The 104,560-nt window shown below is 47.2% G+C and overlaps 2 protein-coding genes across 5 annotated transcripts; one reads left to right on the top strand and one right to left on the bottom strand.

Moving 5' to 3' along the window:
- Positions 1-3,742: 3,742 nt before the first annotated feature.
- GSN (gelsolin) lies at positions 3,743-53,939 on the top strand. 3 transcript variants are annotated; one of them, XM_024562098.3, is made up of 17 exons: positions 3,743-3,874; positions 30,981-31,185; positions 31,942-32,096; positions 37,487-37,648; positions 39,113-39,262; positions 40,396-40,485; positions 42,701-42,833; positions 43,825-43,913; positions 44,101-44,316; positions 46,197-46,330; positions 46,708-46,798; positions 48,584-48,754; positions 49,392-49,566; positions 50,614-50,738; positions 50,957-51,034; positions 52,895-52,955; positions 53,560-53,939. In XM_024562098.3, exons 2-17 carry the CDS (start codon positions 30,990-30,992, stop codon positions 53,727-53,729), a joined length of 2,196 nt encoding a protein of 731 aa, XP_024417866.2. In that variant the 5' UTR covers positions 3,743-3,874; positions 30,981-30,989; the 3' UTR covers positions 53,730-53,939. The 3 variants fall into 3 exon arrangements, with proteins under 3 accessions (XP_024417866.2, XP_024417863.2, XP_024417862.2); XM_024562095.4 differs by lacking the exon at positions 3,743-3,874 and adding an exon at positions 18,262-18,364; XM_024562094.3 differs by lacking the exon at positions 3,743-3,874 and adding an exon at positions 29,298-29,479.
- Positions 53,940-59,685: 5,746 nt separating this feature from the next.
- STOM (stomatin) lies at positions 59,686-87,435 on the bottom strand. 2 transcript variants are annotated; one of them, XM_024562410.3, is made up of 7 exons: positions 87,277-87,435; positions 72,802-72,905; positions 71,821-71,893; positions 70,261-70,343; positions 66,534-66,737; positions 65,508-65,642; positions 59,686-61,665 (listed from the first exon to the last, which is right to left on the bottom strand). In XM_024562410.3, the coding sequence occupies exons 1-7, from the start codon at positions 87,335-87,337 to the stop codon at positions 61,471-61,473; spliced, it is 855 nt and encodes a 284-aa protein (XP_024418178.2). In that variant the 5' UTR covers positions 87,338-87,435; the 3' UTR covers positions 59,686-61,470. The 2 variants fall into 2 exon arrangements, with proteins under 2 accessions (XP_024418178.2, XP_045052627.2); XM_045196692.2 differs by lacking the exon at positions 87,277-87,435 and adding an exon at positions 86,910-87,150.
- Positions 87,436-104,560: the final 17,125 nt, after the last annotated feature.

The raw sequence follows: 104,560 nt of genomic DNA, 5'->3' as shown, positions 1-104,560 counted from the left end.
TTACCAGTGTGATGTTACTGAGGGTGGAATTGGGAAGTGTTGTGCAATAGCATGTCATTATATGGTATTTCTACTATATAGATAAATAGCCAAAATAACCTTAAGAGCATAGATAACATTATAGTAAAAATATTTAGGAGGTGATAAGTTTTGAGGAGGTATTAGCTTTATTTTATAATTTATTTAATTATGAGTTCATGTAAATTAATTTTTATTGAAGGCTGTGTTTAACAACTAGCTCTCAAAATTCCTGAAAGGAACATGTATAAAAGACCCATGGACAAAGCCAAAGGGGGGTAGGATTGAGAGTGGGAGGTGGGGGTGGGTGAGGCAGGGGAAAGTGGTGGCGGGAAAATGGAGACAACTGTACTTGAACAACAATTAAAAAAAAGAAGAAGGAAGGAAAGAAAAATTCCTGGATATTTAATAAGCAGCTTTTGCAAGCTGGTTCTAGCACACCACTGAAGGGACCCAGGCCAGGGCCAATAACAGGCTCCTTCCCTTCTTCCAGGCTTGTCTTTCTCCAGCTTGCACACCTTTGCTTGTTCTGTGTCCTTAGCAGAAGATGCCATCCCATTCTTCACCTCCGTTCTTCTGCTTTGCTTCCTTTCAAGGCTGTCTGCTCCTTCCGCACAGTGAAGCTGTCTTCTTTGCCCAGCGTCCCCTCCCATTTTCTCTCTATCCATAAGTTCTGGAGCGAGCAGCCAGGTCTGTGCAGTGTGACCTTGCCCCTTCGGCTAGAGTCAATTGGGTAAAAGTTAGGCCTCTGACCCAAGTTAGCCTGTAGGTCACAGACAAAGATTTCAGCTCCCTGCCGATAAAAGCAGAAGTGCTTGTCTGATGTGAGACAGAGCGATAATGAGATGAGCAGTGGAGAAAGATGGGGTGAGAGTACCTTCTGGGTTTCCTTTAGTCCTCAGGTCCTGCTTCTGGTCTGACCCTGAGGCCTAGCTGCATCCATGCCCTAGGGCTCCAGGGATATTCCAGGCTCTCCTGAGAAGTCAGTTAATCTGTGGCACAAAATTTCTGTCTTGTGCTCTGCTTCTGGGAACTTGCTATAAGGCATTCGATGCTCAATAAATATTTATCCTTTCTGAAGCTAGCTCCAGGAGACGTCTGCACCCAAAAAAGCCCTACGGATTCACAAGTCTCCCCTGGCCAGCCCAGCCTTCTCTACTCTGAGTTTCTCTACACCTACCTAGACATTTAGTGAGGGTCGCACTGGCTTTCTTTGCGGATGGTGCCCACTTCAGAATGGTGGCCTTAGCCTTCAGAGATGACCAGTCCTCACAGGCCTAGTTAATTATTCAAAATTGTTACGTCCCAAACTCTAATTCCAAATTCTGATGGTCCAGCTTGGTTCCGGTGACTTCTCCTAATGCTGTCAACTGTGTTTGGGGTGGGTAGGGGTTATAATGAAAACATGGGTCCCTATGGGTGCAGAGGGGCCTTCTCAGAAGAGGGACCAGGCGCCCCCAAATTGTCTACTGCATGGCCTGGGTGTGGCCCAATTCCTCACTCTCGGGGAGGAGGTGGTCTTCTGGCAAAAAGATGCATCAGAACTCTTCCGAGAGCGGAGACCCATATCAGCAAGAACAAGAAGACATTCATTTTGAAGGTGAAGACCCAGGGCAGATAGGATTCACTGATGTCTAGACCCGGGGGTAGAGGAGTACAAAGAGTGTAGAAAGGAATAAGAATAAGACACCAAGGCAGAAGGGACTTCTAAGCATCCATGCAAGGTAGGCTTAACCCTGACTGAAAGGTCAGGCCAAGGTATATCTTGACCAGCTGTGAAACCCACGTGTCGATATGTAAAGCAAAGCACTAGGAATTTGGTTGGCCCTCCAATGTGAGTATTTGTTATCATCATCATTGTCATCATTATTATTTTAAATGATTTTCTGGTGACAGCCTAGGCTATGGGCTTTTCTAGTGTTGAATGAAGCAATCGCAGTGTTAATGTGTGCAAGGCTCGCCTCTCTTGGCCTCCGATGTTTCTTCCGTCCCAGTATGCTATTCTCCTGTCTAATGGAGACACAGATTCAGAGGTTTATCTTTGCCTCAGAGAAGTTGCTGGGGTTGGAAATGATATGTTAGATAATAACAGGACATGTGTATGCCAGAGATTGTAATCAAAGAGCTCAGAGCCAAACAGTCTGCATTTCTGCTTTTCTCCCTACTTGCCCCACAGTGGGTCCCAGGAAGCCTCTGGAAAAAGCAGAGAGTGGCAGAGAGTGGGTATGAGCCTCCCTGGGGGGTTGACACCTTGCTTTATTTCTGAGAGAAAGTGGAACCGGACAGAGTTTCCCAAGTCAGGAAGGATGGCCGAGTGACAGAGGATATTGAGCAAAGGAGAGAGGGCCAAAGACTCAGGCATGTGTGGTCTCACTTAAAACCCTCTAGGCCTTGGCCTCCTCAAATGAAAACTGCGCATGGTAATGTCTGCCGGAGGGGGGGTCGGGGTTGGGGAGGAAGTAGAGAAGCCCAGAGCGTGGCACAAGTGTTCAAGAAATGGTCCCAGTAATTCCAAGTGTTGCACAAAGAGAGCGGGCAGGAGGAAGAGCCGCCTGGGGTTCCTCAGGCCCTGTGGCTTCCCTGGCTGCCACTGGATGGAAGAACCAGGAACTGAGTGCTCTGTTCCTGCTTCTCTACTGTTCTGACTCCGATCCCCAGCAGCCCGCAGTGATTGACTTGGTGCATTTTATCCTGTGCTAGAGGGAGGTTTAACCCAGCTGAGAACATGGGGCTGCTGCCAGCACCTATACTGAGAAGGGACATCTGGTGACCTGGTCCAGGCTCCTGTTGCGTGAGTCTTCTGACTGGGAGCCACAGAACAGCTGCAAGAGCCCGCGGAACCCACGTTTGCTGTTGGGAAGCTGTACTAGGCCCCCCTCCGTCACAAATGGCTCTCTCTCAAATGCATGTGAGGCGCTGTTGAGAAAAATAAAAGGACACTTGTTTACATTAACTGGCGTTCATCTCTCTGACAACGCGTATTTGCTGACTCACCTAAAATAACATCTGCATTACACTAGCAAAACCTTCCATTTACAGAGAGCCCAGGCCCTGCCATTGTGCTAGCCGTCTTTCCCTCACTGAGTCTTCCCAACGGCCACCACGACGCAGTTTTACAGAGGAAATTGAGACTTTTACGGGTTAAGTCACTTGCCCAAAGTTACAGGACTGGCGTCAAGAGTTCCAACCTTGACTGCAAAGCCTCCGATCACTGTTTTAACTTAAGGACAGGGATGCGCTTTGGCATTTCCTGTTTCTTTGTTCTGAATGAAGTTGGGAATCATCCTTCCCATTTATTCCTTTCAGTGGGTCTAGCGGCTCTTTGCAGACCTTCCCTGCTTTTGCGAGCAGTCCGTTTCACCCGCTGAGGGCTGTGCCTCCCCAAGTCCGACCTCACCCGGGCCGAAATACGCCTCCGCTGGTCCGAGTGCAACAGGGCACGCTGCCCACCCCCGCGCTCCGCTGGGTCTTCTCTCCATACCCTGCCCCCCGCCCCCAGGCTCCTGCAGCTCTCTCCTGCGTGCTCCAGGCCTCAGTTTCCTCGCACATAAAGCTGGGAGCTTGATGCCTTTCTCGAGCAAGTAGCGAGCAGTCAGTTAGCGACTCGCAGTGCACTCGGAGAAGGTTAGCCTGAAGGCAGAGTCGCCATTCCCGGGGTAGCCTAGGGGAGGGGCCGGCGCTCCTCCCTGTTTCTTCCCCCTCAACACCCCTATCCGCGCCGCCCCGCCCCGAAGGCGGCTCCGGCCCGCGCCCTGCCCAACCCCGCCGAGCAACCGCAGCGCTCCTGCCCCGCTGCCCGGAACCAGCTGAGCACAGCTGGACTCAGCAGCCGCCGTCGCCAGCGCCGCAGCAGCAGGTAGGGGAAGGGGGCGGCTACGGCCCCGGGTATCTGAGGATCTCAGGCATCTGGGTCCTTCTTCTCCCTCCCCTACCGGTCCCAGCTCGCCCGCGCCTGGAGCTCGGCCTGGGGCACCGTTGGAAAAGGGCTTCCTCTCTAACTTAGCTGTCTTCCAGAGGACCAAGGAAGTTTGGGTTAGGGACTAGGGCGGGAGAGGAGGGGGGTCGTGCCCCCACCCACGGGTCCCCGCTCTGCCCCAAGCATCTGAGCCAACCTTGATCCCGCCCCCACAGGTGGTGGAACTGGGCCCGGAGTCACGACTGCGCTCGTGGTATCTGACCCCGGCTTGCTGGCAGTTGCTCGCTCAAGGTGTGGGCGGTGGCTCCGCTGGGGACCCGCTCCGCGGATCCTTGATTGCTGGGTACTAGTGCCTTTGCATGCTCATCCTTGGCGATGGGGATCCCTTCGCCTCCTTCCTCTTTCTGGACTCAGCACTGGTAGAAAGTTTTCCCTGTACTCGTCTGAAATCTTGCATTTGCTACCTGGAGGTGCTGTCTCCTGTGTGTTTGTCCCCTTCCCTGACTCATAAGCAAACTCCTTTCAGAACTGAAGACAGTGATTGGAATCTCCCTTTCTCCCTGGGCCCCCATCTCTTCTCAGGTCTGATCACCCCAGACCCGATTACAGCCATGTCTGCCTCCTCTAGGGCAAGCAGGCTGCCCTGGGCTATGCCCAAGGGCAAGCCTGAGCCCTCGGAAGCTTTGGGTAGGCAGGGGACGTGCTTTGTAGCCTCTCATCTGCCCAGAGCGCTAAAGAGCCAAAGGCATTCAGGGCTGTGCTGGGGGTAACTGGGGCTTTGTGGAAGGCAGGGCTGCGGGGGAGGTCCTGCTTCTGTTCTGCCTGGAGCACTTCTGAAAGAATTAAACCCGCACATCCGCACATCCCGTTCTCCCAGGACCACATTTCTGATCAGGGTACTATCACCTAGTGCTGCATTCCACTTTACCGTGAGCACAGCTTGAAGTCCGACCCCACCCCACTCCACAGTTGAGAGAACCGAAGGGCCCTGAGCGTTTGTGACAGGCTCATAGTCACACAGTGAGGAAGGGGCAGGCCTCGGACCCAGTTCCGGTTGGCCCTTAGCTGACTCCCTCTAGCTGGTGGGACCTTAGACTCTCTCTTGAATGTTCCATTCACTAAGGGACTGAGTATTGTCCCCCCACACACATACTTGGGGGTGCTGATTGGTGTTTCTTGGGGATGTTAGGGGGAAAAGGCTTGGAACGGGGTAGGAAAGGTAGGAGGGGGGATGGTAGGCATCCAGCTCCCTTGAAACTCCATTTTCCTTTCCGAGGCTTCGCTATTTATAAATGCCAGGGAAATTGTAAACAGCCGGGGGAGCTTGAGTTGGCACCAGGGTGAGTTACACAGCAGCAAAGAAGGTTTCCGTGTGAATCAGGGAAGGAAAATTTACTCCAGAATTTTCCAGTCTTTTTTATTAGGGACTGACATGAACTTGGGAGAGCAGGCAGCTCCCTGGAGGGGAGGCTGCAGGGTTTGCCTCCCATGGCATTTCCTTCCTCCCGCTTCCTTGATTCAGTACTCTTCGGGTCTAGTGCCTTGTCCTGTGAGGGCCCAAGAGCCACTGAGGAGGACAAAGCTCTCTGTCCTCAAGGTACTTCCCATCTGTAGAGGTCGACACAATCGTGTGATACTGATAGTTACTTCAGCCTATAAGAGGGGTGACTAAGTTTGTCTGGGCAACCCAGTCCTCAAAATGAGTTATAGTTTCCCAGGAGATAAAGGGATTGAGGGAAAAGACATTCTAAGAAACCAGAAGAGCTTGTGCAAAGGCACTGAGGTTTTCTGAGCAGTCCACATGGCTAGAATGGAGAATGGGGGAAGGGTAGAGTGGTGGAATTGAGACTGTAAATAACGATGGAACTAGGTTGTAAACTAAGAGTTTGGACTTTATTTTAAAGGGAATAAGTCGAGAAGGGTTGTTGGCCAGAGCAATGGTAAAAACTCTCATGCTGGTGGCTGATGTAGAAGATGCATTGGAAAGGGCTCAGCTGGAGGCAGGGGGATCCCAAGGAGGCTGTTGGATGGTCAAGTGAAAGAGAGTCCAGTTCTGAACCAGAGCAGTGGCCCCAGGATGGATCAGAATAGCAGATTCTGGAAACCCAGCTGAAGAACTCAGGACGTGCTATAAATTTTATTTAAAAGGAGCCTTGTCTGGTGTGGCTCAATTGGTTAGAGCTTATAGCTACTGGTTAAAGCTGCTAAGTTATTGTAAGTTTTGCTGTGTTATTTTTTCTTCTTTTTTAAGCAAAAAAAATATTGTTAAAGATTTGGTCCTGGCCGGATAACTCAGAGCATCGTCCCTATACACTAAGGTTGTGGGTTCAATCCCTGGTCTAGGCACATACAGAAATCAACCAGTGACAACAAATCAGTTTCTCTCCCTCTCTTAAAAAAAGAAAAGAAAATCAATAATTTTTTTTAAAATTAAAAAAACAAAGATTCAGACATGGAGAAGAGTATCAAGTGACTTTCATCTTTCCAAACCCCCCTTTTTTCCCCAGAGGTAGCCATGGTTACCAGCTGTGTGTGCACTTGTGCCAAATTATTACAAGCAAGAGCTGTAGATGGATGCTTTCACACTTCCTGGGTTCCCAGTTCCAGTAGATCACTTCCCCCTTCTCCGTCTGTGTGGGTAGTTTGGGTCTTTCATGAGAAGTTGCCAGGCCATAGTGGTGACTTACGCATGGTCTGCAGTCCTTGGCTGAGGCTGTGGTCTCTGGTTTTCAAGAAAACTTTACAGCCCAAACCTACAATCTGAGGGTATATATTTGCTAATTTGAGACTACAGGACTGAGAGGAGTTAAAAGTACTAACTTGGGAGTGGAGTCACATGTTTTTTCTTCCAAGTGACCTGGGGCAAATGCTGGTTCTCTGGGCCTCAGTTTCCTCATCTGTAAAATGAGGGGATGTCGATCTGCATCGTGAGCATAGAAAACTACCTTTTTAGCATACCAAGCACTGGAACATGGATTACTTCATGGATTCCTCACAACCATTCCTCTGATCCCCTATGTACTATGATTCCCTTTTACAGATGAGGTAACTGAGGCTTGGAGAAGCTAAATAACGGACCTCAGGTTATAAGGCTACTCGGTGTTGGTGCCAGGATTCTGGAGGTCTGACTATACAGCAGTTGATCTTAATCACTGCAAACATTCTCCTGAAGGTTCCGTCTAGTCCTGACACGAGGGCTGATGGGGGAGTTCTGTTGTGGTCGTGACGACGGCCATGAGTCAGTGTGCATGGCTTGGGAGCTCAGTCCTGCAGCAGAGGCCTGGAGGGGCCTCCCAGGGCTGTTTGAAACTCATACTTTTCTGTAATACTACCAACAGGACTCCAGAGGGGAGGTCAGTTTTTCCTCCATTTTGGAGAACATAAGACTTGCCCAAGGTCAGTTGTTGAGTTGGGGGCCCAGCCAGGACCAGTCCCCCTCCTTTCACCATTTGAGCCCATGTTCTGGAAAGCTTTCTGGGGAAGCCAGGAAAAGTGAACCCCCCTGCCCCACAGTTATTCCCTGAGAAAATGCCTGCAGAAGCAAGAAAATGCAGGTCCCAAGAGTTATGCATTTTGGGGGGAGGGAAAGAAAGAGACCAGTGTTTAGGCCTAAGTAAAAATATCTTCTCTCTTTGAACTGAGTGAGCATGTGTCGTATTTCAGCCTGATGTGGTTTGTGAGTTTGGAGACCACAGGCAGCCTCAGTTCCTGCTGCTCTCAGCTCCCCCTCACCCTGCTCGGCCCTGTGCCTGGGACCACATCAGCAATTTAAGGGCACGGCAGAGAAAAGCAGTGAGCGTGGACCTGGTTTTGCCACTGACAAAGTACTGGGTGACCCATGCTAATACATGCCTTTCTCTGGGCCCCAGTGTTCACTTGGCACTGGGGGGTGGACAGGATAATGTCAGGCTTTCCTGATTCTGATGGCCTTAAGTCAGAGGGCTTTGTTCTCCATGCAGGAACATGGGGCCTGCTTGTCTGCCAGCACAGAGCAAGCCCATAGCAGTCACAGTGTTTAAGCAGTCACTTGGGCCAGTGCCAGCTGGAGATTCAGCTACCTACCGTTCATGAATTTGGTCTTTGTGGACTGAATTGGTTGCCCCATTTTGCAGATAAGGAAGTTGAGGCTGGGGATTCATTTGTGTATCCTATTCCCTATTGTATAAGCAGTAAGAATCGTGGCCAACGTATATATATAGCATGCTTACTGTGTGTTCACCTTTTGTCTTCACTGTCTAGTTTAATCTTTTAACAGCCCTATGAGAGAGGCGATAATGACTCCATTTTACAGATTAGGAAATTGAGGCTTGGCCTAGAGGGATGAAATGACTTACTTTCTCTTCTTTGAGCTTCACAGTAGCCCTGAGATTGTCATTATGGACCTCATTTTGTAGCTGAGGAAATTGAGACCCTGAGATGTGAGCTCTCCTGCCCAGGGGTCCCCTGGGGCAACATGGCCAGTTAGGTTCCTTCCTAGGCCCTCCATTCAACTCCTTCCTGGTGACTTGCTTTTTCTGTCTCAGAAGGAACCTCTGTGCCTCTTGCATTTAATACTTGGATTAAGGGATAGCAGTTTTCTTCCTGGGATGTAAAGCATCCCTGAAATTTGCTCTTCCCGAGGGGACTCCAGAGATGTTTTGAGTCATGGTGTCTCAGGGAACTTTGATGGAGGCGCCACACCAGTGGGAGTGGATACATTGATTCTGCTTTTAAGCAAACAGCCTTGTTACTTTCCAACCTCAACAAGGATGTCGTGTGGGTCTGGTTTATTTGCCAAGCAAAGAATATATATGTGGTATATATATGCTTTCAGGGTGGAGGTTGGCCCTTTATTTCCTTCCTATAGTGACTGTGGCTGGGCTGGGCCTTTGGTGGGTTACTCAGTAAATAATAGCTAATTTGGGGGGAGTAGCAAAGTGCTGTGGGTGGGATACCCATGGACTATGGGGAGTTTTTTTCTCCTCTCCTCCAGGGACTACTTTTTTTCTTTTTCTAATTATAACAAATGTTGATGATAGGAAATTTGGAAAATAAAAATATTAAAAATAACTGTCTATCATTCTGCCGACCAGAGATAATCACTGCTAACATTTGGGTGCATTTCCTTCCTGATATTTTCAGCACATTTTTTTTTACCCCCACATAATTGTGGTCATGCTGCATTTATAATTTCCTATTCTGACTTTTTGTTTCTTTTGACATTATGATATAAATATTTTCTCAGGTTATTCAGGACTCTAACTTTAATTTTTAAAGAGTTTTTAAAGTATACTATACGTAAGTAGGTAAATGCACACTTACTGCTGTTTTAAATTTTTTTGTTCCAATGGTCCAGGGAATTAAAGAAGTGAAATTATGCATTTTACTTATAAAAAAACAGGCTTTAACCTTTTTATTATGAAAATGATAAGTGCCAGTCTGATTTTTAATCACTCTCTATCATGGGATTAATTGTGTAAATATAGCACGCTCATTTAACCGATCCTCTAGTATTAGGCATTTAGGCTGGTTATAAATGATCCTTCAATGAACATCCTAGTGCATAAGTTCTTCTTATTATTTTTTAGAAGGGTACCCAGGATTTGGAGTTTCTGGGTGAAAAAAATGACATATTTTACAGCTTTTGCTACATTTTGCTAAATTGCTGCCCAGAAAGGTTGCAGCCATTCTTACCAGCCACACATGAGGGTGACAGCCTTTCATGGGAGCTTTGGGAGCTGGTTATCCAAATTCTAGCTCAGGGTCCATTTCCGGAAGCATCATACTTCATTTATTCATTCATTTAGCAAATACTTTTGCACAGTTCATCATCAGTACAGGGTAACAGTTAAAATCCAGGCTGAACAGGTGGAGAGAAGCTGGTTCTCATTCTATGTGCAGTTTCTGCTTTGCACTTGCCATAAGACCTCAAGCTTATGCCAGGTCACTGCTCTGCCTCCTCACTTAGAACAGAAGGGCTTGACGTTGTGTTCCCTTGACTTTGGTGCGACTGTGGTGACCCACAGCTGAAGACCTATCTTACCTCAAAACAGTTTCCAGGCTCTGACCTTTAGAGTTGGACTTTGGGAATCACCTGGCCCCACCCCCTTACTTCATGGCTGGGAATATTCACACTCAGAGAGAGCAAGTGAATTTCCTAAAGCACACAGCAAGGCCTCTGATCGCTACTCTTCGAAAACAAAAGTACTCATTGAAACCAAAATGATTTCAGTTCTTATTAAACCTAAGGCCTGGGAAGATCAAGGAACCTGGCTGTGGTCAGACCCCTAGGTTGTCTGGGCAGTGAGTCATTTCCCTCTCTAACCGGTTACTCCCATTGCAAAATGGGGCATGGCACCTTCTCATGCCTTCCTGGGTCTGCTTTTCTGCCAGCTGAAGGTTTGATTTCAAGATCCAATGGCAGGTGTGTCAATTGTGCATCCTACATCGGGGTGCTTTTTGAGATCACTAGTACAGAGACTTCATATTAAGACTTAAAGATTCCCTGGCTGGTGTGGCTCAGTGGATTGAGCTCCGACCTGAGAACCAAAGAGTCACTGGTTTGATTCCCAATCAGGGCACATGCCTGGGTTTTCGGGCCAGGGCCCCAGTAGGGGGTGCTCGAGAGGCAACCACACATTGAAGTGTCTCTCCTTCTCTTTCTCCCACCCTTCCCCTCTGTCTAAAAATAAATAAATAAATAAGTAAGAAGACACAGAAAAATATCTTTGGACCCTTGCCCTCCTCAGGGGTAGGGTTTTGTTAACAATGTTGCAGCTGGACATAAAAGATGTTCTAGAGTATCTCAGACTTATCCTGCACACAGATCAACTGCGGATTTTGTTAAAATGCAGACTCTGGGTCAGTAGATCTGGGGTGAAGGCTGAGACTCTGCATTGCTAATGACCTCGCAGCTGATACAGACGTTGCTAGTCCAGAGACCACACTCGGTATAGTGGGAGTCTAAATCCCTTCCTTGTTCGGGGCTCAGACAAGAGCCCAAGTTTCTTAATGTCTTTTCTTTGAGGCTCTTCCTACCCATCACATTTGCCTCCCTCTTCTCTTCCTGACACTGAGTTGAACTATTTGATCCACAGCTGCGAGTTTCTAGAATCTGAACAGCTCTTGAAATATTTTGCTGCCCAATTTCGCAGCAAAGTAGGGCTGGTTCTTCTTTAAGAGAGAGTGACTCAGTAGGAAGCCATCCGAAGAGGGAGAACTACAGCCGAAGGATCTAACACTGGGCTTAAACATTCCCAGCTGAAGTTTTTATACTTAAGATTATAAACATTATTCTCAACCTACAGGCTGCAAACTACAGCCCTGGGGAGGCGCCAGACTGCTTTTTGCCTCTGAGCTAAGAATGGTTTTTACATTTTCAAAAGGCTGTTAAAAGAAAAAAAATCCAAACCCAAACAAGGAAGAAGATGCAAAAGAGAGGGTATGGGGCCTGCCAAACCTAAACTATTTACTGCCTGGCCCTTTACAGTAGAAGTCTGCTAACCCCTGATACAGAGTAACCAAGGCTTTATGTTTTCTTTGGTGAGCCCCATCGCTTGAAATTTAGTGAGACCAAGATGTAGGGCAGGCAGCTTGGTTTGGTGGGAACTGCCCAGGCATCTTAGCTGTGTGACCCTGAGCACGTTATTTCGCCTCTCTGAGCTTATGTCCTTCCTTCGCAAAGTGGAACAATGATATCTGCCTGGCAGAGTTACTGTGAGGATGAGAGATGACGTACGTCAGAGCTCGACACTTGGTAAGTGCTCAGAAGATGGTAACTGTTGTCCTTGGGGTGGCCCTTTGAACCCTTCTGGCTTTGTTGGACAGATACCATGTTTCTCCCGCCAGATGTGAAGGTGCCCCCAGTGAGCTGCAAGCAGTCTTTTAGGAGAAAAGACACTTCTGTTCCAGTTGCCTGCAGCCCACCCGCAGGGCAGAAAGCTCCTCTTCAGCCACCTTCTAGACAAATGGGGTTCCAGGTGGCTTTTGCTGATGGGGTGCTCTCTACCCGAAGGCCAGCCTTTGCACTAGTAGGAAGCTCTGGCTTTTAGAAAGCGCCTCCTCTCCCTGTGCTCTAAGTTATAATTCAGCAAACAGGCACCTAGCTAGCCTGGGCTGGGATCTGAGTACTGGAAGGAACTGCCTCTCTTTATGGCTCCGTCTAGGGCATGTGGGTGATGGACTAGAGTCAGCGGTTTGTGGACCTTGTTTTTAAGCCGCTGCAGCTTTAAGGTCTGAAATGGAAAACAGACCAACTTGGAGTTAGCTGGGGCTCGTTCTAAACCCCACTGAGCTGGAAACTGGAGCTCCCTGTGTCCAAGTCCTGGGTGTTTGGGTGTAATGCTCTTTTTGCTCATAGATGGCAGCACCTGTACTCTTAGCCAGCTCTGCGTGCCAGGGAAGACCAGGGGCCTGTGGGATCTCAGAGCAGCTCAGCTTCAAAGGGGAAGGGGAGGTTAGAGAAGATATCCTGGAGGAAAGCTGGGCTTGATCAGGAGTGGAAGGAGAAGAGAAGAACAGAGACGAAAGGAAGTTCTGAAACAGAGGAAGCAGCCTGGGAAAAGATTATGCGAGGCCTTAAGGCACAGAGTGCAGCTGTGTCTGGCTGGACCTTGGAGGGGGTGTAGGTGGGAGACAGGAACTGATGAGAGTTAAGGCTTCAGGGGCCGACGGGGGCAGATCATAAAAGATGTCCAAAAGTTGGTAAAGGATCTTGGACTTGATCTGGGGGCCACAGGGAGCCAAGGTGGAACCTGAGCAGAGCAGTGACACAGTCAGCCGTGCCCTGAGGAGATTGCTCTCGGGGAAGGAGAGAGGAAGTGGGAGGACGGCGAGAGGAAGTGGGAGGACGAGTTAGGAAGCGTCGCAGTCACCCAGTGAGAGGAAGACATCATTTCTAGAGAAAGACTTGGGGGGTTGATTAACAATCAGAGAAAATACATGCATTGTCCAAAACCCTCGACATATTTTATCTTTAATCCTTAGGATGACTCTGTGGGGTGGGTTCCAACAAAATACCTCGTTTACAGAGAAGGAAACTGAGAGAGTGCAGGAACTTGGTCCAGTTACATAGGTAGTTAACTGAAGGACCATTTTGTCTATCCCACAGTACTCAGCCACTGCTCTGAAGCTGATGGTAAGCATCGTAAGCTGAATTCAGTCATGCGATGAGGTTACTGTAAATGCTAATGGGTCTTTATGTTGGATTAATAGAGGCATGATATCTAGGATGATGGAGGTGAGAGTTCTGCTTGCCCTGTTTTGGATAGAGCTCATTTATGTGTCTAAATCCGGGTCCTTTTTTTTTTTTTAAAAAAGATTTTATTTAGTTACTCTTAGAAGGGAAGGAAAGGAGAAGGAGGGAGAGAGAAAACATCAGTGTGTGGTTGCCTCTCACGCGCCCCCCACTGGGGACCTGGCCCACAACCCAGGCCTGTGCCTGATTGGGAATTGAAGCAGCCACCCCTTGATTCACAGGCCCATGCTCAATCCACTGAGCCACAGCAGCCAGGGCTGGGCTGTTTTTTGTTGTTTTTTTTTTTTTCCAGGAGGGACAGGATTCATTTGGAGTAGATCAGGGAAGGGGGGTAAGAGAACCGGACATCCTGGTCTCAGGAGAAGCTGGAGGAAGGGGCTGTGTAACTTGTAGAAAACTTAAGGGCCCAGGATCACTGTTTTCAAGTCTCCAAGGAGTCACTGGGAAGCAGGGTGATAGACCTGTGCTGGGTGACTGCAGAGAGAGAGATTTTAGCACATCCTAATGACGATTTGTCTAACCAGCCAAACTCTCCAACGGTAGGTCTTGAAGCGTTGGCAGGGAGCAAGTGTCCCATTGCTGGAGGCCTGCAAGAGGGGCTGTGTGACCCTGGTCATGGGGGCTGGGGAGGAGTGGAACCTTCTGATTTGATCAGATGATCTTGAGCCCTTGACACTGAGAATCTTGGCCGTTTATTCATAGGTGGTACTGATACCCCCTCTTACAGCTTTCGCCTTCGTCCTAGCCCCTCCCCTAGCACAGCCCTCTTCACCCTCACAGTCCTGCAAGGGAGGTAGAGCAGTACAGACCCCGGAGTCAATGCAGACCTGGCGTCCTCCTAAACCGGGCTCTGAATGCCCCCCAGGAAGTCTGAAAGGGACAGTGAAGCCGCGCTGGTCGCTATGGTGGACTCAGAGGTAGTTTCTGAGGTTTTTCTAGTAAAGCTCAGAGTACCTTTCCACCTGTTGTTTCATTGCTTTCACCTGCCCTGGAGAGGGAGGCTGGGCAGGAGTGATCCTGTGGGGGAGCAGCAAGGACTGACTGGACTGGGTGCCAGGGTCCCACCTGGCTGTGCTGTTTGCTGGCTGTGCAGCTGCAGGACAGTTGCTTTCTTTGCCAAGGCCTCTCTTGGCTCTTCTGTAAGAGGGTGGGTTCCCCTGAGGAGGAAGGAGGTACACAGATTCTCCCTGGAGGCTCTGGAGAGGTGAGAAAATCTGGGGTGTAGCTGACTGTAGGAGGAGTACCTGAGAGTGAGTCATGGCAAAGGTGGATGAGTCATACGCACCCGTGGGGCTGGCAGGGTGGGGCCCACCTGACTATCGGATTCACGGGTGACCTGATAAAGTGGGCTGAGATCCAGCTGCCCGGTTTCAGAGTTCTGGGCAGGAGACTCAGGTCACTTCCCAGCTTGGGACTCAGTTTCTCTGCCTAAAAAATGAGTGCGTTGGTCTCCCCTGCACCCCTAACAAGTTGTCATGAGGACTGCCCAAGCCCGTAGATGCTGAAGGGAAGTGAGCTGTGAAATGGGAAGTATCACTGCTAGGGACTCACCCAGCTTCCAACGCTGGAAAGGAAGTGAATTTCTAATGGAGGACACCATGCAGACAGCCTGGAAAACACCCCTCTAGCCCATGACATCACCTTGGTGGCCAAGGGGAAGGGGCCGAATGCCTGCACGATTACTCATTGGCAGCGGCCCAGCTGGCTTCCAGGAGTAACACCGACCACATTCAGAGCTGTTCCTCTTTCCCAAAGCTCAGATGAAAGGGCCTTTTGATGGTCTTCAGAGCACTTTGTCCTCAAAGCCAGGATTCCTAGAAGGCCCGCGGGGCCCAGTGAGGGGACTTGTCCCACTTCAGCCAAAGCTTAATGCTACCCAGAGAGGAGGGATAGAGGCTGGTCTTAGTTCTGAAGATGCAGCTTTTGAGATTGAGCCTAAACCACTCCAACTCCTAAAGCCAAATTGCCTCTAAATCATCTGTCCCCCAAAAGAGTGTTATGCTCTGTTCATGCTTTTGGTAACAATGACACAGGGACCTGTCTTCTGCCTTCCCCACTTGTGCAGACCCTGCAGGGCCAGGTTGCCTCAGGCCCAGCTGTTAGGTAAGCTTGGCTGGCTGTGCAGCTGCAGGACAGTTGCTTTCCTTACCAAGGCCTCTCTTGGCTCTTCTGTAAGAGGGTGGGTTCCCCTGAGGAGGAAGGAGGTGCACAGATTCTCCCTGCACTGTGCCCACCTCACACCCACTTCTACTGAACTTGGGCTCAACCAAGGAGGACTGAGTGAGCTCCTGCTTGTCCAAATCCAATGGTATTTCCTCAGATCTCTAGGTACCACCTCCCTGGAGCATGTGATACTTTCTCCTTTTAGAAGTTCTCTCTCCTTTTTGCTCCTGGGAGGCTGCACCATCCAGTTTGTCTCCTGTTTCCCTGACCTTCTTTGGGCCCTGATTTTCTGCCTCTGAATACCAGGATTCTGGCCACCTTTCTTGTCTTGAGTTACATGATAGCTCCACTTGTTCATTTACCCATTCATTCATTCATTCATGGGTACATTCACTCGACAGAAATTTAGGCCTTGAACTGAGTGTTAGAGAAAAGATTTTCCTATCCCTGGCCTTATAGTCCTGGGTCTACAGTAAGTCATCACACACATAACACATCTGTTTCTTCAGCTGTAAAGGAAACAGCCAGGGTCATGAGATCACATGGAATTGGGTGGGTGTGATGGGTTTCTATCTGGATGGGTGAGGGAGGCGTCCCTGAAAAAGCCCAGACCTGAAGAGGGAATGGAAGGTGGCTGGGTAAGCAGGGAAGGGGGTCCCCAGGCAGCGGGAACAGCATGGATGAGGCTCTGAGGCAGGACATAGTGGGTGGAGTTGTGGGGGATCTGATGGAAGGGAATGTAACGGGAGAAGGGCCTGGGGACCAGATAGGCCTTCAGTTGTGCAAGTCCTTGGGGACCTCGGTTAGAGTTTGGATTTTAGCCCAGGCCAGTGGGGAACTACTGGAAGTTCCAAAGTAGGGGTGAGATTTGCCCTAATTTCATTATTAGAGCCCTGGAAAGAGATAGACCTAAGTCCTGAGGGTGCAGTTTTTGGTTCTTCCACACTGTGGCGTCCTGACGCTGCGCCTCTGTACTAGGCTTGGGCAATCCTGGGAATGTGCACTTCCCAGCATTCTCTGGGATCCCTGCCTTTTTTCATTGCTGAACTTCTGCATGCAGAGGGGAGATGAATCAGGCCTGCCCCGCCCTTGGAGCTCAGAATTGATGTGGCTGAGCCTGGAGTTCATTGTGCTAAGTACCAGGGGAGCCAGGGAGGCCTTGTCCTCTTCTGAATCAATCACTAGGCTGACAGGGTGTGTTGGGCATTCAGGCAGGGGAGTCACATGTGCAAGTTTGGCCACTTGGAGCCACTGTGCTTGGGGACTAGTGAGCAGTGCAACCACAGCAGGAATGTGGGGTTGAGGTGGAGAGTGGCAGGACAGCGAGGCTGGGAGAGGCATTGAATGCCAAGTCTCGATCCCTTGGGTACCAGCGAGCCTTGGACACATCTTCAGCTGGGAGTGACTTGATTGATGGATTTGAGAGGGGAGGGTGGATGGGACAGGGGGTAGGGAGGGTGGCAATGCTATAAGCTGGTTGGAAAGAACTATGACTATCACTGGGCGAAGCCTTGTCACTCCCACTCGCCTACACACAAATCCAGTAAAATACTCTGCCCCTTTCTGTCCCCTGCCGTTGTTGGGTTGGGTGACTCTCCTGTTGGTCAGCTCAGGAGCACTGCACTGGGGTTTGGTTATAACCTGGGATGCAGAGGCAAACAGGTCTGAACCTGAAGCATCTCTCCAGCCCTAACTTGCTATGTGCCCCTTGACATGGCCCTTACCGCTCTCAGCCTCAGTTTCCTCATCTGTGAAATGGGGGTGATTACCAGGTTTTGGGGGAACTAAAGTCCTAAGTATATGCCTGTGCACAGGGATGGCCGTTTATCTCTATTTCCCTGTTGGCTGCTAACAGCCCAGTTCGTGTCCTAATCTGTTCTTTAGGGAGTCCTCTGCAGCCATCCATCTGTAATCTGACCTGAAAACAAGGTGTTCCCAGCAGCCCTGAAGGAGGCCTCTAGTGGGACTCTGCGCGGTTTGGAAATGCCTTTATGTTTCCCCACTGGGGTCTGGCACAGGATCGAGCTTGGAGGGCTGGATGAGGTCTCATTCGTCTCTTTAGCTCCAGCACTCAGCACAAGGCTGGCCTCTTGTGGTTCTCATAAATCCTAAACAAAACAGTTTTAAATTAAAAAAAAAGTCATGTATCTTGGGTGTCATCTTGCCATCGCCTTTATCTGGTGGCTGGGGCCCAGAGAAGGAAAGTAACTCATCCAAGGTCACCCAGCCCTTTAATGACAGGGATTGGACCTGTTCCTTTCTCCCTGGCTCAGATATGTATTGCAATTCTAACTTTTAAAATGCTGATAATTAAGATTTCAAGTTAGCTGGGGGAAGGGTAACAATGGAGTAGACATTTTGGGTGTAGGGTGCCCCTCCTCCCAGACCATTCTAGAGAGTATCTGGCTACAAAGGCCTTACGGCAGGGGTGACCAGCCTGTTGGCATCTCTGGGCCACACATTAAATACATTGCAACACGTAATCACAAAAACATCTCATAATGTTTTAAGTAAATTTACAGTTTTGTGTTGGGCTGCATTCGTAGCCATCCTGGGCTGCATGCAGTCTGCAGGCCGTGGGTTACACTCCTGCAAGGGTATCATTCGACCTCCTTAGTTTACATTTGGGGAAACTGAGGCCCAGAGACAGCTAGTGGCCTGCTCAGGGTCCCTAGAGAGTGGGAAGCAGAGAAGCAGTCACAAGGCCCACTTTCAGTAGTAAGCAGTAGGTGGGCAGCTCTTCCCCCAGCCCACTGCCTCATGTTTAAAGAAAGCGAATTGGAGTGTGAACAATGGTTTCCTGAGGAAGTTTTGGTTTTTAATGATGTCAGGGAAAGGACCGTTTCCGGAACTGTGTGTGCCCATGTGATGTCTGGAGTTGGGCCTGGCACAGCTGTTTCAGACTAAAGCCACAGGGTCCTATTTATAGGCCGATGTGATTAGGTCGATGTGGTCAGGAGAGGCCTGCCTGCTCTCTGCCCAGCCCAGCAATGGCCGAGGAAGAGGCCCTCGGGAGCGGTTCTGACCCATGGGTGAGTAGCAAGGGACTTGGGGTGGTCCCTGAAGCTTGCTCAGATAGGGCATGCAGAGAGGCCTTAGGGGAAGTCCCAGCCGTGACTCCCGGGTCAGGGGCCAGCAAGCCCTCTGCAGAGATGAAACCAGTTCTGATACTGTTCTCTTTCTGCTTAAAAGCCCTTCTCTGCCTCCAATCAGTTCAGGACTCTTGCTTGCCAGGTGCCTTCCTCAACCACACGTCCAGGTTGCTACACCTCTGAGTCTTTGCTGTTGCTGTTCTCTCCACCTGACTTGTTCCCAGTTCCCCAAAGACAAACCTGCGTTCATTCTTCGAGGCTGTACTCAAATGCTCCTCCTTTGTGGCTTGTCGGGTCCCAGGTGCTCCCTGGTTTGTGTCGCCTGAGTGATGACCCAAGTTCATGTGTGCTCTCCCCTGGGCCAGGAAGTCCTGAGGAAGGACCTGACATAGAGGAAGAAAAGGAGAAAGGCATTTGTGGCCGAGCACCTACTCTTGTCATTCACCTTACATGTTTGATGAGATGTGATCTGTGTGCCACAGTCCACACAGCAGGTATGTTTTAAAGGTGCATAGGAGTGAGAGTAAGCCTTCAGAGTCAGGTCGTCCTGGATTCAGACTCTGCCCCGCACTTCCTAACAGTCATCCTTGGGCTGAACCTCTCTGAGCCTCAACTTTCCCCTGTATAAAATGGGCATGATGCTTCCTGTGGGTTTGGGGAAAGCATTGTCAACAAGACAAAGCTTGTAAGTGCTTATGTTACTTGGCCCATAATGAGCTCCTGTGTGCCATATAGGAATGATTTACATGTGGGGAAACTGAGATTCATTACAGGGAAGCACTTTCTCTACGGCCCCACACAAGTCAGTGGCCAAGAAGAGAAACCAGATCTTGGTCCTGGCCTTGAACTCCACCCTTTGTTCTCCTCCCTTCTCTCTCTTAGCCCCCTGGGCCTATTCTGTTCCCCAGATTGGGGAAGCTTTGTTTTTGGGGATTGTTTTTCCTAAGATGTTTCCTCTGTGGTGCCACTGATGACTCAGAGCCCTGAGTCACCAGGAGGCTGAGGGCCAGGGAGAAGTGAGGTGGGAGGAGGAGGGAAAGGAGAAAAGGGACCAGCAAGGGGGTCCCAGTTCCAGCTCTGGCTCTCCCATTGCTCGATTCATTACTAGGTCACAGAAGGCCCCTCCCTGTCCTGCCTGGCGTCAGTTTTCCCAAATGTGAAAGGAGATGTTGGGCTTTGATGTGTGGTTTCCAGGCCAGGCTGAGCCTCAGAATCCCAGGTTCCTGGCCCCACCCTGACCTGCAGACTCAGAGTTGGGCGTGGGGCCTGGGAATCCACATCTTCTGGAGCTCCCCAGGTGATTCTGCCGCACACCTGATCTGCAGAGGGGCTGGGAGCCGGGCTGTGCAAGGCTCCCCCAGCTGGGCCTCAGAGGAGCTGCACAGCCTCGCCGACACTACCACCTCGGAGCCACTTCTTCGCAGAGTTCTTTGTCAGAGTGGCACATAGGAAGTACGTAGGCTTTTCTTCCTTTTTAAACAACTTTGTTGAGTGTCATTTCCCAGAATTGTTGAAGTAAATTTATGTGTAATTTACATACATATAATTCACCCAGTTTAATTAGTTCAATGATTTTTAATACACTTACAAAGTTTTGCCTCCATTCCCACAATTCGGTCTGAGAACATTTCCATGACCCCTAAAAGGTGCCCATGCCTGCATGCTGGCCATCCCCATACCCACCCTGTCGCCCATCACTAATCTGCTCTGTCTTTGTGAATGCCCAGACCTGTGCACATCCCCCGGCTTCTCCCTTTCTGGCTGTGTGACCTCATGCAGGTTATTGCCTCTCTCTGAGCCTTGGATTTCTCCTTAGTAGGAGAGGGAATAATGATATCTTCCTTGTAGCCTATTGTTTGAATTTCACTAATGCGATCGAGTGTGGGCTGCATAGTAGGAGCTGGGGATGTGGGAGCCTGACACATCTCCAGTACGCTGGACATCTGTGCCAGGCACTGGACTAAGCACTTTAAATGCATTATCTTTCATTTCCCCCAGCAGTTCTTATTGAGGTGAGTGTTGAGATCATTTCTGAGGCATTGAGAAGGGAGGTAGCTTTTCCCAGGTTGCATAGGTAACGGTGGATAGGGTTGGGGGCCTGTCCCAGGGCCTGCCTGCATTAACCATTCCACTGCAGATGGGAATCATGGTTTGAGGGACACCACTTGTGGACCCAGGGCAAGGTTGTGGCACATACTTTCAAGGGACAGGACCTGATACAGTGGACATGGGCTTCACAAGAGGGTATATAACACAGAGTGCGTATCATGCAACAGATGTGACATGGTGCATGGAGCATGATCCAAGGAATAAGTGACATGGGACACAGGACCTGGAACATGCATCAGAGTAGACACGCAGGACAAGGTTTGAGGGACACAGGGCCTGGTATGGGGCACAGAGAGCATGGTACATGTGATGCTGGGTGTGGTACACAGTGTATGATGTGGGGATATGGTACTCAGAGTATAGCGCTTGCTATGCAACAATGGGGCACAGAGAGACCTTTTTCATGTCAGTGCCTGGAGCCCCCGCACATAGTGGCAGGGGCCAATTTTCTCTTTCCACAAAGGCCTGTCTGTGTTTCGCCTCCTCCTCCCTGTCTCTTTGGATGCCAAAGAGTGGGTGTGTCCTAGAGGACTGGGGCCCAGTACCTCTCACCACCCTACTGGCTCAGACAGGGAACAAGGCTTGGGGCCAAGTCCGTGGCTCAGGAAGAGCCTGCCAGGCCCCCAGAACCTGTCTCTCAGAAGCAGCTGTGAGCACCAGTGCTGACCAGCCAGAGCCTAGTAATTTTCCTGTAAGCCATCTTCCCTCCCACTCCCCTCCCTGGCTCCACTGCTGGCTGTGAGCGCTGCATTCCAGGGCTCAGGGAGAGAGCTCTGCCGCTGGGGTGGAGGCGCAGAGAGGAGGCAGCTGTTAGCAACCTGGTGCTTCCCGAGCCCTCCTGGCACCTGGCACTCCTTCATTTTCCCATCTGCACAAGAGTCTCCAACAGCTTGATGAGCTGAGTCTCTGAGAGGCCAAGAGCTTGCCCAAGGTCACACAAAGTCAGAGGCAGAGCCGAGGCTAGACCCCAGCTCTCCTGAAGTCAGGAAATTGAGGATGTATAGGGGCAAGGTTAGATGGCCCAGAGGCTGTTGTTGGGGGGTGGGCGGTGATGAGGCTTCAAGGGCATGTGGGCACCACATCTTGGAGGGCCTGTAGTGCCAAGCTGGAGAGTCCTGTCTGCTTTCAGTATGCACTGGGGGCCATGGAAGGGTCTGGAGCAGGGAATAATGCAATCCCTAGGGATAACAGGAGGGTCTAAGGCAGTGAGGAAGCTGGTGCAGTGGTTCAGAGGAAAGATGGGGACCCAGAACCGGGACAGTGCTGGATTGGGGGGGGAGGAGTGAGTGTGAAACAGGCAGTGCATGGGGTTGCAGCTCTGGCCTCAGCCCCCTGTGCAGTCCCTGTGGGATGACTCTGGGTAGGCCCTGCCTGTAAGAGTGTCCCTGAGGGTTCTGGAAGCCCCCAGAGGGACTGGCACCTGGAGGATGATGCTGGTGACTGGTGTCTGAGTGGAAGTGAGGCTGGGAGCACATCTGGGGAGAGAAGACAGCACCATTCTGGAGCCCTGCTGTGTGCCAGGCACTGGGTTCTGGGTGCTGGGGCGCATTTAATCCTTCCAGCTAGATGCGACTGTCCTCTGACCTGGGAAAGGAACAAAGCATTCCAGTACCATACTTCTGTTTGCATTTAAAGGGGGAAAGTACTTTGAAAACCTATTAAAGTGAAAAGGATTACTAATAATAAAAAATATCTTTGAATCTCTGGAAGTTCTATTGCAGTTAAGAATTTGAGAGCCATTGCAAAGAATTTCTAATCATGCTATAGCACTTGGAGTTTTTCCGTAACTGATTTGTACTATAATCAAGTGCTGGCAAGCCTGTGACATGGTCTCGCCATTCTATACCCAAAGACCCAGGCTCAGAGAGGTTGAGTCACTTGCCCAGGGTCACCCAAGTAGTAGGTGACAGGGCCGGGGTCAGATGGTGACTCCAAAGCCCTTATTCTTTTGGGTGAAGCGGACCAGAGGAGAGGGGAGTGCGTCATCAGGAGAGACTCGTGGAGGGGCAGGATGAAAGGCAGACCCCTTGGGTTCTGGCTTGAGGCCCTCTCCTGAGATGCCTCCCTATCCCCGGCACCAGCCACCACCCTGGGTCTCTGGGCCTTGACTGGGACCCTTCAGCCCTCCTGTTCTCTGGATACAGGGACACAGAGGTGGAGGTCAAGGGTGGGTATGTGGACCAGTGGCCTGTACGTGTGACAGCCTGGACACATGGTGGGGGCTCGTCTTTGGATGTTTTGCTTATTGAGCACCTGCTGTGTGTCAAGCATGGTGCCTGGAGCTCCCAGACGCCCCACAGGGGAGAAGTCATCACCCCATTTTACAGAGGAGGAAAGTAAAACTCTGCAGAAGGGCCACTTGCCAAACCCACATACACCCCAGACATTCCCTGTATTCTGTTGGCTGGAAGGTCATGCACCCCTCACCCTGTTGGTCATTCTTGGCATCTTGAGCATACGGAGGCTCAGCCCCTGCTACTGGGGGAAGGAAACTGGAATTTTCAAACATCTATTTTATGCCAGGCATGGTCCTAGTATCTTCCACACTTAAGGTCTCATTCAGCCCTTTCCACATGCCTTTGAGAAAGGCATTTGTACTTCAGTTATATACCTAAGGAACTTCAGTCCCAGAAAGAGAATCTTACGCAGGCCCCTTTGTAGGTACATACTCTGCTCAGTTCCGTGCTTAGCCCCAAATGTGTTTTACCTTTGAAATTCCCACGACAGCCCTGGGAAGGTGTTATAATCCCCACCTGAGGAAGTAGAGGCTCAGAGGGCGGGAGCCACTTTTTCAAGCCACACAGGTAGAAAGAGGTGGGTCAGGAACTTACACCCAGGTTTTCCTGGCCAGAGCTCTTTCCACAGCCATGCACGTTGTTTTCCTGCTTTTGGAAAGCCCTTCCTCCGTGGCGCAGGGAGCGACCTCCCAGGCTCCTGCTCATTCCGGCTCTGGCTGAGGCATCTGAGGCCCTGTCTTCCCAGGAGGTTTGCTGATGGAGACTGTTCCATCTTCTACTGGTCCTGTGGCCAGAGTGCCTGCATTTGGGCCTACGTGTCGTGCGGCTGATTTGTTTGTGCATGGGCTCCAGGGTGCCAGAAGGGCTAGCATAATTGTTTGCAGCCCAGCTGCTGGCCCATGCCTCCCAGGACCAGCTCCTGGCTCACAGAGAAGGGAAAACAATGTGAAGTGGGCCCTGGCAAGCAGGGCGCTGGGCTCACACTCATGGTCAAATCTGGCTGCTTCCAGGGCACGGGGTCAGGAAGTGGTGGGGCCTGGCCCTCTCGGAATGTCCTGCCCTGGCTCTCAGCATTAGGTGGGGTTGCCTCTGGAAACTGGGAACGGGCCAGTGGCTTTGGTCCCTGGGATAGTTGGCCTCCTGGAGGTGGCTTCAGCCAAGCCCCACTGCCGTCTCCCCTGTGGCTGTCCACACCCAAGACAGACTGTGCTGACACAGAGGTCCAGCTGGCCCTTCCAGTGGGCCCTGTCGTGTCATGGAGACAGACCTCAGCCTTGGCCTGATCACCAAGAGACCTGGGTTCCAGGTCTGCCCTGCCAGGTACTTGCATGTGACTCTGAGAAGTCACACTGTTGTTCTTGGTGTCGTCATCTATGAAGAGAAGATGGACTGATGGACATGTTAATCAGTCATGCCCTGTGCAGTGTACCTCCAACATCTCCCTCCAGAGCTCCCAGCTGCCCTGCAAGTGGACATCACTATCCCTATTGACAAAAGAGGGACCCAAGGCTTAGAGAGGGACAGTAACTTGGTCCAGGTGACATAGCCGGACCTGAACGTAAGAATCTCACTGTGGAGTCCGGAACCTTTCTCCTGCCCCACTTGCTCTCATGTGGCGCACCAATGCTGAACAAAGACCTCTGCAAAGAAGCAGACAGTTCAAGAAGAAAGGGGCTCACTGGTGGGGGGCTCCTATTGTGTGCTGGCCCTGGGGCCTCCTCACTGCCCCGTGAGCTACGTATCATTCTCCCATTGTATAGATAAGGAAACTGAGGCCCTGATCACAAGTCCACGGGGCTCTCTAGACCTCACTGAGGCCCTGTCCAGTTTCACTGGGTTTCATAACTGGTGTCTCTGTTAACTGACCATTGTCCCAATTAGCAAAATCCTGGCCAGAGGGACGGGTGTTCCCACGAGGACTCAGAGAACAGCAGTGAGCCAGGAAGCAAACAAGCTCCGAGAGAGGGCTTCCCATGAGTGCCGGTTTCTGGGAAATTCAGAACAACAGTGTTTGGGGTGAAGAGAAAGAACAGGGCGGTGTCTCCGAGGCTGGCCAAGGCCTTTTGTACACTGTGGCCCAGAGTGGAGGGTGAGGTCTCTCCTCCAGACTCTGGGAGCTGCCCTGGGAGGCCCAGAAAGACATGGCAACTAGCCCAAGGACCTGGAGGGAGCAAGGCTGGAGCTGGTTGTGGGGGTCCTGGGACCAACTACAGGGGAAGGATGGGAGCTATACAGCTCCTTCATGGGGACAGACACCAAAAAGCTGCCTACTGTGTGTGTGGCACTGGGTAAGAGCCAGAAACTCCCAAGATCAGAGGTTAAGGGGACCTCTGAGGTCCAGAGAGGGGAAGGGACTAGGATGCACTCATACAGTGAGGGGTGGCAGAGCCAGGCAGCCTCCCAGGCACAGAAACCGTACCTGACCTGCATGCCCATGAGTGGCATAGAGTGTAGGTGCCACAGTCCATCTTGTACTCAGTGGCCACAGCTGGGGATCTTCCTAGGACATGTCTTTGCCCTGGTTGCTCACACAGGTGTGTGGAGGGCTGGAGCGCTTTCCTGATGCAGCCTCCTGACCTGACCTGGGAGGTGTGGTGGGGACGGCTGCCCCAGAGACTCCTGGCTGCCAGGCCTGGCTTGGACTTGACTGGTTTAGCAACTGTAACCCTTTACCTGGAAAAGACACTGTTGCTCCCTGCCTAGGCTGGACAGTGCCAGGAGGTCCTGCTTGATCTCTCCAGACACAGGTGGGGACAGGAGCTAGCCACACTATGTTTGAGTCTCAGCAATGCCTCTTTCCAGCTGGGTGACCCTGAGCAAGTGACCAAATCTTCCTGAGTCTCAGTTTCCCTCTATGGATAATGGGAACTTTAATGCTCTTTTCCCCTGGTTGCTGTGAAGAGACTGAGTCTTGGACCCCATTCCCCACCTCCCGCCTTCCTTCCCTCTCTTTTCCCAGAGATGTCTGGGCCCGGAGGAGAAGTGGCATGCTGCCACTGGTGGTGGTGGTGCCTCGCGCAGGTCAGAGGCCCTGGACTGTCAGATTCAGAAGGACCTGTAGGTGGGAGCCCTGAGGCTCAGAGACATACAGGTGCTGGGTGTGGCTACACAGCCAGTGTCTGGGAAGTGCTGGATCTGGGAATAGCATAGGGGCCTACCCATCTTTTGCAATGGAGACCTGAGGCCCAGAGGAGGATGGTGACTTGCCCAAAATTACCCAGGATGTCAGTGGCAGAGTCTGGCCTAGCACTGGGGCCTCTTCCTTTCTACCTAGGGACCTTTCTGCTATACCCAATTCCCCCCATCCTGCACTCAACAGGTACGGGGGCGGGGGGCAGCATAAGACCATGCTGCCCCCATCACAGCCCTCCACACATCTCTGTCCTGTAGCAACAGTTCCCAGGCTGTGGGCTCTCCTAGGGCAGGGTCCAGGGCCCATTCACTGGGTCTCCAGTGCCGAGGGCCCTGGCTCCAGAGCTGTGTGGCAGGCAAAGCTGCACAGCATTTGTGATCATTAAACTGAGAGCTAGTGACCCTGGACTGCTTGTCAGGTCCCTGGGGCCAAGGCCAAGCCACAGCAGCCCTCTGTTAATCACCAACTGAGGAGTTCAGGGACACGCTGCACCAAGAAGGGACTGCACAGCTGGGCCAGCTGCCGGCCGGTGCTCACTCTGGGGGCTGGGCTAACAAGGAGATTTCTTCTTTGTATTTGTCTGGATTTTCCAGATTGTCTATTGAGCAGGCATCACTTTAAGAATATTTTTTAAAGGTAGTGTTTCTAGATCAGTGTTTTGTTTAAAAAAAAAAACCCCACTACATTAGATACATACTTGTAAATTGTTTTTAGCCAACCCCAGAGCAAGTAGTTTTATTTTAAGTATATTGAGGTATAATTTACCTACCATAACAATTCACCCATTGTAAGTGCACAGCACTCTGAATTTTAGTGGAGTTTTCTGTAGTGTGATCATCTCCATAATCCAGTGTTAGAATGTTTCTATCACCCTCCAATGTTTCCTCTTGCTGACTCTAGGGAACCTGGCCCTGGCTCACTGCAGCCTCCGGCAACCTGGGCAACAACTTTCTCTCCTTTCATCCCTTCCAAGCAAACTGCCTTGCCAGTTTCTGTTCGTCTTCCTTGACTTTTTAAGGGTGTATGCAAAAACAGATATCTTTCTAAAAAAGAGGAAAGGAGCTAATAGTTGTACAGTTTGCTTTTTTGTGCTTGGAGATCTCTCTGTGGTTACTGAGCGCCTACTGTGTGCCAGGCACAATCAGAGCTGGCTCATTCTGATTTCGCAGCTGCAGAGTGGTCCATTGTATGGTGGCTCCATAATTTATTTTACCAGGAAATTTGGGTCCCTTCCAGTTTACTTCAAACAATGCTTCAGTGAACACCCTTGCACGTATATTTTTGTGTTCCTTTGTAAGTAATTCTGAAGGAAGTGGATCTGTGGTTGCATTGTGTGTTTTGAATCTGGATAATCAAATTGCTATCCAGAGAGGTGAAAGCTGCTTTACGCTCCCATCAGAGCATATGATAACTGTGCGGTTTCTATAATCCTCCAATCCTCCAGAATGCCTAAGGCGAGGGGAGAGCTCTTTGAATTTAGGCACGAGATGGCCCACTGCAGGCTCCACAGGTCCTGAGAACTCAGCATCTCTCTGTGACCACTGTCCTGCTACCCCAACCCAGACAGTGACTCTTCCATGTGGCACATGGGCCCCTGTGACTCCTGCCGCCCTCCCAGCCTCATCTCCTCTTGCCCCCTGTGTTTCAGGCCGGATCCCCCCACTGTTTGCTGCATGTGGCCCGTGTTTGCTTGCCCTTTGCCCATGCTGGTCCCTCTCCAAAAATGCCTTTTCTTAATCTCCCTCCTCCTTGTCCTTCAACGCCCAGGCTACAAGTCCCTTTCTCCATGAAATCTTCTTATAATCCTTACAATCTGGAATCTTCTTCACTCTGTGTGAGTTTCCTTAGCCCTTTATCTGACCTGCAGACCCCCTTCAGTAGGAGGGAGCTGTAGAGGATGGAGGGCAAACTTGAACCTGGTTACGTGGAGGCTGGGCTCCAGGAGGAGCTGAGGTGGGCAACTATTGGCTGTGGGGCAGGGGGATAGGGGCTCCCATGTACCTAGTTGTCAGTTTTCACACGCAGAGACTGATTGAATCCTCAGGAGAGGAAAGTAACTTGCACACAGTGGAGGTGGGAATCAAAGCCAGGTTCCCGACTCCCCAGTTCTCTTTCCTGTCATTGCAGGTTACTGTGGGGAGAGGGGGAGTGCTGGGATGCAAGGAGAGCTTGGAAGTAGAGAAGTTGACTCCAGCAGGGTGGTGGGAGGGCGAAGAGAGGGGTTGGTGGGTGGGACTAGGTGAGTCTGAATATCACTTCTTCTGACCCAGTGACCTTGTGCCTCAGAGTGGGAGGGTGCGGGAATGGGAAGGGGGTCTAGGAGTGGAGAAAAGACTTAAAGCTCTGTCTTCTCTGGCTAATATCCGTGGGGAGCCAAGAGATAGGACCTAGAACCAAAAAAAAAAAAAAAAAAAAAGCCCCACCCAAAAAACAAAACAAAACAAAACTGGAAACAACTACAAAAAGCAACAGGGGTTGTTACTTAAGACATGAAGGTAAACCCTGAAATCATCAGGGGTAAATACTTTGCCCCTGGGGAGAAATAAGTGGGGTTGAGAGATAACAACTGTGTACAAATACATTACTCTTAAGTCTTGATAAAAATAAAGGTTTTAGGAATAAAAACTTTTTTGATTGTCTAATCACTATTCTGTACACCTGAAACCAATACAAAGAAACACTGAAGAAAAAGGAATAAAAACTTTTCAAAAAGAAGAAAAGAGGGGGTGGTCTTGACTGGAGGAAAACCTGCAGCTGCAGGTGAGAGGTCTGCCTGCCCCTTCCTGAGTCCTGCTGGCCCAGGGGTCCAGGCTGCCCCTAGCGGGTGGTGGCAGCCGCATGCCGCCTAGGTGGACGGACAGGCCACCCCAGAGTGCCTGGGCTCGAATCTTGGCTGTCCCGTTTCCTAGTGGTGTGCAGGTTGGTTGTGTACCCTGCAGGCAGTGATGCCCTCTGTGAGATGGGGCTGTTGGTATACCCACTCTGTAAAGTATGAAGGATGTTAGGAAGCGTGGAAAGCCTTCAATAAATGCTGGAGATGTTAGGTGTGGATGTGGGAGTGATCTTGCGTGGGTCACACAGGAGGCTGAGCTGGACTCCCTAACTTTCGTGAATGAGCCCATTTAGTGTGCACAGAGAGGTAGTGCCTGCTGTATGCTAAGCTCTGTGCCTGGTCTCCGCCCCCTTGAGCTGGGGAGGGGGGGTGCGGTGGGAAGGGGTGGCCAAGCCCGATTGGGTTGGTCCCGGTGGGAACCCAGATGTCTCCAAAATCCAGGCCAGATCCCCGCCCCTGCCGAGCCCTCGGGGGGGCAGGGCTGCGGAGGCGGGGCTCGGCCCTGCCCCGGACCCTCCTTGCTGGGCGGGCGGGCGGGATGGGCCAGCGACTATTTAAGATCAGTGGCCCGGAGCCCGCGGGTGCCGGCTGGGTCTCCTGCAGTCGCCGCCGCCATGGCTCCGCAACTCTCCGCGCCCGCGATGCTCTGCACCCTGGTCCTGGCGCTGTGCGCGCTGTCGCTGCAGGCTCGTGTGGCCACAGTGTCGCGGGTGGCGACCCAGGCACCTCAGACTCAAGGGCGGGTGAGTGCCCAGGGGGCCCGGGGGCTCCCGGAGTAACTCTCTATTGTAAGTTCTTGCAGATACAGCACTAGGAAAAGGGGAGTAATTCAGGTCTAGAATGGAAAAACTGTTTTGTTGCTTTGTAAGTATCTCTCGCTGCCTCCGGGGCTCCCATGGATGGGGGTGGGAGCCTCGGGGACCTGGCTGTTTCCCTCCCTAGAGGCTAACCTCGCCTTGGCCGGATTTCTTTCCCTCCCTGCCCTCTGATTTCTGACCCATCCCTGCCACCTGATTTGTCCTTTTCCTCCTCCAGTATCTCTTTCCCTCTGTGCGATCTCTCTCCTTCCCTCTTCTCATTTCGAACATTTCAGATTTCTCCTTTTCCTCTGATTTATTTCTGCCTCACCAATATTTTCTCCCTCTTCCTTGTATGATCTCGCCTCTGCCTGCTTATCATCATTATGATTTATTCCCTCTGATATCTCCTCTGCCCTGTCTGGTTTCTCTTCTCTCCTGTTGCCCTTTTGTGCTTCTCCATCCCTCTGCCTGAGTTCTCTCCGTCTGGTTTCTCTGACCTCCCACCAGATCTGTTCTCCGGCCAGGTGACCCGTGCCTGCTGAGTTCTGCCCTTTGGCCCCAGGCTAACAGTCCCACTCTGCAGCATCTCCAGCCCTCCTGCATGTCTGACAGCCTTTCCCCCATCCTCGACCACCTGGTCTCCAGCAGGCTCCTGCAGACCCTGGCTGTATCCTCTCCACCTTTCCAAGAAATGAAATTTGGGGGTGGGGTGCTGGGGGGCAGGAGGGAGGAGGCAGACAGCGCAGGAGGCCACTTGGGCTAAGTCATTTAGACCCTCCTTGGGGTGTAGTGGGGGCATGGGTGGGGCATGGGAAATCTTCCCGCTTCCAAAGAGCCAAAGCAAACAGGCTGTGTGGCGCTGGGCCAGTCTCTTCCCCTCTTTGGGCCCCAGTTTCCCTATCTGCAGAATGTGGTTGAATGATGAGCTCTCTTAGGAGTCTTCTAGTTCTAAGAGCCACTGAGGATGCTGGAAGGGAACACATTGAGCCCCTGGGGACCCCCAGATTTACCATTTCCATCTGAGGGGATCTCCCCATGCTCTCAGAATTTGTGTTCTTAGAGCTTGGGGCAATTCCTTCTATACCATTTCCTCGCTGGGAGTCCTTGGCAGAGTCACTTCACCACTCTGTCCCTCAGTTTTCCCAACCAATTGGCACTAAGAAGGGAAGAAAAGAGGTAGCACCCTTTGTCCCCCTGTCACTGGAGAGCTGAGTAGGAGAGACAGACGCTTGGCCAAGGACAGGGTTTGGAGCCTAAACTCTGCTCTGTTTGCTTTCTCATCCACACAGATTGTAGAAGGGGTTAAACCTGCCTCGGGGGTGGGGAGAGTCAGAGGCTCAAGTGTGATGCTCTTGGTGCTAGAAACCACCCTCCCTCGTGCCCTGGGGTCTCTATCCCCGCTAGGGCCTCGGCCCCTGCTCAGGCTCTGCCCTGTCTCTTCCAGCCCAGCAGCATGGTGGTGGAACACCCGGAGTTCCTCAAGGCAGGAAAGGAGCCTGGCCTGCAGATCTGGCGTGTGGAGAAGTTTGACCTGGTGCCCGTGCCCCGCAACCTTTATGGAGACTTCTTCACAGGAGACGCTTATGTCATCCTGAAGACGGTGCAGCTGAGGAATGGGAACCTGCAATATGACCTCCACTACTGGCTAGGTGAGGCCAGACGCCACCTCCATAAAGCACAGCCCTTGGAGGTGTGGTCTCCCAGCAGCCCCAGGGGAGCTGAGTGACTGCTGAGCATCAAGTGTATGCTAGGCCCGTGGCTAGGGATTACATCACCCCAGATCCGAGAGCCAGCCTGCTCGAGTTTGGAGCCCAGCTCTATCCTTCGGCAAGTCACTCAGTGCCTCTGTAAAGTGGCCATGATGGTAGCGCCCCTCTATCTCACAGGGGTGTTTTGAGGGTTAAACAAGTTCAAGTTAGTACAGCATTTAGAATTTGGGGTGACTTGGAGACCCTGAGCCCCCTCATAGCTCCCCTGGCCCAGCTCCAGCCACGCCCCAGTTTACCCTTCAGAGTCGGGAGCCTGGAGTCCCCGCCACAACTCTGCTGCGTGACTTTGTAAGTCCTTCCCCCTCGCTGTGCCTCAGTTTCCTGATCTGAATTGCTGCTGCCAGGCATGACGTCATGCTCAGCAGGGTTGAGTGAGCACAGGGGAACAGGTAAGGGAGGTGAGTGTAGGGGTGTGTGTTGGAGCTGGGAGGACTCTTGGAGACCATGGAGTCAGGCCCCCTTCTCCCCATTATACAGATGAATTAACTGAGGCTCATGGAAGGCAGGGGTTTGCCCAACTTCTACAGCCAGGCCAGCACAGTGCTGGGGGCTCTGGGCGGGCTCTGGGCTCCTCCTCTGTAGGAAGCTGGGACTACTCTCTAGAAGCCAGGCTTACACTGCTCTGACGTCCCCTAGGCAATGAGTGCAGCCAGGATGAGAGCGGGGCGGCCGCCATCTTCACCGTGCAGCTGGATGACTACCTGAACGGTCGAGCTGTGCAGCACCGCGAGGTCCAGGGCTTCGAGTCGGCCACCTTCCTCGGCTACTTTAAGTCCGGCCTCAAATACAAGGTGGGTCCCAGGCGGCGGGCCAAATGCACCAGTGGCAGGACTCATTCAGGTCCACTCTCCTGTCAGCCTTGTGGGGTGATGTGGGCAGATAGTCAGAGCTCAGCCTTTGCTGTTGACTGGCCCTAGATTTGAATCCTGTGCCTTTCCTGTGTGACCTTGGACAAATCACATTCCCTCTCTGAGTCTCTGGTTCCTTATCTTAAAATGAAGAGAAGAAAATTCCCCATCACTTTACAGGGCTGTCTTCCTAACCTCAGCAGAAAGGGGTGGGCCATGGGTGGAAACTCAGCCACTCACTTATCCTGGCCTTGGGCCTAGTCCTGTTCCTGCACCCCTGAGTCCCTGTACCCTGCCAACAGAGGGTTCCAGGTTAGGTATTTGAAAGGACACACTGGATCACATTCCTCTTTCTGTTCATTAGAATTCCCCTTGAACTTGAACTCTAAGGAGTCTGAACCAACACAGATCTCTCTTCCAGGTCCCAGCCAGGTGGGGCTGAACAAAATCAAGCAAGGAACCCTCAGAGACTGTGCTCTAATATACAGTGTGGCATTTGACAAGCCCTTGGCCTCCCTGATCCTCCCTTTCCTCTTTGGTTACAGGAGAGCGAGTTATACCTGCCCTTCAGGCCTTGGAAGAGGATTTAGTGAAGGTGTAGCTGGGAAATGCCTTGCATGGGGCTTGGCACCTTGGAAGGGCCCCAGCAAAGCTGTAGTTTGTGAAGCTGGAGTTCTCGTTGGTCGGGACAGGGAGGGGATCACAAGCTTTGACAGCCAGATGGACCTTAATATCAGAGTCCAGATATCTTATTTTCAGGGATAGAGGGGAAACTGAGGCACAGAATGATTAAGCAACTGGCCCAGGGTCACACAGCAAGTCAGTCCCAGAGCTGGGACCAGAACCCAGATCTCCTGACTCCCAGCATTCTTTTTATTACACCGACCTGTATGTCAAGCCAAGTTGGTGTTACTGATGTGCTGCGTGATTTTATAGAAATCATTGTTCCTCTCTGCGCCTCAGGGTCCTCTGTGTCAACAGGGTGGTGACCCTGTCTGCCCAGTGAGGCACAGGGAATTGGATGATGGGAAAGTGGTAGTGAGGCTGAGATAGCAAAGGACAGGGTGTGTCCTGGGAACAGAGCCTGGGCCCTGGGCTGGGCGGAGCTGGGCTGGATTTCCTGAGCTTACTAGTGTCCCCTGTCGGCCAGTTCACACGTGCCCACAACTCCTGCAGAAGCTTTCCAGCTCTACCTCCTTCCTATGTCCCATTCTGGGGCCTGTGGTACATTGAAGGAGAGGTCCCCTGACCTAAAGAAATATCCGACCTTTTTGCAGCTCCTGGAGCAGGAATTGGAAAGAGCACTTGACCAGGAGCCAGAGAGATCAAGGTTCTGGTCCCAAGGCCACCCCTCCATCTCTGAGGCTTTGGCCAGTTGTATGCCTCTAGGTGTGTGCTCTTACACATCCCCCATTTGGGATTCATTCAGCAAACATTTATCCATTATGTAACAAGTGTCTGCTTATTGTTGCTGTTGTGTGGACAAGTTAAGCAGCTTGCACAGCTGTTAAGTGACGGAGCTGGGATTCAAACCTATGTGTGAAGGGCTAGCATGGAGTCGGTTCAGGTGGACACTTCAAGATCCCCTGGTCCATGATCTTAGCTCAAATGAGGCCTAGAAATCTGCATGTTTAGCAAGCCTCTCTCATCTTCTGGGGACTTTTCCAGGATGTTCTTGGCCCATACTCTGAGGACTGGGTTCCCAACCCAGGCCCAGATTTGGGGCTTCAGTCCTGAAAGTTCCTGGCTCCTGGTGCAAGTGTGAGGTCCCAGGCTGGTCCTGTTTTCCACCTTCAGCAAGTCCTCCGGCTGCCCCCGCACTTGGCAGGCGCAGCCCAAGGTTCTCGGCCTGGAGCCCTCATCAATTATAGATCCCCGAGGAGCAGAGCTTGTTATGCAAGACTTGTTCCTGTGAAAGCCTGCACCTCAGAGCCACTTCTGTCCTCGGGTGGGAGAAGGGGCAGGGAGGGGACAGGAGCTACGAGAAGGGCTGTCACAGGGCCTGGCTCATCTTGTTCTGCAACACTCAAATCCTTTTTAAAGAGTCTGCACTTTTCAGAATCCATTGATCTCTCCTCCTCCTCCTCTCTCTTTTCCTTCTTTTTCTTCCTTTCCTCCTTGACTTCAGACAGAACCCTAGAGACCCCTTGGGGCTGGGTTATTTGAAACCCTTTGTTCAAACACAATCTGGGCTAGCTGATCCTAGATGCCCCTAACCTCCAGGAGCACAATGGGAGACTCACCCGAATCACTCGGACCCTTCCCCTGTTGCTCCCATTTCTTAGACAAGGAACTCCGCCTTAGAGGGTGGAGGGGACCAGCCCTAGTCACTCGTTTTCCTTTGTTTTATAAACAGTTTAACATTTTAAAAACATAAATGTTTATACATATTTTTCCTTCTTTTGACTACAAGAATGATACAAGCTTATTGTAAAATGTCAAACATTATAGAAATATAAGTTTTCAAAAGTAAAAGTTCCCCATGATTCTACTCTTGGAACCGTACACTGAATGGTGGATAATATCTCTATGTGGACATATAGATATGCATATTTGTATAGATACAGAACTATCTATATATATGATATATATATCATTACTTCAATTTGGAAAGTGGCTTTTGAAACAACTTGTCCTATTAAATTTTGTTCAGATAATTTGATGCTAGTGTCTACCCCCATAATGATTAGACCATACAAAGCAATAAGCCATCCTAAAGATTATAGTACAAATAGTAACAAATAGTAAAACTTTCAAAAAATTCCTGCCTCCTGCATTTGTAGACCCACTGTCTTCTAAGAGCTTTCTTTTATTATTTTGTTAACTTGCCTCTTCAAGTCTAATTCTATAGATCAGGAGAATTCATTAATCAGGAAATGCATGCCCAGAATTGTTAAAAATCAAGTATTCTTTTATTGTGTACATTTATATACAGATAATTTATTGGAACCAAGATTTATGGCACAAACGAAGCCTTTAAAATTTTTCTGTTTTTTTACATCAAATAAAAGGCATGCTTGAACAAACGAAGTATTTTAGAGATGCATGAAAAAGAAGTTCAGGGTCTTTCTTTCCCTCCACTTCTTCATCTCTGAGGAGTCCGTGGAAATGGCCAGACTTTGCAGATCCCCTGTCTCTTTACCTCCAGCTGAAGGAAGCCCCCAGGGCCGGGCTGCCCACAGACATGCAGGAATGACTGGGCTGGCAGACTTGGGAGTGTCTGGGTCCCTGGAACAGTGAGCTTGGGGGTAAAACCCAGCACTGCTGCCAACTAGCTGGGACCGTGGACACTACACTTAACTTATGTGTACCTCAGTTTCTTTGCCTGTGACGTAGGGTAATGAGAATCTCTATCTGGGGCTTGTGATCACCACACTGCATGTCCATAAAGCAGGTGCCCTAGACCTTGGCAAGGACTTAGTGAGTAGCATCCCATTACCAGGTGAGCACAGGGTGGTACACCTTTCCCGCAAGCTGCCCTTCCTCACCTCCTCCCCAGCAGGAGGGCCCTTGAAGCAGAGCAGAAGGAAAGGCCCTTTGAACACCTTGGCAACCCTGCTGAGCCCACAGGGATGCTCTTGAAAAGTCTCATGCTGGTACCAAGAAAGAACACGAGAGGGCGCTCCACTTACCACAGGAAAATGCAATTTCTACTTGAAAGACTTTGCTCTGAACAGGGGCTTGTTCCAGCCGCTCATCCTGGGTGACCCAAAAGACCATCGCTCTAAGAAAGCCTGATGTTGGGGAAAGAAGAACCTATAGATTCAGTCACACCTGAGTTTGAATCGTAGCTTTAGCTTTTACTGCCTGTGAGATCTTGGGCAAATCCCTTCATTTCTGGGCTCTACTTTCCTCATCTGTAAGATGGGAATAATGATACCTGTCTCATAGGTGACACATGCAAACAAATGCCCAGCACTGTGGGCATTGTCATTCACAAACACTTCCATTTTTACTGCTGTGTGTAGACATAGTAGGAGCCCAGTTAAAACTTGCTCCCTTTGTCCCCTTGCTTTCACAGTGTCTGTGTGGCAAGAGTCACACTTGGCCTCACTCTGTGAAGTGAAGCGGCAAAGAGGGGGGCTGTGTTTCTGACCTCGGTGGAAGCGCTTCCTCCTCTACCCCCATGGAACCCTTTTCTTTTCTTTTTTTTTTTAATATATTTATTGATTATGCTATTACAGTTGTCCCATTCCCCCCCCCACTCCACTCCATCCTGCCCACCCCCTCCCTCCCACATTCCCCCCCCATAGTTCATGTCCATGGGTCATACTTATAAGTTCTTTGGCTTCTACATTTCCTACACTATTTTTACCCTCCCCCTGTCTATTTTCCACCTATCATCTATGCTACTTATTCTCTGTACCTTTACCCCCCTCTCCCCCTCCCACTCCCTTATTGACAACCCTCATGTTCTAGTTGTTTGCCTAGTTTGCTCTCATTTTTGTTTTATGTGTGGCCGTTAATAACTGTGTGTTTGCTGTCATTTTTACTGTTCCTATTTTTGATCTTCTTTTGCTTAGGTAACTCCCTTTAACATTTCATATAATAAGGGCTTGGTGATGATGAGCTTCTTTAACTTGACCTTATCTGAGAAGCTCTTTATCTTCCCTTCCATTCTAAATGATAGCTTTGTTGGATACAGTAATCTTGGATGTAGGTCCTTGTGTTTAATCTTGGGTAATGTAATTATGATGTGCCTTGGTGTGTTCCTCCTTGGGTCCAGCTTCTTTGGGACTCTCTGAGCTTCCTGGACTTCCTGGAAGTCTATTTCCTTTGCCAGATTAGGGAAGTTCTCCTTCATTATTTGTTCAAATAAGTTTTCAATTTTTTGTTCTTCCTCTTCTCCTTCTGGCACCCCTATAATTCGGATGTTGGAACATTTCAAGGTGTCCTGGAGGTTCCTAAGCCTCTCCTCATTTTTCCAAGTTCTTGTTTCTTCATTCTTTTCTGGTTGGATGTTTGTTTCTTCCTTCTGGTCCATACCATTGATTTGAGTCCCAGTTTCCTTCTCATCACCATTGGTTCCCTGTACATTTGGAACCCTTTTCTTGAAGAATGTCTTAGGGGGTAGGGGTCCTGAGAACATCCCTTGGGAAATGCTGGTCTTGAGAAAGGAATGTTTGGAGCTTTTTGATCCAGGAAAGAGGCCCCGGAGGTCTTTGTTAGTGGAGTGTGAAATTCAAGGGGGTGGCAGCAAGGTGGTATGGAATCTGCTGGAAGGCCACTAATCCATAGGCCAGAATTTCCTTAAACTCAGCCCTCTTCCTTTCCCCATACCTGCTTCCCTGGACCCCATCCGACGGACTGATGCTGTCTGCTTGACCCAACAGAAAGGAGGCGTGGCATCAGGATTCAAGCACGTGGTACCCAATGAGGTGGTGGTGCAGAGACTCTTCCAGGTCAAAGGGCGGCGTGTGGTCCGTGCCACTGAGGTGCCTGTGTCCTGGGAGAGCTTCAACACTGGTGACTGCTTCATCCTGGACCTGGGCAACGTGAGTCCTGCCCTGCCCTTTCCCAGGGGACACTGAGGTACTTTTGGGCTGGCCAGGCCTGACTCTGGGGAGGTGGACACACCCATGTTAACACATGCAAAGACACAGGGAAAGCCCCAGGCACAGTAGCCCCACACACACATGTGCTCTATGCACGAGTCAGACACACCTGCAAAACCTCAGGTACAGATGTGCCTGGCACTCATAGGCACCCACACGTGTACCCTCAAGTCCATCATGCTCGTGGGCACAGACCTCCTGCACAGTGTACTTGGACTTTGATTGACACGTGGACTCCTTGCTGTCTTGTGTTCATATACATATCTTATGTACCCTTTTATATAGGGCCACTCACTTAAAAATGCATGGTAGGCATGCGCAAAAACTAGAGGCTTTTGCCCAGCAGGCATGGCCCTGGCACCATTATGAATGCCAACGCATGTAAACTTGGGTGTGTTGGTCAAGGACCCACACCTGTATGTGTCACTCATGCGGTTGCACATGAACACCTGTATACGGCAATGTGTGTAGGATGCACTTCCCAGGCCCACCTTACAGGTGCACGATGCTCCGAACCCCTTTCTCCCAGATCCACATGTCCTCACACCTGCAAATGAACATGGACAGACAGCACCCCAACAGCATGTTTACACGTGGTGTAATGTCCATGCAAGAGCAGGCACACACTTATGTAGTGTAAGCTTTTTACTAAGGTATAATAGGCATGCAGAAGAGCGTGAATCCTGCGTACACAGCTCTGTGGATTTTAGGAAGTGAACACATCATGTAACCAACACCCGGATCAAGAAACAGAACACCACCAGCCCCCAGAATGCCCCCCCTGTCCCCTTCTGGTCCCTTCACCCCCCAAGGATAACCTCCATCCTGAACTCTCAGGTGCACAGGGCAGTTTTGCCTCTTTCTGAACTTTACACACATGGAACCTTTCTATTTTAGGTTTGACTTCTGCTCAACATCCCATTTCTGAGATCCATCCATAGTGTAGATGATCAGTCTCCTTGCTCTGCAAGGTCCCATTGGCTGGATATGCTTTCTGTTGCAATGGCACTTAGTGTAGTTTCTGGTGAGGGGCTCTTACACGTGGTGCTACTCTGATGTCCTGACACAGGGCTTGTGATGGACATCCTAGGGGAGGGACAGCTGGCTCATAGGCTATCGATAGACCGAGCTTTGGTAACTATGGCCAGATGGTTTTCCAAGTTGGTTGTACCAACGTCCGCTCTCACTAACGGGCTGACATTTTTACACACATGCTGTGTGTAGTTGTACCTGTGAAAAACACTCATCCCGGGTCATGCACTCAAGTAACCTGGTGCACGTGGATGGCTCTCTTTGTGCTTGGATGTACGCACACACTCCGTAGTCTCCTCCTCACCCTGCCACTGGGCAGGGCTTACACGAAGGCCGGGGCGCTGCCCCTCACATGGGGTCCCTGTCTTACAGGATATATATCAGTGGTGCGGCTCCAACAGCAACCGATTTGAGAGGCTGAAGGCCACACAGGTGTCCAAGGGCATCCGGGACAACGAGCGGAGTGGCCGGGCCCAAGTGCACGTGTCTGAGGAGGGCGCTGAGCCTCAGGCAATGCTCCAGGTACGGACAGCCACGTCCCAGGAGTAAAGGGGCAGGGGGTGGGGGGAGGCCCAAATGTGGAGACAGGGTGCTCTTCACATTCTTCCATTTGCCAGGTGAGTTTGAGTTGAATTTGCTTTCCTACCATGCTGGAACTCTCTAGGAAGCAGGGAAGAGCAGCTTCCCCAACAACTCCCAGACTCCCCTGAGACGTGGGCTAGAATCCATACCCTGGTGTTTGCTGGTGTTGTGAGCTGCGCACTCCAGCTGGGAGGGCCAGGCCCCCGAAAGGAGCTGAGGAAGAGCGTCTCTGCTGCTCTTGAGGACAAACCTGGTACTGGAGCCAGGCCAGAAAATACAACCAAAGCCCAGTCCCCTCTTTTCTCTTCTGACCGCTCCTGATAGCTTATGGCCCCTTTAGACAGCTGTGTGATGCGATTGTCAGGCATTCTGCTTTGTGAACATATCGATAGGGCCAACTTCACCAGGAAACGGAGGGGACCGTGAGCTCTGCCCCATGCCACTTAGCTCCTGCATGGGGACATTGAGTTCTGGTATTCAGGAAGAGTAGGAAGGTGATTATGATGAGGAGTATCCCGGATACAACCACGGCTTGGGCAGGGTGGCAGCTGGGGCTGTGGAGGCTAGAGGTAGCCAGAATGGAAGAGTGAAATAGGGAGCCATGGGTTCAAATTCTGCTTTGTCACTTCACAGCTGTGTGCATAAGTCACCCCATCTCTCTAGACTTCTGTTTCCTCTTCTGTGAAATGAGAGTGATAATTTGTGCCTCCCAGCGTGGGTGTGAGCATTTAATGGGGTCCCTTAAAGGCATGGGTTGGAAGGTGTGCTCTATAACCATAGTTCTCATACTCGGACGACGTAGGAGGAAATGGTAGAGTAACTATCTGCAGGACTGTCCTGGAGACAGAGGAGCAGGGCTGATGTGGTTGAGCTCTGCACATGACAGGCATGTGAAGAGGTGCAGGGTATTTTCAGAGGTTTTTTCCCTAAGTGGAGGGTCACTGTGGATGCCCGTGTGGTCCTTGACTGCCTATGGAGGGAGGGGGCTCTGTCAGGAGCCCAGGCCCCTCCCTGGGGAAGGAAGCCACTGAGAGCTCACAGCCACCCTTTCTTCCATCCCTCCATCTCTGCAGGTGCTGGGCTCCAAGCCCACTCTGCCCGAGGGTACCGATGACACAGCCAAGGAGGATGCAGCCAACCGCAAGCTGGCCAAGCTCTACAAGGTGAGATTCAACTGCTCTGTCTCCCAGGGTCAGGACAGGAAGGCGGGGACTCGGCCTTCCTGAGCTCCACATACACAAAGCACGCCTGGGGGCCCGGCTTCTGCATGTCTCCAGTGACACCCATCATTTTCCTTTGCCTCCCTCCTGCACCAAGAGCAAGAGAAAGCCATCGACTGCAGACAGACCTGTGTCGTGCTCATTGGTGGCATCTTAGCAGCATGCATCCTCTCCCTGGGCCACTGTTTCCTAATCTGTAAAGTGGGGAGAAAGGCCATAAAGTGAACTTTGCAGGGTTTCTGCAATCCGCAGGGAAAACTGACAGGAAATGTTTTGGGAAGGTACATGGGGAAATACTACAGAAATAGGCATGTGTTTGGGAGGGGGTTATGGTTCATTACTTTATTTATAATTTCTTCCCTGTGATTTTTAAAACTGAATGGAGGCTGCTCTTGAGCCAAGGACCTCTGGCCTGCGTAGAACTGTGACACTCAGGTCGTGCCCTGGGCTTGTCTGTGGTGAAATCACAAACTGGGGCACAGGTTGTCATTACCTCTGAAGGAAAACCACATTAGTGATTTTTATTCCGATAAAGTAATACGTGTTCACTGTGAAAATAAAGGAGCAAGCAATACTCAAAAATATAAAAAGATACAATATACAGGTGATGTATTACAGAATTTTACACTTGAAACCTATATAATTTTATTAACCAATTTCTTATAAATTAATAACATACATTAATATATAATTAACATATAGATATAGATATATAGAAAGTTTTACTGATTTAAGATAACTGGCACTATTTTTTAGATGTGTTGTAATTACAAAAGTAACAATACTCAAATTTTTAAAAATCGGCTTCTCCTCCCCTCTCTGTAGGTTACCATGGTTACATAGTTATCCTTTAGTGAAAGAAAGTCCAGATTACATCTTTCTGCATCTAATTATATACTTTTCCACCTCTATTTGATATAAGCGGATGCAAACTATTCATGCTGTCCGGTGGCCTTCTTTCCCCCCGCAGCACGGTCGCGGACATCTTCCTTTACCAGAGACCCCCACGGCCCTTTGGACAGCTCTGTGCTGGTCTGTGTGAGGAGCGTACGAGTTTCAGCATGTCCCTAAGGATGGACAGTAGAGGATGTCTCCGCCTTTTCCGAGGCCAGGCAGTCCCTCTGTACACTTGGGCTAAGTATGGCAGTAGAGCAAGTTCCCAGACAAGGTCACAGGCTGAAGAGTGAGTTGGTGATTGAAAATACTGGTTCTGGAGTCAGAATCCAGAGTTCGAATCCCAGGCTTGGTACTCCGGGTGTGCAGGTTACTTAACCTCTCTGTGCCTTGGTTTCCGTGGGAATAAAACGGGCACAGTAGCAGCACTGTCATAGGGTTGTAGCAAGGATGAAAGGAGTTCTGTAATTATATAAGTTTTCAGTGCTGGCACACACTGTGTACTGAATAATATTTGCAGTTCTGCTACATATTACTAGACTGTACTCAAGAAGGGCTCCCAAATTATCCTCCTCAGGGGTTGGAAAGTGCCTGTTCACCCAGAGCCTTGTCCACACTGGGTACTGTCAAGCTTTTGAATTTTGGCTGGTATGGTACATGTTGTTTGTTTGTTTGTTTGTTTGTTGTTGCTTAATGGACTTTTTATTTTGGAATAGTTTTAGGTTTGCAGAAAAATTGCAAAGATAGTATAGAGGTTCCCATATACACTTCACCCAGCGTCTGCCTAACATTTAGCAGGGTACCCATAACTGGGTACATTTGTTAAAACTGAGAAATTAACAATGGTTCAACACTATTTACTAAACTACAGGCTTTATTCAGATTTCCCCAAGTTTTCGTTCCAGAGTCCAAGCCCAGCCACCACCCTGCATTTGATCTTTTGCTTTTATTTCTTTTTTCTTTGACTGATGAGATCGATTGTCTTCTCAGCCTACTCTACAGTCCTTCTCTGAGGCCGCCGCATCCCTGCATTTTACCCCCTGCCCTTTCCGTGTGCGGTGTCTACATGACACCTGTGTGTGGGTCACGGACGTGGTTGGACAAAGCAGAAAAGGAGGGGATGCAAGTCCAGGTGTCCCTCTGCCCTGCCGTTTGTGGTGGGGGTTGGGGAGTGGACCTACTCAAGTGTTGGCTTGGGGACACCCCCAGGGCAGGCCGAGGTGGTGGAAGTCGCTCACCTTCTGGGCTCCCTCTCATCCCCTAGGTCTCCAATGATGCAGGCAGCATGTCAGTGTCACTCGTGGCTGATGAGAACCCCTTCGCCCAGGGGGCCCTGAGGTCAGAGGACTGCTTCATCCTGGACCATGGCAAAGATGGGAAAATCTTTGTCTGGAAAGGTAACGGGGACTGGCAGGGTTCTGGCAGGGCCTTGGGTGGGAGCCCGTGTAGCCTGTTCCAGGTGCCCCGAGGCAGTGGCAGGCTCCTCAACAGGAACCAGGAGTCAAGCTACAGCCCTGGCTTTGCAGTTGACTTGCTGATCTCGGGTCCCTTACTTGCCTTTCTGGGTCTCAGACTTATTTGGGGTAAAATCAGCATTTCCCAAATGTGTTATAACACCAGTTCTCGGAGAGGTTAATTGGCATTATATTAAAAATATGTAAAAAAGTATATAGCTTTGTGGTCAAATAAGTTTATGGTCAAAACTGGGTTAAATTATGTTCACAGGTCAGTTGACTGCAGGACTTGTAAAGTGCCTCTGACTTGCTAATGTATGCTGGGGCTTTTCACGAGGGTGGTCTGGTCTCTGTTAGAGAAGCGCTGTGCTAGGGCCCGTGGAACTCTGTGTGGAGTGTCTTGGGTGCTGATCATGGGAGGCTCCTGGACAACGTTGTCCTGGGTGTTTCTGAGTGGACGTATGAGCCTCGTCCTCAGATGTTCTATGAATAGCCCTGAGGAAGAGGACAGAAGGGGAGGGAGGCCGTGGGTGTACAGAGAATGGGAGAGAGGGGGAGAAAGAGTTGAGCGCTTGTGGCTATCATCATCATCACTATCATCATCATCGTCATCGTCGTTGTCATTGTCATTGTCATCGTCATTGTCATCATCTTGGTTCCTTGGACTTGGGGACTGAGGACTGATGTGAGCCAGCCAGGAGCTGTCCAGGCACAGGGCTGCTCCGAGGGTTGGGACAAACTTCAGACTGTGGAGCAGAGGGAGCCTCCTCCACACCAAACCACAGAAAGATGGCATAGGGGGCGGAGAGGTCTGAGTGTGTGGTGTGTAGGCTTCAGGGTCGATGGGGCAGAGATAGCTTTCCCACTAGTAAGAAGTGGCTGAGTGGCTGTCTAAGACTCTGACCCAGGCCCCTCATCCTCCATCTGCTGATAGGCAAGCAGGCCAACATGGAGGAGAGGAAGGCTGCCCTCAAGACGGCCTCTGACTTCATCTCCAAGATGGACTACCCCAGGCAGACCCAGGTGAGTCTGGAGTCAGTCAGGAGAGTGAGGGTGGGTTCAGCTTTGGTGAAAAATGGCTAGGGTGGGGTGAGTGTGCCCCCTCCGTGTGGCCTGGGGAGTCTGAGGCTCCCCAGGGACCCCTGCTGGGTGGTCCCTGTCCTGGGGGTTTCAGTCCAGTCACATTCTTCCCTTTCCTGGCCTCTTTCAGGTCTCTATCCTTCCTGAGGGTGGTGAGACCCCACTGTTCAAGCAGTTCTTCAAGAACTGGCGGGACCCAGACCAGACAGATGGCCCAGGCTTGCCCTATCTCTCCAGCCACATTGCCAATGTGGAGAGGGTGCCCTTCGACGCCTCCACCCTGCACACTTCCACCGTCATGGCCGCCCAGCATGGCATGGATGACGATGGCACAGGCCAGAAACAGGTAACCGCGGGGCTGGGGGGCACATCCAGATCCCGCCCTCGCTCCCTCCTGGGCATGTTCGGCCCACTCTTGTCCTCCTGCTACCCCAGGGACTTTTCTACATGGGGTTTGGACCACAGTTCTGGTGGGTGAGGTACTTTTGTCTTAATTTTTAGACAAACCAACATACTCTAAGCACCTACTGTGTGCCAGGCCCTGTGCCAAGTGTCTCAGACCCACCTGCCTATGAGGAGTGCCTGGTGTGGGAGGGGTGGCGAGCACAGCCATAGCTGATTGCTCAGGCCTGTGTGGTCAGTGGAAGACGCGAAGCAAGCACAGGGATTATGGGAACAGAGGAAGGACAGTGCGGGGAGGGTGGTCAGGGCAGTCTTCACAGAGATGCAGACACTTTGGTTGGGCCTCAGAGCATTGCTGAGAGGAATTTGCTGCTGGAGAGGAACCGTGGGCCTCACAGGCAGGAAGCTGTCCCCGAGCATGGTGCTGAGAGCACCCTCAAGGAGGGATCTTTAGTGCCATGTCCAGGGATGTAGACTTACCCCTGTAGCTTGTGGGTGCTAGTGAGGGTTTTTTTCTTTTTCTTTCTTTAAAAACAGAAATGAGTCAGGCTCAGTTTTGTGCCTTCAAAACTCTCTGTGGAAATGGATTGGAGGCAGGAAAATGAAGGTGGAGACCCCGCAGAGATTGTTGCAATAGTTTAGGGAAGAGATGACGACCTTGAGACCAGGAAGGTCACAGCAAAGATGGAGAAGAGTGGGGTGGGGGACAGACATGCTTAGGAGGTAGAGTCTGCTTCTGGAGAACATGGATTCCATTCCACGTGATAGACATACCAAAAAGTTAATTTTTATTTATTATTGTTTCTGCCATTGGTATTACTATTCATTCATTCATTCATTACTTGAGTGGGAGGGGAGGATGCAGTGAGAATGTTCAGGGTAGGGCAGTGTGGAATGAGCCCTGGCAGCCTGGCTGTGTGATGTTGGGTGAGTTACTTAACCTCTTTGAGCTGCACTTTCTTTTTCCACCTGTAAAATGGGTGAAAAAAATCGCCTATCCCATTACCTTCAGGAATTTTTGAGGTCCAGAGATTGCAGACTTCTGTTTGCTGAGACTTAAAGGGCTCAATGTCTCTCCATCACCACCAGGTGGCGCTGCAGGGCCTCATGGCCACCTAGGAAAACAGCTCAGAAAAGAGATCTGCCTGCAGGGGTCACTCTGAGGTCACTTAGTGATGGCCCTGTCTCTGGAGGTGATCTGTAAAGTCCAGACCATTCAGTAATGATGCAGATAAGGGTGATATTAGTAATAACAACAACAGTAATTCTAATGATAAGAGTAGCTGCCAACTAGAAAGCAATCACCCTGTGCCAGGCTCTGCTAGACTTTCATGAATAAACTCACTCGATCATACAACAGCCTCTCGAGGTGGGTACTCCTATTTTTCCCACTTTTCACATGAGGAAGCTGAGGTGCATGGAGTTTAAGCCGGTCATCCCAGGGCACACAACCTGTAAGGGGGTGGAGTCCAATTTGGATCTGGGCCGTGTACTGACCAGCGCTCTCAGCCCTCAAGGGTCACGCTCGCTGGAAGCATGTTCGGTGTGCTGCCTTGCAGCTGACAGTCCCTGTGCCAATTACTCCGAGGAGCATGGAAGGAGCGGGGCAGGGGTTCAGTGTAAGGGTTCAGAGCAGGGCACACACCGGGGTTTGAATCCTAGTGGCTCTGTGATTCGGGTAACTTGTTTAACGTCAGGCTGAGCCCAGGTGGAGTCACCTATAAAACGCTTGTCCCGTGGTAGAGCCACAGGGAGGGTTCCCAGCCGGCCTGACTCTGGGGGTGGAGGTGCCCCACCATGTTGAGACCAGCTTTGCTCCGGCAGATCTGGAGAATCGAAGGCTCCGACAAAGTGCCGGTGGATCCCACCACGTATGGGCAGTTCTACGGTGGTGACAGCTACATCATCCTGTACAACTACCGCCATGGCAGCCGTCAGGGACAGATCATCTATAACTGGTGAGGGTGTGGGGCCGCGTGCGGTGGGGTGGGATGTGGGAGGCACTACAGGTTGGGGTAAACAGGGCTGGGGGTGGTGTCTAAGGGTGTGTGGGCCTGAGGCAGGGTGGCACTCTGCTGGGAGGCTCCCATCCGAAGGGCAGTGCCTGAGCTGGCGTTTGTGTAACAGATTCCCTGCTCGTGCTTGCTTGGGTTGATCCCAGCCTTTTGTTATCATGAGCATCGCTGTGGTTGCTCTTCAGAGAATCGCTTGCCCTCTCTGCATGTCAGTTTGATTACCTGTAATCTGGAGATTTGTGGGCTTCTCAGGTCCAGGCCCAGGTTGAGACTCAGGTCTCTGTGTGAGCCCCGGTGCTAGGTGTCACTTCCTCTTCCAGGCAAGGTGCTCAGTCCACCCAGGATGAGGTCGCTGCATCTGCCATCCTAACTGCCCAGCTGGATGAGGAGCTGGGAGGTACTCCTGTCCAGGTGAGCCCAGTCCACTGCCCCTTCGGGTCACACTGCAGGCCTTGTTCCTCTGTTCACTCATCTGTCTGACTATCCATCCACCCCACAAACATTTACGAGGACTCCCATGTGCCTGGCACTGCACCTGCGGCCATGAGCTCACAGACCTGCCCCTGCCCTGATGGGGTTTCCAGTCTAGGGAGCAGAGAGACGTTCAACAGACACATACGCAAATGGGTGCATCTGCACGCTGGAGATCAGTCACACACTGGTGCATGTGTGGTTAGTGAAAATGCAAAGGTGCTGTGGGAGGGAAGCAGGAGAGGCAGCCTGGAGAACAGCTGAGACCTGCCCATGGGGCAGCCTCTTAGGACTGAGTCCTGTCTTCACCTGTGGGCACCCCTGGTGAAAGTCATGTAGCCTCTTTATTCTTCTGTGTTCTCAAACTGGGGATAATGACAGCTCCTCTCTGATCTGAGTGCTGTGCGGCTGAAGAGTTAATATTTGTAAAGCACTTAGTGCTAAGCCTGGCCCATAGAAGGCTCCTTATATGTGCATGTTGAGTGTCAGGTATAGATCCCAGGTTGGATCTAATTGGATTAGAGAAGGCCCCGCCCTCACCCATCATGGTGGGTGCTGGGGAAGGAAGGCAGAGGGAAGAGTATATGCAAAGGCCCTGAGGTGGGAGGGGACACTGGGTATTAGAATGATAGGAGTCTGGAGAGATGCTCAGAGAACCCAGAAGCCATGGCGAGGCGAGGATATTGGCCTTGACCCTGAGAACAAGGGGATGTTGTTGAAGGATAACTCCGATGTGAGGTGATTTCAGGGTCTGAAAGGTTCTTCTGGCTACAGTGTGGGGTCCCGGAGGGCAACAGAGCCAGGCTGGGGAGATAAAGGGGAAGGAGACAGACTTCTCCTTCCTCTATTTTACACTTGGAGTAGACAGGGCTCTAGATTCAGGTCCAAGGTTTGTGTCCTGAACTCTGTGACATTGGTGTCCTCTGGGTACCAGGCACCCCGTGGGATGATCGCTGTTTTGGCTCACTTGATCCCGACAGCAGCCTTGGGGGTAGCCTTCCTGGCCACATTTTACAGAGGAAGACCCTAAGAGGTTGAGGCACAGGCCCAGATTCTCACCTTCAGGGTAGTGCTGGGCCCTGAGCTCTAACCCAGCAGTGGTGGGTTACACTGGGAAATGACCACGGTACCCCCAGCACGCACATGAGATTGTCTGCTAGATTAGCTCGTGGGGCCACGCCGGGGATCTGAGTGGGCGCAGAGACTGGAGCAGATGCACTAGATCTTGGCAAATACCCACAGCCTGCCTCTGGGGCGCCCTGGCCGTGCGGAAGGGGTCTCTCCAGCTCTGGAAGGTTGTGTTCTCACCACTCCACTGGCTTTTGTGCCTGGAACTGACATCACCGTCCTGGAAGCATGTCCATGAACCATCCCTGTGCTTCCATTTAAGGGAATATCTGCAAATGTGGGCTCTCTTACTTCTTGGACTAGACTCAGGGTCAGCAAGGCAGGTTCTCTGGGGAGGGGATAGTGACTGATGCAGTGCCCGGGAGACCACAGGTCACAGTGGCCTCTCCAGTTTTCCTGGAACCTCCCTTTCCCCACCCAGCCCTGTGTGTTTAGGGCCAGCTCCATACCACATGTGCATACGCGAACAACAAGCGTGATGGCCTCATCTGCGGGGTCAGCCTAGGCTGTGCTGGCCTGGGAGGGCGGTTGGCCGAGTGCCACACAGAAGGACTGATGCACCCACTTCCCTGATTTGTTTTCCTGTCTTCCTGCCAGAGCCGTGTGGTCCAAGGCAAGGAGCCTGCCCACCTCATGAGCCTGTTTGGCGGGAAGCCCATGATCATCTATAAAGGCGGCACCTCCCGTGAGGGTGGGCAGACAGCCCCTGCCAGTACCCGCCTCTTCCAGGTCCGGGCCAGCAGCTCTGGAGCCACCCGAGCCGTTGAGGTAATTGACACCCAGGCCCTGGGCCCCAGGAGGCATGGCCTCCCCGAAACCTCCCAGGCTTGCTGCACAGATCTCTGGGCACAGGATTGGGAGGGTTTGGATGCAGGGCTAAGAAGCAGCATTTTGTACCTTCCTGCCCTGGCAGCAGGATTGTATGTCTTAGGCTTTCCCCTCTTTCGAGAATGCCCAGTGCCCCTTGCACATCCTCCATAACAGGGAGCTCACTACTCACAAGTAATTCATTCTTCACAATCTAATCACATTTCCGTTGGCTACTGTCCCTTTTTTGGTGGAAGGTGCACACCCAAACATAATCGTACAGGTCGGTCTGAGCTGCCTAGAGGAGAAGGGGACTATCACCTCCTCTATTCTGGGCACTCAGCTTCTGTTAATGCAGCCCAGAATTCTAGAATCACCTTGGCTAGCCACAGGGCACTAGTGACTCATGGACGTCAACTGAGCTTCTCAGTGTCCACAGTCTGTGCCTTCAGCAGCTGGGATGGTGAAGGCACAGCAGCCTTTGCCTTGGATGAGCACAAGTCCCCACCTGAGTTGGCCCTGCTGCAGTGTCCTGGGCTGTGTGAAGGGGCTGAGAGCATTCTGTCTGATTGCTATTAACCAATCACTGTCCTCCCAGATAATGCCTAAGGCTGGTGCACTGAACTCCAATGATGCCTTCGTCCTGAAAACCCCCTCAGCCGCTTACCTATGGGTGGGCACAGGAGCCAGTGACGCGGAGAAGACTGGGGCTCAGGAGCTGCTCCGGGTGCTGCGGGCCCAGCCTGTGCAGGTGGCAGAAGGCAGTGAGCCAGGTAGGAAGGAGCAAGGAGCCTGCTGCTCTCCGTGGGCTGTCGCTGTCAGCTTCCCTATGTTCCTTCTTTTCCCCCGAAAAGAAGGAGCTCTATATCCCGCACCCCTCCTCAGTGCCTGTCTTCTAAAGGGTGTTAAATAAAGGGGGCTGAATGAAAGGAGGGCTTTGGTGAGTGAGAGAGGGGCCTCCAGGAGTCAGGGAATGGGAAGCTGAGCCTGGGCTGGGCAGTCAGGGAAGGCTGCGAGGGGCAGTGGGTCAAGTGCGAGGAAGAAGCTCTGAGAGACTGTAGACAGGAGTGACAGCCTCCCAGGGCCAGCAGCCTCTTCTAACCCTTAGCCTCTCTGTGCCCAGCAGTGCCACAGGCCTCCTCTGATTCCAGAATGTAGGTCAGGAACATCTTTCTGTGCTACCTTCTGCTGTTACTTTTAAGCTCACTCCCTCCTGCCTGGTGCTTAGCAGACATGGGGAAGAGCAGCATGTCCAGTGAGACCTTCTGAGAGGACAGACATGCTCTTTGTCTACCAGGTCCAACTTGGTGGCCACTAGTCACGTGTGGCTAATGAGCACTTGGAATGTCACTGGTGGGGATGAGTGAGAATGAGGAACTGAATTGTTCATTGTATTTAATTGTAATGAACTTAAGATTTGAAGAGTATTGTGTGGACAGAGCAGATACAGTGGGAAGAGTGGGGAGTGGAGTCTGGGGAGACCCGTGCCCTGTCCTTGCCACCCACGTACTAGCTGTGTTGCTGGGTACGTTGCTTAATCTGTGAGCTGCAGTCAGCCCGTTAGTTGAGTGGGGATAATTGCTCCCATCCTGCGGCGCTGTCGTCAGCTTCAAGCCAGAAGTAGTCCCGTCTGTGTGTCCACTGCCCAGTGGCCCTCACTGGGTTCCGTTTCATCACCTTGGAGTTCCTCTTTGGCCCCCTGGGATTTTAAGATGGAAGGTGGGGACTAGGAGCAGTGGGTGCTCTAGGGCAGGGTTTGTCCCAGTGTCTGATGAGAAGGGCCGCGGTGTCAGTGGGCTATTTGTGTGGCCTCTCCTCAGACAGTTTCTGGGAGGCCCTGGGTGGGAAGGCTGCCTACCGCACATCCCCACGGCTGAAGGACAAGAAGCTGGACGCCCACCCTCCTCGCCTCTTTGCCTGCTCCAACAAGATCGGACGTTTTGTGGTGAGCCCCTGCTTTCTCTTGGGGAGGAGGCATGTGCCAAGGAGTGGGGCTGGAGGCAGCAGGGGCAAAGGGAAGCAAGCAGATCTGATGGCTCAGCACAGAGGAAGGAGCCCCCTGCTGGCCAGAGCTGGCTCTGCAACTCCTTTGTGGGGAGCCTACCCAGGGAGGTAAGAGGGCTGGCTCTGTGCTTTCCATTAACTTCTTCTGTTCTTTTTCAGATCGAAGAGGTCCCTGGCGAGTTCATGCAGGAAGACCTGGCCACTGATGATGTCATGCTCCTGGACACCTGGGACCAGGTGGGTAAAGGACAGAAGGTGAAGGCTCTCTGGGCCTGAGGGACTGGGAGGTCCTAGACTTCCAGCTCTAAGGTGGTTGACTGAAGGACTTAGAAGTGCCAGGTGTTTGCTTCCCCTTTCTGCTTCCCCTTTGGAGCCTACATTTCCTCATGTGCAAGGTGGGAGCGGTGGTGCCTACTCTGCATACCCCAGCAAGGCGAGATGGAGATAAGCCCCTTGCAAACTACAAAGCACCCTATAAATGCAAAGCAGATGGCCAGCATTCTTTCCCAGGCCTTTTGGGAGTGTGAACTCTGACTCTGAAAATGTCGGTAAAGAAAGTTGCCCATAGCAGCATATCCTGTGCAAGCGTGGACTGTCTGGGTCAGCTGGAGGCTCCAGCATGCATCTCCTTCTGCTCTAGAGGACACTGGGCTCTCGCTGCTTCATCCCGTGGGCAAGGCCATTGTGTAGGACCTGGCAGGGGGAGGGCCGTTTGTGCACCCAGCCAGTGCAGGGTGGGCGCAAGTAGGTTTACAGTTGTTGGTGTGGAAGAAGGCGTGCGGGTGATGATTACCATAGCTTTGTTAACTCTGTGTGTTGCCTGCACACAACTGTAAACCTACTTTTGCCCACCCTGTATTACCTGGGGACCTGCTTGGTGGCAGACACTCTTCTAGATGCTGGGGATAGAGCCATAAAGAAATAAGACATGTCCCTGCCCCCACAGGGCTTACATACCCGTGGAGGTGGCAGTCGGTCACCCTTGCTATCAGGTTGGCTTTCCCCAGAGTTGCCAGAGTTGTCAGGGGTAGAGACAGCAGCTGCGCAGGCATGGGACACCTGTCTCCCTGCATGCGTCTTGGGGCCCCCAGCTGGGAGGGCAGCACAAAATGTGTGCAGTTTGAGCCAGTCAGCCACTGCCACCACCGGCCCCGGGGGCTGCTTGATCTGCTTGTGTGTGTGCTGTGCACTCCACCAGCTTTTATGAGGTGCTGCAGCGTGGGGAGCCCGCGATGAGCAAAGAAGACCGCCCGCCGTGGAGGGGCCAGGGTAGTAGGGAGCATGTGCAAACAGAGCCACAAAATGCTTTTTTATTGCCCAATACTGTTTTATCAATGACGGGTGCTCTTTGAAATAGTTTAGATATACATAAAAGTAGATGATGCGTAAAAAGCAGGTGAATAGGTTTTCTTTGTTGTAACAAAACTTGTAAGAAGACTCGAAACGGCGGTTGTAGTGGTGAATTGTTTTCATTCCAAGCTCTAGGCCCACGTTGGTCCAGGCACACAGAGACTGGCGCCTAGCAGACTCTTTCTCAGCGAATATTTGTCAGATGAATAAGGCTGTGAGCATATGTTTGGCCGCTCACTTGTTAACAGATAATTGCCTGGAAAGGGATAATTCATGAACCTCTTGAAGGGGACCTCCAACTCCAGGCACCCGGTTGGCGGTGTTAACGAGTGACGCAGGCTGGGATGGAGAGACATGAAGGAGTAGTGGTGTCTGAAGCAAACTGGAACTTCCCATCTCAAGGGGCAGCCTCTGCTCGGCTTCTTCCACGTGAGGGGGAAGGCTCCTGGTGGCCAGATCCTCCACGTTTCCCAGGGAAGTCGTAATTTAGATTTAATGTAGTCAGCTGGCAGCTAAATTTGTCTAGAAGGATGTTGCAGACCAACATAGGGTGGTGAGTGGGCCAACGAAACATGTTTGTCCATCACTGGTTTGCAGCATCTGTTCCAAATCCTTCTAGTCATCTGTGGGCTCTGTCAGCTGGGAGTGTGTCCACGCCCCGCGCCTGGAACCTCCCTGGGCTCCTCCGCTGCCAGTGAGTTTGGCCAGCACACCTCATGCACTTTTCGTTTCACATCTCCCCTCCAGGTCTTTGTCTGGGTTGGAAAGGATTCTCAAGAAGAGGAAAAGACGGAAGCCTTGACCTCTGGTGAGGACCCCAGTCTGCCTTTGGGTCTGTTTCACGTGAGCAGTGTTAGCAGCTTCCTTATGAGCCTAGAAGTTCGTAACATCGGGGTGGAGACTTCCTCACTTGAGGTCCCTCCCTTGTGCGCCCTGCCTGGGGTGCAGAGAGAACAGCTCAGTTCCTTCAGAGAGCCTGAGTTCATGCCAGGGAAAGGAAGGAAGAGATAGTAGCTACTTCAGGTTCCCAGAACGCCCAAGGCCTGAACTTGTCAGGGTTTAGGTGATGGAAAGCAGATCCCTGGTAGCTCAGTGGACCTGATTTGGGGACTGGGAATCCCAAAGCTGGTTCTTTAATATCTCCCAGTAGGGGACAGCAAGAGAAAAATGATCCCAGCTTTGTAAGGCAGGAGGTTGAATTGTAACCCGTGCAGTCCCGTGTTCCTAGGCAGGGGGGTGGAAGAGTCATGTACCATTGCCTTTAAGAGATAGTGGTGTCCAGTGCAGAGACGGGGCCTCAGGGACAGTAGGACCAAAACCACCTTAGGTCACTCCTGCTCTGAGCCGCCTCTCCCTGGCGAGGGAGGCACTCAGGGTCTCCGGGTTTTCTTCTCCTGCATGTGTGTCTGCAGCTAAGCGGTATATCGAGACGGACCCAGCCAATCGCGATAGGCGGACCCCCATCATCGTGGTCAAGCAAGGCTTCGAGCCTCCCTCTTTCGTGGGCTGGTTCCTCGGCTGGGATGACAACTACTGGTCTGTGGACCCCCTGGACAGGGCCCTTGCTGAGCTGGCTGCCTGAGGAAGGGCAGGTCCCATCCCTGTCTCTGGTTAGTGCCTTCTAGAACCGCCCATCCTCCAAAGAGACCTTATAGCAGGGCCACTCAGATGTGTGTGTGTGTTTTTTACAGTAGCCAAAAACAGCCCTGCAGAAAATCAGGGTCCCATCAAAATTGTCTCAAGTATCTGTGCTTTTGGGAATTGAATTCAATAAAAGCTTTTTTGAAGTGTGTTCGCCTGCTGTGGCTCAGTGCGTCCCGGTAACGATTCTGAGGATCCCCAGGGAGGGGCTCGTGGGTGCCTGGGAACCAGTGGAGGAGCTTTGCTCACGCCGTGTGTTAATCCTGGTCCTTCAAGAAGCAGGTGCTAAACTGAGATGAAATGTGCACAGGTTGTACTAGGGGAACCGCCCGTGTGGGAGGAAACGGAGGGACCCAGGAGGGCTGGAGAGCCGTCAGACCCCCAGGCCAGTCTGAGCCCAGTAAAGGGGAGGGAGAGAACTTGGATGGACACAACTTACACAGCCAGGCAGTCCAGGAAGGTTCGAGAAAGCTGCAAAATCCTTGAGCTGAAGTAAAAAAATATTTTTTTATTGGTATGGTCCCATCGTGGTGGTTGGTTTTTTGTGGTAAACTAGACATAACATAATACGTATCATTGTGACCACTTTACATGTATGACTCCGCAGCTTTAATACCTTTACCATGTTGTGTAGCCGTTCCCTGTCTCCAACATAAAATCTGTTTCCATTAGACAATAATGTCTTGCCCCCATTCCTGCCCCCCCCATTCTCTTAGCCCCTTATGCCCTTTACTCTACTTTGTGTCTTGATGAATTTGCCTATGCTAGGTGCCTCGTATGAGTGCGGTCACAGTATTCGTCCTTTGTATCTGGTTTATGTCACTTGGCATAATGTTTCCAAGATTCATACATTTTGCATCGTGTGTAAGAAAACATCATTCTTTTTTGTGACTGAGTGACTTTCCACTGAGTGTGTATGGGTATGCCCCTGTTTCCAAAAAATCAAGTTAGGCCACTTCGCTTTTATGAAAGATCTACGTTAGTACAGTAATGGCTCTTGTGTAAAAAAATCTTCAGATTTCCTTTGGTTAACAGAAAGACGTGCTCACGAAGGTCTTTCGGAAAGGCAAAGTCGTGTAGCTCCAACTTTGGAAAAGCAGAGGGCACTCTTTGCTTTACACCATTTTAGCATAGGAAAGGTTTCATAGGAATGCCCTAATTTTGGACAGTGAGGGAAGCCTGTGTACCACATGTTACTTTCCTGTTGATGGACAATCGGGCCCTTTCCGCCTGTGGCTATTGTAAATAACACTGCTGTAAACGTTGGTGTACAGATATCTGCTCGGTCAGAGTTGTTAAGCCAAAGCCCACTTAGCCAGCAAAGGAGTTGTGAGTGTCCAGGGAGTGGGCATGGCGTGTCCCATCTCCCCACGACACTCAGGCCTTGTGAGGCGTGGCCTTGGAGCACCCATGGGGATGGAATTCAAAGCCAGCAGCTGGGGCTCCTTGCATGGAGGAGAAAGTTGGCAAGGTGCACCCTCATGGCCACCATACCCTGTAAACGTCTTCCCCAACCTTCCCGGCTTCCTCTGGTTCCCACGAGTCATTCTGCTGCCCCAAAGCTCTTTGGAATCCTGCTGTCACAGGTGTCTCTGGAGGCTCCCAAAATTTGCATTCTGTGGGGTTTGGGGGAGGGGCTTCCTCTGATCCCCCCCTTGGTCCCCTGGGCTCTGACTCTCTGCTTGTGCTTGATTGTCACAAGGTCCCTCTGAGACATTTCCATGGACTTCTCTGCATGGAGGTTCCAAACCCATCCAAGGACCTGCTGGGGGCCAGGCCCCATTGCCTCCCCTCTGTCCTTCTAGTCTTTTCTCACCACGTTTTCCCCACTTTGTCCCATGCCACTCCCCTAGCTCCATCCCCACCCAAGTTACCAGGTGACAAAAGCCAGTGTGAGGGTTTATGTGGTGGGAGAGTGTGTATGTATTTACACTTTTGTTTTCAAAGCTGGCTGGCCAACCAAATTGCCCAGGGAGCTTTTTAAAAGCATAGATTCCCTGGGGGCCCTACCTCCAGAGATTCTGCTTCATCGAAGAAGTGATGAAGGTAGTGAAGGAATTTTCCAGGTGAAACCTGGGAAAGTCAAGTTGTGTCAGGCGGCGTGTGCGGAAGTACAAAGACAGGGAACTGTGAGGGGGGATGTTACCCTCAGGGACAGACACCAGACTGGGGTGGCTGGGGCAGGAGGTGGGGAGTGCTAGGCTGCAGAGTTGAGAGTTTGTGAAAGGCCTGGAATGCCATGTGAAGGGGTTTGGACTTGACCTTGTAATGCCTGCCTGCCTCACCACACCTGCGCCTTGGTCAAAGCAATCCACTTGACAGATGGGAAGTTCTGGAACAAAAGCAGCATTTACCACCCAGAGCTTCTGGGGCCTTCGCTGGAGGCTTCTGGAGGCCCATCTAGACAAAGTTGGCTCACGTCCTGGAAGCCGTCGGGAGGTCGGATTCTAAGTGGTTCTGCCCACGTGTTCTTTGCTTGCGTTAACTGGCATTCAAGGCGGTTTATTGGCCCGTTTCAGTTTATGGGTGGCTGCGGCTTGGAGAGAGCCCTGCAGTGCTCTGGGAAAGGAAGTTTTCAGAAACAACTGAATTTCGTGGACTTTGCATTTTTCCCTCAGGGGCAAAGTGATGAGTCAGGGACACTATCGGTCACCTCAGCCACTAGTTTCTTTTCCTGACAGCTTTTGAGAGACCTCGGACTCCATCTGCGACGGAGAAGTCATTGTGAAAGGCCGTGATGGGTGCCACAGGAGTGTCTCTTGGAAGAGACGGTCCTGGGCTGGGATCCTTGTGTCCTATTTTGGACGATTCGGTTCGACAGATATTTATTATGTACATTGTGCCAGGAAGTGTGCAAGGCACTAGAGACAGAATAGAAAATGTCTTAGGAGCCTCAACTTCCTTCCCTACCTGCAAAATGGCACTAATGTAGTAAAATACTGTAGTTTTCGGACTATATGACGCACTGGACCACAACATGCACCTAGGTTTTAGAGGATGAAAATAGGAAAAAAACATTTGAAGCAAAAAATGTGGTCCTGCTCCTGCCTCCTGTGACCCTGATCCACTACCGCGCCCCCCTCCCCAAGCAAGCCAGGTAAGCTACATGTGGACTATAAGACGCACTCCCGTTTTCCTCCCAAATTTGGGGGGTGCGTCTTAGAGTCCAAAAAATACGGTAGTGCCCAACTGGAGGTGGTATGATGTAATGGTGAACAGCTGGGCTTTGGAGTCATACCTGAGCTCATCATAGCTCCGCCACTTCTCAGCAGTGTGACCTTACCTAAATTCTCAGTAGCTTCCTTAGCTGCAAAGTGGGAATAGGAACATCACTTATACACTGAGATTTTTTATGATGATGAAGGGAGATGTGGCTCAGTAAAATGCCTGGCCTATAGTAAGTGCAGAAAAATGGTAAAAAATAAATTCCTCTTCTTTTTTGTGTGTGTAACTAAAGAGCCTAGCCCACAGCAGGACCTAAAATATACCCATGGAGGTAAGGACTGTGGGTCAGATAGGTCATTTTTGCCCGTAAGCAATGGAAAACCAACCTGGCCCAAATTAAACCATGAGCACCCCTGCATGCCCTCCTACACGATAGTTCAGTTTTGGGGGGCCCTTCATGGTTGACAAAAACCACTGGGCCTGTCTGGGGCCCTGTTAATTCTCTTGGCTCTGCCATTCCCAAGCTGGTAGTGGGGTAGCTGTAGGTGTTCTGGCTCTCACAGCCACACAGGGCAATGCCCAGAGGAAAAGAGAAAGGATTGTTTCTAGAAGTTTTCCCAGAAAAGAGAGGAGGAAGTGTTTCCTGGTCCATAGAAAATCCTCTGGTCTCAAGAGCCCATATAGAGTCACATTACCATTGCTGACGAATCAGGGACTAGCGGGAGGGACTTATTCACAGGCCAGTTAGATTCGTCCCAGGATCTGGGGTTGGATTCCTCTTCCCCTGAAGGGAGAGCTCTAAGGCGGAGGTACCTAAACAGAGTCATGGTTCCTAGGATGGAGGAAGGGGGTAAGTGATGGCCGTTTCTGTTGCAGCCAGATGCTGAAAGTAATCATTAGTAGTAATGGTTCCTTAGTCTTGTGGCCTCCAGTAATTTCCAGAGGAATTGATTTCCAGATGTTTATTTCCAGAATCTTCAAAGGTAGATTCCCAGCCTCCATTGTGGTGACTTAACTTTCTAGAGCTTTCTAAAACCTCAGTTTTATCATTGGTTTCAATTTCCTTTCTCAAAAAACTGTTCTGGCTATGGGGTGGATTGAAAAGGGCTGTATCCTATCAGCAACTGTGAATCCTTTAGGCTACAGGTGGCAAACACAAGGCCCGAGGGCCGAATCTGGCCCTCCACCTTTTTTCTACCGGGTGGCAGCGCCAAACTCTCACTTAACTGTTAAGCAGTAGTTACATTTATACAGTCCTAAAATTACTTTTGGCCCTTTGAAGGCAACCATGAGGCTGATGTGGCCCCCAGTGAAAATGAGTTTGACACCCCTGCTTTAGGCAAAAGCCAGCCTGATCTGAGCCCAGCTGCTGAGATTTTTAAAGATCTTAGAGATTATCTGGTCCAGTGGTTCTTAAATCCTTGGGCAGGCGGAGTGGTGGGGTCAGCGCATCCCCTGCAGTTGTAGGCAAATTTGTGCTCCATAGCTCCCAACACATTCTCAAAAGGTCTGAGACCCAAACAGGTGGAGTACAACTCCTCACTTTACAGGTGACACAAATGAGGCTCGGAGAGGGGTCTGGCGCAGTGGCGAAGGCACTCAGGGGCAGTGATTTTAAAATGGGGATCTGTAGAATCCTATGAGATGCTTCAGTGATTTCACAAATATTTGATACTATTTTTAAAGTGATAATAAATACCAGACTCTTAAAACAGAATGGAGAAATTAATTGAATGTAGAGCCTGATTTAAGACTGTAATTGTGTTTCATAACTTTGATTACTATGGTTTTTTTAAAACAGCCTCATTGATTGACATTAACAAATGTTAGATGTGTGAATTTAAGAATTTATCCTGATAAAAGACACTTTAGATCTTTTCCCAATGTACAGTTTCCCTTGAAAAAAAGTCGGGGGGGGGGGCGGGTTTTATAAACCCCAGTCTACTCCCTTCACTTGGACTCCACTTTGGCCTCACTCTGATGGCCTCAAGCTAAAGATCAAATGAACTCTGACAGTCTTGCGAAGTCGTTTTCTACATGTACAGTGACTGCTACTGCTGGTGTGTGGGGGTGGTGGAGGCAGGCACTGTTCCCTGAAGATGCATTTAGACACCTTGAGTCTTCGGCACTAGACAGTCCGTGTGTAATCCCAGCTCTGCGCCTTACCAACCACGTGACTCTGGAAGTTTTAACCTTTGAGCTTCAGTGTCCCCATCTGTAAAATGGGGACAGTGAAGTATCTTCACCAAGCTGTCTTGAGGATAAAATGATAGAATGCCTGTACAAGTATTTGAGCACAGAGCCAGGTACCTGGTGCTTCACAAATGGTAGCCATCGATTCAAGGCACTTCTCAAAGGTGGAACGTTGCAGGTGACGCCCGCTGGTTTTATATCATCGATTCCTCCTTTGTAAGTAGAGGGTCTGCCTGTGTGGGCAGCTAGTGGCAGCAAGAAGCGAGTCCTCTCTTGCTTGGATTAAGGCAAAGGGAAATGAAACCAGCTGAGGTTTCGGGGGTGCGAGGACTCAAACTCTTTGGGGAAGTGGGCAGGTGCACCAGAGTGAGAGGTGTCAGATGGACCACTGTAGCCTCTTCTCTTCCTTTGGCCCTTGAAGAGCATGTGATAAAGCCACGGCAGGCAGCTCAGGACTGGAGCATCTGATGTGCCACTTCTGGAAAAGGAAAACCACGTGCACTGGACGCAGGAAGAAACAGGCTCTTACCCACAGGAAGTCGGTAAAAGTGCACTCTTTATTATGAAAAGTGTTGGGAAGGGAGGCCACTGGGAACAAACTTGCGCTCACACCCTCACCCCAGGCTTCCTCCCTCTCAGGCGATTTCATTTCAGACTCCTGGGCTATGAATCCACAGGCAGAAAAGCAGAGACTGTTTGGTACCCGGAGACAGGGAAACTCAAGGGACCGAAAGCATTGTTACTCTAAGTCTGGGAAGAGACTTTCAGCTGCAGTATGTGCTTGTTTTCTGGTCTTTGGTAGTTAAGGGTGAGCCACCTCAGATAAAAATCATTATTTTCAAATTATACATGCCACTCGAGTTTCAAGTCAGAATGCTCCATATACATCTAATAAACTAAGCCAGGATCCACGGTGGTTAAGGTTTTCTAAAATAAGGTTGGGAATGGGGTGAAGGGGAGGGGACACTCATAGGCGGGGATTGACAGAGCAATCTGGCTAACGACACACACGTAGAGCGGCTCTGGCGAGGAAGCAGCTAGTCTTAGACTTCTCGAGCTGGGCTCAGCCTCGAAGAGGAAGTGTCAATGTCGGCCAGCATTCTAGGCCGGTATGGAAAATGCCAGGTGGCTCAGGTCACAGGCATCTGTGACATGGAAGGTACTTCCCAGCATCGCAGATGCAGCAACTGTGGTTCAAAAGGGCTGACCGCTTCCTCCTTCAGCATCAAGAACAGGGAGGCAAATAAAGATCTACATCTGCTTACTATAGATATCCTAAGCTTGACAGTGTCTTCCCATGCTCATTGGATGGTACGTGCTTAGTATGTTATGAATTCTTTACACTAATGAATGGGATCTGTAACCAGTATATTTCACAGTGTACAATGGTTAATACATGCACAGTGAAATATAATGGTCTTCCAAAGATATTTTAAAAAGTATTAGTCCTTAAGCAACTCAAGTGGCTATAAAACCGACTGTTTATAGAACTCAGAAAATTTTATTTTAAAAATCAAAACTATTTAGAACCTGTTTTATGAAAATAGGCAAAAGTGAGAAAGAAGCACTTGTGTGACAGGTATCTAGCTGATTTGAATAACACACTACAGAAGAATCATTTACTCATAAAGAGACCTAAAGAAGTTAACAAGAACAAAAAAAATATCCCACTAAAATATTATTTTAAGAGAACCTCTATACTAGTGGATTTAAGTCTTTCAAAGGTTAGGGTAATCACTTTCATTGATCTTGACCTTCCTCCAGTGCTGACAGGAAAATGCCTAGTCTCCAGGGAGGATTATTTTGAAACATGGTTTGGATTAAACGGATGTTTAATTTTCCTTAAGTACGATTCCCCAGAAGTAAGGCACATGTGGCCCAGAGAAGCTGGCTGTAGCCTAAGGTCACTGTTTTCTGCAAAGCATTTCTCCAGCCAAGGGTGTTAGGTGGTGGTTTCCTTTGGCCTGGCTCCTGGTTGAGAGTGTAGAATGGCTCAGTGAAAGTCAAAAACACGGGGGTAGGGGACAGGAATTTAACCTATTACATAATGATGTAAAAATACGAACTTCTCTATATTTAAAGAGCAAGAGATTATCTTATATAAATCTCCCTCTCATACACAGTATTCACAAGCTAACAATCTTTATCTGCTGCTCAGGTCACTACACATTCTAAGAACATCACACTCAATATATGGAAAAGGAAAGCGAGGGAGAAGAGTCAGGTTTCCCTCCCTATTCTCCCCTTGTGGGTTAAAGGCTAATTTGGTCCCCTGCTTCATCCTCAGGAGGGCAGAGCTCACCCATGAGTGAGGCCGGTAAGCCTCAGTGTTTTGCCCCCATAATGCCTTGCAACATATCTATGGGCAGAGGGAAGACAATTGTGGAGTTTTTCTCAGCAGCAATGGTGGTCAGTGTCTGAAGATAGCGGAGCTGCAGGGCTGCAGGAGATTCAGTGATGACCATGGAGGCTTCTTTCAGAGCCCTGGACGCATTCATCTCTCCCTCGGCTGCAATGACCTGCAGGCAGTGAAAGGAGATATCAAACCGTAGGAAGCCGCAGGCAGCTGGCAGCCATCACAGAACTTCCCAGGGAGCAGGCGAGCACAGTTTTGAGGAGGAAACACTGAGAGATGACTGAGGACCGATGGGGAGAGGAGAGACCACGAGCTGTCAGTGGAAGTGCTGCAGAGTGACAGGCACAATTCACTGGTGCTGGGAGGCTGACCGTGTACGGGAGGAAAGGCGAACAGGGGCTGAGTCCCAGGTTTCTGGGTTTCGGCTGCCTGACAGCCCCGTTAGGTGAGATTGGAAATACAGGATATGGTACTTTTTGAGAGCAAGGGCCAGGTTTAGAGGATTAAAAAACTTAATTTATCAAGGCAAACCCATTATGTCCTACTTAAGTCTCTGAGAAGGGGCAAGTGCCAGGTATGCTCAAACAGAAGCATGTAACTGTGGTCCAAGGCAAGCACAGTAGAGAAAGCACAAGTAAACTTCTGCCACCAGGACGGCGGGACCTGATTTTTATCCCCATGTTGTCTCAGATTTCCGATTAGGCACTCTTTTTTTTTTTTTTGGTCTGGACATGGACCAACTGCAAACCTACCTCACCTCCCACTTCCGATCAATACACAATCTCTTGGCTGGGAAGCCAGACCCACTGGGCTGGACACACACTTTGTTAATAGAAAAGCTGCCCTGAGTGAGCTGCTCAAGATGTGAACCCAACACCACTGGCTCCGCCTCAGTGTAGGCCAAGTATATACACCGTGGACAGAAAGTGAAAGAGGGTACATGTGGGTGCATGGGGCTTTTGCCAAATGCACAGTAATCCCGTATCAATCAACACTTAGACATATCCACAGACCATCGTTTTAAATCTGGCATTTTCAAGTATGCGAGGTTACTGCTGTCCCCTGCTGCAGCCCAGGCGGGCTGCTCTGCAAGAAGGGCAGAGAAAAATGATCTGTATTTTTGCACTCCACCCTCTCACATAAGAGACGACCAGGCCCAGAAATAGGAGCTTGAAAGCACGTCAAGCATTTTTCTGAGAGTTATGAAAAAGGAAGAAGGAGATTACATTTTAAGTCATGAGGAGTTGGTCTAAAATCTTTCAAGAAATCAGCTAACTTACTGGTGGAAGAGTCTGTCCTCTTCTGTGACTGGCTCCTTTCTCTCAAATTGTATTTGTGAGCACCTGCGTGCTCGTTCACTTTGTTGCACAGCACTCCTTGGGAATACCCCATGCTATCCACTCGGCTAGCAATGGACGTTGGGTGGGTTCCAGTCTGGGCCACCACAAAGCTCTGCTGTGAATATTGCAGGGCATGTCCTTTCATAAACACCCGTGTGCATTTCTGTTAGGTACATACTGCCAGATAGTTTTACAAAGTAGTTGTACCAGTTTATACTCTTACCAACAAAATAGGAGTTCCAGTACCTCCCTCGCCCACACTTGGTTCTTTTCTTTCTTTCTTTATAAAGCCATTCTGGTGGGTGTCTAGTGTGGCATCTCCTTGTGATTTGAACTTATATTTTCCTGAAGCCTAATTAATGGAGGAATTTTTCTTTGAAGTCTCTTAATCTATAGGTTCTCCTGTCCTTTGCTATTTATTTGTTGAAGAAACTGACCTGCCCTATTTTCCGTGAGAAGTTGAATATATGGCCTTATGGATATTGCAGAGTTACTGAATTTTACAGAAGGGTTGGACTCATGACGATTCTATGTGTGAGCCCGAACCTGAAAGTCACATAGAGTCACTGCTGGGGGCCATCAGACTGCTTCCAGACCAGCCCTACAGCCCCAGGCAAGTGGGAGCAAAGTAATTTAGAATTTCAACCAGCTTCATTAATCTTTTCTTATTGTTTTAAAAGGAAATAGGAATTCTCTTTCCTAACTGGTGAAACACTTGCAGAAGAGGCTCAGTCCACCCTGGAAAGTTCCAGAGGAGGCCACGAGGGGCAGAGGGGACTCTCCACCACCACTAACAGACTGTGTGACCTTGAGGAGATCACTTAGCTTTTCTAGGCTTCAATTTTTTTCACCTGAGCAGTGGATTGGCAAATAAGTTTCATTTTAAGAGCCACTTCCAAGCAGCTGAGGATTGTTCCCAAAGTGCTGGAGAAGGCCAAGTCTCAGCCCGGGGGAAAACAGTGCTGTGGCTAATTACTGGTGTGGGAATACAAGGGTGGAGCAGCAGCATCTGGGCCAGGTATTTGTCACCTTCAGAAATAACCTCTACGGACCCTTGGGGCCCTGATGTTCTATGTAGTCTACGTATGACAAATTCTGTAGTTCAGTATGACTTGGGAATGGGGCTTTTGGTTAATGACATGTTGTAGGTATACATGATTCCCACTTTTTAAATAATTAGGCTCTAGTAGGGCATGCTTAATATTATCAAAAATACAATCTAGTCTTCCATGTGTGATGATTTGAAAGAAAGCGCTCGAGGGATCTCAGTGGCACCAGGTTAGCATCACAAGCATCAGCGATCACGTTAGAAAAACCGAAAATTTCTGGTTAGCAGAAAATTCTGGGTGTATTGTGTCAAATGAGCTACTACTCTATTTGGGGCTGGTTAAGAAATTACAGTGACCCATTTGTGGCTTAAAGGGCATCCTAAGGGAAGGGCAGGGGGCTGTGGTTAGCCAATTACCACCAGCTACTGCTAATTTTCTAACAATAACAAATTGGTTTACTCCTTGTGTCTTGGGAGATCTGTCAAGTGCACAGTGGCCCCTCCTACCAAACTGCCCCATTCCTCCACGCATTCACGGGCAAGGGGCTGTGAGCCCAGATTAGCACCTGACTTGACCCTTCAACCGACCGACAGAGGTTGGGCGAGAGATAATCTCTCTGCTGTGAATTTGGAATCAGGGCTGGTTGGTCTCCGTCACTGTTCAACTAGAGCCAGCCAGTCTCTCCCTCAAGCCATCTGCAGTGAGATGAGGCCCAGGAAATGAAATGACTCACTCCCTTCCATCTTGACTCCAGTTCTGATGAACCTCGACTCTCCGTCCTGCCCTGGGGTTTGGTGAGGTAGTCCTGTGTCCTTATGCAGTATCCTCTCTAGGTTAGGTTAACAACTACAGCCTTCAGCACTTCTCAAAGGGGTCATGCATCTATGCAGGGTTAAGACACAGGCAGAGGTGATGATGGACAGGAAGAGGGGGAGAAAAGCAGACATCAAGGAAAGAAAAATGAGCCCGGCTGGTGTGGTTCAGTGGACTGAGTACTGGCCTGTGAACTCAACAGTTGCCTGTTCCATTCCCAGTCAGAGCACAAAGAAAGAAAAATTTAAAAAAAAAAAGAAAAGAGGAGAGAAAGGAAGAGGCAACAGTAAGAAAAAAGAAGATCCAGAGAAAAGGGAGAGAACGAAAGGAGACAAAAGGAACGAATGAATGGTAAGCAAACCGGTGAGGCTGCCCATTTGCTCTGATGCCAGAACTCTCAATTTGTCCTCTACAGGGGACTGGGAGAATAAAGCACAGGACATACACTTAGCAAAAGAACGAGGGAACTCTGGATGTACCGATATGCCCATGCGACACTGAGTGAAAAAAGCAAGGTGCAGAACAATATGTATGGTGGGACCTACTTCTGTAAAACAAACAGGCCGACAGTCTAACAAGCTAGTCAAATAAAACCCAAATAAACCAGAAATGATAGTCTGGAAGTAAACACACTAACCTGTTAAGAGTGGTGACCTCTGGGGAGATACAATTTGAAGTGACTGGGGGAACTTTCACCTTAACTAAATACTTCAGGATTATTTCTAATTTTTATAATAAACATATTTTTTTTAATTAAAAAGAAAATTCAATAGGAAAAACAAACTACAAAAAAAAAAAATGACCTTGGCTCGGGCTTCCCGGGATGCTTCCGCCTCCGCAGCCATAGCCCTCTGGAGCTGCACAGGTAGTTTCACATCCTTAATTTCCACACGCTCCACCTTGATTCCCCATTCGTCAGTGGCATCGTCCAGGGTGGTCTGATAGGAAGAGAGAAGCCAGGCTAAAATGGCCGGTCCCAGTCCAGGGGCTGAAAGCTGCTGTGCACATTGGGACCTGGAGTGGATAAGGCGCTGGCTCACTGGGGAGCTGACTCTGATTCGGTTGCTAATAAGCTAATGCAGGCAAACCTTCTCTAAAAAGGCCAGATGGCGATTACTGATTTCCAGTCTGCTGCAGCTATTTAACCCTGCCCTTGCAGATCAAAAGCAGCCGTGGATAATACATAAACAGATGGGTGTGGCTATATTCCAATAAAACTTTCCTTATTAAGACAGGTGGCCAGCCAAGTCCCAAGCTGATATGACTCTGGGTAAGCCGTGTGACTTCTTTGTGCTTCAACTTTCTCCCCTGGCAATGGTGGGAGTGCAATCGTACTATTTATTTCCCGTGGTTATTGTTGGTATCAAGTAAGATCACAGATTTTACACGCAATGAAGTCTAAACAAATAATAAGAGTTCAGATTTATAGTGCTCTTGAACAGGTCAGGTTTAATGGACCATCTATTCCTCAAGCAACACTGGAAAGCATAAGACTTTCCAGGGAAGTCATGGGGCTCCCACAGAGAACCAACTTTACCGACACCTGCACTGTGCAAACAGCCTCTGAACTGTTATGCTAAAGAAAAGGCTAATACTAATTCCGGAAAGATATATACACTGGACGGGAAAAATAATGCACGCCTCTGAGTGTTACTACCCATGAGCCATCTGTGTGGAAGACATCCCCTTCCGTTAAGTTTGGGAAAGCCTTTCGGCGAGGGAAGAAGGCCAGTGGTCCCCCAACTTCAGTGGGTAAGCTCTCGAACAACCCCCGAGTCTCCGCTTCCATTTGCGACTTCCAGGGAGCGGCGGCCCGGGGCGCGCCTCACCTGCATGTTGTGTGCAATCTCTTCTCTGTCCGAGAGGATCTGAGACAGGTTCTTGGTGCCCAGCACGTTCCTCAGCGTAGTCTGTGCCAACAGACGGGTCGCCGAGTCGGCATTGGTGATGTTTGCCACGGCCAAGGTCGCATTCTGGACGCGGTAATAGACCACGCCATCCACACTAATTGTTACTGAGTCCTTAGTCAGGATCTACAATGTAAAGAAAGCGATTTTACATCTGTCCGCCAACTCTTTCTTTAATGTAACTGTCAGGAATGTCTTCCATAGAAGATCTCGTAACACTGGCTGACTTTCTTCAGTAAGTGCTATCCACTGAACGTTTGTTCCCCCCAAATTCCTGTGTTGAAACCTAATCCCCAATGTGTTGGTATTTGGTTGGGGGTGATTAGGTCGTGAGGGCAGAACCCTTATCGATGGGATTAGTACTCTTATCAAAGAAACCTCGGAGAGCTCCCTCACACCTTCTGCCACATGATGACACAGTGTGAGGGCCGTTTAGGAAGGCCCTCGTCCCTCATCAGTCACCAAACATGCCAACGCCTTAATCTCGGACTTCCCAGCCTCCAGAACTGTGAGGAATGAATTTCTGCTGCTTATAAGCCACCCGGACTGTGTTATTTTGTTATAGCAGATCAGATGGACTAAGACAGTAAAGCATCCAAAAGTCTTCAACAAAATACATTCATTTATTCATTAATTAATTCCATTATTTCATTCAACCATTCAACAAATGAGACACCACTCCATAGCGGGCACTATAGTAGGTACCAGGGATAAGGGTGTGAAAAATCTTGGTTTCTACTGTCAAAGAGGTTGAGGAGTCAAGGGAGGCTTAAGGAACAAAAACTGAGCGGTTGTAGGTGGCAGGGGTGATACTTGAAATGAGTCTTGAAGGAAAGAATGAAAATTTTCAGAGGGTGGAGTATAGTGAGAGTACTCAAGGCAGAGAAAACAATGAGTACGGGAGAGCCTAGGTTTACACGTATTACTAGAATTACAAGTGGTACAGTGTGACTAGAACAAAATGGGAACGGGAACTGTTTTTGCAGGGTGAGGTCAGGGTAAAAGTGTCTTCACAGCATGCTCATAAAAACGCTTCACAGGACAGAAGGTGCCAGTTCTTCCTACCGCCCACAGGGCAAAGTCCTTAGTGTGGTACACAGGTCCTTTGACACCAAGCCCTGACATGTGGCCCTCTGGGCTCACTCTTCCCTACTTCCTCCTGCCCACAGTATACGCGATGAGATGCAGACCTCTGCACGCGTCATGTTCCATGTTCCCCGGCCTTTATGCAGATGTCCCCTCTCCATGGATGTCCTGCCCGCTCTCTCCCTCATCACTCAGAACAGCACATTCTTACACAGCATTCAAGACACAGCTCCAGGGTCCTTTTCTCTGTGACACTTCCCTCACTCACATGGCAGAGCACGCCCTTCCCTTTGCTCCTCGCTGCAGTGACTTTACTGATTCGCATCATTATTTCCCTATTAGACTATGAATTTCTTGAGGGCATTTGTTTCTGTATCTCTATCACCAGCAGAATGCTTGATACATAGCAAGTTGTCAATAAACAAGACATGAATTAAATTGAAACATGGTCTTTGGAATAGAGTGATTAAGGAGGAGCATGGAATGAGAGGAGACCTGCTGTTTCATCCCTTGGTGACCTCCAGCTTTTAAACGGTCTGACCCACCCCTGGCCACCCTGGCTCAGTTGTTCGGAGCCTTGTCCCACAAACTGAAAGATCACAAGTTCAATTCCCGGTTAGGGCACGTGCCTAGGTTGCGGGTTCAGTCCCTGGTCGGGGCGTGTACGGGAGGAAACTGACTGATGTTTCTCTCTCTCTCTCCCCTTCTCTCTCTCTCAAATCAATAAATATGTCCTCAGGTGAGGATTAAAAAATTTTAAACTGTTTAACCTAGAGATTCCTCATTTGTGAGATGGGGCTAATGAGACTGCCGGATTCTACACAAATTTCTTTGAAGATCAAATAAGAAAATGTTGGTGAACAAGGCCCTTTTGAAAGCTTTCAGAGCTGCGCAAATAGAAAATAGTAATGGCCATGATATATTACATAGCTGTTTAGTCCTGCTGGGCACCAAAGTATTAATCCTTTTATATATACATCTATATATATATACACACACACACACACACATATATATGTGTGTATATATATATATATATATATTCTAACTTGAAATATAATTCTAAATATATCATTCTAACTTGAAAGAGAAGTGGGAGATTTGTAAATAAATGTATAGTACATTACCATCTTCTGTGGAAAGTAATTTTTTCCCATGAGGTGATGGGAAAAATGTGTATCATTTCTAAACAAATTCTTGACACTGTGGCTTGGCCACGGCCAGGGCTTTCCAACGCGGAAGCCTCTCTGCCGACTGTTTATCTCAGGCAGCGTGTTTATCTCTCTTCACAGCACGTTCACAAGGATGGGAAAAAGGACCGCCTGCCAAGTTCCTACACGCTCTGCGTTCACAGCTGGCAGGGAAGCAGAGAGCAGCTGGAAGGCAGAAGCAGGCAGCGACCATGAGAGATGCCTGCAATGCTATAGAGGAAAACGCCCGAGTTCCCAGCTACCCTGAAAGGGGCTCCTTCTGAGAGGCAGTCTTTCCTGAAGGACAGGAAAACACGCAGAGAATACAGCGATGCTCTCAGTCTTGTTCTTGGGGGTAAAAATGATTTCTGGTGTTACCGCACACGTGTGGATTATGAGGTCTGACCTCACCAACTACTTGGCTCAGTACCAGCAAGGAACTTCCAAGGCCGGTTTCTGGCTTTTTGTGACAAGAGAAGGCAACATGGCCAGGCCCCACCACCCTGCTAGATACCTGGCTTTTGGCCAGGAAACACTGGCGGTATTTTTCTGTCCCTCCCTTTGTTGTGTTTTTAGGCCTTCTGTCTGCAATAGTTATTATGCCTCCTCAGACATAAGTACCAGCTTGGCCGTCTCTACTTCAAGGGCCATGAGGGAGCCAATGCAGAATGCGTGTACCATGGAGTTGTGGGAAAAGCCCTGGACCCGGAATCCAAAGAGCTGAGTTTTCGACCTGCGTCTACCTCTGCAGTCCGGAGGGATGTCCTCATCTCACAGCAACTACACGCCTTCTAGGGATTCTGCTGCTTCAACTGTGATAATATGTGTGAAGTAGTTTTAAAAAGTGTGAAATAATTGCTAGTCTAAAACATTATATGCTTTATCTAAAATGCCAAATAAGCACTTCCTAATTCTTTGGCTTTTAACCAATTTATCTAGAATAAAATCAAGACCTTTAGGGAGAAGAATATCATAAGTAGGATTTTCTGTCAGAAAACCCAGAGAGCAGAAATGTGGTGGTAAAAATGACAATAATGCTAACTTTATACTCACATTAACATTACACTACGTGCTATAAAAACAAGCACTTACATAGCCCTTCACTACCAGCCACCATTTGAAGTACTTTACATATAACTCATTCAGTTCTCTCAAGAACCCCATAAAGTAGGTCCTATTATTATGATCTCTATTTTACACGTTAGGAAACTGAGGCCCAGAGAAATTAAATACCTGGCTCAAGGTCACCCAGCTAGAAAATGGTGAACGCAGACAGGCGCTGAACCTGTGCCGTAACCACCACGCATGCCACCTCTCATTGTCCCGCACCCTCACACACGCCACCCGTCTCTCACAGCAAAAGAGCACCTTACCTCCTGAGGAGGAATATCAAATGAAATGGTCCTCATGTCCACTTTGATGAAGTTGTCAGTGCATGGAAGAACGAAAAACAAACCTGCAACCAAGATCCACAGAAGTTATGGGGAGAGATCAGCACCTAATCGGCTTACCTTCCATTCAGTTCTAAAAGCATCGACCTCATCAACTGGAAGTCACCAGTTCATCTCGGTGAAGGAGCCAGAGGCTGGGAACATTATCCTTCACTCCTCTCGCTTACTTCCCGACCTGAGCTGTCCTCACCAAGGCCTGTGGACTTCATTGCCCAACTCCGCTGTGCCTGTCGCTCTGTTTTCACTTAGACCCGTGCAATCGCTTCCCAAGTCATCTTTCTGTTTCTCCCAGTGTCTCTCCTGTGATCTATTTTCTAAGCTGCAAGCACAGCACTCTTTCCTGAAATACAAACTGCTGACCAAGCCGTACGAGGTTTGCGGGACCTGCCCCAGCGTACCTCTGTGGCCATCCCCTCTCCTCAGGTCCTCCACTCTGGCTGGGCTGAGCGACCCCCAGTTCCTCGAGTCTGGAATACTCTCCTCTGTATTGCCCTGCACATGTTGCTCTTTCTGACAGGAATACCTCCCCTAGTACCTTTTCATGCCTCAAGATTCAGCCAAGTTGTCACCTCCAGAAAGCCTTGTCTCGTCCTATAAGTCCAGGTCAGGCACTCTTCTCTGGGTTCCCACAGCTATTTGGGTCATAATGCTCATCACACAGAATTGTAACTCTCTGTTTCCCTGTGGGTGGCCCACCACTAGACAGTAAGATCCTTGAGGGCAGAAACTGTGGCCGCCATCGGTCAGGGCTTGTTAGGATCTGGGCCACACAGCAGGAGGCGAGCTTAAGTGTAATGAGCTTGAATCACCCCGAAACCACGCCCCCACCCTGGTCCATGGAAAAATTGTCTTCTGTGAAACTGGTCCCTGGTGCCAGAAAGGCTGGGATTGCTGTGTTAGAGTCTCCAGTGAATTCCCAGAGCCTGGAACACAGGAGGAGCTTAACTGAAGTTTGCCAAAACACAACTCAAAGCCTTTATTTTATTTTACTTTATTTTTTAAAAGATTTTATCTATTCATTTTTAGAGAGATGGGAAGGGAGGAAAAGAGAGAAACATCGATGTGCAAGCAATACATCAACCTGTTACCTCTCTCACGCCCCCACAACCCAGGCATGTGCCCTGACTGGGAATCAAACCAGTGACCTTTCGGTTCACAGGCTGGCACTCAATCCACTGATTCACAATGGCCGGAGCTCAAAGCCTTTATTTTAGTAGGGATTCTCATGCTTAAACTTACACAGCTGTAGCTATTCCTGGCCTGTGACAATCTTATCAGCTCAAATGGGAAGGGGAGGGGAGAAGAAGGAAGGAAAGAGTGGGTAAAGCAAGACTGGCTTGCACCCCTGCTATTGTTACACAACTTCTGTTATATGAAGAACTCCTTTCTAAGTCAACAGAAGAGAACCTCCTAAGGGAAATCACATCAATAAAAGAAAGCATTTCAGTCTCCAGGCAAACAATCTAGAATCCCAGTACTGACCAGGTCCTTTGGCTCCACCTTGTAAAATGCGACCCAATCTAAAGATGATGGCTCTTTCATATTCTTTTATGATCTAGATTAAAAACACAAATAATAATTTAACATGAGTACAAATATTTATATGCATAGCTTTTTAAATATGTTTCTGCTCTAAAGAGGTTACATGACTATTCTCTTCTCTATAATCCAGATTATATCTACAAATAATATGTCTAATGGTTAATACCTCCACCAAGTATATTTATTTCCTTCTTTTTTACTAACTATAAAAGCAATAGTTATTCATTATATAAAATTTGGAAAATATAGAATAGTACACAGAAACAAAGCCATAACCTCACTCCTCGGCTATTAACATTATTAACATTATTATTCAATTACTCCTGCATTGTTAATACAGAAAAAAAAAACCCTAAAGTTCTCACAGTTTGTCTCCTGATTTCTTAAATTATAATAATAATTCTTAGAGCACATTTCTCTTTCTAGGAATATATAAATGATAGTCATCTATCAAAGTATTAATCACTTTATAGAAAAAATAACCAGCATTTGGGAAGCACCCACCATGTGCCAAGCATTGTGATAAGTATGTTTAAATACATTAACTCATTTAATCCTCACAATGGCCCGTTTTACAGGTGAGAAAGCATGGCAAAGGTCACACCTTAAACCATGGAGCCCGCAGTCAGCCTCAGCATCCGGACTCTGGAGAACTTCTCGCAGGACCGCCTCACTCCCGATGCCAGAACACCGTCATGGTGGTCTTACCTACCCTCAGGAAGGACTGACTACACTGGCTGAAAAGAACTGTTAAGATTCCATTGTAATAGGTGACTAGAGTGGATTTTCCAAAGGAGAGATGGTGAAAAAAGAATTATAGGCCGCTACAGCCTCTGTCTCTCCTACACACGTGCATACACAAAGTGGGTTTGTGGGGCTAGGAGCTGACCCTTTTCCAGATGCGAATGAAATATTCTTTACCTTTATGCACAGCCATATTGATAGTGGAAAAGTTACAAGTGTGAACAAGAATGAGAACACCACCAAAATCCATCCACAGATTCCAAGGCCTGTGTAGGGGCTCTCTGTGAAAACAAAAAGATACATAGTTCTTATCATCATTACCAGCATGCTCACCACCATTTCCATCCTTATTATTCACCGAACACCTATGCCTGGTGTTATACCGGATGTTTCACGTGAATCTTCCCATCTGACCCACATAGCAACCTTAAGTGTATGTGCTAGTTTCCCTAATCTGCCTAACATAGCACAGGTATTTTTCACATTATTCTTTTATTCTTTTTAATTAAAAAATGTGCTTATTGATGTTAGAGAAAGAGGAAGGGGGCAGAGAGACAGACAGACAGAGAGGAACATCAATGTCAGACAGAAACACCGATTAGTTGCGTCTCATACGCGCCCAACTCGGGGTTAAGCCTGCAACCTAGGTATGTGCCCTGACCAGAAATCAAACCCCCAGCCTTTTGGTGTATGGAACAACACTCCAACCAAGTAAGCCACACTGGCCAGGGCCACATTACTCTTTTCTTTACCCAGCAAACATTTACTAAGCACCTAACATTGATTATGCCCTGTGCTTTGCACTGAAGTCATAAAAGTGAATAAGGCCCAATCCCAGCTAACAGGAAGGCTGAAGTTTAATGGGGAAGGTAAACAGTTTGGTTGTCAGAGGGCCTTCCTGTGGGATGTAGTTTCAAGAAAATACCAATGAAAAGAAAAGGGAAGGAAGGAAAAGGGCATTGAAGCCAAGGTACAGCAGAATTAAAGGTGAAAACCATATGATATATGATGATAAACTCATTTAGATCCTCTTTTTAAAAATGACGCCTCTAAAATATTTCACTAGGTATATGCACCGTAATTTATTAGCCAATTCCTTACCCATCCTTCCAATTGCATCATAATTTTGGTTAGATTTCTATCAAATTTTATATCATCATGAATACAGAAATACAATTCAAAGCTAAGCCATGTCATGAAGTATAGTTTTCCTTTCCTGTACAACTGTTTTTTCTCTGTATGGAGTCAATGCCTTGAATTTTCCCTTTGCTTAGTTTTCAGTGTACTTACTAATCTAACCTCAAACTTTTCATCAATCGTCCAAATCTTTCAGAAGGGTCAGGTACGCTATGAATTTCATCTTCCGACAAAGAGTCTCTCTCGGAGCCACATCTGGACTCGCTCCCTCTGCGGGTGCGCCCAGCTGTCCTTGATTGCCTTTCGCTGGCATCCTGGGGAATTACCTTCCCTGCCGGTATCCAGAGTCTTCCTCATTTTTAGTTTGTTTTTCCTTTTTTGTGAAGGACAGAGGGACTGAATAGGCCAAGAGATACTATCATTTTTCTTATCAACCACAGAAGACTTCTGCTCTATTTCCAGGAATTGTTTTAATAACGGGAGATTGGCAAGAGGGGAAGAGATATGCCAGGCACGTATCACTGCTGAGAAGACAGGCAAAGATGGCGGTGAGACAGGGCTTTGAATAAACAGGAGGCCAAAAACTAAGCAGAGTTAAGTCTGGGAGCATGGGAGAAAGAGAGACACAGGTCAAGTGCTCCAAAACGCAGGATGAAAAACCAGAAATACACAGAGTACTTCGGTTACCTATGACTTCGTAGTCCTCTGATCCTGTGTCATAGAATGAGGTAAACACCCTTACGCATACTTAAATAAAAGTGATCTCAGTTAATGCTGGAGGTTTCTAAGTTATCATTTGGGGGGTATGCCACATTCGCCGAGAGAATATTCCAAGCAAGGCCACAGTGCTGCTGTGGAGAAGCCTCGATCCGGTATTATTACAATAACCAATAATAATCACAGCGGCCATTTTTAGATGGTTCATTATACACCAAGTGCATGGGGCTAAATTACTTTAGATGTGTATCTAACATACTGCTTACAAGGCCCTGAAAAGTATTTTTAATTCCATTTTTCGAGTGAAGTAAACAAAGCAACGTGACTTTCCCAATGTCAGACAAGGGAGGACCTGGGATTCAACCATAGGTCCTCTTACTCCAAAGCCCATGTTCTAAATCAATTCACTCTTAGCCTTTGCCTCTGAATTAAAAAAAAAAAAAAAAAAAAATCCTCACTAAAGCAGTTAGTGTTTGGAGCACTTTCTTAAGAAGGTATTCAAACTGGGAAAGCAAGGTAGGAGTTCTACCTTGAGTTCTATCGGAGGAGCGTGAAATCTGATATTCCTACAGAGGAAGTCCTCTGAATTGACAGCTCCGTCTATTTATAGACAAAGCCAGTCTCAAGGCTCTTTGCCAGACTCAGGCCTGAGTTTCCAAAGTGAAATGAAGTCCAAACAAGGAACAGATTGGCCACAAAGACTTACCTGCCGGCCTTCTGAAAGACCCCTGTATTGCCCCAAGTCTTCGGCATCTCTGTCCCGAACCTGCTGGACTATAAACTCCCTGAGGGCAAGGATGTTTATTATTCGCTTTTATACTCTCAATGCCGAGCACAGTAACCGGCATACAGCGGGGATAAAATAAAATCTCACTAAGCTGGCCAGCTAGATGTGTTTTTCCTTCCTCTGAAACTTGATAGCACTTTTTAAACCTCTCTGATGGCACTTATATTTTGTCTAATACTTTAGTGTATTGTGCATTTATATCCTAAATTGGATGGAGATTTCCTGAGAATAGGGGGCATCTCAGTTTCCATTTAAATTCTGCTACTTCTTAGTTGTATGATCTTCACCTCTTTGAGCCGTAGTTTCTCCACCTACAGTAGAAGGATAATTGACTGGCTTTGCAGGGTTGAAGCAGAGCTCAATAAATATGGAAGGCAGTTTTCTGTAATCCCCCTGTTTTACTCAAGTGTTCACATTCTCTCAATATAAATGAGAAAATGGGTAGCATTTACCCTCCGTGATAAAGCCTCTTAAACTACTTGATATTCCCTGCACTTCGTGCCTCCCCCCTGCCAGGCTAGGCTTAGACATTCAAAGACCCTCAAGAAGCTCATTTATGTATTGAGTCACTAAATTATTGAATTGTTATCTACACGAGGAAAAGCTAGAAGGCGTAGCCCAGTTTTTCTTTTTGTGTGTGTGTGCTTAGTTTCCATTGTCACATTATGCTTTTGAGAAGCTCAGATGAGCACACGGAATTACACATCAAGAGGAATAATTAATTCAGCGGATATTCTGAAAACTGGGCCTGGTCTTTCACCGGAGTGTATACACTGGGGAAATGGCATCATTTCATATTATTCTAGTGCCTTTATCATAAAACTATCCTATTTTCAACTCTTAAAATTCTTCCCCACTTGGTTATTGCTTAAGAATGTACACAATCACATTCCTCAGAGAGGTGAGGTTTAAACTCCACCAGGCCATAAACGAACCCTTAGTCATCTACCACTTACAGGCTAAACATCAACATATTTATATCTAAATAATAATATTGAATGATATTCCATTGTCTCATATAATGAACATTTTGGTCGTGTCCAATTTTCTCAATTGGAAACTCTGCTGCATTGAATATACTTTTAGCAAAGTTTCCATAATCCTTATTATGTATACTAACTTTGCTGAAAAGATGAAATTGCGTTATTCTTAAATTTATCTTATTCTGGAGATATCTTTTACTACTACTAATAAAGGCCGTTTACTGAATGTTTATTACATGTCAGCCACAAGCCCCAGCTCCTTATATACATTAATGTTTACAAAAATCTGTAAAGTAAATATAAAATATTGCCCTAGGGGTCCCAAAGCAATAAAGCAAAAGATTTTCTGGGAGGAGACAAAAGAAAACAAACAAACAAAAGACAAGAAACAAATGATAAAAACAAGTTATACAGTAATTTTTGTTTGGTTAGCTTCTGGAAAAGCAGTAAAATATTCTTTTCAAGATGATAACAGGCATAATTTCAGAGCGCTGCATGGCGTTAATGATCCCATGCCAGCTGACTCACGTAAGGTCTACTGACCTTGGCCCTCTGTACTGGAAATCACGTGGAGTGATAGTATACGCTCCTTTTATTAATGCACCTTTATTCGGAAATATAAAAAGTACTGGGTTTCCTCTTCAAGGAAAGGCCAGAAACATGTCTTACGCAATACCTGAAAGTCTGACTCAGATTCACATGCATTACTACACACACGCACACAAAGAAATGAATTAGCCAAAGAATTACTGAAATACCTAAACAGCAACCTGTGAAGGACAATCTTTTCCTTCCTCCTTCCTGGAACACAAGTGAAACACTTCATGTTGTCAGTTTCCAAGAAGAGTTTGAGTGGGGAGAGACAGGATGGCCAGGACCTCAGTCTCAGAAACACATGCTATCTGGTTCTGACCGCTCTTTTTAAGGGGCAACAGTAGGTCAAATGGCAATTTTTGAATTTTTCTTAAAAGCATATACATTCGGGATATGTGTTCTTTTTGACTGGTACTATTCCTCTTCAGAAATTCTATGTCAGGATTTGGCAAACTTTTCCTGTAAAGGGTGAGAAGATACACATTTTAGGCTTGGTGGGCCTTCAGTCTGTCACAACTGCTGAGTCCTGGGCCACTGTAGTACAAAAGTGGCCGCAGACAATACTACATGAACGAGCAAGGCTGCGTTCCAATAAAACTTAACTTACGGACACTGAAATCTGAACCTCGTTTAATTATCATGTGTAACAAAATCTTCTTCTTTAAAAAAAATTATAAAAGTAAAAACTAGTCGTAGCTTGTGAGCCATACAAAAACAGGCGGTTGGCTAGATTTAGACCTGTGCCTGGTCTAAGTCCTACAGCTACCTCTCTGAGGAGGAGGGCTTCGTAAATTAAATACATGTGGTCTTTCTCCAGACATCAATTAATGGTACACTTCCCAGATTCCCAGTTACTCCTTCCTTTGCTTGTTTTGAAGCAAGGTGTTTATCAGAACTGGAAAATAAAAATTCAAGGTGGAAACAGGCAAAAGGGCAGATGAAGTAAGTGAATATAAAAACACCTTAATCAAAATTTTGCTATACTCAATTTTTCAAATGACTGGACTTTTAGGGGAAAGAGACAAAGAAGTGAAGGAAACAACAGGAGGAAAGGAAAACTAAAAGAAATGGAGAGAAAGAGTTAAAGAGGAGAGGGACAACCAAGATGAACGTGGTGTTCTGCAGACAGAAAGACTAAACCGGCAGAGATGAGGGAGGGGCAGACTTTAGCATACAGTACGGTCACAACAGAATGCATGTTGCAAACAGATGGGATTTACTTGGAGATCACAGCTTGCAGGGGCAGAGGTTTTCAAAGCAAACAAGCACATGCTCCAACCCATCTTTCAAGTGGTTCTTTTAATTAGGCGTGGTTTACAGTTCTTTGAATGCCCTTATCCTTCAGCCTCTAGGGAAAACATTATTCTTTGGGCTAGAATGGCTATAGGCCAGATGATTTCAAGTTAAGAGTCATGACTGAAGACTAACTTTTCCTTCCTATTATTAACCATCTATAATTATAAATACTAGATCAAAAGAACTGATACTGGTAAAGCATTATGTGATTTGAGTTGCAAAATTTAAAATGTGTTTACTATGAGATATTAAGGAGAGGAAATGGGCTAATCCTTTCAAGAAAGATTTTCAATAAAATTTGAAATAAACAGAATCCTTTGCTTAGCTTGAAAATAAAGAAATTAAGTACAGATACTTTCTTTCCCAAGCATCTTGAAGATTTTCTATAGTTTTCCTTCATTCACATGTTTCTAGCCGTAAAATAAGATGAAAAAAATTGGTCAGAGTATCCTCAATAATTTTAAATTTTAATCCCGCAGTCTTAAATTGGCCCCCATCTCCTAATTTCCTATAGCACTTCGTCCTCCCTAAACAACACTGAACGCATTCGTTAATTATTCAATGTCTGTCTTCCTCATGAGATTTTGGTCTTATTAAAGCTCTATAGCATAATGGCTTCAGAGTTGGCTCTGCCACGTACTAGCTGTGTGACGTTGGGAAAGCACCTTAACTCTCTATGCTTTAAAATAGGGCAAATAAGAGTGCCTCTTCAGGTCAAACTGTCATTGTTTGCAGATGACACAATATTGTATATAGAGAACCCTAAAGAGTCCACTAAAAACCTACTAGAACTGATAAATGAATTGAGTAAAGTAGCAGGACACAAAGTAAATATTCAGAAATCAGTTGCATTTTAATATACCAATAATGAACTATCAGAAAGAGGAACTAAAAACAATCTTAGTGGCATCAAAAAAAAAAAGGAAAAAAACCCCCCAAAACCCTAGGAATAAATTTAACCAAGGAGGTAAAAGACCTGTACTCAGAAAAATTAAGACACTGAAGAAAGAAATTGAAGAAGATAACAATAAATGGAAGCATATACTGTACTTATAGAAATAATTAAAATCATTAAAAATGTCTATACCACACTATGCAAGACCCCAAACCATAAAAATCTTAGCAATCTATAGATTCAATGCAATTCCTATCAAATGCCAATAGCGTTTTTCACAGAACTAGAACAAATAATCTAAAATTTTGTGTAGAAACATAAAAGACCCAAGTACTGACAGCAATCCTGAAAATAAAAAAGAACAAAGTTGGAGGTAACACACTACCTGATATCAAACTATACTATAAGGCTATAGTAATCAAAACAGCATGGCACTGGCATAAAAACAGACAGATAAATAGAACCAAACAGAGAGCCCAGAAATAAACCTATGCCTATACGGCTAATTAATCTATGGCGAAGGAGGCAAGAATATACAATGGGGTAAAGATGATTTATTCTATTCACTAAACAGTGTTGGGAAAATTGGACAGATACCAGCAAAAAAAATGAAACTAGACAACATTTTTATACTATATACAAGAATAAGCTCAAAATGGATTAAAGACTTAAATGCAAGACCCCAAATCATAAATATCTTAGAAGAAAACATAGTCAGTAAAACCTCAACATTTCTCTTAGTAATATTTTTTCTGACATTATCTCCTTGGGCAAGGGAAACAAAAGGAAAAAAAAACAAAAACAATGGAATTACATCAAACTAAAAAGTTTTTGCATAGCAAGGGAAACCATCAACAAAACATAAAGACAACCCACTGAATGGAAGAAGATATTCACCAATGATACATCTGATAAGGGGTTAATATGCAAAATTAATAAAGAACTCAGACAAAACCAAAAAATCAAACCCGATTAAAAACTGGGCAGAGGACCTGAATGGACACTTTTCCAAAGAGGACATACAGATGGCCAATAGACACAAAAAGATGCTCAACATCACTAGTCATCAGAGAAATACAAATTAAAACCATAATGAGATATCGCCTCACACCCATCAGAAAAGCTATCATCAATAAATCAACAAACAAGTGCTGGCAAGGATGTGGGAATCCAGATGGGTGTAACCAGTACGGAAAACATTGTGGACGTTCCTCAGAAAATAAAAAATGGAACTGTCTTATGCCCCAGCAATTCTACATCTATGTAAATATTTAAAGAAATCCGAAACACTAATTCAAAAGATGATATGCACCCCCATGTTCATTGCAGCATTATTTAAAATAGCCAAGATTCGGAAGCAACCCAAGTGCCCATCAATAGATGAATGGGCAAATAAGCTGTGGTACAGCCCTGACCAATGCGGCTCAGTTGGTTGAGGGTTGTCCCACCAAGCAAAAGGTCACTGGTTCAATTCCCGATCAGGGCACATGCCTGGGTTGTGGGTGCGGCCCCAGGTCTGGTTGTGTATGGGAGGCATCCCTCAGGGAGAGGGATGTTTCTCTCCCTCTCTTTTTCCCTCTTTTCCTCTCTGTCTAAAAATAAATAAATAAATTCTTTTTGTTAAAAAAAAAAAAAAGCTGTGGTACATATGTACAATGGAATTTTATTCCACCATAAAAAAGAATGAAATCTTACCACTTGTGACAGCACGGACAGACCTAGAGGGCATCATGCTAAGGGAAATAAACCAGACTGCGAAAGACAAATACCATATGATCTCACTTATATGTGGAATCTGAAGAGCAAAATAAGTGAACAAACAAAATAGAAACAGACTTATAGATACAGAGAACAGACTGATGGATGCCAGATGGGAAAGGGTTAGGGGACAGAGTGAAAAAAGTTGAAGGGATTAAACAGCACTAATTGGTAGTTACAAAATAGGCATGGAATGTAAGGTAACGCACAGAGAATATAGTTAATAATGTGGTGACTGTCTGTGGTGCCAGGTGGACACTTGAATTATCAGTGGGAACAGTTTGCAAGCACATGAATGTCTGTCCACTGGGCCGTACGTCTGAAACTAAAACAAAATTGTGTTGAATGCAAACTGTCCTGGAAAAAAATTTTAAAAAGGTAAAAAACAAATTCCTATAAAATTGGGGGAAAAAAAGTACCTCTTCAGAGGGTTAGTGTGAAAAGCAAATGAGTTACTGTAATATGGAGGTTACCTAGTGCCTAACAGTTACTCAAAAAACATTTGTTAAGTAAATAGTGGTTGAATGAGTACAGCAGTTCTGCCGTTTCTTTGGGAGGAAGGAAAGACTGCCTCTTATGTAAGACAAACCGAAACTACGTGTCAGCAGCCAGGATCCAGGAAACCAGTCCCCAAAAGCTCTGTCCCAAAGCAGTTGTCATACTGCTTTTCTCGAAGGTCTTTTCTCTTTTTAAAGTCAGACCTTTCCACCCGTGAAGTTAGAGAATTCGGAAAGGCAGAAGAATGTGCTGAATATGGCCCATGTCCGGAAAAACAGAAACAGTTATGTTCAGAAAAATGTGAGGGAAAAACAATTTCATAATGGTATTCAGTTAATTAAATTTAGTCTAGGCCTGAAATATATTAAAACAAAACAAAGCCCTCCTACTTCTTGTTTTTTTTTTTCTTTTTCAGCTCTTTCACTTGGACATCTTAAAAGTATCTATAATTTTTTTCTCATAAAAGTTTTTATAGAATAACATCATTTAAATTTTTTTTTTAAAAGAATGGGAAACAGAAGCATAAGGAAACTAGATCATAAGGTTCCCAATTCTTTAGCTGAGGCTTAACAGCTAAGCAGTAGCTGAGAGCTGGCTTTGAGTTTTGGTGTCCGATTCCAATCCTACCACTAATTTCTCATTAGTAAAATGAGGGAAAAGAACAGTACTTATAGAGTTCTTATGATGACTGAATGAGAAACTATGTGAAATGCTTGACAGTTAGAGAGTGTACACAAAATAGTAGCCCTTATTATTACCACAAATTTAAGATCATTATTGCTAAAGTTTATAGGAATAAGCTTTTTACTAAGTGAATTGCCTTCTGGGACCTGCACACCATAGAGAAAATATCAAGACTAACAATCTGCTTGGGGACTCTGTCTCTGGAGGAGAAAACGACCACACCAGGGGAGGTAAGTCAGATTTCTAAACTTTCTTGGACCATCTTCATATCTATAACTTTTAAAAATTTCTTATATAATTACTAAGCTTTCTAAAAAATAATTAACTTTTTAATTTTGTTTTCCTCATTAAATATCTTAATTTACATTTTAAAGTTGCAAAAGAACATTCGCATAAAACTTTTCATTTGGTACTCAAAACCTCAGGAGATAGATATTGCAGTAAGATTACTGTATTTTGCCATGTGTAATATGCACCCACGTTTTCGGTCCAAACTTTCAGGGGAAAAAAATGTTCATTTTAATCTTTTAATTCAGTTATTTATTTATTTATATTTATAAACAAAACCAATTATCATTTCCAGGGTATTATTTTGCATACGGATATTATTATTGTTTTCTACAGTTATACTTTTAACACATAAGCATAAATAAAAGAATTAAAAACATTTAGCTTCTGGCCAAGATGGAGGCATAGGTAGATATGCTTCACTTCTTTGCACAACCAAAAGAAGGATAACATTGAATTTAAAAAGAAAAAATAACCACAGCTGCCAGAAAATTGAACTGTATGGAAGTCCAACAACCAAGGAGTTAAGGAAGAAACATTCATCCAGATTGGTAGGAAGGGCAGAGAAGGGCAGCTGGGGCAGAGAGGACTCAAGGTGGGGCAGCAGCTGATGGACTGGGTGGTCCCACATTCATGTGCGGATAAACTGGAAGGAACAGCTGGGGAGCAAGACGGACCATGCAACCCAGGGTTTCAGCACAGGAAAAGAAAGCCTCAAAACCTCTGGCTATAAAAACCTGTGGGGGTTGCAGCAGCCAGAGAAATTGGCAGTCTGACAGGAGAGTCTGATGGAGGGGCCCATAGGGTCCTAGAACATGCACAAGCCCACCCATCTGGGAATCAGCACCAAGGCAGCACCTTGAAGAGCACAATTCGCTTGTGGGTAGCGGGGGAAGTGACTGAAAGCAGGGTGAGAGCTGAGCAAGTGGCATTGTTCCCTCTCTGACCTCTCTCCCACATACAGTGCCACAACCCAGCCAAGTGGGTTGCCCTACCCTGCCAGATACCTAAGGCTCTGCTCCTTACAACGTAAGAGGTGCACAGAGACAAAGAAATATGGCCCAAATGAAAGAACAGATCAAAACTCCAGAAAAAGAACTAAGCAATGAGGAGATAGACAACCTATCAGATACAGAGTTCAAAACACTGGCAATCAGGATGGTCAAAGAAATGATTGAGTATGGCCACAAAATAAAAGAAATGAAGGCTATGAGAAGTGAAATAAAGCAAAACACACACGTAACCAACAGGGAAGGGAAGGAAACTGGGACTCAAATCAATGATTTGGAACAAAAGGAAGAAATAAACATTCAACTGGAACAGAATGAGGAAATAAACATTCAAAAAATGAGGGGAGGCTTAGAAACCTCTGGGACAACTTTGACTGTTTCAGCATCTGAATCATAGGGGTGCCAGAAGGAAGACCAAGAAATTGAAAACTTACTTGAAAAAATAATGAAAGAAAACTTCCCCAGTCTGGTAAAGGATCTAGACCTGGAAGTCCAGGAAGCTCAGAGTCCCAAAGAAGTTGGACCCAAAGAGAAACACACTAAGACACATCATAATCAACTTACACAAGATTAAAGATAAGGAGAGAATCTTAGAAGCAGCAAGAGAAAAGGAGACAGCTATCTACAAAGGAGTTCCCAATAGACTATCAGCTGATTTCTCCAAAGAAACCTTGCAGGCAAGAAGGGACTGGAAAGAAGTATTCCAAGTCTTTAAGGCAAGGACCTACACCCAAGATTACTCTATCCAGCAAAGCTATCATTTGGAATGGAAAGGCAGATAAAGTGCTTCTTAGATAAGGTGAAATTAAAGGAGTTAATCATCACCAAGCCATAATTACATGAAATGTTAAAGGGACTTATCTAAGAAAAAGAAGATGATCAAAAATATGAACAGTAAAATGACAACAAACACAACTATCAACAACCAAACCTAAAAAAAACAAAAACAAACTAAGCAAACAACTAGAACAGGAACAGAATCACAGAAATGGAGATCACATGGAGGGTTATCAGCTGGGAGGGGGCAGGGGGAGAATGGGGGAAAAAGTACAGGGAATAAGAAGCAGAAATGGTACATACAAAATAGACAGGGGGAGGTTAAGAATAGTATGGGAAATGGAGAAGCCAAAGAACTTATATGTATGTCCCATGGTCATGAGCTAAGGTGGTGGAATGCTGGTGGAAGGGAGGGTGCAGGATGGAGAGGAAGGGGAGAAAAAAGTGGGACAATTATAATAGCATAATCAATAAAATATATTAAAGAAATATTTTTCTTTAAAGTAACCAGGCAATTATTAACTCTGTCTTTCACAGTGTAACATTTAAACCATCAGGTGGTACCAAGAACCTATTTAATGATTACAAAAAAACAGATAAATGCCAACTTTGGTAGACTTGGTCCTCTGTTTGAATTAAATTAAGACCACTGATGGTTTAACTAGATTAATTATTAAAGAAATTACAAAGTTCTCCCCAATCTGATGGCTGTAAGAACTGAAATAAACAAATCAGTCCCTGGCTTCTGCTTATTTTCAGGCATTTTCTCGAAAGGATTTGTTCTGTTGACATGACTCTTAGTTATAATACATTTCTTGGCAATCCACTTGCATTGTTTCGTTACAAAATGAATGTACTGGCTTGAAGAAAAACTAGTCCTGCACTAACTAGGTTTGGTCATGTTTATGTTCGTAAGACTAATCATCAGCTTTTATACCCACTGCTTCCCTCAGAAGCAGCCCGCTGGAGCTGTCTTATTTAAGAGCTCTAGACTGAAGTTGGACACTTTGTTTTGTCTTTGACCTTCAGTGATATACTGATGTTTGACAAGGTCCGCAGTTTGGATATGCATTTTGGAGGTAGCTCTAGGATAGGAGAATGGTTTCGAAAACCAGATAGCCCAAGTTTGAAACCTAGCTCTGTGCCACACACGGGTGTGTGTGATATTTCCACTCTGAGCCTCAGTTTCCTTGCTGTAAAGTGCTGGATAGCGATGTCTTCCTTGTGAAGTTGATAGAGGATTGCAATTAGATAATGTCTGTAAAGCACTTGGACTGTTTGACACGTAGTGAGCACTCAGTAAATTCTAGTAATGACATTCCTACCACTGTCAGATCTGTAAGGTTTACATTTTTTTAAAAAGTGACTGCACTAATTGAAGACTTTTTCACTAATTTTTTCACTGACCGACAAGAGGATCTTTTAGCATTTGCAGAGGATCAAGCTGAATGATTATCGCACTGGTAAGATACTATTATCAATTGTGTAGTTGATACATTGAAACAATCCAGTGAAAATAAAACAATGACTGAAAGTTAAAGAAAGTGACACAGACAAAGCAAGATGCTATTTGTACGTATAATTTCCTGAGAAGTTGCATTAGTTTTCATTATATTCTTAAAAGATTTGCAAAATGAACTTTGAAGTGAAAACTGGTCAGTGACTATGAAAAACAACCAAATGAACACTAGTGCAAGGACCAAGTTTATTCCCAAAGAACTTCTACACACAGATTTCCCACTTTAAAAGTTTCACCCCACTTTTAACTCTACAAGGCGCTTACCAGAGAAAAGCGAGGGATAAAGATTTCAGTAAGTCTTCTGATGCTCCTGGGAAGGAACTAACACAAGGATGGCTGGGAAAGGCCAACTGGGCTTATACAGGACGTGTGGACAAGGCTGGCTTTACAAATACTCAGAATAGATGAGTTCAAAATACAGGGTCCAGCAGAAGTAACGCCTTGCTTGAGTGTGGCTGGTAGGGTAATAATGTGGGTGTAATAATTTATAGCTTTAATTTGAACATTTCACCTAAAATGTCATATGGTATGCTTGAGTGTGATGTTGTTATGTTACAGAATTACATGCTTATGATTTTGTAATAAATGATTTTGCAATTTAAAAGGGGCGTTATTTGTGCTGGACCCTGTAGCATTCTTTGTGGGGGTGCTGAAAAAGCCCACCCAGCCCCCTAAGTTTCTTTCTCTCTCATCCTGTCTGAAATCCCATCCATAGAAATAATTCCTTTGGGTCGGGAGGCTAAGAGCCCCTGGGAGGGGACCAACGTCTCCTGAGAGGTTTATGCCTCTCTTTCTGAACCCCCTACGGAGCTGGCCAATAATGGTTCAAGGTGATAGCCTTCTCAAGGGCACTAGTTCCTTCACAGGAGAACAACATCGAGCCACTCGCAGTTTCTGCCTTCAAGACTGGGAAGGCCCTGGTGGGATGCGAGTGAGGGTGAGGGAACTCAGAGATCCTCGTGAGGGACAAAAGCGAGGTCCCTAGGACAAAACAAAGGGGAGGCGACAGGAGGGGGTAGAAAGTGAAGCTAGAAAGAGTGGCGGGAAGAATGCCAACTTCTCTTCTTCCCCAAATATGGCCCACGGTGTCGGGAGCTGGGGGCGAAACCTCACAGGTCGGGCTTGCTTATTCCAACACCCGAAACCCGCCGGGAGTTTTGGTCGGGGAGCTGAGATTCTTCCCGATGCCGGAGGCGGGGGCTCGCGCCGGGGGGTGGGCGAAGGCTGGGTGGAGGAGGCGGGGAGGAACGGGGAGTCAGCAGACAGGGAACATGCGGGGTCCCGGGTGTGGAGTGCAGGTGTGAGCCCCGCCTTCACCGCTCGCTGGCCCAGAGTCACTTACTTATCTTCTCGTCCGCGTGCTTGGCAGGAGATAATGAGCCAAAAGCTCCGGCACAGGGCCTGGCGTTTGGCGTCCCAGGGCTAACGCGAGCGTCCCCCGCCCTTCCCCGGACCGCTTCCCGGGCTGGAAACGCGCCCTGCTGTTGGCGCGTCCACAGTGTGCCGGACACGGTGCTGAAGTTCACTCTGCACCCTAACATCCCTAGACCTGACCCACAGCCCGTGAAACAGGGTCCGTCCTTCTCGGCGTGCGAGAGAGGAAACCGCGGATTTAAGTAGCGATCGCACTGCCAAGCAACCGGGACGGGCCTCGGAGCTCCCGGCTGGGGCTGGTCCCTGAAGACAGGGGTAGGGGGCGCGGGCCTCACCCTTGAAGGTATCAGGACCCCGCCGGGCTTGGGGGTCCGATCCGTGCCTCTTCTCAGACATGCTGCCAGAGCCGGGGTCGCCGCGGTCCGGACGCGATCGCCGAAGCCAGACCGGGGGCCGCTAGGAGTGCCCTGAGAAGACCCGGGTCTCGCAACTCAGGCTGCAGTCCCGCCCCCTCCGCGCGGTCGGGCCAATCGACGCCCAGTGTCAAAGAGGACACGCCCCCCCGCCCCTCCGCCTCGCCGCGCCGACTCGGGGTGTGCGCTGCCCGCTCAGTCCTAGGGCTAAGGGGCGTGGTCGGGGGTCAGGGTGAGGCTCCCCGAAGGCGGCACCGGAAAGAAGAAACAGGGGGGAGGTCACCGGGTAGGGGTCGGGGGCTGAAGGTTTGGGGAAGCGGCTAACTGGATGGCCTGAGTTGGGAATAAGGAAAAGTTGCGAATAAGGAAAAGGCGCCCTTCTGGGCAGACGAATGAGAAACGAAAATGGCGCCTTGCCCGAACTGGTGGTTCTGAGGGGAGGAAAGGAAGCAGAAGGGCACGCGGTGGCCAAAGTGAGGGCGCTGAGACAATCCCTGATCTGTAGGACCAAGGGTGTGAGGGGAAGGAACCAACGCCAACCGCCCTCAAGTCAAGGGAGTGAATTCGACTGAGGTGCGTTTATTCGAAGAACGCCCTTTGGAGCACCTGCTCCCTGCCGAGCAGCGTGCTCATTGTTGGGTACAGTGGACGAGGCACAGACCCGGTGCCTCCCTCAAGGGGTTTACAGTCTAGTGGACAGACAAGCAACAAACTAACCAAACCACTCCACGTGGCGAAGAACACGGCGAAGGGAACGAGAGAACGGCAGAGGGCGTCAACTTTCGGGGTTGAGGGGAAGCCTCTGTAAGGAGGTGGCATTGAGATGTGACCTGAAAGATGAAACGGTGTCAGCCATGGGAAGGGGGACAGGTGGTGAGGGAAGCCGGAGGTCGGAAAGGGTATCCCAGGCAGAGGGAAAACAGATACAAGTTATCCCAGCCTCAAGCTGTTGAGTTGTGGCTAAGGACTCACATTTGGAAACCAGGCTGTTTTATTCTCCATGAGTCCTAATGCAGATGGACATCACAAGATGCACTTTTTAGGACTTTTTTTTAATTTATGTACTTTTTAGAGAGGGGAAGGGAGAAAGAGAGGGAGAGAAACATCAATGTGTGGTTGCCTCTCCTTCACCCCCAACCGGGGACCTGGCCTGCGACCCAGGCATGTGCCCTGACTGGGAATCGAACCAGCGACCCTTTGGTTCGCAGGCCGGCAGGCCGGCCCTCAATCCACTGAGCCACACCAGCCAGGGCTAAAAACATTTTATTTTGAAATAAATACAGATTCACAGGAAGTTGCAAAGACAGGATGGAGAGGCTATGTGTATCCTTTACCAGGTTCACCACAATGGTTACATCAAATACTTTACATGAAAGCCAGGAAACTGGAAGTGACACTAGATCTGTGTATAGTTCCACGCCATTTTATCACGCACAGATTCGTATAACCACCACGGCAATAAAGATACAGAGCTATTCCCAGTGAGGAGCACTTCCTTATTTTTCTTTTTTCAATGTGCTCAGTATTTGGCTATATAACACCTAACACTTTGTAATGTTTGGGTAACATGAAATGGTAGACTTCCCGCTTTTAGCTCTGGAGCCTTGTGGCAGGCAGGACTGAAGTGAGTAGGCACAATTGTGACAGGTGTTAAGAGAGTGCTATGGGGAGCAGAGTCTGCTGTGTGATAAAGCCTGACGCAGAGCTCTCAAGGTGACTTCCAATTATTTATGGGCACAGAACTTTATATTCATGGGATTGGTATGCATTCACTTAATTTATAAGCCTCCTGGATAAGATAAAGAGGGAAATATAGTAATTTAATGACTTGTCTTTTCTAAATCATCCTTGAGAAAGCCTACAGCTTCATTTTTTCCATTCTGCAATGCATAAGCCCAAGAGGCATGAACTTCCTGTTTACGCTGTGGTTCCCAGGAAAGAGAAGCAAATACAGCAGAGGAGAGCTTGATTGCAAATTGCTAATTGTGAAAAAGTATTTAGCTTTCATTTTTGCTGGAAAGGAAGATATTTCAAAAATGAATTTCATGTTTGTATTCCTACCTGCTACCTTTGGTCAAGTCTCTAGGCAATCCCAGCAGCATCACTTCTGGAGAATTAGAAAAGATGCTTCACCCTTTGGGACAAAAACTTTGGTAAACACTTGTTGGCTCTGGTTTCAGATTGCATCAGTTTGGGAGCTGATTACAGGCCCAAAACTGAGAACAAGTTTTAACTTAATTTTTAAATTACTTTCAGAATGGACGAGAGTTTCCAGATTTGTTTTTTTCAAAATGCTGAATTTCACTTGCCTATGAAATTGGTGGATTCTGGATTTCTCATGTATATTCTGTATAAATGTATTTATTAAACACACTTTAAAAATAATATTAGTGTGTCATCCTCTCCCTTGGGGGCAATTTCTAATCTTAAATTTTCTCCCTGGAGTGATTAGAAGTTAGAATGAGTTTTGAAACCTTTATGCTTTAGAAAGAGAGGCATATAAAATTACAAATAATCTGAACAGAGAATTACTTATAAGCTTATCACCTCTAACAGACTTATCATAATTTTGGTGCTTTTTTTCCCTTTAGCTGTTATTTAAAGGATATTTGCATATAAGTTAAAATCAGATTATTTTATATATTCCATATTTCTTTTATGTTTTATTTTGCTATTATTACCCTAGCATATTCAGGGTATCAAATTAAGTGTTGATTGATGGTGATCATGATTATATTAAGACATGGAAATCAGTTTAAAAACAGACATGCACCATGAATCCATAATTGAATAAGTCAGAAGGAAATTTAATTAGTCTTTTTCCTGTGTCCACACATGAAATGCTTTAATAAGAACAATAGGAAAGTCCTTACTTATTTTTTTACTTTAAATTTTAAGTCCAGGCTGTTCTCAATGCCTTTAGTGAAATCAACTAACCAGATACTTTTGAGGGGACAACAATACCAGCAAGTTAAAGCTGTCTGTGGCATTTTCCCCAGGATGGAACTAATAACTTTGATCTGTTTCTCTATGTGGACTAATTCACACTTATTGTATTACAGCAGCTTTTTTAAATCTTCTTGGCTCTTCTCATAAGGAAGTTACTTCAGGACTTGAATCATAACAAGCGTTTCACCAGAGGATTTTATAGGTTTGGGCTGTGGCAGCAGATGAACTACACCACAGCACTTGGTAAGAGCACTGGGAGCCCAGGTTCTCAGCTGTTATGAAAATAAAAAAGCATCACTGAAACATTGGTGGTATTTAATAGAGTCATCTATAGGAAGAATTTTATTGATCTGCTTTATTTATTACTTGACTCGGCAAATATTTGTTGAACACCTATTATATGCTAGGCATTGTTCTAGGTGCTCGAGATACATCAGTGAACAAAAAAGCCAAAAATTCCTGCCCTCGTGGAGCTTATATTCTAGTATTCCTTTTCACGTGTGTTAGTTTCCTAGGACTTACATAACAAAGTACCACAGAGTGGATGGTTTAAACCAGTGATTTTCGACCTTTTTAATCTTATGGCACATGTAAACTAATTGCTGAAATTGTGCAGCACACCAAAAAATATATTTTTTGCCCATCTGACAAAAAAAAGGTATAATTTTGATTCATTCACACCAGATGGCTATTATGTTGGCTGTTGTCATTTTTATTTGACAATTTCAGGGAAAAGAGAGAATTCAGTGCCCCTGACTAAATAGTCAGGTATTGCATATTTTAAAAATTCTTACAGCACATTTGTTGAAAATCACTGGCTTAAACAACAGAAATTTATTTTTCTTACAGTTCTGGAGGTGAGAAGCCCAAATCAAGGTTCAGCAGAGTTGGTTTCTTCTAAGGGGACTGAAGAAGGATCTGTTCCTGGCCTTTCTCCTTGACTTGTAAGTGGCCATCTTCTTCCTTCATCTTCACATTGTCTTCTGTGTGTCTGTATCAAAATTTTCTCTCCTTGTAAGGACACCAGTCATATTCAATTAGGGCCCACCCAATGACCTCATTTTAACTTAGTTACCTCTTTCAGGACCCCATCTCCAAATTCAGTCACATTCTGAGGTACTGGGGGTTAGGACTTTAACGTATGAATTGGGAGAGGGGGCATACAGTTCAGCCCACAGCATCACATAGGACTGTGGTGCATCCACATCTTTGTCTTGCTTGTTTTCTCCTGTAGATGAATATCTACATCTCTGTAGTATTCAGGCTCATTTCTGCTTCCCTGAGAAATGTATCAAGGTAACCTGAAATTAAGTGTGATTATTTTTCTAAACATGATTAATTTTTAAATAAATACTAAAAGAAAGTTCTTGGTTAGTGATGATATTACTCTCTTTGGAATGTTGCTCCATCTAGTGTCCACCATATTCTACTATTTTTGTCAAAGTTACATAAACGAATAAAGGGGAACTATATTGGAGAAGGGGTCCTCTATTCAACAGATTATTATTTGCAGGGCACCAAGGATTCATGGTAAAAAATATACATTTTCCAACACTATATGTGGAAGGAAAGAGAGGCCTATATAATGATATTATTTTTAATAATTCAAGTAATATCATTACCATCATTTACCATCAGCACCAATTACTATTTATTTTTATCCCATGAGGAAACTGAGACTAAGGGTAATCTCTTGCCTAAGATCGCACAGATTGTAAATGGTGTTTGCCCCAAGTCTTCATGACTCTGAAGTTTAAGTTCTAAATCATTCAGAATAAACAAAAAGAAATAAAAAACTCAAACATTTCATAATACAATACTCAGTACCCAGTAATAAAACCCAATAGTCAGTCATCATAAAACTCTCAAACTAGGAATAAAGGAGAACTTCCTCAACTTGATAAAGAACATGTACAAAAAACCTACAGTGACCCTGCACTGGGCTGGGCATCAAACCAAAAGGTCACTGGTTCAATTCCTGGTCAGGGCACATGCTTGGGTTTCAGGCCAGGTCCCTGGTTGGGGTCATGCCAGAGGCAACCAATCGATGTTTCTTTCAAATATCAATATTACTCTCCCTCTTTTTCTCCCTCCCTTCCCCTCTCTCTAAAAATAAATAAATAAAATATTGTTTTAAAAAACACAACTTAAAAAAATACCTACACTGAACATCATATTTAATGGTGAGACACTCGAAGCTTTCCCTTTAAGATCAGGAGCAAGGCAGAGATGATTCCACTCACTACTTTTTTATTTAATTATATTTTATTGATTATGCTATTACAGTTGTCCTTATTTTCCCCCCTTTGACTCCTCCACCCAGCACCCCCCACTCCCTCAGGCAATCCCCACTCCGTTGTTGTTCACATCCATGGGACAAGCATATAAGTTCTTTGGCTACTCCATTTCCTATACTGTACTTTACACCCCCCTGGCTATTCTGTAACTACCTATTTGTACTTCTTAATCCCCTCACCTCTTCACCCATTCTCCCCTCCCCCCTCCCATCTGGCATCCATCTGGTAACTAACTTCTTTTCTCTTGCTGCTTTTGAGAGTCTCTTTTTATCTTTAACCTTTGGCCTTTAATTATCGTGTGTCTTGGAGTGGGCCTCTTTGCATCCATCATAATTGGAATACTCTGTACTTCCTGGCATGCCTATTTCCTTCACCAAATTAGGGAAGTTTTCTTTCACAATTTTTTCAGATAGATTTCCAATTTCTTGCTCTTTCTCTCCTCCTTCTGGCACACCTAGGAGGTGAATGTTGGACCTCTTGAAGTTGTCCTACAGGCTGTTTATACTCTCCTCTTTCTTTTGGATTCTTTTTTCTTGTTGTTCTGCATGGTTGTTTTTTGCCTCCTTATGTTCCAAATCTTTGATTTGATTCTTGGCTTCATCCACTCTACTGTTGTTTCCCTGTAAATTGTTCTTTATTTAAGTTAGCATATCCTTTATTTCTGACTCGGTCTTTTTTATGCTGCTGAGGTCCTCACTAAGTTCCTTAAGCATCCTTATAAACAGTGTTTTTAACTCTGCATCTGATAGATTGCTTATCTCCATCTTGTTTAGTTCTTTTTCTGGAGTTTTGATCTGTTCTTTCATTTGGGCCATGTTTCTTTATCTCCTTGTTTTGGCAGCCTCCCTGTGTTTGTTTCTAGGTATTAAGTATAGCTGAGCTGCTTTGGCTCTGTGTCTTGGCAGTGTGGCCTAATGTAGTAGGTGCCCTGTAGGGTCCAGTGGCACAGCCTCCCCTATCACCCAAGCTGGGTATTCCAGTTGTGCCCTTCATGTCAGCTGAGTACATCCTCCTCTTGTAGTTGAGCCTTGGTTGCTGTTGGCAGATCAATGGGAGGAATTTACCCAGGCCAGTCATCTGCAAGGCTGGCTGTCACCACCGACCTCCAACCTCTGCCATCCATGGAGGATCAGCTGTGCAGGGACAGGTTGGTGGTGCTCTGACATGGTCTATAGCTGTCCACTGGGTGTACTGGCCCTGGGGTTTCCTGGATGGTGCAGGCCAAGGTCAGCTCCCCCCTGCATTTTGACTGGGGCACCCTGCCTGAGCTGTAAAGCAATATGAGATGTTTGCTACTTGTGCTGGGCTTGGAGCTTTCCAGGTGAAGCCAAGCTGTGAGTCTAATCTGGCTGCCACTAGGGCTCACTGAAGCCAGCTGTTGCTTGTGTGAGAGGATTTAGGAGCTAAGATCAGCAGTTCTCCAGGAAAAGCAGCCTGGGTAGACCTGTAAATTAGGTGGGGCAGAGCCTCTGGGGATCTCCGAGGTGGCTCAAACGGTTTTAGCCAGGTTGGTGGAATCTCATATATGGGACTAGCATACTGGCTCTGTGGGGGGAGGGCTTAGCAAAGGGACAATGGCCTCTACTTGCTTTGATGCCAGACACTTCAGTTTTTCCCTGTGTACCACTGGTGCCTTTCAAGATGCTACCCTGGTGCTGGAGCTCAGAGGGAGCGAATCCAAGTAGGTGAGTCTGTGTGTGGGTTCTTTAAGAGGAACTGCTTAGGGCTCTAGCAGTTTCTTCCAGGGACTCAGTCCTTGCTGGTTTTTGCAGCCAGAAGTTGTAGGGACTTATCTTCCTAGCACTGGAAGGGTTAGGGGGGCCTGATGTAGGGCTGGAACTCCTTGCTCCAAGATATTCCTCCTAAATTTTTATCCACGTGGGTGTCAGACCAGCCCACTCAGCATCTGCAACCCTCCTAATGGTATGGCTTGATGTGGTTTCTTTAATTCCGTAGTTTTCAGACTTCCATTCACCTTGATTTTGTAGTTGTCAGACTTCCATTCAGCTTGATTTTTTATGTTCCTGAGTGATGGTTGTTCTATATTTTAGTTGTACGTTTGATGTGGTTGTGTGAAGAGGCGAGCCCTGTCTCCCAATGCCACCATCTTGACTGGAAGTCTTCACTACTTTTTTCAATGTCATACTGGAAGTCCTAGCTGATGAATAAGAAAAGAAAAGGAAGTAAAATGTATACAGATTGGGTAAGGAGGAAATGAAACTGTCTTTGCAGAAGACATGATTGTATAGAAAATAGGTATGTGTACTCATGTTATTACTTAAGGTAGCAAAAGAAAGGAGGAAGTTCAACAAATAAAAGACCTAGAACAAATAGTTTCACATTTAATATGGCGTTGTCTTATGCAGTTCATCAATTAATATATGGACATGAGATCATTGAAATGATTTGATCCCGGTTTGTCATTTGTGACTAGCTGAGCATAAGGTATCTTCAGACTGTCCTTGAAATCTGTTTTCTTGGACCTTTGGACATAAGGGCCTTGGTGCTACTGGATGCAGTTAGTGTATTATTGGGAATTTTATAGGTGCTATTTGTACACCATATCTTTATTTTTAAAAAACCTTTTTTCAAGAAGTCAACAATGGTCATTTTAATATTGGCCATTAAGTAATGCAAGCATAGTAACGTGGGATTTGATTTTTGTATGTTACCTATATTTTTACAGTACTAAATTCCCATAAATCATGACAAATATTCACATCACCTTTTTTCATATTGACTAATCTCTTTTTATAGAAATGAGTGACATATTAATTACTAAAAAATAATAACTACCATGTCTTAAATGCCTACTACATGCCAGGATCATATTAATTGCTTTACCCAATTATCTCCTTTAATTCTCTTAAAAACCCTGCCTGATAGCTCTCAAATGAGGAAACTGAGACTCAAACAGGTCAAGTAATTTTGTCAAACTCACACGGGGAGCCAGTGTAGAGTAGTGGATAAGGGAATAGGCTTTGCAGCCTTATTGCCTGTAATAGAATCTGTGTTCCACCATTTCCTAGTTCTGTGACCTTGGGCAAGTTATTTAACCTCTTCAAACTTCACTTTTTTTCATCCTTATAAGAGTTGGTGAAATAATCCATGTAAAATGCTCAGCATAGTGCTTGGTACATGATAAGTACTTCATAAATGTTATTTGTTACTAAAATAAATTGTACGCTGTAAAGTTATATATTATTTTTTAAAAAATTTTTTATTGTTATTCAATTACAGTTGTGTGCCTTTTCTCCCCACCCCTCCACCCCACCCCAGATTATTTTTATTATTATAATAAACAAGCCGCACCAAAGCTCCCTCACTCCCTCTGTAAATTTTTAGTCATTGATGAATATAGAAGTAACTATCTTTAAATTGCTTAGGCTCTGTAAAAAATTTACCAGTTCATCAGTCAGGTTAGAATAGACTATGCTGCATTAATAAACAACTTTCATATTTCAATGATATATAACACACAAAGTTTATTTCTTACTCCCATTTTAGGTCTTACATGTCCTCTAACAGTCAGGATAGAGTAGATCACACTGTATTAATAAATAGCTTTCAAGCCCTGGCTGGTGTAGCTCAGTGGATTGAGCTTGGGCCTGTGAACCAAAGAGTTGCAGGTTCGATTCCCAGTCAGGGCATGTGCCTGGGTTGTGGGCCAGGTCCCCAGCTGGGGGCATGTGAGGGGCAACCACACATTGATGTTTCCCTCCCTCTCTTTCTCCTTCCCTTCCCCCTCTCTAAAAAATAAATAAATAAAATACTTAAAAAAAACAGCTTTCATATTTCAATGATATATCACACACAAAAAAGTTTATTTCTTACTCCCGTTTTACGTCCTTTTTCATCATAGTCACCCAGGCTGCTCAGCTGATGGAGGCTCTATCTTGACACATGTTTCTACCATCACCAAGCCAGGAAAAAAGGGGTGTGCTGACTTGTACACTGTCTCTTAAAGACTTCTGCTTGGAAGTGACACATGCCACTGCTGCTTCTATTTCTTTGACCAAAGCCAATAATATGGCCAGGTCTAACATCAAATGAGCAGGGAAGAGTGCAGTTTTCTGGGTATAGGAAAGAGAGGAGAGTTAGACATGAGAGAATAGCATTAATAACTGTGTACCAGTATGGACTTTTTAGTTTCCTAATTTGATATTTACCCTTTTGATTTCTAAATCTGCCCCCATCCCTTCTTATATATATGAATTCTTCAGGTAAAAACCTAAGTATAGTTTCAGAGAAACACCTCTTTCAGAAAGATATACCAGAGTTAGCTGGAGACTGTCTCCCTGTGTGATTCTGACAAAATTACTTGACCTGTTTAAATCTCAGTTTCCTCATTTGAGACCAGTTCTCTCTGTACTTAGCAACCTAAGCAGTTTCAGCTTTCCACAGCTTCATGGTCCTATGCAGACGAAGCTGTAAGCTCTTAAGCTTTCATTTATTTCACAATGTCTCCTTTGACCATGGTACTGGGGTTGTTGGTTTTATTGTTTAAAAAAATATGTACCGGTATATATGTATATACACACACACAAACATACACACACACGTATGTGTACATATATATCTGCAATGGATTCTTCAAAACATCTCAAAGACCCATGTGGACATTCAGGACTCAATTGCCTTCTGCAATATAAAATATCAAGTCATGATATTATCCTTTAACCATTAAGCTTTAAAAAAATTGGCTATTTTTTAAAAAAGATACAGTGAGTATCTCAATTACAGGAATGTGTTCTGTTCTTCTAGAAATTAAAGTAATTTACATAATAGGAAAACTCTCTATGGTTTGAAAATACTTTTAAAGTGGTGTCCTGCTTACTACATGGAGTTCCAAGGACACTTAAAACAAAATACTGGGAAAATGTAGCTAATGAATTAATTCAATTTATCTGTTTTTCTGGATAATATAAATATTTTATGTAAACATAAAAATGTTACTGCTTTTCTCTTTTTAAATCCATGAATGCAATTGGAGCATAAAAATACTTGCATGATTTGACAAGGAATGATCAATGTTCAGGTCTATTTATTGATGGAAGCTTACTTCTTAACTTGCCTTGTAAAGAATGTATATTCTGCTGCTCTGGGTGAAATGCTCTGAAGATGTCAATGAAATCCCTCTGATCTAGGGTGCCATTTAAGGCCACTGTTTTCTTGTTGATTTTCTGTCTGGAAGATCTATCTATTGCTGTCAATGGGGTGTTAAAATCCCCTACTATGATTGTCTTACTGTTGATATTGAGCTCTCCCTTTCTGTCCATCAAGATTTGCTTTATATAATTAGGTGCATAAATGCTAACAAGGATTATAGCCTCTTGTTGGATTGCTCCCTTTATCATTATGTAATGTCCTTCCTTGTCTCTTACTGTAGCCTGCATTTTAAAGTCTATTTTGTCAGATATACATAGTGCTATCCCAGCTTTTTTCCATTTCCATTTGCATGAAATATCTTTTTCCATCCCTTTACTTTTAGTCTGTGTGTATCTTTTGTTCTGAGGCAGGTCGCCTGTAGACAGTATATGTATGAATCTTATTTTTCATCCATTCAGCTACCCTATGTCTTTTGATTGGAGCATGTAAGCCATTTACATTTAAAGTAGTTATTGATAGGTATGTATTTATTGCCATTTTATTCTTTATAACAATGTTCCTCTTTTTTTCTTTTCTTCTTCTTTTTTCATGGTTTCTATGTTCTTTTTCATGCTGCTGAAGTTCTTATGAAGTTCTTTGAGCCTCCATTTCATTCAGCTCTTTTTCTGGAGATTTCTCTTATTCTTTTGTTTGGGACATTTTTCTTTGTCTTCTCATTTTGGCTACCTCTTTGAGTTTGTTTCTATGTATTAGGTGAATCTATTAAGTCTCCTAATCTTGGTAGGGTGGCCTTACATAGTACATGTCCTGTGGGACCCAATGGTGTGATCTCCTTGATCACCTGAGCTGAATGTCCCAGGAATGTCCCTTGTGTGGGTATATGAGCCCTCTTGTTGTAATTGAATCTTTACTGCTAATGACTCATCTATGCATTGGGTCAACCCTGAGGCTGGCTGATTATGAAGATTGACTCCAACCACAGTGTATGAGCTGCTATGCAGGTGCTGACCACATGAAGCAGAATTTGCCTCAGCAGGGACTGGTGCCTGCTGAGATCTCCCTTTGGATGTGCCACTTGTGCAGCTAATAGATGTTGTCTGAAGTTGACCACTTGGTGTGTCCTTTCTGGGGCCTCTTGGGAGGGACTCTGTTGCAGTTCAATGTCAGATGCTGCCTGTGATAGGCCCTGGGCCACTGTTTGGAGCTACAGAGCAATCCACTGTTTGTGGCTGCCTCTGCTGGGCCTTGGTGTACATGGGAAGGACCATGATGCACACCAAGGCTGGCTTTCACCGGCACTGAGTCTGGGGTCAGGTCAAGAGAAGGCCCAAGGTACTTCAAGATCTACCTCTGCCTGCCTCTACCTGCTGGCTGCCCATTAGGCTCAGTCACTGAAAGAGCCTCTGTTGGAACTTGAGTTACATGAGGCAGGTCTCAGTGAGTCACCAGGAAGGGGTGAGTGGTGTTCACCAGATTGATACAGGTTCAAACTCAGTGCCCATGCTGGGCCTGAGACCACTCAGCAAAACTCCAAGGTATACCAAGTCCAGCTGCCCCCCACTGTGTGCCCTCAGATCTTTGTGGTGTGGTGGGGTCTCAGGGTGAGGCCGGCAGAGTTTATCAGGCCCAAACAGAGCAAGATTTGGCCATGTGAAGGGGAAGCTCTGTACTGGTCAGTCTTGAGAGGGAAAAATGGCCCTCATCCTAGAGCCACATAACTCAGTCTGTCCCAGATTCTTCCAGGAGCCTGAGCTCAGCAGGGTGGGGCTGGCAGGAGTCAGGAGGATGGGGATAGTGGATCTCCCATGACGGAGAGGCACTGTTCCGGCTTGGGGGAAAGTGGGAAGAGTGGCCCCTGCCTCAGAGCCACACAATTTAGTCTATCCTGCATTCTGCCCAGATCTCCTGGGGAGCCCATGCTCAGAAGGGCAATGTCACCAGGATTCAGGAAGGAGGGGCTGCCAGCAGCCTAGAAGGGTGGGACCAGCGGATCTCCCATGAGTGGGAGGAGGCATCCATCAAGTTCTCGGGGAAAGTGGTGAAGGGAGATGGCTCACACCCCAAAGCCACACAACTCAGTTACTGACACTCCCTGAGTCTTCCTGGAGACACACCAAGTCTCAGTCAGCTGACTCCTCAGGGAGCCCAGAGGGTGGAGCTATTGCATTCCCCCAGGCTAATGCTGCAAAGAGGGAAGTGCTCCACCCAAGAAAGATGGTGTCTGCTGTGTGGGAGAGGAACTCAGCACAAGGGTCCCAGAGGCTGTCCCTTCAGCTCTCTCCCCAGAGCCACAGACCCTCAAATGACTCTATTCAGCACTACCCTCCCTTCACCAGAGCCCAGGAAGAGTGGCTGCAAACAAGATTTTGTGCACTGGCCCTTTAAGAAGACTCCTGTGTCACTAGCAGACTCCAGTCTTCCCCTGGTGGACAGAATCCTTGCTGACTTTCACAGCCAGGTGTTATGTGGGTGCCTCTTTCCAGTTCTGGTGCTCTGGGCTGGGGAGCGGGTGTGGGGTTGAGGCCCCACACTCCTCAGGGGAAACCTTTGCAGCTGGGATATCCCTTTGGAATCTCAGCAACCACCTGTGGGAGCAGGGCCAGCACTTTTCACATCTCTGCCCTTCCTACCACTCTCAATGTGGCTTTGTCACAGGTGGGAACAGGTAACCAGGTTCTTGGTGATCGTGGACAAAGAATTGAACCGAACATACATAGTTTATAGCAGAAAGAGAGAGCAGATTTATTAAGTGATAGTGCACTCCACAGAACATGGGAGCGGGCTGACTCTGAGCAGAGATTGACCTCATGGGCTAGGGGGATTCTATTCTTATAGGGCGGATCCTTCCTGCTATTTTTGGCGGGCTTTTATTGTGAATGTATAAGTAGTTGTATTTTAATGCTACTGCGCATGTGGTCTCCCATGATTTTCCTTGATTGGCCACCGGAGAAGGGGGTTGCACAATGTTAATTCATTATAATGCCATTATAATGAAGCAGGGGTCGTGTAGCATCTTCTGTGCAGTTGCATCATGAGTCACCATGATTCTGTGCTTTTCCATAAAGCAGGAACAACTGGTCTTACAGGGTCTCTGTCTTGTATGGATGTCCTTTATCTTAGCCCTGGGGCACCTCTGGAGTTTCCTCCTCCTTCCTGACTATCTCCTGCCTCAACTTTGTCAGTAAATTCTTGGTTATAAGACTTATGTTCAGCTAGTCTTCAGTTGATTACTCAGGTTGATTGTTCTATATTTTAGTTGTAATTCTAGTTTGATCCTGGGAGGAGGTGAGTATACCTACTCTGCTGCCATCTTGGATCTTCCAAAGTTGGTTTTATTGTATGAGTTGTTTGAAAGGTCTTTTCTGTACCTCGGTTACTAGGTATCTTTGTTATTAGGTTTCTGTCTCGAGAGACTCAGTCAAGGAAAACCAGATGGAGAAAAACATATAATATGCACTATCATAAAAACAAGTTTTGTAGAGGAATTGGCATTTGACTTTATTAATTCGTTCAGTAAGTATTAACTAGGAGGGTACTATGGTGCCAAGGACGGCCTAGGTGCTGGGGATATAGTGATTAGTAAGACAGACTTATAGTTCCTGCCTCCATGGAGCTTGCTATCCAGTGGTTTCCAGACAGTGGATTGCAGGCAAGGAATCCTCAGGGAGACAGTTATTCCATAGTGTTAGGCAAAACGCACAGACCTCCTTTCATATCCATGATGATAAAGTGGCATTCCATACCATAAAATGTTAAAATAGCTAATCAAGTTATCTTTTATGGGCAAAAGGGACTATGCAGTCACGGAAAAGGAAGCTCTGGGGAGCCAGATTATTGTTGCCACAGATCAGTTTAAAACAGGAGTGATTGGACCATGATGGATGCCTTTAATTGTATAGCATAGTTTAAAGCAAGCAGGTGACATATATTGCAAAGTGTGGCCTTAATGGAATGAAACTCAAAGCCTCTATGGGAGAGGATTGAAAACAATCTCTTATATAGTCATAGGGCAGAGGTAACTGAAAACCAAATTCAGAGACTGATACTAAGGTTTGGAAAATTATATATGAGTATTAGTACATGAATTCACCTACTTTGCTAGGTATTTTATATGAGCGTTAGATTAAGCTAGATTAGGGAAGAAGGGTCTTGACAAATGGGATAACAATGTGTGAGAAATCAAGTCTTAGAAACCCTAAACTCCTAGATTCATCTAAAACAGGAGTCTCAGCTGTGGCACTGCTAACATTTTAGACCAGATAATTTTGGGGGGCGGCCATTGGGGAGCTGCCCTGTGCACTGTAAGATATTTGGCAGCATCCCTGACCTCTACCTACTTAAGATGCCAGTAGCACCCCAACCCCAAGTTATTGCAATCAAAAATGTCTTCAGACATTGTTAAATATCCCCTCAGGTGAGGCAAGAGAGGAAGTTGCCTCTGATTTTCGAATTTAAGGGTTACCTGTTGTGCAATCCTGGCTTGGAGAAATCTTGACTCAGTGAGAGAGAAAACTAAGACATTCTCTTAAGCCCTGTCTTTCATTATTGCTTATCTGGTAACCAGGATTTAAACTTATCATGTCTCAGAAAGCAAAAAATGTGGGATCAGAGTAGGGAAGGCTCAGTATACATCCACAAGAATTATAGGAATTTGCTAATTTATGTCATGAAACTGTAAGGGGTATTTGCAGGAATGGATTTGAGGATCCTAACCAAAAAAACAAGATGGACTTTTTAGGTTAAATGGAATTAATTAATAAGATTGCACTTGCCAGAGATTTGACAGTCAGTGCGGCTGGAGCTGTCGTTCTAACATGTACTAAGCCCAAATAGCATTGAAAAGCCAGAAAGAATTTGGCCTAAAAGAAGGGATAAAAAATTTTAGGGCGCAGAAGTGCAAAATTACCTCTATCACAAAAGCCACCTATGCACCCCTCCTATGTCCTCTGATATATAATCCAGAAGACTGTCAGTGTAGTTTTGCCACAAGGCACAGATCAGTGAAAGAAGTTGTCAGAATCTGTGGAAAGCACTTGACCAGGTGCACTCTCTTGGCTGAGAATGCTGCTGGGAAGGGGTACATTTGAAATGAGAACCCTAATCTCAGGGAGTAAGTAGTGGCCATGGTCACCAGATAGCAGGTGAATGTGATGATCCAACTTCAGGGAGGTTATCACCAGAGTTAAGTTAATTTATCAAAATTTATTTTTATGGTAGGAGTAATATGTGAATATATCTTATTGTTAAAAATCCAAGATGAAGTCCAAGAATAAACAATGTCATGTCTTGTGGGTACAAGGAAACAGACCCCTTCTAACCCATCCACCAGGGCCAAACAAAATAGATAAAGCAAACCCTCCTGAGACTCCTCTCCTTTAATCTCTCTTGCTTTCATGAAATGTTCCCCACAACTTCTCCATTGCAGAAGAGGCTCTTGATACCAAACGGTTAAAGATGGCCCACTCTGTAAATGCCACTTGTATCTCCAGCCAAGGTAGTGTTTACTGAACGGGCCTGTCAGCACAGTGGCCGTGGTGTCCGTGATGAAGGCTACGCATGGGCTTCAACAACAGGGACTTCTCTTTTCCAAGGCTGTCCTGGTCCCTGCTATGGTGAGGTCAGTTTATCAGCAACGACAACCAGTCCTGAGTTCTGGACTTAGCATTACACTGCTAGTCATCCAGCCAAGTCTCTGTTGGCTGATACAGTGGACTCCTTCTATTGTGGGCAATGGGGAGCAACAATTTTAGATAGTATCTAGTGACTTCCCTTATGATAGGTGAGGATTTGTCTCCCATACTGTCATCTTCTCTGCTTCCTTTCTCTCTCCTCTCAACATAATTTTTGATTGATTTAAATAGCCAGTATTTATATTAGACCTACGCAAACATAGACAAACGTAATGTGTTATGATCATATTTCTTTCTTCTTTTCCTGAAGTTAAAAATTGCTTGTTTAAAAGATTGTTCTTTCTTATACAGGTTGCTGATTCAAATAGCCTTTTGGTACAATTTTATGTGTCCCAGGATAAATACTAATGGAGGCCCACGTACCACATGTCTAAATATTTAAAAGTTATAGACCAAACTACTGATAAAATCTTGTTCTTTCTCTTGTCTTGACATTTGTTAGTGATGTTTGGATGAGTAGTTAAGGCTTGAAAAACTAAAGAATTATGTTCTTTTTCCATAAATTTTGTTTTTGTTTTAATTTCAGCAAAATATTATACTGAAACCTCACATAAATTTTTATTTATTGACAATAATGCCACATTAGACCTTTATTGAGTCACTGTAGACCTTACTTATTTTTCTTTTAAAACATTCAAATTTAAAAGCAAAAACAAAAAAATTAAAAAACAAGATACTAATTTTAAGCAATGACTATAAAAATTTTAAAATGTTTATTTATTTTTTATTTTTAAGTATACTTTATTGATTATGCTGTTACAGTTGTCCCAATTTTTTTCCCTTAGGCCCCCTCTGCCTTGTACCCCCTTCCCTCCAGCAATCCCTCCACATTAGTTCATGTCCATGGGTCATGTGTGTAAGTCCTTTGGCTTCTCCCTTTCCTATACTATTCTTAACATCCCCTGTCTATTTTGTTCCTACCAATTGTGCTTCTTGATCCCTGCACCATTTACCTCTTTCTCCCCTTCCCCCTCCCAACTGATAAACCTCCAAACGATCCCCATACCTATGATTCTGTTCCTGTTCTGGTTGTTTGCTTAGTTTGTTTTTGTTTTTATTTTTTAAGATTCAGTTGTTGATAGTTGTGAGTTTATTGTCATTTTAATGTTCGTAGTTTTGATCTTCTTTTTCTTAGATAAGTCCCTTTAACATTTTATGTAA

Source organism: Desmodus rotundus, chromosome 1 (genome assembly GCF_022682495.2).
Source record: "Desmodus rotundus isolate HL8 chromosome 1, HLdesRot8A.1, whole genome shotgun sequence".
NCBI lineage: Eukaryota > Metazoa > Chordata > Mammalia > Chiroptera > Phyllostomidae > Desmodus > Desmodus rotundus.
Note: the sequence above shows the minus strand (reverse complement) of the source record. Positions and strands in the feature narration are given on the sequence as shown.

Excerpts from the sequence above, each read along its gene's own strand:
- GSN (XM_024562094.3), top strand. The coding sequence starts at position 29,351 with ATGGCTCCGCAACTCTCCGCGCCCGCGATGCTCTGCACCCTGGTCCTG. Across the intron at positions 46,331-46,707 it reads GGACAGATCATCTATAACTG|GCAAGGTGCTCAGTCCACCC; the intron begins GTGAGGGTGTGG and ends TTCCTCTTCCAG. Across the intron at positions 51,035-52,894 it reads TCCTGGACACCTGGGACCAG|GTCTTTGTCTGGGTTGGAAA; the intron begins GTGGGTAAAGGA and ends TCTCCCCTCCAG.
- STOM (XM_045196692.2), bottom strand. The coding sequence starts at position 87,108 with ATGTTAGGGTGCAGAGTGAACTTCAGCACCGTGTCCGGCACACTGTGG. Across the intron at positions 72,906-86,909 it reads GCACGCGGACGAGAAGATAA|AGAGCCCCTACACAGGCCTT; the intron begins GTAAGTGACTCT and ends TTGTTTTCACAG. Across the intron at positions 61,666-65,507 it reads CCCGGGAAGCCCGAGCCAAG|GTCATTGCAGCCGAGGGAGA; the intron begins GTCATTTTTTTT and ends CACTGCCTGCAG.